The sequence below is a fragment of the Rutilus rutilus genome, assembly GCF_951802725.1.
Source record: "Rutilus rutilus genome assembly, chromosome: 15".
Taxonomy (NCBI): domain Eukaryota; kingdom Metazoa; phylum Chordata; class Actinopteri; order Cypriniformes; family Leuciscidae; genus Rutilus; species Rutilus rutilus.
The window spans coordinates 27,067,175-27,182,763 of NC_140220.1; the positions used below are offsets into that span (position 1 = coordinate 27,067,175).

General features: G+C 38.4%; 2 protein-coding genes and 1 long non-coding RNA gene across 3 annotated transcripts; 1 reads left to right on the forward strand and 2 right to left on the reverse strand.

The window, feature by feature from the left end:
• Positions 1-45,854: 45,854 nt before the first annotated feature.
• Positions 45,855-93,917, forward strand: nudt14 (nudix (nucleoside diphosphate linked moiety X)-type motif 14). The gene is made up of 5 exons (XM_084432258.1): positions 45,855-46,295; positions 78,231-78,274; positions 83,104-83,168; positions 85,728-86,025; positions 92,244-93,917. Exons 1-5 carry the CDS (start codon positions 46,215-46,217, stop codon positions 92,491-92,493), a joined length of 738 nt encoding a protein of 245 aa, XP_084288384.1. The 5' UTR covers positions 45,855-46,214; the 3' UTR covers positions 92,494-93,917.
• Positions 55,106-62,774, reverse strand: LOC311304438. Its single transcript, XR_014629922.1, has 3 exons — positions 62,284-62,774; positions 61,766-61,931; positions 55,106-55,789 (listed from the first exon to the last, which is right to left on the reverse strand). It is a non-coding gene; the product is annotated as an uncharacterized lncRNA (long non-coding RNA).
• An 8,439-nt stretch (positions 93,918-102,356) lies between the features above and the next one.
• LOC311304763 (paraneoplastic antigen Ma1 homolog) lies at positions 102,357-103,685 on the reverse strand (the record flags this gene model as incomplete). Its single annotated transcript, XM_084431999.1, has 1 exon — positions 102,357-103,685. One exon carries the CDS (start codon positions 103,683-103,685, stop codon positions 102,357-102,359), a length of 1,329 nt encoding a protein of 442 aa, XP_084288125.1.
• Between the last annotated feature and the right edge of the window lie 11,904 nt (positions 103,686-115,589).

Consider the following 115,589-nt stretch of genomic DNA (forward strand, 5'->3'; position numbering starts at 1 on the left):
CCTTCAGCGTAGCACGTCTGAATTCATGAATGAAAACTAAACCAATCCTATTGGCGTTGCGTGATGACGTAGCGTGTGACGGCATATACGGATGTGTACAAAAGCATGCCGGCACACAGAAAAGTCAGCTTTGCTATGAAGCAAGTCGCTCCAGGCGGGGTGAGGCGTGGCGAACCGACGCAGTGTCTCGTTCCCTTTCTCAGGGAACAAGGGTTACATACATAACCCGAGACGTTCCCTTTACGCTCTCTAGCAGCCGCCCTCCTAGACCTTGAACGGCGTGGGAGATATTGCCAGGATGCTTCACTCTGCTTCTTTGTGTCCTGAAATCTGTCGACGACAGCCTTAACCGCCTCGCCAAACAGACCAGTGGTAGCAACGGAAGGCCCTGTCCTTCTCCTTGATGCCTGAGAGATTAAGCCACAGATGCCTCTCCGTGGCTACCAGTGCTGACATAGATCGACCAATGGCACGGGCTGCCTCTTTGGAAACCCTGAGAGACAGATCTGTGGCTTTGCGAAGCTCGGCTATATCCTCCATTGTAGGACCCTCGCCTTGATCCATGTCTCTTAACAGGTCGGCCTGGTACGCCTGCAAGATGGCCATCATGTGCAGGCTCGCACCAGCCCAACCTGCCGCCATATAAGCTCTGCCCACCAAAGCAGATGTAGTACGACATGGCTTGGTGGGCAGTGCCGGTGTTTTAAGGGATGATGCAAGGTCAGGTGAAAGGTAACTGGCCAAAGCTTCCTCAACCCGAGGCATCATCCCATATCCGTTCTCTCTAACCCCCACAATGTTACTATAGTTTAACATTGGGGGGTTAGACAGGCGCGCTGAGAAGGGTCTGTTCCAGGACTTGCACAACTCGTTGTGTAAATCCGGGAAGAACGGTAGAGATTGGCGTGGAGGCTGTGCGCGGTGCTGCAGGAAGCGCTCGTCAAGTTTGCTTCCAACGCGCGCTTCCTGCCTCTCTTGAGGCCAACTAATATCCAGTTTGGCCACAGCCCACGTTATCACCTCCAAAAGCTCATCATAACTGGGCAGACAGACAGCTGCTGCACCGGGTCTACATCCCGAACGGGGGATAGGGGAATCTGAGCTTTCAGATGAGGATTGGGAAAGTGCCTCGGCAGTCCCGATCCCCTCTGAAAGCTCTCATTGCGAGCCCCACGATCTAAGTCGCCGCATCGCCTCAGCGGATGCGGGACCTGAACCGCGGGGAGCGTGCATCTGGCCGTCCGCGGAGAACAAAGCCAGGCGGGAACGCAGCACTCTTATTGAAAGAGACTCACAGTGGCCGCAAGCAGCCCCCTCGAGGGCTGCCTGGGCGTGCTGCATTCCCAAACAAGACACACACATCTCGTAATGTAACGAGGGCATGGGAACACGCACTTTTTAAACTGCTCACTTGCCATGATATAGAATATATATATATATGTGACAGACAAACAACACCAAATAGTACGAACTGATTTTCACACACAGAGCGCTTGCTGAATAGCAAAAAGCTGACTTTTCTGTGTGCCGGCGTGCTTTTGTACACTTCCGTATATGCCGTCACACGCTACGTCATCACGCAACGCCAATAGGATTGGTTTAGTTTTCATTCATGAATTCAGACGTGCTACGCTGAAGGGCGTTCCCATAGTGTCGTCACCGACGCAGTTCGAGTTCCCTCGATGGAAACAGATCAAAGAGTAAGACGGACATGAGAAAAACGTCTTTCCTTTTAAATGTGGCATAGACCAGAGTCACCAGACAGTTGGTTTAGAGGGACTAGCAGACAAGTGCTCAGTAGAGGTGCTCAGACAGCTGTGCTTCAGGCCACTTCAACGAATCTCCCACCCAAATTACAGACCTACTATTATGAGCCATATATGATCAGCTGGTTCAAAACGAGTCTTGGCAACTTGTGTGAGAATGTGCTACAGTTGTGACTGAGTGAGACACGGTAATACGCAAATTAGTTGTAAGTCATAACTTCACATATCGGCTGATGGGGCTTCATTAAAATGGGGGTCCATTAAAATGACTCCTTAATAGCCACTGCATAATTCATTTTATTTCAGACACAAGAAAGGTTCATCTCAAAGCCCTTAAGGAGAATCTCTCCTGCATTAGCATCTATATTAGGATCCACATGACGTGGCACCTCTGCAAGCAAACTTAATATTCCCTGGGATCTGTGTGTGCCCGCAATGCCAGACACCAAAGAGCGCTTCTCCACTCGCTCAATTCTTTGCCTCTGGGTGGCATATCAAAGAGGTGTCTGTAAGATGAGGTTAACTGGGAAATGGACGTCTTTAGTAGCTAGCGCTCAACCCCAGTAATGAGGCCCCCTCCTTACTGTAGGCACAGGTGCAGTCAGACCTGTGGCACCACATTAGAGACACACTGTACCATCTTCCACAGAGGAATCTGGACTATGATTTCCCCAGAGGAGCCCGAGGGGACTCTTTGATGACAGTACTTGTTACCTCCTTTTTTATTCCCTCTGGCTTCTTCTCTCTTTTTGTCTTTCATTTATCCTAAAGGCCCAGTGTGACTCCAGGTGATAGCTTTGGATGGAGTGCGTTTTGATAATGAGAGCGTGACGTTATGAATTCTCTCTGGCTATCACGGTACAGGTAAAGAGCCTGAAGCATCTATTCAGGCACATAATTACCTTGCTCTAAGGCTGAATTTACACTGCAGGTCTTTGATGTCCAATTCTGATTTGTTGACTATATTGGAGTTTTTAATTTTAACACATTTTAAACATAGCTATTAACAACTCACGATTTCAAAAGAGCGGATAAAATCTCAATATGGTCCGACCAAAATCCTACTGGTGGCGCTGTGGTAAACTCCAAAAGAGCAATGCCCAGCAAACAGGACATCCAAATAGACATAGCTGTGGTAGATGGAGCCAACCACAGTTTCAAGATAACCTTTTTAGCAGCAGTAAGGGCAGCAGACAGAATGTTTCTTTGATTAATAGACAGTGACAATGAAGAATCATCAAGCAAAAGAAAAAACAGTGGGTCCTTTTGGATCAGAGTCTTCAGAAGATCTGCCAACAAGTCTCAAAAAAGATCTCCAAAATCTCAAGGCAGAGAGCCCGTGTGGCAGCCTGGGAATGAAAAGAGTCATGTGATCACGCTTGGTGTTGACGCCATTCGGATCGTCACTTTTTCAATGACGTACAACTTGCATTGACAAGGGACCAGATTATTTTGCCACATGAATGAGACCTAAATCCCGGTCTGAAAATATTGGAATCCATGTGCTTTTTTCCTTCTTACACACATCTTACATTATTCATATACTTTATTGTCAATACATACCTTGAGATGGCTTGAAAAACACATAAACCATATATTGTCGCAACCGCGTGTTTGTCTTCACATTTCATCAAGAGGCTGCTCACTGCAGAGCCATGGGTGGAGTGTGACATCCAGTTCCCCCTTTCTGTATGTAATTTGGGCAAAATGGGTGGAGCCAGAATATCCAACCACACCCTAACCATAACTCCACCCATGACATCCAGAGAGGTGGAGTTGGACGTCATTTGGCTCTGCAGTGAGCACTAATTTCATCAGTCAAAACGTTTCTCTTTTTATTCAGCTGCCGTTTACAGTGAATAACTGGATCCCTTTGTCCATATAAGGGATTTCCTGGAACGCCATAAGTTATTACTTCCACAAATCCATTTGGGAATTTCTGTGCCCCCCGGCTTTGAGTATGAATGAAACATACATTGCACGAGATCGTTAGCGCTCCATAATGTTTAGATCGCCTTGTTTTGGACAAGAATAAAGTGGCAGTTTCATGCATAGACTATCTTGTCTCTTTTAATTTAAATCTAGATTTATTCATATTGGCCTCTACAAGTCTCTCGCTCACCAAGGCTGCATTTATTTGATCAAAAATACAGTAAAAACTGTTATATGTTAAATATTATTACAATTTATAAGAACTGAACCAGCTTCAACCAGCTACTGTATGTGACTTAGCACATTCAACTTCAAGGGAAAAACTCTTTTGTTTTCTTACATGTACCCTGAAAAGATTATGTAACTGTAGCATGAAAAGGCTGGGAATATTTCTGGAGCAGCCCAGATGACATTGTGGATAAGTCTTGTGATCTCATTTACCCTTTGTTATATGATCATCCCAAAGAATCTCTCAATGTTGAAGACTGAATAAAATAGTCACTGCCAAAGACAGTGGAACCAGATATCGAATGCCATCACAAACTCTTGATGTGGTTTTGTTTGACTATGTTGGATGGATCATAGGTTGGGTTGTTTACATTAACCTTTCAATGAATAATGGCATTTCACTTGTAATATTTCACTTGTTGAGCATCAATGATTATTAAATTAGAAGGCAAACGACTTTACTTAAAAAAATTAAAAGTTATATTCCACACACACACAAAAAATAACTTTTACTTTATGCCTATTATGTTAGCTGCATGAAAACATGTACTGCAAAATCTGTCAGCTGCCTTCAACACTGTAAACCACTAGATCCTCCTGTCCACCCTTTCTGACTTGGGCATCACAGGTACAGTACTTCAGTGGCTCCAGTTTTACCCCACAGGCAGATCTTTTAAGGTGTCATATGGAGGAGGGGTGTCTGAGTCACATTAGTTAATGACTGGTGGTACTTTTTTAAAGTACTGTAATTACTTCACAACCGCTGGAAAAGTATGGTTTACATAGTATGAATGTGTGTATGTGTGAATATAATCTGGACATACTACATTCGCCATGCTGTCATTATCATGTGACCTACCAGCGTCAGTTGCGTCACTTCACATGTCATTCACAAATCCTGTCCCGTGGCCTCATGGGATAGTAAAGTGTCCATCAGAAGCACACTTCATAATCTCGCCAGAAGTAGTAGGTTATCTAGGTACTCGTTTCCTTCTCTTTTATGAGTACTGTGAATTCGGACATACTTCTTTTGTCACATTCAGTTTTTTACATATAGTAGGGAGGTATGCAGTTTCGGATGCAGCCTCTGACTGGAGTGAGTTGAGATCTGCGAAAGACCCGTTCAGTGAAGCTCATGATATGGAGGTCTCTCTTTGAAGAATGAGGGATTCAGAGCATTTAGATGACTGTTGTGATGGCAGAGGAATATCAAAAACAAGGGAAGAGAGAAAGTAGTGAACAACTGAAGCCGCATGATAATAGGCTGAGGGGGAGTGAGTCTGTTCGGGAACACGCAGTGCTTTGAGAAAGCTCTCATCTGTCAACGGTGAAGATGGAAGAGGGGAAGGAGAGAGGGATGTTTGTGTGCTCTGAATTACTTAATGCAATAAACCAAGACTAGAAAGCCTCTCTGCCTCCATTGCTTTCAGAGTCTGGTATGGGGATGACGCTTTCAGAAGGCATCCTGTCTAACTTTGATTTAATGAAGATTGTCAGAATTGGAGATGTTATTAAATTCATTGCTTAACCTTCCTTCATCCCCATATCTTATTCCTCTCAGCCTCTTTCTCCTAAACTTGCTCATTTATTCCTGTTGAAAAGACCTATAGATTGGGTTTTACTGGGGTTTTACCTATAGATTGGATGCTGGTTTACTGGTGTTTCTCAGAGGCTTAAATAGCGACAGGTCTTTTCTTCCAATTGTGATGTACATCTGTGAAACGGATTATTGGAAAAGGAAAACATGTAGGATGTGGATTTGGTCCTGTTCATCGGTTGTTGATTGGATCGAGGCAGATCTGAATGTGAGCTTGCAGTCGACTGTAAGATAGGGGCAGGGTTTAAGCGGATACAATTATTAGAGTGTCACAGACGTTCAGTTATCCTTGTCTCAGTATCACTTTCATGGACTTTTAGGTTGTATTCATTAGTTCCTGTTTTCCCTTTAGTTTCCTGTCACTTATGAGTTGTCATAGAGATTCATCACACCTCATTTGCCTTGTATTTAAGTTGCAGTCTTTTCAGTTCTACCAGAAAGTATTCAAGGTATCATGAAATAAAGTTCTTTGGCATAGTCCCCGTCCGTAACTCGCAATCCGAGGGTGCGGATTCTGCATTTCCTGCCTGAAGATGAAGGTAGGGGCGCAGCCGACCCCCTGGGAGGTATGGGAAGGGACCATCCTGGTGGTGGGGAGGATGGAGGTGAATGTTGGCGTCAGCATCTGCGAACTCAGACATGTGTAAGTACCGATCTTTTATACTACAAGTATTAGAACACGATTGAATAGATGAGAAGGTAATAAGTGATGTAACAATTGAGAGAACACTAAAGCTTTCATTTCTCATCGGTCCTGTAACGTCAATGCATAATGGTTGTGTTTGTTTGTCTTGTTTGGATTACTTTCTATGTGGAATATTAAAGCCTTTTGACCCTGATCTTCATCTTCCTGTGATTTATATAACACATTTGTGACAGAAGCCTATCATTACGTCAGAAGATTATTTTTTACAATTTAAGCATACATTGATGAAACGTTCAAAATAAGATCAATGATCAATTTAGAAAATATTTAGTGTGAATTATTTTTTTCATATCGACTTTAGAAACATTACTTTTACCAGAAAACCATGCTAATTGTCCAGTATTTTTATCTAATGGTCCAGTCTGGTTTTTAGCTGGTCTTTAGGTGTATGGTCATCAAGTTGGTTTTTGAAAGGTCACTTGTTTGAACCAGATAAACCCACCTATCATGTTCCTTCCAGATTAATATTGGTTTTCCAACAGGATCAAATCAGCCTGGACCTGCATAGAAGTTCAGGCTTCACATTCAGTTTATTACATTAGATCATTCTGCTTTATGTATTTGCGAAACACCGTTGTGAATAAACATATCTGTCTTTACATATTATTTGAATATTTTGATGGGTACATTTGACACAGCTATTCTGATAAAACCTGAAGCCACGAGTGCATAGAGTTTATATCCATGGTCAGCTCTTATGGCTTTAGCATGTGTTGGCACAGACACGGGACAGGAAACACAATGCAGGTAATTTACCGCCGTGAGAACTGAAGTAGGAGCTTAACACAGGCTGCAGATGCAGCAAGCAGTTTATAAGCCTGTTCTTTTGTCACAGATAAACTCCAAGACACCTACATTAACCTCTATTGTAGCCTGAGAGCTGCCCAAGATACACACAGACCAACTGCATGACTGGACACAGAGATACTGCTCTCAGCATCTTTATCTGTGTAAAAGAACTGCTATGCAGCCTGGAATGCAGATTTCACTGCATGGCTATTGCCCATTTCAGTACCAGTGCTTCAAAATGTATTGTCCAACCTTCTGGGTCAGCTGATCAATCAAATGTTATTAATTATACACCATAAAAAAATTTTTTTTGAAAGAAATTAATCGTTTTATTCAGCAGGGCCACATTAAATTGGTTAAAAGTGAGTGTAAAGACTTTTACATGGATACAAAAAAATTCAAAAAATTTCAAATAAATCGTATCCATGCTAGGCTGCATGAATGCGCAGGGAGTTCTTGCCCAGAACAGAACCATACCGCCAATCCAAACTGTATGCTAATTGTCAATCGTATCTGACAATAATGGTCCTGACAGAAATGGCAGTTTATCTGTTCAATAAAATGCCTTCATCTGTTGAGTAAAAAAAAAGAAGCATCTCTACGTCGCTTTTACAACATTTCAAATCCCTCAATTCTCCAAAAAGCCAAGCCAATGTTGATTCTCGATTTATTATGAGCTCTGTTGCGTTCTCTTTTTGCCAGCAGGTTGGAGATTTATTGTGCTCCTATTGTGTCAACCTTTCTCACTCCTTGTGACAACTAACCTATTCCACTGCCACACGTCAAAGTAGCCGGAGCAACCTTTCTCTGTTTATATACATATGTGTGTGTGTGTGTGTGTGTGTGTGTGTGTGTGTGTGTGTGTGTGTGGATATGACGAGGAACACACGGGCGGGTGATGTATGTATGCAATTTACCGCAAAAACATTCTGACAGGTCTAAAATATAAACGCTTATAATAGGCTTACCATAGTGAATCAGGGCAAGACAAAAACACGTTTTGGAAGACGGAGTTATCACATAAGAAGTTTATATATATATTTCCAATGTTCCATATGTGTTTCTCAGGGCCCCCTTTGAAGTTAATTTAGAATGAAACAGAATTGTGCCACTTTTCCTTTGTCAACTCTGAATTCATTGGACAGTGCTTCTAAACAGAGCTGAATCTGATTTACTGTTTGTAAATAATATTGTTACTACACCGTTCTCCTATAGTTTACCACAACAAAGATCCATAGACATCCAGCAACAGTTTGACTGGAAAATTCAGCTTTTCTTCGTTAGACAGTGCCAAAAAACTCCTGCCATTTCTGCCAAGTTAAGTAGTGCTTTTACAGTACATTTCCTAGTTGTAATTTCATGGCACATTTAATAGCTCTACTCCATCTGCTAAATTCAAAATGACTCCTGCTTTATAGCATCACTTCATTTATCTCTCACTTCATCACTGGGTCTCTATTTGCATTTCTACTGCAGTCAATGTCAATAGTGTTCAGAGTCTCTGAGAATAGAATAGAATAGAATAGAATAGAATAGAATAGAATAGAATAGAATAGAATAGAATAGAATAGAATAGAATAGAATAGAATAGAATAGAATGATCCGATGTTCATAAAAGGTTCCCTGCACTGCTGGCAGATACTGAATAAACCCCTGCTGCGTATGTGAGTGACATGAACATTGCTGGAAATAAATGGAGATTTGTGGACTTTGAAATAAAATAGACACTTGCATGCATTTCCCATGCTGCTCCTGCACATTTGTTTCCACTAAAACATTATCTCTGTTCTCACAGGATTCTCCTTGCAACAGGCCACTATTCAGTCTGGTTCAGACGGAGGTGACTAGAGTCTGGTTATAAAGAAGAGGTACAGACAGTCAAACACTAATGAGATGGTGTGGCAAAATTTTGCTTACATCGTGAACTGTTTTAGACAGTGTTGATTACTAAAAATGGAATCGAATGACATAATTAATGTGACTGCAGCATAGGACAATCCATCGGGTTTAAATTAGACTTTGGGTTGTGCCGTTGTGACATACTAAACTACAGAGCACAGTAGCCCATGACAAATGTTTACCCGTTCTGGTCCGAGTGTGTCCTCTCGCTTTGGTGATCTGAGTAAATGTGGCTTCTTTGAAGTGGCAGAGCAGGTCTCTGTGACTGTTATTTGTTGTGAGTGGTGTCTCATTACAGAGCTAATGCTGGGGCTCAGAGCCCTCTCATCTGCTGCTGAGGAATTATGCCTGGCTAGTGGACACAAATTACACAACCACACAAACACTTTTGAAGGAGACCATTTTCTGGTCAGTGTTAGAAAGAAAGCAGAGAGAAACTTTTTTTGTCAAGTTCATGTAACTACGACTTTTAATTGAGGCAAAAATTAAAAAAATTATTTAATAATATTTATTTAAATACTATTTATTTAATTAATCAGTTGTAAATAATTTAAAAATAAATACATATGCTGATTATTTGATCAAATGGTTCACAATAAATCACAAATATCAATATTTACTAAAAGTTCAAATAAAATGACATTATTTTGAAATGCAAGTAAATCACTGAATAGACATTAGACGTTATCAATATATTGTTTGTCTATCACATTCGCAGGCTTGCAGTCCACACAAGTTGATCAATACATTTATATTAAAAAAAAATAGTTAATTCATAAATGTGTATGTATACACAAATTATTATTATTCATTATTATAGTTGTTGTTATTATTTTTTTGAAAGAGATCTCTTAAGCTCACCAAGGCTATTTATTTGATCAATAAATACAGTAAAAACAGTAACAATTACGATTTAAAATAACATGTTTAAATAAAATGTTTTAAAATGTAATTAATTCCTCTGATGGCCATTGTCACGACTAGGCAGATGAAGCAGACAGAGATAGATTTGAATGGTAAACAAGGTTTAATCCAACAACAGGTGAACGTATCAGCATGTTAGCATTCACACAAACAATAAATAACCAAACAAGGGACAGAACTGAACGGGAGAATATATATATATACACAAGGTAAACGAGGGAACTAACTAGACACAGGTGGATGAAAGTGAACTAATCAGGGACTAACAAGAACAGGTGCAGACAAGACCGAACATAATTGTGACAGCCATATCTTTGTCTTTTCTTTTCCTTTGCTTCAAATCATAGTTTATAATGTTATGATTCACCTCCTAGCTGACTGGCTTGGTTCATGGCTTATAATGCTTTAACAAAGACTTTTCTGAAATCCCTATGGGAGAAATGAATGGAAAAAAATATTCTTCCGGAACAAATTCCACTGAAAAAGTGCACTCTATTACTCCAGTCTTCAGTGTCACATGATCCTTCCGAATTCATTCTAATATGCTGATTTGCTGCTCAAGAAACATTTCCCATGATTACAATGTTGACAGCAGTTGTGCTGATTAATATTGTTGTGGAAACATCACTTATTTTTTGTTTAACACATTAACGTTTATTTGACAGGTCTATAACTCTTCTGGTATAACTTTTTCTTCAGCTGACACATGGTGCAACTTATGGCTTTAGTTAAAAAAACAACATTCAGCATGAGTCATAAGATTCTCATCCTTTACATTTCAATCAGCACAAACATCACACACAATCCAGAAGCATTACAGTCAGGCTCCCTGCTGCTCCCTCCACAGAGCTTGAGTTTATTTCACTCAGGTCCTGTGAATGTAGGAGAAAGAGAGGCATGCAGACGGAGAGATGGCAGGTGCTTTTCCTCACCCCCGGCCCTCTCCTGCGGTGTTCTCCTCTTTGAGGATTCCGTCACTTAAAAGAGCAGCTGTCTCATTCCCTTCGTGCGCCCCACTCGCAATCCTGCTGCATGATCTAAGTAACAATCTCTGTTGATCATTCTTTATCACCACCACCTTTTAAGCTTTTTTGTTAAGACCTTCCTGCTTTCATTCAGAATTAAATCATATGGGTCTAATTTAGGGTTGTGAACATCCCCCATCCCCATTACCTCTCCTCCTCCAAGTGGGTTTTCATTCGAGGAACCACATTCCACACCCGCTCTCATCAGACACGCCAGCTTCCAGTGCCCACTATTCAATTATCCTGGATTTTGAGAAGTAAATAATGTAATCAAATCAGCCAAGAGTGTTAACAATAAGTGTTCTACCATGGCGAGATGGTGTTTTTACTTAATACATGAAAGTAAAACCAGTACTTTTACTTAATAGAAATGATTCATTTGAGTAAAAATAAAAAAAATATATATATATTATAACATAAATTATAAATACTTTATATATGTATATATAATATGATATTGTATATACAGTATACATTTATGTATACACAGATATACAGTATCTGCAAATGTGAATAAATGGCTGTTCATGCAGTTTGTAAGTTTGTCAAATATCTGCAAGACAACCATTGCAAAGCACATTAAACAGACATAAATACACACTGGACTCCCATGAATCTCCTCCACCCATGACTAAATCATGTCAACTGTTATTGATCAGCTTTCATATAGTTTCACAGTGTGACATAAAAGCCAGAGCAACTCTTTCACTTCCCACTCATGGCATTGTTTATTTGATTTTGCATGAGTGAGTTCAAATACAATTAGATGGAGTCTAGACTGATATACATATTAAGTCCTTAGATGGTCAACTGACTGTGTCGACTCCAAACAAAACATATTTAGCATATCTAATTCAGTTTGATGGGTATTTTGCTCCACTGTGTGTATTTAATTAGAGCAGGTGCCTCACTGAAATAATAATGACATTTCTCTATCAAAAGTTTGCCAGAAAGTTTAATATAGAAAGTAAAAAATAGTGTTACATGGACAAAAAAACAAAGGAACGGATGTTGCAGTTCCTCCATCATTCTTTTTGTCCCTAAAGGTTTTTTTTTTTTTTTTCACTTTCATACATAGCACAGATTGTATTCATGATACAAGTGATCAAAACATGGCAGTTATCCAGCAAAAGTAATATTAATAACCAAAAGTAGTAGTAATAATAATTCTAAAAACAACACATGATCTCAAAACCAATCACAAGTCGCACGGGTATATTTGTGGCAATAGCCAACAATACATTGTATGGGTCAAAATTATTGATTTTTATTTTATGCCAAAAATCATTAGGACATTAAGAAAAGATCATGTTCCATGAAGATATTTTGTAAATTTCCTACCATAAATATATAAAACATTTGTTTTTGTGAGTGAATGCAGCACAATCCCGAACATAAATGGACAACTTTAAAGGAGATTTTCTCAATGTTTTATTTTTTTGCACCCTCAGATTCCAGATTTGTAATATTTTCCTATACAAACAAATCAATGGAAAGCTTATTTAATCAGCTTTCAGGTGATGTATAAATCTCAGTTTCATAAAAATTACCCATGTGACATCATAGGGTCACATATTAACAATTAGTGTATTATTATTTGAATAATATATAATAATATAATAATAATGATGATGATTACTTCAATCATAATAAATCAGTAAATATTTTTAATATGTTGTGTTTTCTTGATAATTTAATACTAACAGCAGCAAAAATAATATTTATATAATAATTATATAATATAAAATAATAATTATTATTAAAAAGGTAAATATAAGTACATGGGTAACTGAACATAAAAAACAACCAGACAGTCCGACAAAGCCAAATTAGCCATTTGTCCAACCAATAGCAGACACAGGGAGTGAGAAACCAGTTTCAAAATAATTGTGTTTTTAGTAGCACAGAAATCACACACTTAAAATCTGTTTATAAAGGCCTTCTCACATTCCATTGGTTGTTGTTAAAGTCTGCCATTTGAACCACTCCCTAGTGAAGACTCATCAGTCATTCTTTATACACACACATGCTTGATACATGGCAGCAATTAATGTCGTCTCCTGTTTTTAGTGAATCATTGGTGAGTTCTGGACCTATGGGGTCCAGTCAGGACTCATACACAGTGCTGTTGGCCTGCGGTATTGGCATTGTGAGAGCTCCTGAATAGGGCCATCTGCCCGGTGCCTGCTGATGGCTGTCTTGGCTGGTTGTTCTTGAACAATAAGGACATGAGGACTGGCTTTGTGGCCAGGCGTCAGACTGGACAATAGGGGAGAGGAGAGGAATAGAGGCAGAGCCCCGGTCTGCAGGCACACTCTGTAAACACTCATTCTAATAAGCCCCTCATAGACAGATTATCACGGCAGGCGGGAACAATGTCAACAATGCTAATTATCCCAAGATGTATGCACCAAGCATTCACAGTTGTCTTCCTGGAGACATACGTACATACAGCACACAAAGAAGGAGCGCAAACGATCTCTATCTAATTATTATTACACCCACATTAATGGATGCCATGAATTTGCACAGATGCAAAACACAATGATAATTTATCAGTTATAGAGCAATTGTTTGTTGATCTTATGGTGGACTTACAGATTCAATTGTCTTTTACACCTGGTTTTAACATCCGGTTCGGGAAATCCAAACACAAGTGGTAGAAAACAGGGTTCAAAATGGACCGCTCAAATTACATTTGGAGGTCAGCAAAAATGCTTACGCCCACATTATATTTATAGTTTAAATGCTTTTAAATGGAACACATGCATCCAAATAGAAGCTCACAATGAATGTAAAAGTATATTCGGAAGAACACATTGATTGTGTGTATATATACATACAATAATGCACAGACCTTTTTTCTTTTATATTTTTCTCTTTTTTTGCACTCTATGAGCATACAATATATATAAAAAGACCAAGGACAAAAAGAGACCCTCCCCTCAAAATCTGATGACACATTTGACATGCATTACTACCAAGTGTAAACGGGTGGATTTTAATATTGAACTATTATATCACATAACATGCGAACTATTCTAATGATATAGATACTACCATTTGAAAGTTTGGGGTCAGTCATTTTTTTTTTATTAATAATTGTATTCATCAAGGTTCTATTAAATTAAAGTGACAGTAAAGACATAATGTTACAAAATATTTATATTTCAAACAATTCTGTTCTTTTGGACTTGAAGTGAAGAAAAAGTATTCTGGTTTTCACAAAAATACTAAGCAGCACAACTGTTTTCAACATTAATAATAATAACAAATGTTTCTTGAGTACCAAATCAGTATTAGAATGATTTCTGAAGGATCATGTGACACTGAAGACTGAAAAGTAGTGATGCTGAAAATCCAGCTTCGCCATCACAGGAATAAAATACATTTTAAAATATACTAAAATTTGTACTAAAATAACATTTATTTTAAATTGTAATCTTTTTTCAATATATTTCTGTTTTTAACTGCATTTTGGTCACATAAATTTAGCCTTGGGGAATACAAAGAGACTTCTTTCAAAAACTTTCAATCTTACCAGTCCCAAACTTTTAAATAGGAGTGAATATATAATGTCATACTGTATATAAGATATAAAATATATAAAAGAGCAGTACTTCAGAGAGCATGTCTTCTCAAATCTGCTGAGAATTTGCTTTATAATCACGTATATCTCTCCTATGGTTCAGGGGGTACTGGGACAGGAGGGTCATCTGCCTGATCTACTTGCTGGCTATGGCTGTTTGAATTATAAATGTGTAAGAAATACATTTTTCATCAGTCTCTTAGCATGAGCCGTAGGCAGCAGGGGAGGAGTCATAGTCATGTGACACTGGTGACTGTGATTGACTCATCTCTAATAGATGTGGTTGTTTGGCTTCTCCTATTGAGGTGGGGTTTGGATTTGAAACCATTTGGAACAAATAGAACTTTAAAATTAGTGGTTTCCACAGTTAACTAATTATGAAAAGTCAAACCATTTACACTTCAATGATTTTAATTGGTTATGTTGATTATAATATAATGCAAAGATTATAATTTGTTGAAGCTATTTGCTTTATTCAAATGATTTACTGATAAAACAGCAATATAATCATTCAGGGACACAGTTCTCAGCTTGTTTTGGATGTGTAGGCTGCGTAAAGAATATGGCATGCAGTTGCCCCACACAAAATATATTTTTTAATATTTTATAATTAAGTATCAGGGGAATTCAAAGTTCTGTCATGAAACTCTAGATGGCACATGTTGATAGGTCCTTAACTCTATATGCTTGCAATCACATCATTCTCTATAGGGCACAGCTGATTGGTTCCTGCTGTATCAGTAGCCAATGAGCTCACTGCTCAACCTTCAAATACTTGGTCAGCATTTGCTGTAGCAGTTGCAGCGCGCTTTCAGAAACCATCCACCTTCCCCAGCTCCACCTGTATAGATCTGCTATGGGTAATTCATGTATACTATATTGCACAGCAGCAGCTTGTCTTACTTACAGCAGAATGTCGTGTATGTATTGGCAGTAGCAAGTCTAATACTTGATCTGCAGCAGCAATAACCAACAGCAGCAGCAGTAGCGTAGAAGATCTATTCCTCCAAGACCAAACATATCAACATTGTCATATTCCCATGCCAAACGCTCCAAGAGGTGCCATGACGGGATCGTAATTTTCATCATAGTCGTGGAACCCTAAAATTCTGTCGGTAGTTGTGCTGGTTTAAGGAGACAATTGCCAGCGTACAAATCCTGTAGTAAATTGTAAATAAATCCCATTTGTTCCTCTCTTGGGGGTCGTCCCTCACAGCCACCATGGCCTGCTTTACTCTTATAAGAGTATGCTTGTTTTACTGGACAGATGGAGCATGTGTGAGAAGTGATAGTTTGCTTTACAACTGATTGAAAAAAAAAGTACATCAGTATATCCTGATCCAGATTACAAACTACGGTTGGGTGTCCTGACATGTCAGACATGTCTCTTTATGTGAAGGGTTCTTGGGTCTGGCAGTCTGGCTGTAGATCAGACTGTCACTGACCCACCACAACCGTTTTTCCCACCTACTCACACACTTAAAGGGATACTTCACCTCTGGGAAGATGAATGTGTATTTAAAATAGGTCATTTAAGTAGAAGAAATGTGAAGAAATTTTTGAATTTGGAGCTTTCTAGACTGAGAAAAGCCAGAAAATGTATTGTTGGCTTATGTGGATGAAAGACAACAACTCCCAGAATGCACTTGCTTCGCTGCCTTAGGAGGCCACGCCTACCGGTAAGAGTGCGCAGTTGTAAACAACAAAGCTAGCCTACGTGATGAGTTTGCGAGGGATTTAGAGATCGTCCAAAATGTCCGGGATTCTGCTTTTGCGTTCTACAGTCGCCATTCATTCATCATGTTTACTGTGGCGAGCAGGACGAGGCTGACGGCCGCGGGAGAACAGCGCGAGGCCGGTGGCGTGATTACTGAGACGCGCCGGGTCTCGCATCTCTCACGGAGGAGCGGGAATTTTTCTTAGCAATGGTAAAACGCACATCAAACGATCACTTGTTTAGCACTACATTCAAACACTACAAACACTACATTCAAATTCACCAATCGGAATGAATTCAGTTAGATTGAAAGGTGTGCATGTAAACAATGAATGGCGACCGCAGAAAGCAAAAGCTGAATCCCGGACATTTTGAACGATCTCGCCCGCCGGACAAGTCCGGGAAAAGGAGGATGGTTACTTACTCAGCTTTCTCCTACTATTCAGCTTTCTCCACAGAACAAGAGCCTGCTTGCTTAGCTTCCAAAGAAAGACTGACTGTGTGTACATTCTGTGAGTGAGATCCCACCCTGTATGGGCGGGCTGAAAACATGCGGAACAACGCTTTCTACTGCCTGTAGTCTTTAGCCTCTGGCCAGAAAATCCTCCGATGACGCAAAATGACGATTTTTGCGTCATCGGAGGATTTTTTCCAGACAAAAAATACATAAATCTCTCGTCTCAGGGGGATATGAGGGTGGAAAGCATGGTAATTCGAAAAATACTACAGGTTTTCTACTAATACAAAGCTTAATGCTAAATCCTGAAGTAACCCTTTAATACTAATAATAATTCATTACATTTAAATAGCGATTTTCTCGGCACTCAAAGCGCTTTAGAAGGGGGAATCTCCTCAACCACCACCAATGTGCAGCATCCACCTGGATGATGTGACGGCAGCCATATTGCACAAGAACGCCCACCACACACCAGCTTATTGGTGGAGGAGAGACACAGTGATGAAGCCAATTAGTAGATGGGGATGATTAGTAGGCCATGATGGACAGAGGCCACTGGGCAAATTTGGGATTTTTTGTGACCACAGAGAGTCAGGACCTCGGTTTAACGTCTCATCCGAAGGACGGTGCTCTTTGACAGTATAGTGTCCACATCACTATACTGGGGCTTTAGGACCCACACAGACCACAGGGTGAGCCGCACACATAATTTGCAAGCACCTTGTTCTCCAGTTGCTAATAGCCAGAACCACATCAAGTACAATTAGGATGATTGAAGGAAGGCAATAGTCTCTTGTCTGGCATTTCAGTTTAATTAATTCCATTGTTTAATCAAGCACACAATTTAATCTTCAGCCTTCAGTTGTACTTTTAATGGAAAGTGGAGGTCCAGAACGTCCGTACGCTTTGGAGCAGTGAATATCTTTGATTAGATCATGATTACAGCCCATCGAACACTAAAAAATATTACGGCAACAAAACAAACTTAAATGGCACTTTGTAAACAGCATGAAGGTTCAGTCTGCTTTGGCTGTTGACTGTGCTGTCATTATGTTGTCAAGCTGCCAGGGTGAAAATGCACATAGCGCTTTAATGGTATGTAAGTGAGCGATATGTGTATGCCCAGAATAGACATAAACCTCTGAAGTGTAGTGCCGCTTGCTCTCATTGAGATTCTAATTATTGCCATTTGCTGAAATGATCATGATCTGACCAATGCCTATGTGCCTTTTTGCCTCTTCTGTCCATAAAAGCCATTTTCTCTGTATATAGGACAGCCCTTATCCCAGTGTGATTTGCAGACAGCAGTGCGGAGGTATGGCAGTGTAACTGTGGTAAAGGCAGCTGTTTCTCAGCTGGAGTGGATCTCCCACTGTGGAGCGCTGGAGGAGGCCTGAGAGGCAGGCAGCAGCGGCTCAGTGCGAAGCTGGCTCACTAGGAAACGTTCAATAAAAAGGCCTGTCAGTATCCACTTCAAGGGTCTAACTTAGATGAATGTCACAGTGTGTGAAAGGATGTAAAATGTATAATTTTGTAGATTCATTCCACCCACACATACCGACTTTATTTGTGCTTTTTAAACTTGCAAACAAATAAATGCGAGTGCAAAAACTGATGACATGAGAAGTAAATGTCAGTTAGTAAAAGCTGATTTTCAAGTTATTGTAATTGTATTTTGGCCAGCTCGTGTGCATGCGCGTGTGAGTGTGTGTGTGTGTGTGCTTGTTGTGCTTGGGACTGCACTGACTCACGTGGACTCCTCACCGCTGGGACTAAATTGAGGTCCCCATGAGGAAACAAGCTTATAAATCATACAGAATGAGTTTTTTTGAGAATGTTAAAATGCAGTAAGCTTTGTGTGATGGGTAGGTTTAGGGGTTAGTGTAAGGGGACAGAATATACAGTTTGGAACCAGTGAACAGCTAACCAGACTAGTGCATGTGTGTGTGTTATGCCCTAGCCTAGACAGGTTTCTCCAAAATTGCTTTTGATTAAAATGTCAGTAAAATAACAGATTAGTAATATAGTAACTCCAGTCTTCACAGTGCTCTCGCTAAAATACATTAATTCTCAGAAGCCATTTTCTCTAGTGCACCATACCTGACACTCGGAAGAAACGTTACGTCTCTGGATTCAGACCCAAACACAGAGGATTGGCAGATGCTTTATGGCATGGGAAATGAAATTGTACTCTTTTAAAATGAAAGAGGAAAATAATTTTAGTTTCCGTAGCTGCTGACCTAGATACGTTCTTATTTTTGACATCTGAGGAAGTTTGTGAATAGGCAACAAGATTAGCCTCTGAGAAGTTTTGCCATAGAGAAAGAGCACCACCTTGTGGTCAAAATTAATTTGTTCCTTTTATAAATTGTGAAATGTTTATGTAGTGTAATTTGCTGCTGGGGGCATCATACCATTGTCAGAAAAATTGCTTTATGAAAACCAAACTATGTGTTTAAACTTGGGGATTGATGCTAGATGCTAGCCTGCGCTAGTTTGTCTGAATGTGTCTTTGGCATGTGTGAGCATATTTCTTTCTACACCACTGTCCATCTGTTTTTATCATAGCTGTCGTGTCCTGTTTTACATCATCTTTTGCTTGTCGGGATAATAATTATGCCCTGATGATTTATTGAGGTAAATCTTCCTGTTACATTCACACTTCCCTGAGGGTCTCTGCAGTAACAAAACAGACACCATCCAAAATCCACACAGGTGACAACATCCCAATGTGCACACCAACCGAAACAGAGAGCTGCTCTCAATTTTTTTTTTTTTCAATGTTCCTCCTTAAAAAAGTTGTAAACATAAAATCAACTGTAGCCTACTCGTGGAAAATGCTCATGTACTGTACATTCGATGAAGATGAAGTCATATCAGTAGCCTAATTAGAAAAAAAATGCATTAATTAAATATTAAATAATAAATTAACCATGATTCACTTTGTGTGGGGGATATGATTTATGTTTTTGTAGCATTTTAATTTGAGTGTTAAATTACTTTGATATGTTAATAAGTTTTTAATTAAATCCTGCAGCTTCATTGGAAGTTTGCTGAGGCCCCCTAGTGGGCCCTGGGCCCCTGGTTGAGAACCATTGGAGTAGATTGTATAGTTGTATAGTTATATATTGAACTTATGCTTTTAAAAAAGGTGCCACAGAGTGTGACATCGTGAGTATCAGAAATATTACTACTGCAGCGTTATTTTAATGACAAATAAATGAGAGCACATTATTGTAATCTGAGAGTGCATCCATTTGTCATTAAAATGATGTCATATTCCTGCAGCATTTTGCATATTGTGTAGCAAGGAAGTATGCAAATTTAAATGCAGGGACACTGTACATTTCTTAATGCACCTTTGAATTCTCTTCTGTACAAAAATATGTTTTGGTAGAGATGGTTGTGAGGATTTTAATTGGGGATAAAGCTGCAGGTCACCTGCAGGATATTAATGAAGAAAAAGAGAAGAAAGCAAAGTAAACATAGTCTGTTTTTTTTGCCTTTAGCTTAGACCTTGAACGTTGAAGCCCTCCAAAGCCCAAAACACAGCTTAGAGCCAAGCTCTTCTGCTGCTTATTAATATAAACAGATGTAAGAAAGAAATATAAAACAGGTCAAATAGCTATTTGATCGTGTCTTCCCGAACAGTCATATTTTTTAGAAGTAACTTTAAAGAGGTACATTTTTTTTAGGCCATGAAGCAGATCAAAACATGAAACTGGCCCATGTGTCCTTTAGGCAGATCAGAATGTGCTGGAGAAGCACTAATTGAGCAAAATAATACAATTAAGGCTAAATCCTTCATTAACAAGGTGTTCAAGGTTGCTTACTCTGTGCAGAATTAACTCCTGGCTGGAGACCACCATCATGCTGATTTAAAAGGAGCAGCATGTTAACAAGCAATCAATTAAGCCCTTCAAAATGTGTGTGTGTGTGTGTGTTTGTGTGTTTGGAGGGGGAATGATGAAGGTTTAATGCATTTAAATGTATTACAACCCACTGGGATGCCAATGCAGAGGCGGGATGCAGGGTGGGCGCAATAGAATTCACAGATTTGTTGCCTCCGTGACCGTATAGATGTTTCCATTTAGCTAACCTCGCCTGTTTATTCATTACACAGAACATCCTGCCTAGAGGTTTTTAAATAAAGCTTGAGTATCATGTCGGCTTGTTGAATTAAAATTTTTAAGTTGATTCTTAGCAAAAAAACACTTTGTTCTTTCAAAATTACATGTGCTCATTAATGTGTAATTACTTCTACCAACTAATCAAGTATTCTCGTAAGCGTAGAACGAGCGAGTCGCTCGAATGGCGGAAGCCATTTTGCGCCTCCATCTTGAAAATACATTAGCCAAAGAGGGACAAACCTGGAAATTCAAGCTTCGCCTTTCACATTTTTACACTCAGTGACACCGTGACGAATGCAAGGGGGAGATTACTCATAATACGGCCAACGTTAGGGTGACCAAACGTCCTGTTTTCCCAAGACATGTCCTGTTTTCACGTCCTGTCCTGGCCGTCCTGTCTGTTTTTTATAAAGTGATGAAAATGTCCTGGTTTTCATTATTTTTCATTGGGCCATTAAGCGTGTACTTTAAATACATGCTTGCCTTTGCACACAAAACATATGAAACCGGCTTCGGCTTCGCCCCGTCTTGTTATAATCAACGCGTTCCTCAATCCGCAGCGGCAAGCAGAGAGCATATCAGAATACAGAGGCCTGTGCGTGTGTTCATCTCAGCCTCATTGGTCTCTCACACTGCTCGCCCCCGTCCTGTTTTCTGAAAACTAAAATATGGTCACCCTAGCCAACGTAGGAGTTAAAACGCCCTCAGAATGGGAGGGGCTAGAAAGTAATATTCAGTTGGTAGTCATATACAATTTCACCGCTAGATGGGAGAAAATCCTACACAGTGTAGCTTTAAAATTAGCTGTGGTTTCTTTCATTTGATGGTATTTTTTGTTCAGCCTAGGTTTTTATTTGAATCCAGCAGGTGTCACCCTGCTAAACAGAGTTGAGGCCTCCCAGTTCAAGTGTTATTTCACCCAAAAAGATATTTGGAAAAATGTCTGGGGTTTTTTCACCAAAATATTTGCTTTTACAGGTTGACATGAGGGTGAATAAAAGATGATTTTTTATGCAAACTGTCCCTTTACATTTCTTTCTCTGTCTGGGGCCCATCAGGAGGCCTTAGCAAACTTCTAAAGCCGGGTGCACACTGTACGATTTATAATAGTCCTTAACGACTATTGCTTGTCAGACTGTACAAACAGGATCCCCGCTATAAGCCATGTCACATCTCAGATGTCTTTAATATCAGACTGTACGGTAGTCAAGAATGAATGCACACAAGAAGACTTGTCCGGAGTTTTACATCATAAATTCGTGACATGTTCAGTGACTGTGCAAACGGTAGCTAGCAAACAAATACATTTCTAGCATTATTTTTGATCATGGCATTTTTGTCTTAGACAGGCAAATCGTGGCCAAAATCAAAGAGTGTAGGCTAAACCTTGCTTAAGATGGCCTCAAGATGACTTATTAGGATTTAAAATAAAGACAAAATACGCATTAAAATATGAAAAAACGGCTAAAATTCACCCTCTCTACAACTAATTTTTTTCTTTTTTTAATTTGAAATGAATATACATATTGTTATGCCAAGCTCTAAAATGTTATTAGGTAGAAATTGTGAGTAAAAACTATTTTTAAAAACCCTTATCCTTATTCCTTATCCAGTAAATCAGAAAAAAAAAAAAAAAGGTCATGGTTATGGACAACAACATTTTTGCCTCTGAGTCACTGCTTTAGTGAATTATCACATTAGTTTTGAGGAACATTTTTCTAATGTGATGTGATTGATTAATTGGCACAAGCACACAATTTGAAATGGTTTCAAACCATAAGGATTTGGAGCGCTTGTGATAATAAGGAGGAATGACATTTGGTAGATAGGGTTTAGGTTAATGACTCTGGTCAGGACTCTTCTTCTGCAATTCATCATTTTAATGGTTTCTGTAGCTAGTTATGCACATATCCATTATGAGTGGACACATTAATAAATAACAATGAATTCAGCTTTGTGTGTGAAGGTAAAATGACTAGATAAAATTGTGAATAGAGGGTTAAAAGACACTGAAAGTCCCTGAACCAACAATGGCAGGAGTTTTTCTTTTGGTTTATCACAATTATCTTGCAGAAGCTGTTTAGAAGATTTGGTTTCTGCTGATCATAAAACCCATTTTGAAGCCTGAGACCCCCCCAGTACACAACCTCATAGGACGTTGATATTTGGTTAAATTTTGGTAACATAATGGTGACATCCACACAACATCAAATTCTAATGTGTGTTGATGCGCTTTTCTAACATGGGCTTTTCTGAACGCACATGCACTATAATATGGGGCGCCGTTTGTAAAGCGGCTCACGCTGAAAATAACAGCAACATTTTGTCAAATTTACCTTAAATAAAAAATAAAAACACTGGTATGAATTTTTGACGGTCACTTTTTTAGCACATTTACAACAATATTTGTCAACTTAGAGATATTTTAAATAGTTAAATCTAAATATAAAATTTTACACCTAAATGTTACATGTTAAATCTAAATGCTAAATCTAAACGTTAAATCTAAATCTAAATGTTAAATCTAAATCTAAATATTAAATCTAAATCTAAATGTTAAATCTAAATGTTAAATCTAAATCTAAATGTTAAATTAAATCTAAATGTTGAATCTAAATGTTAAATCTAAATCTAAATCTAAATGTTGAATCTTAACATTAAGGTTAAATTTAATAGCTTAAAAAAATAGCTTAAAAAAATGTTTAAAAAACTGGTATGAATTTTTGACGGTCACTTTTTTAGCACATTTACAACAATATTTGTCAACTTAGAGATATTTTAAATAATTAAATCTAAATATTAAATGTTACACCTAAATGTTAAATGTTCAATCTAAATGCTAAATCTAAATCTAAATCTAAATGTTAAATCTAAATCTAAATCTAAATATTAAATCTAAATCTAAATCTAAATATTAAATCTAAATCTAAATCTAAATGTTAAATCTAAATGTTAAATCTAAATCTAAATCTAAATGTTAAATTAAATGTTACGGCTAAATGTTAAATGTTAAATCTAAATGCTAAATCTAAATCTAAATGTTAAATCTAAATCTAAATCTAAATGTTAAATCTAAATGTTGAATCTAAATGTTGAATCTAAATGTTAAATCTAAATCTAAATGTTGAATCTAAATCCGGTTACCGGCATTTTGAATTTGCATATTAGTTAAATATTTAGTTTCACCTGAAACATTTAGATTCAACATTTAGATTTAGATTTAGATTTAACATTTAGATTCAACATATAGATTTAGAATTAGATTTAACATTTAGATTCAACATATATAGATTTAGAATTAGATTTAACATTTAGATTCAACATATATAGATTTAGAATTAGATTTAACATTTAGATTCAACATTTAGATTTAGATTTAACATTTAGATTTAACATGTAGATTTAGATTTAACATTTAGATTTAACATTTAGATTTAGATTTAACATTTAGATTCAACATATAGATTTAGAATTAGATTTAACATTTAGATTCAACATATAGATTTAGAATTAGATTTAACATTTAGATTCAACATATAGATTTAGAATTAGATTTAACATTTAGATTCAACATTTAGATTTAGATTTAACATTTAGATTTAACATGTAGATTTAGATTTAACATTTAGATTTAACATGTAGATTTAGATTTAACATTTAGATTTAACATTTAGATTTAGATTTAGATTTAACATTTAGATTCAACATATAGATTTAGAATTAGATTTAACATTTAGATTCAACATATAGATTTAGAATTAGATTTAACATTTAGATTCAACATATAGATTTAGAATTAGATTTAACATTTAGATTCAACATTTAGATTTAGATTTAACATTTAGATTTAACATGTAGATTTAGATTTAACATTTAGATTTAACATGTAGATTTAGATTTAACATTTAGATTTAACATTTAGATTTAGATTTAGATTTAGATTTAGATTTAGCATTTAGATTTAAGATTTAACATTTAACATTTACAGTAGGTGTAACATTTAATATTTAGATTTAACTATTTAAAATGTCTCTAAGTTGACAAATATTGTTGTAAATGTGCCAAAAAGTGACCGTCAAAAATTTATACCAGTTTTTTAAACATTGTTTGAAGCTAAATGTGACAAAATGTTGCTGTTATTTTCAGCGTTAGCCGCTTTACAAACGGCGCCCCATACTTAAAGGCCTCTCAAACAGCGTCTGGTTACTGGACTAAGTTATCTTTGGAGTTTTATTTGGTTAATACTGTCAAATACACACAAGGTTTACATAAACACAGTTGATTATGTCTAAAGTGAAAGCAAATATTTGAGAGAAAATTGGGTGCGTCATATGCGTGTATATTAGATGCGTGCCGGTCTTAAAGGTTGTAGGATATCAGTGATTTCAGGCCCAAACATAAATGATCACATTCATCTAATCTTTCCTAACGATCCGCTTGCTGCCCGCCCCATAAGCATGCCGTCAAAAAAACGCGTCTCTGTAGGCAGCCTAGGCTCTGAGATCTGCACACAAAAACAGTTGGTTTCACCAACCACTCAAAACCAAAATAAATAGTGTTCCAACCAATCACCGACAGGGGTGGGTGTTGTGAGGTTTTTGCGTGCAGCCGTCATAGGCAGCCGTGCACGGGCGCAAAACCTCACAACACCCACCCCTGTCGGTGATTGGTTGGAACACTATTTATTTTGGTTTTGAGTGGTTGGTGAAACCAACTGTTTTTGTGTGCAGATCTCAGAGCCTAGGCTGCCTAGGCTGAAATCGCTGATACAACCTTTAAAGTGACCGTAGCCTAATAGTAGCCTAATAGTAAACATGCTGCCACTTGTCCTCAAAGGGACAGTTCACCCAAAAATGAAAATTCTGTCCTTATTTACTCGCTTTAATGTTGTTCCAAACCTGTATTAATTTCTTTCTTGTGCTGAACACAAAAGAAGATATTTTGAAGAATGTGGCGAACAGTTGCTGGTCCCCATTGACTTCCATAGTAGGAAAATATACTATGGAAGTCACTGGGGACCAGCAACTGTTTGGTTAGCCACATTCTTCAAAATAACTTTTATTTTCAACAGAAGAAATAAACTTATTTGTGATTAAAACAACTTGAGTGAATAAATAATGACAATTTGAACAAAATGTTTTTTTTTAGGTTAATAAAACAACAAAAAACAAAGAGAAAATCACTCACTGCTCTTAGAACTTTAATAGTAGCTTTAATAAGTATCAATGTATAATTTATTCAGTGAAGTCTATGCAGTGTTTTATTTTTATATCTGTTCATTTAATTTCTTTCTTGAATGCTTCTGTTAAATACACCTTTCTTACATCTTACATCTTAAATTACATCTCATATTCATTTTTATTTTATATTTTGTTACCTTGTGAGGCTTTGTTTTTAAAATAGGGACATGCAAAAGAATCGTGATTTTCGTGAAAAAATTGCACGGTTTGCCAGTGCTCCCGTGCCGGTTTCCATGCTGGTGTCCGTGTCGGTGTCCATGCCAGTCTGTATGTGCTGGTGTCCGTGTCAGTGTGTTCGTACCGGTGCCCGTGCTGGTGTGTCCGTGTCAGTGTGTCCGTGCCGGTGCTTGTGCCGCTGTCCGTGTCGGTGTGCCCGTGCCGGTGTTTGTGTCGGTGTACCCATGCCGGTGTATCCATGCCGGTGTGTCCCATGTCGTTGTGCCCGTGCCGGTGCCCGTGCCGCTGTCCGTGCCGGTGTGAACGTGCTGGTGAACGTTCCGCTGTCCGTGTCGGTGTGAACGTGCCGGTGAACGTGCCGATGTGTCCGTGCCGGTGTGTCTTTGTCCTTGCCGGTGTGTCATGAAAAGACATGAGGGTGAGTAAAAGATAACGGAATTTTCATCCTATGAGTGTGATATCTTGAGTAAATTTAAGTACATTTGTAAGACATTTCACCCACTTGTGATAGAAAAACAGTGTAAAGCACTGCAATAAATAAAAATATTAGCTGGTTGGTTTTATTTTGTTGTACTAGTTGGCATTTTTATAGGTACAAAATTGGTACAACTGTGTTTACCTTATGAGACATTTGGATACAAGCTGAGAGTACTCTGTGTTCATATAAAGTGACGTGACGTGAAGCCGTGTACGGTGTCCATCCCATACTTGAAATTTCACCCTTCCAAGTGCACACACACAGCGGTAAGTATTGAACACACACACTGTAAACACACACCTGTAGTAGTGGGAAGCCATTTTTGGTGTGGCGCCTGGGGAGCGATTGGGGGTTTGGTTCCTTGCTCAAGGGCAACAATCTCCGACGTTGGATGTTGACGTCAATATGACATCATATTGACGTCCGGTGCCGGCTGGGCTTTCATAGGCTCATGCATGCTAGGTAGACCAAGAACAAGAGAACACTTTTGTCAAGGGAGCACTATCATCCTTCTGTGCTCTTTGCTCTTTGATTACTTGTTGGCATTCATTTTTAAAGAAGTGAATGCATAAGTGTAGTATCCAGCTACACTTCTTTCTGTTATCTCTACAATCACAGCAATACCCTCCTTCTCAAAGTAGCATCACTAAGAAAGACAGTCTTTCCCCTTTCAGTTCTTTGTGTCTACACAAAAAGAGTGTGAGAGAAAGAAAGAGAATCAGTGGATCACAAAGAAGTTGAGGCTGGTGTATTATTTCACCCGTGACACTTCAAATGAATGCAGATGGAGGTTGGGTAAAATTACAACAAAGTGTGGGTGTCCCTTTTTTTTTCTCAGGTCTGTGACTGATTTGTGGATAGGATGTGTAACAATGAGCCTGCTGGTCCTGACAGTCTCTGTCTTTCTAAAAAAAAAAGTTGTTGTCAATGAAAGACTTGCCGTTCAGAGCCATGGCACGGTGTAAGTGCACATGCTCAGGCATAGTGCTCCTGTGTGGATGCAGGTCTGGAAGATGGTATCAGACCAAAACATTTAAATAATAAAACCATTTTCCTTGTTATTTGGTGCTTCCATATTCCAGAAATGTGACAAGGTACCAGCCAGTCAGGCATATCCTTTAGGCCCACATGAAATCTGCACCTGCTGAGGCTCAGAAAGCTCTGCAGATTTCCACAGAATTGGAACGCCTGTTAATCATAAAAATATATACAAATTCCTGGTCCCATGTCTAATTGTTTATTAAATATTTTGCCAATTTACAGTTTTTTACAATCGCTATGACAGTTTTTTCAATACATTTAACAAGTTTCCTAAACTCTTAACGCACCAACACACCTAAAACACACAATTGGCAAAACGGTTAATTTCATGCTCAAAATCACACATTGTAAACTAAACTCCAAAACTAATTTTCAAAATACAATAATACACTAACACAATACACTATGTCTAACAAAACACTGCAAACATGTTTCAAAATCAAATCATTATTCAAAACACTAACACATGTTCTCTTCCAACAGGAACATTTAGTCAATCATAACACAATGACAAAAAAAACACTATCATCAGCTGAAATTACAGAAACTGCATTATTTTATGTGTCAGGTCTGCCCTTATACAACAGACAGTATACTGTATTGATCATAGATTGTGTTTTGAACTGCAGTGTTTTTTTTTTTTTTGGAAGTCTCTCTACATTTTTGTTTTGTTTGTAATGTAAATGCATTTTGTTGTTGTTTTTTTGCAACAGAAATTCAATACAACAAAATAAATTACCCTTCTTAGTGTAGCTTTATAGAATGTATGGTTTATGAAAAAAGAAGACAGAGACAGAATTGCTGCAGTAACGGCTTTATTTGCAACAGGACATTTCTGCAATATAACAAAAATATGCAATATAGCTGCATTTACAGTATTACTGTATTTGAAAATATTAAATATAAAAACAGAAAAAGACATCTTCTAATCTGCACGGTCTTCTGCATTTGTCCACGTTCTCATCCACATCACACCTGATATCTTCCCTGGCAAGGCATCTTGGGAAGAATCTTTTGGCTTGCCTTATCCTGGCAGTGTTCAGCTGTGATGTCTTGGTATACAGCATCTTTTGCATACAGGAGGGACATTTGGTCCTGTGGACTATGGTCAAAAACCTTTCATCTCCAGGCTGAGAAAACTCCTCAATGGGGTTGAGGAAAGGGAAGTAAGGGGCAAGGAAAATGGACATCATCCTCTGATGGGCGTCAAACCAGGCTGTGACTAGACGGGAATGGTGGAATGCCACATTGTCCCATATTTGCATAACTTCAATCAGCTGTTTCTCACTAGCAATGGAATAATGTGAAAATACAAAATATACGTACAGAAAAAGCACCAGAAGAATGAAAAAAAGAGTCATCTTCTAATTATTTGCATAATTCAATCAGCTGTTTCTCAGTAACAATAGAATAAAATACAGGGGATATATTTGTGTTTCAATTCACAATATAAGCAGCTGTTTACCTTGACTTTAGCCTGTAAGGTTAGGTTTAGAACATGGTGTTATCTGTTCTGACATACAGGGTTAAAGCATTGGTAAATTTGGCAGTAAAAATCCATTGTTTTGGTCTTGTTTGAGCTTGTGTGTAAAAGAAGTTCAAGCATTTTAAATTTGTGTTAATTGTATGCATTTTGTGTTAAAGCAACAAGAAATGTGTTAATAGTATAGCTTACACAGATGGATGTAGTGCTAACTGTGTTAAGAGTTTTGGAAAATTGTTAAATGTATTGAAAAATCTGTCATAGCAATCGTAAAAAACTGTAATAATGCTTTGAATTACCAGTAACAGTGTTGTACTGTTTTAACACATTTTAACATATTAAAGGGATAGTTCACCCAAAAATGAAAATTCTATCATTGTTTACTCACCCTAAAGTTGTTCCAAACCTGTATGAGTTTCTTTGTTCTGCTGAACACAAAGGAAGATATTTGGAAGAATGTTTGTAACCAAACAGATCTCGGTCCCCATTGACTACCATAGTATATTTTTTTCCTACTATGGAAGTCAATGGGGACCGAGATCTGTTTGGTTACAAACATTCTTCCAAATATCTTCCTTTGTGTTCAGCAGAACAAAGAAACTCATACAGGTTTGGAACAACTTGAGGGTGAGTAAATGATGACAGAATTTTCATTTTTGGGTGAACTATCCCTTTAAGACACACGTTAAAATCCTTTCAGCAGATTTCCCCTCAAAAACAAAACTCTGCAATCATGTGCAAATATGCAATCATGGGAAGCAGAAGTGCAGCATGAAGAGAGTGAATACATTTATCCTCCTTCAGCATTTGCTCTTTATTTTACTTTATACAATTTCTTTAAATGTAATGTGTTGCAAGCGGGTCTTGGTATGAACATGTCATATGTGTCTAGGGCTGGGTTGACGATATCAATTTCAAAAAAATTCTTGATTTTAATCAATCTTCGGTTTAATGAACTGCCTCAAAATGGTCTTTGTTTATGAATTGTCTGCACACTTCTTTGTACCACTCTCAAGGGGATGCTGGGAAAAAATGGAGATGGGTGTGACTGGGTTCCCATGATTCCATTTATTACTTGGTATATAGAAGAGCCTCAGGCATCTACTGCTTTCATGAGTTGCTACTCAGTAGACATTATTGATGTCATAAAAGAAGCGTGAGAGCATCAGCCGTCCATCAATATCTCTTTAATACTGCCCGTATTCAACAGTGAGTGGTTCAGCCAAGGAATACCATTGAAATGCTCTCATCTGCTCGAGGTCCAGCAACAAACAAGCACCTGACTCTATCATTTCAACATCATGAAGAATAATTGTACTTCATTACTATTAAGTATTTCGTATTTATTCATTCATTTAATAGGCTAATTAAGAAACTGAATCCTTTTTGGGGTGGGCCCTATAACCCAAGTAACCACAAAAAAACAAAACACTAAACTAAATTATGTTTTATTAAAGTTCGGGAGGAGCACGTTCAGATAATTAAACCTTATTAAAGACGTGGAGCACATTCAGATAATCAAACCTAATTAGACACGTGTGGAGCACACTCTGTTAATCAACCCAATCAACGAGTTAAGAGGTGTATATATACAGCAAACTTGCCTCCATTCGTTGACAGTTTGACAGCATCCCTGCACCACTCCATCTCCTCACGTCTAGTCCTAAATACGCTTACAACAACGGGGGTGGCAGTACTCTGGGTTCGGGCAAAAATCCCGAGCTCGGAGCCCTCCCCCCGGACAGCACGCCAAATACGCATAATCTTTACTCTGTTTAATTGATGCGAGTGTGAACTCGTGAAACCAAAATTGCAAACACACTCAGGCTGCAACTGACTTTTGCATGGGCAAGCACTGCTCACTATTTTTCTAATGTCTAATTGTAAGTGATTGTCTTACAGGTTTTTGTGTGTTTTCATGACTGAGTGTCTAAATGTGCACTTAAAGCAATTTGATAGGTCTGTCTCATGCATTGCATTACAAAAATGCCCTCGCTGCCCTCGTTCATTGACCACTTTTCTCACAACAGAAAAAACAAAACTGAATCTTCAAACTACATTCACAAAACTCCTGACTCTTTCTGGCAAAATCAAACACATGCCTCAAAAACTATTTCACCAGTTCACAAAATCAGACAATGCTTTTAGACCATACACACATCAGTCAATATACTGTATAAACTCTACAGATCATTCATTAGACACTGAGAACAGCATCCAGAGCATGAGGTTACAGAACAAATTTGTATACAGTAAACAAATTTTGCAATTACATAAAAAGTATAGTAATCAGTTTAGTAAGGTGAAAATATTGTTTACCATATGTACTGTAAGTATAGTATTGTATAGTATTGAATGTCTGTATATTCAGCACTTGCATGCTGTAAAAATGCAGTAGTCCAACTGCAAAAAGAAAACTCTAAATGAAAAGCACATTACAGTACACTCAAAAAAGCTGTGCATCTGCAAAATCAATGTCAATGAGAGATTGATTGTGCCTCATCATCACGTCTTCATGTTGGGTCCAACCTGAGGACTTCATCCACATCACAGTCAAAGGGAAAACCCCTCTGGTGTGCCGGATCCAGCTTTGACAACACTCTCCACACCTTGCTCTTCCTCGTCCTCATCCTCTTCCTCCTCTCCCTCTCAGATCGTTTCCATCCATTGTTGGTATCAACATTCAGTGCACCTGTGCACTCTGAGCTGCAGGCTCATATTTTTTACAGTTGGTATGATCAAATCATTAGAAACAACAATTTTGAGCCATTGTGTGTAAACGATGACAGCTGTGTTGCAGTTGTGTTTAACTTTTGCCGCTCATGTTTAGCGTTTTGCAACACACGTTCATCACAGTGCAGAATGTGTTTAGAGTTTTGCAAAAAGAGTGCATAAGATTTGCAAATGGTGTCTAACTGCCTGAACTTGTTTAAGGTTTTACAGAAAGAGTTATTTATTCAACAAATCAGTATAGAATTTGGTTCAGAGAATGGAGTTGAGTGTTTTAGCAATTGTGAAAAACTGTAAACCCTGGCCATTCTTGAATATAAGCACGAACAGCCAGATGGTGCTGTTGCCAAACAAAAGAAATTCGAACCATCTTTTATTTTCAGCTTCAGCAAATGAAGTAGAGCAGGACCAGCGTTCACCTTGGATCTATTCTTTTAGTATTTTAATTCAAATATACATTATATGTGCTCTTAAAACACTGACCCAACACCTCGATCTTCACCAAAGCAGTGGGTTGAGCTGGGTAATATAGCCGAGATCTCCAAATTTTGACAGTTATTAACACACTAAATTATTTTAAAACTAGACATACAGTATATTCTTTTATTGCTTGCTTCTCTCACTGTTATTTTGTCTAAATTCTGAACCCGTCACCTTTGCAGGTGTTCCAGCATACTGTATATCATTTGTGGGTTTTACCGAGCACCATAAAACTGACAAGATGCCATTACGCCATTGCAAAGATTTATAGGATACCATCTTCTCAACCTTATCCAAACTCACATCAAGGTCAAATTACAGTATATGCACAATTTTCAGTATTGTGCTATAACAACAAAATCAGTATGTTTCTGTTTATATTGGCAATGCATGACCTGATAAAATATATACTTTAAATGCAATGTAAGTCACTTTGAATAAAAGCCAGCCAAGTCAAGTCAAGTTAATTTTAGTGCTTTTCACAATACACATTGTTTCAAAGCACTAAATGCATTCATGTAAAATAATATATTAGTTGATGCTAAGGCTAAACCCATATCCACTGTATATTTGTCACATTGCATCTGTTGAAGTATATGGGTCATCCCACCCAATCTTCCCTTATATAATCAGTAATATAATCCCCCACCACAAAATAATAAGGTATGGTCTTATGGTATAGATTTTTTTCCATGGCAATATATATTTTTGGACCCCTGTTTTGTTGTGTTAAAAAGAGCTTTTTGGACAGTTTCACTTGTTCAAACCCCTCTATAAGTTGAGAGCTGAATCCTTGTTCATTAAACTGACTATTTGTCAAGCATAATGTAAATCTGGTGCAAATATATGTGCCATCCTCAACATTCTTATCACAAAACATATAAATTTAATTTAGTAGTTAAAACATGTTCAGTAAACATTTTACTCAAAACATATGCAGGATTTTCAGACTGGGATCAGGAGAAAATTTCAGAGAAAAAATAGTTGTTTTGAACCAATATTTTGGGAATTGGGAAACACACTATATAAATTATTAGTAATTATTTTAAATTATTTTCCAGAAAATGTATACAATGACAAAAATCTTTACATCAGCACACATACTGTTTTTTCTTACACAGTATACATAGGTTTTAAAATATATTAGCTGTTTATGCTATGTGGGGGTCTTTTTTTGGCATAAATAAGTATAAATATAAGTGGGATTTTTTATAAGGCACCTCAAATAACCTCCATGAGCAGCCTTCTACCTTTTTCCGCCTTCTATGCATTGTTGTGATTGACGCATGGGTTTGTTAATGATTATTCCACGTTTCCATTGCTGTACCTAGGTGAGCTAATAATAATAGTTCTCGGAACGTGCCACAGTAGCCCATATAGGCCTGTTTGCTCCCTTAAGCTAATCCCTCCTGAAAAAGAGTTCCGCTCCACAGCAAACTGCCTGCCACCCTCCCTCCTTCTCTTGCAGCAGCAGGACTGACATGAGGGAACACATCCCATTAGCCGCCTACGCTTGCTCTTCTCCTCATGGATAAACCAGCTGCGCACCACCTCCAGTGCACCCCCAAACAATGGCACTCAGAAGGCACATTCCTCTCTATTCACATGTTCTGTAGCCTCATAACGCCGACTGTACATGTCTCCATTCTATACATAACCATTATTCAATATAGCCAGGCTTCCTCTGGACAGCTCGGGCAAAGCCTAAACAAGTCCTGTCATATGTACTTAAAGGGATAGTTCACTTTGAAATTAATTTTTGATATGTTTTAGCTTACCTCAAGGGCATCCAAGATGTAGGTGTCTTTGTTTCCGCAGTAGTTTCAATTTTGATATTTTTAGGTCAAACCGTTCTTGTCTGTCAGTCATATAATGCATGTCGATGGTCACTGGCTCAAAACACAAGCACAGAGTCCAAATTAAAACAATTCCCCATCGTCCAAATGAAACAATTCCCCATCATAAGTACACATTGATGGCCTAAGACATGAAACGAGCGGTTTGTGTGAGAAAACGAACAGTATTTATATCGTTGTTATCGCTTGAAAACAGCACACGTCCAAATGATCTGACGGCGCGGGCGGGTATAGATATATACATAGATGTCGCCTTATCAAACATATCAAAAATTAATTTCAAAGTGAACTATCCCTTTAAGTCTCGTTTGTCATACACCTGCCCTCAGACTGTCATGGTTGGTGGGACTGATAGTAAAGCCAAACACCATTTCCAGTAAAGCCAATAGATCCTAGAGAGAGTAGGAGGATGTTATAATTGAGCTAAGGCTGAGCAGAAATATGATATCTGCTATAACACTATCTTCCTAAAGTACAATGCGGCGATATAAGAGATTGTTGTCATCAGGGGAAGCAATTAAACATAAAGAGGGAAGAAAAGAAATCGGTGAAATGAACTACAGTATATAGGCTATACCACTTCAATGTCAGTCGGCAGAATCGGTGGAATCAAAGCTCCCCTGGGAGGAAACCGACTCTACTTCAAATGCTGGTTTCGACTGGTATATGGGACTGGCATTAGTTTCCTCTTAAAGGAATAGTTCACTCCAAAATGTACATTTTACAAACCTGTATTACTTTATTCATTGTGCAAAACAAAAAAAAGAAGATATTTAGAAAAATGTTTCGTTTGTTGATATGATGAAAGTCAAAAAGGGCATATCTGTAAGATTTTTTTTTTTAAACATTTTTAAGTCCCTTCTGCTCACCAAGCCTGCATTTATTTGATCAAAAAAACTGAAATATTGTGAAATGTTATTACATTTTAAAATAACTGCTTTCTATTTTAAAATATAATGTATTCCTGTGATGGCAAAGCTGATTTTTTTAGCAGCATTACTCCAGTCTTTAGTGTCACATGATCCTTCAGAATATAATATGCTGGTTTGAAGCTCAATAATTATTTCTTATTATTATCAATGTGGAAAAAAGTTGTGTTGATGAATAGAAAAGCATTTTTTTTTCTGAAATAGAAATCTTTGCAACAGTTTAAATGTCTTTACTGTCACTTTTGATCAAATCAATGGGGCCTTGGTGTATAAAAGTATTAAAATCTTTTTTAAAAAAAACTTTTGAATGGTAGTATAAATGTAGCATGAAATAAATGTTAATCTTAATTAAGGCTTGAATGTAATTTTTCATCATACTAGGTGATTGTGCCACTTTGGAAAATTCCAATAGAGTTTTATATATAGATTAATTTCACTCTAACTTTGTCCTTTTGGAGCTTAAACATTTTGGACCCCATTGACTTTCATTGTATGGACAGCTGAAACATTCTTCAAAATATCTAGAAGAAAGACATTCATACAGGTTTAAAACAATGTGAGGGGGATTAAACTAGGACAGATTAGACCTGTGAGAACCTAGAAATGCTGACAGATTTGTGTCAATAGGCCACAGCAACTGGCCAAATGTCCTTATTGATGTGCAACACTATGTTCTTTTATTTTATTGAAATCAAATGATCAGGATCTGAGATTTTAAATAGGCACACAAGTGAAACAAGCACACATGCTCCATAGAAACCAAAAACAGGAGTGTATTTTGATTTGGGCCGATCCCTTCTTTTTCAAAGTCTTTTTTTTTTTTTCCGGATTACCAAAGCCATTGCCTGATTGAGAGAAAAATGCTAACATGTATGGGCAGGCGGTCTGACCCTCCACTGATTTCTGGGCACACACAGGTGTGGTGATATACAGGAAACTATCTAACAGTGAACAAAAGATCCAAATGCAACCCCAAGGCACAAATGCATCGGCATTCAGGAACACATTATTGGCGTGCAACATCCATGGCCGACAAACCATGCCGTATAGCTTTCAAATACTTAAGCATTGCACTTTTTACCCACTGTTCAACAGAATGGATGCATAATGCTTAATTATCATTAATAAGTTCTTCATTAATATTCCCTGGTGGTCTTTAAAGCCGTACAATGCAACAATGAAAGGCACGCACAGGATGGCAGCCGTTTTAAAGCACCGTACAATTACGATTATCACGATGGGAAACAATCAAACTTGTCGAGAGCTTTTAATACCCCGTTCTTTGTTGATGCTTCCTGCTGGTCACCCAGTCCCCATGCTGGGACATGTTTGCATAGAGCGCCACCCTTATCAAGGCCTATCTACCAAAGCCGGCCGAGCCCTGCGAGTGACAGCAGGAGCATGTACAGTGGAGGGCAGATAAAGGTGGTGCTGTTTAAATAAAGAACGGCGGCAGTAAAGTGGGCTCAGAGGAAGGCCGCATTCTGCCTCCAGTACAATGGAATCATTCTTCAGACCTGGGGACAGAATAATATTGCCCTTCTGAAGCGGGTGGCACAGGAAAAGAGGGAGCCTCGAGGGAGTTACCCAAAACTATCTGGCTTTATTTACAGCCGTCCGGTCACTGGCGTACCGCTGGCACCCATGGGAGGGCTGCAGAATCAAAAGCGCTGCATGACAAAACACCCCTGGCTTCGGATAATGGGCATTGACTCTGGAACTCTTTTCTCAAGGCCTCGCAAGTGTGGCTGCCTCAACCGAGGAATTGTTGTGCTGCAACAGGATCTGCTAATGGATTTACAGCTATGTGACGTTTGTTTGCTTAAAGATTGATTTCGAGTTTTATTGAGGAGTACAGATGTAGCCTACATTGGCTAACTGAAGATGTCCTTGTAGGTTTGTGTTTGTATGCATAGTGCTTCTGAACTGATTTGAACACAATCAATCTTCTGGTTTTCAGGGGTGAAAATGGCAGTACGGGACTGTGACCAATGGATGGCGCTTATCCCTCATAAAGTTGCAGACTTATCACATCACTTCTATAAAGACTGTAGCTGAAAAGTAAATAGCTGTGTGATTTTTTTTTTTTTTTCTCTCACAGGTCAGAATCAGTTTGAGGGCGTAGACATCACATACATTAGTGTGTATGAGTGTGCCTTACATGATTAACAATGGACTGTAAGACCATCTGTGACTAATCAATTTACACTAAATGTTCATGCGCAAGCAGAAAGAGATAGGAAACAAATACTACAACTGTTACCAACCTTTAAAATGATTGTTCATTGATAAACCATATTGGTAAGGCTAGACCACAGCAGATCTAGCAATAAAGCGTGTTAATTAATCTGTAGAAAAGGCTATTCCTGATAGTAACCAGGCTCTAGGGGCTGTTAATCAACTCTTGTATGTTTTATTTATTTATAAAAAAATTCTGACCTTTATCACAGGTCAGAATCAGTTTGAGGGCGTAGACATCACACATATTAGTGTGTATGAGTGTGCCCCACATGATTAACAATTGACTGTAAGACCATCTGTGACTAGTCAATTCACACTAAATGTTGATGCATAACCATATGAAAGAGTTCTATGTAAATGATTACCATTGTGGACAAAATCACATTCTGGACTGTATTAGCCAATATTTTTACCATATCATGACCACACTTCATGACATGACAAAAAAAAAAGGACAAATCTCAATATCTTTCTATATTTATCAGTCTCTCAAAAAAAAAAAAAAAATCTAGATTTTTATTTATTTATGCCACCGCAGGTGTCTTGCTTTCTCTGAGCCAGAGGTGAAAATGAATACTGGTAGTTCAGTGGAGGTGTGAAATTATTTCTTCACACTGATAATGAATTCTGCCCATAGTGATTAAAAGAGGTTTCTGAATACCCAGATGATCACTGCATGTGTTTTACACTCAGTTTCGATAATGAATGTGATGATCTAAGGTTGCCACCTTCCTAAAGCTTCTTTTCCTCCAGAACAGGATTCATGATATCTGAGCACTGCTGTACTTTCCATGATTCTGGGTTGTTTCGGACTATATTAAATCTTGAGGTAACACTTTAAAATAAATAACATTTGTAAATGCATTAGGTATCATGATCTAACAAGGAACATCAGTATTTGTTAAATAGGTTCATGTTATGTATAAAAAATTATTAAGGGTAATTCATGCATATTCACAATACTTTAGGTATTTTGTTAAGTTGTAGACAAATTAACATTAATAATAATTATTATTATAAAACAGTTGAATTTAATTTATACAAATAATTACGTTTAATTAATGTTTTTAAATAATACATTAGATAATGTTAATTTATACAACTTGAAAAGTTAAAATATTATATTAAGAAATTAACAAATAATAATAATAATCAGCATAATCAATTATAAATTACATTTAATTGTATTATCAGTTATTTACAAAATAAATTAAGGTAGGCTACTTTTCATATTACATAATGTAAATTTATACAACTTGAAATGTTAATGTATATTTAGAAATGAACATTAACCAATAATAATAATATTAATGGATACAACAACTTTTACCAAACTTGACAATGATTGTCCATTGATAAACAATATTGGTATAAGGCTAGACCACAGGAGATCTAGCAATAAAGCATGTTAATTAAGCTGTGGAAAAGGCTGACTATTCCTGATAGTAACCAGGCTCTAGGGGCTGTTAATCAACTCTTGTATGTTTTATTTATTTATTTAGCCAAGCTTGATGCAACATCACGTGCGGTTGATAGTTAGGGCAGCAGTGGCGCTCCATGCATACAGTTCTGCAGTGACTAGGCCAATGGCCCAGCATGTCATTAACACACCACTGCTGTGACAAAAGCACTAATTATTATTCTTAGACTGTGGTTAATGAACCCAGCTGCAACTGAGGGTCCACTGCCATACTGCAAAAGACGGGTTCCGGAGGAACCGTTTTTAACCATAACCTATAGACAGACCATAGACAGACCTGTTGTGAGCTCTGAGGACAATTCATGGTATATACTTTTGCTGAAGCCATCTGTTCACATTATTTCAGCATTTTTTTTAAAATAATTGTTTAACAGCAGAATTTCTAGTGAAAAACTGTTACCCATCATGCTGTACAGAAAATTCCACCAATCAGAGAATGGCAGTCAGCAAATCACACCAAAAGAGCTTTGCAGGCAACACCCTCTCCCATGAAGCACTGTGAATTGAGTCGGACAATGGCTGCATCCGAAATTACATGCTTTCTAAATAGTAGGTGAAAACCAGTATGTGACTAAAGAAGTATATCCGAATTCACAGTACTCATAAAAGAGAAGGCAAAAAGTACCCGGATGATCTACTTCTTCTGGTGAGATTCTGAAGTGTGCATTAGATGGACACTTTACTATCCCATGAGGCCACGGGAGAGGATTTTTGAATGACGTGTGAAGTGACACTGCTAGGTCACATGATAATGACAGCATGGCGAATGTAGAACGTCCAGATTACATACACACATTCATACTAGAATGTACTTTTTTAGTGGTCGTGAAGTAATTACTTAATCAAGATTTCGGACGCAGCCATTGTTTTTAATTCAGTTGTCATGCAGTGCTTAATGGGATTGTAGTTCTTTCCTTCACTTTAATAAAGTACACAATAACGCCATCACCACCACCACTTAACCTCATCCACCACAGCTATGACCAGCACCAATCTTCCCCCATGGTCACAGGGCACATACTGGTCTATGGAATTGGAGACAGAACTGCGTTTGCACAGTTGGTTTAGTGTGTCACACTGTTTCTCTTCACTACAGCCCCCTGCCACCGCAACAGACGCCCTCTGTAACCTCTCACTCCGTATACAGGCTGCACCTTCTGTAGAGCGTCTCAGGTTTTTGAGATCAGGTTGTGTCATTAACAGTGTCTCTGTGGGACAATTCAAGCAGGTAATTAGCAAGGGAACGTGCATTCCCATGGTGATGAGAGGCACAAGCCATCTCGCAAACACGCTCGGCCCAGAGCCCTGCATCTGCGGCCGAACTCGAGTGTGAGTAAAGCCTCAATATCAAAACAATAGGATTTGAGTTTCGAGGCATTTAAAATAGTCCCCACACAAGGAGAGGGGGTAGTCAGCTGTTCCTTAGTAAATTGAGAGAGAGAGAGATCAAGGTTCTGTCAGCTTGTCAGGCCTGTGGCCCTGTAATCCCAAAAGATGACTGCCACTTTTGACCACTTCTAAAAATACCTCCTCAGGCGCCTCTTTATCACTTAAGTTTCACCTTTCCCAACTCATCAAAATCAGAAACTGCCTATTTCACAATCTCATTTCTGTTTGCGACTCTGTAATATGAATGAATGTTACTGTTGGTCTGAGTACGCCAGTCCTAATTCTTGCGCAAAATGAGGAGCGGGACGCGGGAATTCTGTCTGGGTAACACATCCGGGGCCACAAGAACAATAATAGCCCTGCCTGAAAATACAAGAGGCAAAATAACAGAGGTGGTTTCCATTACAAAGGCCTTGGATGGAAGAGAGGCCTGCTGCTTTGAAGGACTATTCAGAAGAGGCGAGTTCCACACAGATCAGGTTGCCTTAATTTAGGCCCTACCTGGAAAGGGAGGAGGGTCGAAGTGTCGTTTGATGTGACAGGCAATGGCCATTCTTGTCCCGCCCAAAGCCGCACACATCACACCTGCATATGTGTGTGTATCAATAATATATATATATACATATATATATACATATGTGTGTATTAGTGGTGTGCGGTGGTGTTTTAAAATGAGGAGACAAAGTCCTCACATTTTATTATATTCTGTATATCAAAGGTCATCATTCAGGTCATCATTTGTTTTCATTCAGGCTGATGAGAACGTGCACGAAAACAAGATGCGGGATTTATCGCACAAATCAACCATACCCAATCATAACCGATCATATCAAAGCGCGATGGAGCCATTGCCTCCTCTCAAGTGACTTTCCCCCATTCATTCTCAATTACCCCCCACTAAACCCACCACACGCATCTGTTTTTAAGTCAATGAGGACAGAGGCACGACAGACGCGGACTCCCACTGTCGTATTACGTGTTCAGTCCAAAGGCACATAGTTTTTCTTTACAAAGTACTGGCCTGGCACCATGGTACAGTGTTTTTTTTTGTTTTTTTGGGGCATCGTTTTGACAACGTTGTTGTATGTACGTGAAAAACACAGAGGAAAAACGTTTCGGTTTTTAGTACATCGTTGTCGTGTTTAGACTGGTATCAAAGTTATGTGTAAACTATGTGAAACCAACCTGAGTACAAGAGTACATTTCTAAGAACTTTTGAAAAGATCCTTTTCTATATCGTGGACACTCACGTCCTCACTAAAATGTCATTGACCCATATGCAACTGCCCTTCAAGGCCGCAATCTCTTCGGGATGTCGTGTCTGGCTCGTCACCCTGTGAACGCTAACAGAAGGGTTGCAGGCACCTCAGCTAAGTGCATTCCCAGAAGTCTGACCTTTGTCATCTCCGGCAACAGCAAATCCCTGCTTGACCCCTTGCTGATAAACCTACTGTGCCTAGACTACTAAAGGAGACAGAGAATAAGCTAGAAATATGAAAAGGAGTGTGTGAGGCTCCATGACCATGTATTCTCTGGAGCCAGCAGTGGCCTGGCTTGTGTTGCAATGCCAAAGAGTGTAATTCAGAGTGAAGGGACGGTCCAAACCACAGTGACGCCCTGAGGTGCGCACAGGGATGCAGGATTAGCACTCTGTTAGGGCTCCCGAGCCAAAAAGATGGTCTGATAAGATACAGGGGTTTTTGCAGGGGGCCTCATGCAGACTGAAAGGAGGACCGGGGGATCCGATATCCATTTTCCATTCAGCTTTAAGATATAGACTGTGTAATGAGCCATGTCTCATCTTGAGTTATCTTGTGTTCTCAGACTTTCACTTCTTCGGCTACTTATTTGGGTACTGTGCACAGTTCAAAACAAGGGCAGTTCACACAAAAGCTCTGCCGCAGAACACAGGGCTATATTTACAGTGCCTCATATAAATAGTTTCAAAGTCCTGTGGATGTTTAATCTCTTTTGGTACAACGATTTTTTATTGTGTAGGCTACTACAAAAATAAAAAAAACTTATCCTTGATAAAAATATCATCCATAATAACATACAATGCCACTAGTCTGACTCCCAAACGAATGACTCTTATGACCCGGATCTCTTAATTAATGAATAGTTCAACAGCAAAAGTCACCGGTTTGAATCAGTATGACAAGTCCTTTACAGAACTAGATTCATCAACATCTGACTCACTTGCTGAACCGCAGTTTATCATTATTTTCATAGCTTGTATTTCTTAATATCAGTAACATTACTGACTGATTGACCTTTGTTAGTTAAAAAAATGGAGATAAATTATATTATATATGTCTTTTGTAATAGCTAAAGTAATAAGTATTTAATATTTTACATATATGTATATTTTTGTAATAAAGAAAGACTAATATCAGTATTCACATATTCAAATCAGGTGTCCCCACAAAAGGCTCTTAAACTCTCAGTGAACCCCTTTTTCAACTCTGAAAGTTACGACTGTGAACCTCTAGTACTGCTTATCAAAAAGTGCAGCCATGTTCAATCGGATCATATCAATTGGCCGGGTGGAGAAAAAAGGGCTGCGTTTCCATTCCAGTCGCACATTGTTTTGTCTGGCAATGTTTATTTAGATGTAAATCAGCCAGCAAAAGTGTTACATCCTGCCAGTGTATGGAGGGTGCGACTGAGGAGGAAACTGGTTCGAAGAGATTGGGACCCTCGGAATGTCAGAAACCGAGTGCCCTATTGCAGTTTGGGTGACATCACCCTTTCTCCCCGAATTTAGCATTAAAGTCGGGGCATCCTGGGTGTTACACGTCCTCAGCTCCTCTCAACACCTCCTGGCCTGGGCCTGTATGGTGCTTTTGTGATTGCACTGATTATTGTATTATTGTAGGCAACCACAATCACAGTACCGCACAGTATTGCGTCTAAAGATGTTTGGAAAGGTGCACACCCCGGGGTCTATAAGGAACACGCTGAATTTCCATGATGCCTTATCGACTGACTTCCACCCCGCCTTCATCAAAAGATCTAATTTAGATCAAATTAGAACTTGTATTTTTCCAGTCAAACTCAGAAGATTGGAAGGGGCGGGAAAGGGGAACCAAGGGGCGGAATCCGTTCGTGTGGGAGAGTTCTGAGAACTATGATTAGAGGTATGAGAAATATGATTGAAAGAACAGGGTGTGGAGTATATTGTGGATTGAATTGTCATCACATTAATCACTGTGGTTATACAGAGAAACCAACCACATGAGAAATTAAACATTTGGGTCTTTGTTCTTTGTGTCCTTGTTTACAATATTTGTATGATTTCTTACTGGATAAGACAAAAAGGGCCAAGGATATTGCAGAAGAAATGGGTAGAAGAAGAATGCAAATACAATGATTTGTATTTAAATACATCTGATTGATGACAATTAATTGATTAAGAGCTGTTCTAAAAATCTGATGTCAATTTCATTCTAAATACTTTGGGTATAATGGATTCTAAATACTTTCTAAATAAATAATGTTGGATATAAAAATAGTATGCATTATTCAGGAACTGCAAGCCAATTTCGTGCTCTTTATGTCTGTAACCTTGACCTGACAATCATATACTGTATAGGTCCCTAGTGAATTCCTCAGTGTAATTAGCAATTCGCTCCACTTCTGCTGTCTCTGAAATCATGTCAAGCCATCAATAGACATATTCTCCACCTGTCGATGATGAACCGACTAGATGATGTCATCTCTATGTGAAAGCTGTGATCACAGACATCTAGAGCAGACAAAGAAATTTTTTTCTGTGGTTGTGAAAAAGATGGCGACTAACAAACATCATCTCTCAAAATACAGTTTTATACACTTCTTATCATTACTGACTCTTGAATTTTAGACTCAAAAAATATTTTTTGTTGCTTGTTCAAATTACTTTTTTTACTTAATGTGCTGAATCAACTTAATTTTTTAATTTGTTCTCACAAATTAATATGATTAGGCTCAATCTACTTGAATCATTTTTGTTGACAACTAAGTGGACAGTGGATCTGCAGCTCCCAGCATGCTTTGCATGGGACTGCATTAGGAGAGTACATTTTGAAATGAACAGTTATTTTGTGTTTTTCAGTAAAGAGAAAGACTTGTTAGTGCTTAATGTTTAGTTATATTATATAGATTTAAAAGAGTTTATGTTATGCTTTTGAGTTTCTTGTGCACAAGAGTGGCGTTTGTGCTTGGGCTGTGGGTGGCATGATAAACATGGTGTCTGTTGATGAACAAAAACTGTTCTAATTGGCAGTACTGAAACCAGTATCTTCTTATTTGTTCGTCCTACAAGTTTTATAATAAACTACATTGTCTTTACTAACACGCGCTGTTGCATGTTAAATTTATTAAGTTGCCTCAACAACACATTATTTGTTTAAATAAACTTGTTTTATTCTTGTTGTACTGACCTAAACTAATTGCATGGAAAAGTTCTCCTTAATTTATTTAAGTTCATTTAAATAAAAAATAAAAAAATGGACTATTGTGAGCCTATACTTTCAGCTGTCCTTCCAAGAGTCACAAAACAGTTTTGAAACTTAAGCATTGGGACCACAAATAGGCTACACCACCTTTTACTAGGACTCAACCATTGAAGATAAATAATTATAAGATGTTTCAAGAGAGGATAAGCTCTGTCAGCTGGTTTTGATGAGATGTAAGCTGAGGCATACAGTCAGTTAAAAAAAAAAAACCTGCACCAATCATGAAACACACAGTTTACCTCTGCGATTCTTAAGACATCCATGTCAAATGCTGCATTCTGTTTCAACTACATTGAAACCACATGTTTAGACATTCACTGGTAGATCACTGATGTTTTAAGGCCATCAGATAAGCAGAAAGATTTACTTTGCAATAGTGGAGTGTTTGTGGGGGTAAGAGACAGAAAATTAAGAACTGAATAAATGAAATAGCCTACATTAGATGGAAAGGAAAAAGGATGTTTGGAATGGAATTGGCCTACTGCTGCCTGTAGGCTATAAAATAATGAAAAGAAGACAGTATGCTACATTATTCACATGACCTGACTACATTGCATGATTAATTAAGAGAGTGTGATGATGACCAGTTATCATCTCGGAAATTAAATTATTTCACATTTTTAATCAATTTTTTTTGTGTTAAAAAAAAAGATCCTTTAATTTGGCAGATAAATAAAATAAACGAATCAAGAAAGAGAAAACTATATGAAATGTATATACACATGCATAATAAAATATAAATATTTTAAAAGAAATAAAACTAATATAAACAGTTTGTTACTCACAATACAAGTTATAGGCTATAAGCCAAGTCAAAATCTTTCTTGTTAAATTAGTTTTTCTACAAATACTAGGTTACTACAACCTTTTAATAATTATAATAATTCCTCAACAAATACCTTAATTGTCCTGCTGCGGAAGGTGGGGGGGTCAAATGAATCATTCAGGGATTTGGGCAGGGCAGTGCACGTTTCTGAAAAGATTTACAGAAAATTGTTCAGTACTTTAGGCGGTTTAAATTCTTTAAAGACTTTTGGCGGTTTATTTAGCGAATCGCGCGCTCCCTGAAGTTGGCGCTATGTGAGGTAATGCCAGCACGAGCCAAGCACACACCTGAATGCGCGCGTTAGGCGCGCGCCCGGTAAAGGTCGAAAAGGAGGCGTGCTGAGGCGACAGAGTCCGTTGTTTAACCTTAAAATAAAAATAAATGAACGAATGACCTTATCCACCCGCAACTATAGCTGACTGGAAGTTTTCTGCACCGCGTCCGCATAGTCATCCTCTCTACAGAACATTACTACAACGCAAATACTAAACAGCGTTCTTTATTCTGCCCTTCACAGGCTTCCGTAGACATTTCCCCTCATTCTCCCGTAGTCTGCGGCTCTGCCATCTGTGGTGAGAAGTACCCGTGGGCAGCTATATCAAAGCCATGGAGCAGATCAATAATATTCAGGTGGTTCCGTGCACCAGCTCTAACTATCTGAGACCGTTTAGGGTGCATTACAACCAGGTGAGTTGCTATAGTTTAATCGCACGTTATCATCTGTCAGTGATGCGGTCACACCTCATCATTTTGCTGTCAGCAGCCCAACCCCCATTCATTCTGTCATTGCTTTTATCGACCAACATTGCGTCTAATATTTCACAATCAGCATAACATACATAGCGGCATTCAGAATGACAAACGACGTATTTCAAATGTTGCTGATATCGTGTATTGTGATCTTAGGCTAACTAGCTAGACGCTATTAAGCTATAGACAGGAAAGCAGCCACTTTCCCTCGAGCACATGCTTTACATTACAAGCAGAACAGCTGCCTTAGGCTTTATTAAAAGCCTGATGCACATAATATTGTACAGTTGGTACTTAGGAATAAAACGAGATCCTGCACTGAACATGATGGAAACATGCTAGAACACAAGCTATATCATCATTAATGTTATCCATACTGTTATCTATCTCTCTGTCATAACCAATTTTGAAAAAATAAATAAAAATATATAAACAATAATGTGTTTTGAATATAGTCAAGGCAAATGCTATTGTTTGGACAACCCTCAGTGGAGGCCTTCTTGATTTTATAAATATTAAATATGATAAGGACTCCAGTTATTAATTTTTTTTTAAGCAAATTAATTAAGTGACATCTGATTCACTAAAAGATATATAAACTCAGCAAAAAAGAAACATCCTTTTTTTCAGCATACTGTATTTGAAAGATAATTTTGTAAAATACAAAATTAGCTTTACAGATCTTTTTTGGGTTTAAACAATGTAATGGGTTTTTCATGCTTAACCATAAATACGAATGAACAATTATTGCACGTGCACCTGTGGAACAGTCCTTAAAACACTAAGGCTAAATCTACATTAACCCGGGTATTTGAAAACTGCGTTCACACTAGCATTTTCAAGCATTTTCCAAAAGTTTCTCATCCTCAATGAAACGTCTGAAAACGATAAATTCACCTTACTGTGCATGCGTAAAACCCTCATAAAAGCTCAATTAGATGATACAGATGGAACAGACATAATCAAGTTCTTATGCTATTTTTCAGGCAGGATTATTTTATTAAGCAAAATATCTCACCATTCACTTCTGGGTGTCTGGGTCGCACTCACTCACTCGCCTTTAAATGTTTGGTCTAAAACGCAACTGCTCTCATGTTTTGGCACAGGACAGCAATTGCGAGTACATTTTTGCAGGACTGCAATATGAGGAGTTTACAAAGTAACATATCTTTAGCAACAGTGTGAAAGTTATAGCGCATAGCGGTATAAACGCATATCTAACAGGTCAATATGCGTCACATGGTTAAAAATGCTTCTTCGTTTTCAAATACCTTTTCACAGTCCACACAACAATGCGAAAACGACGTTTTGAAATTTATCCACTTGGGAAAGCGTTTTTCAAAAAGCTCAGTTTTCACAGGACAAAAATGACGTCTCAGTGTGGGCGGAATGCCAAAACGGAGAGAAACAGATGCATTTTCAAACGAAAACATTAGTGTGGAAAAGGCTTAAAAGTTTACTGGCGGTAGACAAGGTCACATTTACAATAAGAAACCTTTCTACTGACTCTGAAAAACACCAGGAGATAGACTCCCATGGTCCGTGATCACCTGTGTGAACATGCAGTAGTCCTGCTGAGGACTGCAGATGTGAATGTCCATAATGTAAGATGCAGACAGTGCTACAGGGAGACAGGAAGGGCAGCTGATCAACCTCGCATGGCAAACGACATGTAACCATTATGTGCCCCCAGACATGTTTGAGAACTTGCAAGTGCCTTGGTGGAAGAGTGGGTTTATATATCGCAACAAGAACTGGCAAATCTGCTGCAGTCCGTGTGGATGAGATGCACTGTAGTACTTAAAGCAGCTGGTGCCACACCAAATGCTGACTGCTACTTTTGATATTGACTCCCTCTTTGTTCAGGGACTCATTCCATTTCTGTTTGTTAAATGTCTGTGAAATTTGTTTTGTATGTCTCAGTGGTTGAATCTCTTTATGTTCATACACATATTTACACATGTTAAGAAATTTGTTGGGGAAAAAAGCAGTTGAAAGTGAGAGGATGTTTCTTTTTTTTTTAGTTTAGTTCTTGACATAATAGTAAAACATTATCCTCTATGGGTGCGTTGAAGTGGGGTGGTGAACAGGTGTTTTGTATCATACATATAACTGTTGATTTTAATTCTTGATTTTAGCATTAATGGAATGTTACAGTATTTACCAATCAGGAGACTGCAGCTATTAGTTTAATAATTCATGTGTTTTCCCCCAGTTTGTTATGCATTAGCTAGTTGATACACATACTGAGACAGCAAATGCAATATACATTATAATATTAGCTTACATGGATAAAAAAACAAAAAAAACAGGACTAGAAATTTAATTTGTGACCCTGACCATGCTTTTATCTTTTTTTAATCTGTCTTTTTGGCATTGCCTTCCTTTTCTTATTTCTATGAAACTAGAGTAGTAGCTAAAGGCCCATGCCAACATATCTGTAGACCTTACTATCATATTCAAATAGCCTATATATGATTTAATCTTTTAACCTGTTGGTGCTGACTGATTTTTGGCATGCATCCCAATCCTTTTCTTTGGAACTGTGGTACCAAATATGTCAACACATCCAGTGTTTTCCTGAGTTGACGTAATTTTTCCTTCTGTTTTACTGGTATGCATTAAATCCTTTTTGTTTTTTTTTGCGGGGCACCTGTGGGTGTTTCCTCTTTGATTGTTCTCCTCAAGCTGTGTGTTGCATTTTTCAGAGTGTGGTAATACTTCCTCCTACTATAGTTTGACAATCAGACCCTGGGTCCACATACACGGTTGCACATGAGGTGTCTTAGTCATCCACATCCTCTGCTCTGTGCGGGCATGGATGGAATGCATGGTGCTTTCTTTCCAGATTAAGTCCCTTAATGTGAGGGTAAGGGATTTCAAGATGTTTCATGTTTTACTTTGGGTCACACACAAACTTAATCTTGTATGGATATAAAGTGCTGCCTATTTATGCTCAGTGGTTTATTTGTTTTTAAAATGGTGGTCGGTCAGACTACTATTTGGACTACACCTACAACTAAATGCTATAGGGATGCCATGCTCCCTCATAGACTACTGGCATTAGAAATGCACATATTTACCATTAAGAGCACATAAAAATATCATCATCTGAAAAAAAAAAAAAAATCTGGTTTTGTATAAACGAGACTGGTGACTCAGACGGTGGCCAGATTTTCACTGTTTTCAGTAATGCCCTTCCTAAACAAGATGTTCCTAAACATGAAACAGCACAAATGGTTACGACATTTTAGAATGATTTCTATGGTGGAATTACTGAATACCACAAAGATTTGGTGATGTTTGGCAGGCTCTCATTTGTTTGCCTTTGCACATATTAAGGCTTTTATTCTCACTGTAGTAATTACAGTGGGGAGAACAAGTATTTGATACACTGCCGATTTTGCAGGTTTTCCAACTTACAAAGCATGTAGAAGTCTGTAATTTTTATCATAGGTACACTTCAACTGTGAGTGACGGAAACTAAAACAAAAATCCAGAAAATCACATTGTATGATTTTTAAATAATTAATTAGCATTTTATTGCATGACAAGTATTTGATACATCAGAAAAGCAGAACTTAATATTTGGTACAGAAACCTTTGTTTGCAATTACAGAGATCATACGTTTCCTGTAGTTCTTGACCAGGTTTGCACACACTGCAGCAGGGATTTTGGCCCACTCCTCCATACAGACCTTCTCCAGATCCTTCAGGTCTCGGGGCTGTCGCTGGGCAGTATGGACTTTCAGCTCCCTCCAAAGATTTTCTATTGGGTTCAGGTTTGGAGACTGGCTAGGCCACTCCAGGACCTTGAGATGCTTCTTACCGAGCCACTCCTTAGTTGCCCTTGCTGTGTGTTTCAGGTCGTTGTCATGCTGGAAGACCCAGCCACGACCCATCTTCAATACTCTTACTGAGGGAAGGAGGTTGTTGGCCAAGATCTCGCGATACATGGCCCCATCCATACTCCCCTCAATACGGTGCAGTCGTCCTGTCCCCTTTGCAGAAAAGCATCCCCAAAGAATGATGTTTCCACCTCTATGCTTCACGGTTGAGATGGAGTTCTTGGGGTTGTACTCATCCTTCTTCTTCCTCCAAACATGGCGAGTGGAGTTTAGACCAAAAAGCTCTATTTTTGTCTCATCAGACCACATGACCTTCTCCCATTCCTCCTCTGGATCATCCAGATGGTCATTGGCAAACTTCAGACGGGCCTGGACATGCGCTGGCTTGAGCAGGGGGACCTTGCGTGCGCTGCAGGATTTTAATCCATGACGGCGTAGTGTGTTACTAATGGTTTTCTTTGAGACTGTGGTCCCAGCTTTCTTCAGGTCATTGACCAGGTCCTGCCGTGTAGTTCTGGGGCCTCATTTATAACCGTTGCGTACGCACAAAACAGGCCCTGAAAGAGGCGTACGCCACTTCTGACGCACAAGTTGTGATTTATAAAAACAAACTTGACGGGAAAATTTGCGCATCTGCACGCAAACTCTGACCCATGCGTACGAACGTTTTGGAGATGGAGCAGTTTGGCGACACTGATGGTGAGCTGGAGTTAAATGTCTTTTTGGTCACTTTTAGACAGAAAATCTAAAGACATATACAGAAAGATAATACAAAATATAATTTCACTCACCAAGCTTATCACTTGAAGCAAATATCCATCCCTTCTTAAATGTCCGCGCCAGCGAGCGCGTTGGGCCGTTTAGTGAAACTGACGCAAATAACAGTTTAAATAAATAAAATAATGATTTAAACTATGTTTTACTTCTGATATAAACATTTAGATTAAATATGCCATTCAAATTAATGGAGTTAAACACTTAAACATGAAATCATTACTGAGAAGTTACAAAAATTTTTTATAGCCTATTCAGTCAATAGAAATATTTGTGGTGGATGCAATGTTTTTGAACACTTTTCCTGTGGCGTGCTGTGTTTTAATGTTTTAACCACAGAGAGAATTGCTTATCATATAATACCAGATTGTCTGAGAAAATAGTTTCGTGCAAATAATGCCCAAGGCCTATCTGTTTCCGTTGAAAATATAAATCAATTAAAAATACAATTCGGCCAGTGGAAAAGATTGAGAAAAACTTTTTCTGAAATGTATTTTACACTATTTGATTTATGTATTCAAAAACAAGGCAAGGATAGGCAACTACATGATTTTTATTAATGTAATGTGTATTGTACCGTTAAACGTTATCACGTGGATGAATAATCATATGCAAATGATATGCAGATGAGGATCTGCATAGTAAAATTAGGCGTTGTAAACTCCATATATGGTTATTTCGGGGAGGAGACGCATGTGCGCACAATCTTCCGCTGACTGGGATTTATAAAGTGAATTCTGCGCAGGTTCTGGCGTACGAACGGTTTTATAAGTCTGAATATTTTTTTGCGTATACCATTTTTGGCTTTCGTGCGCACGTACACTTTTAGTAAGGTTCCTACGCACAGTTTTATAAATGAGACCCCTGGGCTGATCCCTCACCTTCCTCATGATCATTGATGCCCCACGAGGTGAGATCTTGCATGGTGCCCCAGACCGAGAGAGATTGACCGTCATCTTGAACTTCTTCCATTTTCTAATAATTGCGCCAACAGTTGTTGCCTTCTCACCAAGCTGCTTGCCTATTGTTCTGTAGCCCATCCCAGCCTTGTGCAGGTCTACAATTTTATCCCTGATGTCCTTACACAGCTCTCTGGTCTTGGCCATTGTGGAGAGGTTGGAGTCTGTTTGATTGAGTGTGTGGACAGGTGTCTTTTATACAGGTAACGAGTTCAAACAGGTGCAGTTAATACAGCTAATGAGTGGAGAACAGGAGGGCTTCTTAAAGAAAAACTAACAGGTCTGTGAGAGCCGGAATTCTTACTGGTTGGTAGGTGATCAAATACTTATGTCATGCAATAAAATGCTAATTAATTGCTCATCATAAAAATCATACAATGTGATTTTCTGGATTTTTGTTTTAGATTCCGTCACTCACAGTTGAAGTGTACCTATGATAAAAATTACAGACTTCTACATGCTTTGTAAGTGGGAAAACCTGCAAAATCGGCAGTGTATCAAATAATTGTTCTCCTCAGTGTATGTGTTGATTAAACACTTAAGCATATCTACACTGTAAAAAATAATCCTTGGTTTAATTTTTTGTTTTTAAGTAAGTAACCTGGTTGTAAGCTCAACTGCTTGATGCATGAAAACAAACCTCATTGGTTCTTGCGGAAGCTCAAATGAAGCTCAGATTGGTTGCTTTAAAATTTTGAGTTCACTCAAAACTAAAACAAACTAACTATTAGTTTATAATTACTAAAACAAACCTCATTGGTTCTTGCGGAAGCTCAAATGAAGCTCAGATTGGTTGCTTTAAAATTTTGAGTTCACTCAAAACTAAAACAAACTAACTATTAGTTTATAATTACTAAAACTAGAATAATTTTTTAGTTTATACAAAAAAAAGTGATTGGTTTTAATCAACAGAAACTCAAAATATTATATTATCTGAACAACATTAATGATCTAAGTTGATTTGACAAAATAATATGCAGTAAAATAATTTTTTATAGTGTATTTGTTGTAAAAAGGCAGGATTCTGCTTTAAAATTGATGCTGTGGTACTAGGTCATAGTAATGCAGGTTATTTAAATAGATTTGCTTTGTGTTAGGAATATGTTCCATTAGAGATAAAATAAATATGTTTAGGCCAGTCAGTTCATAGATATAATTTGTGCTAATAATTACAAAGTGTTGCATATGAAGTCCTGTTCAGGCTAGTAGAAAAGAATAATTAGGCCTTAATTGTCCTGCTTTTCCATTATGAATGATCATAGGAGGTCTTAAATGCATTACAAGTGAGCGCTTTAAAGTGCAGGTCAGAAAACATCGAGACACCTTTTCAGGTGCAACAGAAGATAAGTGCAGTCTATGCACCCACACCTACAACCTTTGCCTCTCTGAAGGAAGTTGAAATTTTCAGCACCAGCCGCATCACTGAGTCACAGGCGCTTTGCCACCCACACAGCCCTGCTGCCATGTACCAGTACACGGTTGCTGCCAATCCATTCCACCACCTGTATTTCAAATTTTGCCACCCATCTTACCTTTGCACTAGGGCTGGGCGATAAAACGATAATTATCGCGATATAATTTTTCTCGATAAAACGATATCAAGAGTTCGATAAATGTTCGATAATGTTTATGCACCAAAAGCAGAACGACACTCATTTGAACCGCGCGCCACACGGACCATTTATCCGCTCGGCTCAAAGTCCAAACAGCAGCGCAGCACGAGCTTACTAGAGCAGATGCGTTTACTCTGATCGGTCTCGGTCACGAGATCCAGTGAGAAGCGCTTGAATTCAGCGAAGAACACAAATGTCTCAGTGATTTAAACCAGTTTAAAGGCAGATGAAACAGCGCTGACAAACAGGAGAAACACTGTGCGCAGAAGGCTTTTCCGTCTACAAATTCCCATCATTTACCATGGATTTACTGTAACGTTAGCCTAGTAATATTAACTGCACCATGAAATGTGGGATATACATATTGAATTATATTATTAATGTAGACAATGTATTAAAGGACTAATGGAATATAATTACAGTATTTAATAATGTATTTAGGCTACTGTTTTTCATACAAATACCATAGAAACCATAAAGTTACATTTTGCCATGATAGTGAGGTGCTACAGGCTATGCCTGGTTTTATCTGTGGTTATCATGATCTAAATGCATGAAACTGGATGACCAATGGTTAAGTTTAATAAAACTCAAACAGTCAGAATATTACATTTTACCAAATAAAATAGCACATGCAGAAACTAAGAAATTAATTGTCCTATAAAGATATTTATTTTGTTAAGGAAAAATAATAAATGTTTGAATGTTCTACCTCAGATTTGTGAAATGTTCACCTGTTTGGTAAGTGTTTGTCATGATATGTTCTGACAATAAAGAGTTGTTTAAAACCACAATTAACGCTCTTGTTTCTACAACTTTCACTTAGGAGCAAAAATCTGCCTTTAAACTTGAAAGAAATAAAGATTAGACTTTTATCGTGATAATTATCGATATCGACTGATATAAAAAAAATTATCGTGATATTTTTTTTTGGCTATATCGCCCAGCCCTACTTTGCACCAAGCCTTTTGTAGATTCTCCTCCAGGTTTTGGTATTATTCAATGAGTCAATGTGTTGTCTAGTATGGCTGGGTAAAAATAATGCCTTTTCAATTACACTGTAAAAAATTTACCGTAAAATTTACAGTAACTTACTGGCAACAATTAGCCAGTAAGTTACTGTGAATACTTTTTACAGTAAGGGTACTGTACTTCCATTTACAGTATTTTATGTATACACTGTGAAATCAAAAACAATTAAATACTGTGATTTTAGTTGTATTTACAGTAAGTTACTGGCTAATTGTTGCCAGTAAGTTACTGTGAATGTTTTACAGTAAGGGTACTGTACTTCCATTTACAGTATTTTGTGTATTCACTGTAAAATAAAAAACAATTAAAAACTGTGATTTTAGTTGTATTTACAGTAACTTACTGGCTAATTGTTGCCAGAAAAAAATAAATACTGTGATTTCAATTGCATTTACATACAAAAAACAATTGAGCACTGTTTTTTATGTATTGTATGCAATACAGTACTATAAACAGTAGATAACAGTTAATCACTGTAAATTCAGTTTCTCACTGTACAATTTAAATACTGTATCACTGATTTAATATTAGCCATCATTAAAAGAATCACCCATATTCTAAAACATTGCAATCAGCTGCAGACAATAAGAAAATTGTTAATAGTTATTTATTTAAAAACATTTGGTGAACAGGAATGACAAAACAGGTACAACATAAAGGGATAATGGACATTGGACAACATGCCATTATACCATCCAAGTTAACGCATATTCTATGTTTGTAATGCGGCCACAACGCCCAGCGGAGTGTGTTAACTTTGGATAGTCTAATGGCGTGAAGTCTATTATCCCGCTTATTACACTGTTGCTAAATTTTATTTACGACTGAAGAAGATTTTACAAAATGAGGCTGTTTCATTACAAGTTTTGTAAAGTTACAGAGCAAACTGTTACTAGTTCATTCACTAGTTCCGCATGACTGGTTGCTATGACGGAACAATAATGCAAATTGATACAATACGGTCAAAAAATTTAACTACTTTAAATCCATGCAAATAACTGATTATTACCACATTCTAAAGAGCAATAAATAACACTATGGCAGTATTGAAATAAAATAAAACACTGAACATTAAAAAATAAAATATTTAACATTTGCATGAACATTTAAAACAGAAAGGAAAATAAACTTTCCCTGCCACTTGACAAAGGTCTATGACCTCTTGCATGCCCTGACCTTGGAGACCTAGAATCCTAGTTGGAGCCCTGAAATTAAAGAAGAAAACACATTAGATCAGCTGAATGGTTTTGAAAACGGTAAAACTCAACTGTTTAACTCTTGAGGAGTTGTAAAATGAGCCCATTTCCAAAAAAAGTGGAGTGTTCTTTTAACAAATACAACTTTTTATTTAAATAATGTAGGCTACTAGTAAATGGTGAAATTAACATTTAGAAAGATTAATAAATGCTGTAGAAGTGCAGTTTATTAATAGTTAATGTTAACTAATGTAGTTAACTAGAGTTTAATAAATGGAACCATATTGTAAAGTGTTACCAATTTGTTATACACCGATTCAGACGTCTCGTGAGTTCAGTGTTGGACAGGTCAGTTGTTTTAACCATTCATTAAATGTAATCGGTTCAAAGGAGTCATTAGTTCGAGAATCGGATGTGTCATTAGCGGACTATGGCACACGTTTTATTATCCCGGGAGTTTAGGACATTGCACAAGATTTTTGTCAACACAGGAAACATTTCATCACTGGATAGTTTTGTTTGTTTATTGAAAGTGTTTTTATTTCAGCTGATGCGTAACAATTTTCAGAGTACATAAGGCAACGTTTTTTTACAAGGTTTCTGCAGGTTTCAGTAAGTCAAATTTAAGACCTTTTTAAGACATTTTAAGACCATAAAAATTGAAATTTAACACCTACACGACGCATTATCCAAGTTAGATAGTTACCTCGGGATCATTAGAGTATCTATAGGGCCCTGTAAAATCCGTTTTATTTTTTCCCAAATTCCGTTTTATTTTTTCCCAAATTCCGTTTTTTCCGTTTAAATTTTTGCAAATTCCGTTTTTTCCGTTTAAATTTTTGGGAATTCAGTTTTTTTTTACCCTTTACTGTTATTTTAGTCGTAAAAAGAGTGTTTTTAATGTTAATGATAGGGATGTCCCGATCAGGTTTTTTTGCCCTCGAGTCCGAGTCATTTGATTTTGAGTATCTGCCGATACCAAGTCCCGATCCGATACTTCTATAATACATAAAAAAAGAATAAAGAAGAGCGAAAAAACAGATCCAGGATGTTCCTTATTTTTTATTTAATTCACCTTATTTTAACATTCAACAACTCTGTTAACAAACAGAGCACTTCTGTGAGGTAGCTTGAACAATCAAGTAATAAATAAATTCTTCACTTTTGGACTTAAGTGCAACAGTAAATATAAAAAAGTCTAATATATAAACAAATAGCACCTCAATTTAAAATACCCGGTAGGCATGTAAACAAATAAAAAATAAAAATGCCACAGTGTTTGCAAAGCCAGTAATGTGCTTTTAGGAACTGCACTCCTAACTCTTACGCCGGTTTCACACTGCACTGTTAGCAGAGCGTGCAGCGCGTATTTTTTTCGCCGCCCATGTAAACAGATTAAACGAGTCTTTACAGCATTCACACCGCGCACAGAGGCGGCGCGGCAGTGCGTATAGCAGAGCAGAGCAGGAGTGCCGCGATCGTTTCGGCGCCGAGTCTATTGTTGCTGCGCCGCTTTTGCTGAATTAAAGTGACAATACATTGATCATGGCCAAAATACACCGCAGTTTTATCCCAAAAGTGCATTGATGATATCTATTGTGTTTTAAACAGTCAATCAATTGACCAACAGCAATGTAAAAAAAAAAAAAAAAAATGTCCAAAAACAAACTTGTTGCCATAACAATAAAAACAAAGATGAACCAAAAGTTATATAAATGAAATTATTAATAAAATAAGCTTCTTGACAAGTCTTTTCTCTTAAATGGATTTGAAAACGAAAAAAAGCAATGCCAACTTATCCATTATAGAGTACTCTGTCTGTACACAACCCGCGGTTCAGCCGCGCGTGACAAACTGCTAGTGTGAAAGCAAAACGCGCGTGTCCTGCTCCTGCTCACCATACCCACTGCTCCTGAGCTGCTTACGCGCGCGCAGTGTGAAACCGGCGTAACTCTGTGCCACCGCATAACTATAGATGTGTTAAAAAATAATGAGAATATATATACATATATATCCGAGTCCTGATCGGGAGGTAACGTCCGATTCCGATCGAGTCTGAAAACACGTGATCGGGCCCGATTTCCGATCACATGATCGGATCGGGACATCCCTAGTTAATGATTTAAATGTACACAAATAAAATAGGAATGACCCTAAATTTATTGAGGTAACAAACAAAATTCTGTGAATGTAGTTTGGTTTGTTTACATTAGTGAATGTATTAGGCTAACTAACATGAACCACGAGCAATACATCTGTTACTGTATTTATTAATCTTTGTTAATCTTAGTTAACCCTAACCCTGTATTTTTATTATGTTACTTCACACAGTGCATTAAGCTAACTAATGTTAACAACTTTTCATTTAAATAATGTAGGCTACTAAATGGTGAAAATAACATTAATAAAGATTAATAAATGCTGCAGAAGTGCAGTTTATTAATAGTTAATGTTAACTGATCTAGTTAACTAGAGTTTAATAAATGGAACCTTATTGTAAAGTGTTACCGATTTTGTTATACACCGAACCGATTCAGTGTTGGACAGATCAGTTGTTTTAACCATTCATTAAAGTGAATCGATTCAAAGGAGTCATTAGCTCGTGAATCGGACGTATCATTAGCAGACTTGTACGCGTTGTGTGATTATCCCGGCAGTTAGGACATCGCACAAGATTTGTCAACACAGAAAACATTTCATCATTGGATAGGTTTTGTTTAGTTTATTGAAAGTGTTTTTTATGTCAGCTGAATGGGCGGAACGCTTTTCAGAGAAGAAGGCAAGGTAAAAAAGTTTTTTTTGCACAATTCACACCCAGCGGTAGCCTACTTCAGGAAAAAAATATGCGAATGCTCCATGTGAAACTTCGTTCTTCCGATCTTTTACCATTGTGTCAATTCTCAATTGATTTAGATTAATAAGCGCGAGGGAGTGAGAGAGAGCAAGACAGTTTGAAGACGCGCGCGCGACCGGGCCTATCTCTCTGCTCGTTCTTTCAGTAATATGCGATTTTCCTCAGACATACGTTTTTCTCCCACACAAAAACAGAATTGTATTCCAAATATGTAAAATTCCGCGAAATTCCGCGTTGACACTAGATTCCGCGTTAATTTGCCAATTCCGCGATTCCGTCCGCGATTCCGTGATCGCGGAAATTATAGGGCCCTATATCTATCTTTCTATCTATCTAGGACTATCTGATTGTGTGTGTGAGAGAGAGGGAGAGGTAGATATTTTTTTTATAGAAAATTGTACGTTTGCATATTATACTGTAAAAACACAATTATTGTTGATTTTAGTTGATCATAGTTGATCATAACTAGAGAGGAAATGATGAGATGATTAAAGTGACCAAAATTATCACGGTTATCACAGAATCCTTTTCAAAAAGTACTAATACTACAGAATGAAGTCAATTCAACAAGTTGTATGTTGAAAAACAGCAAAGAACAAATTGATTAGCATCAATTAGGGCTGCACAATATGAGGAAAAGCTGCGATGTGCGATAACATTGTTTAATATTGCGATGACGATATGATTTGCGATAAATATTCAAATGTGTATGTTAGCTATACTGTTCCCATGTCTTAGTGCTTTAATAGGTTCTTTGCGTGATAGGTCAAACGTTTATTACCTGCCTGGTTCAGATTACACGATTTTAGCGCGATCCGTTTGATGTAGGGTGTTGTGGGGATTCGTAAAAACAACGGGAGTCGGGACGCAAGATTCGATCGTTTCATCCCGTATACTGTGTCATAGTGGACGACAACCGACGCCAAGTCTGCGATGCTTCACGACATCACGACTAGCATGTTTAATTTTTTAACGGTCCTCCACGACGGGTTCCGTCAAGAGTGAGTGAGTATGAGCGAGAGTGTGTGTGCGCCAGTGAGCGAGACGAGTGTGTGTGTGTGTGTGCGAGTGCGTGCATGTGTGTGTGCGAGTGAGCATGTGTGCGCGAGTGAGTGAGTGAGTGAGCGAGGACAGTGAGTGTGTGTGTGTGCGAGTGAGCGTGTGTGTGTGCGAGCGAGTGAGTGAGGGTCAGTGAGTGAGTGTGTGTGTGTGTGCGCGAGTGAATGTGTGCGTGCGAGTGAATGTGTGCATGTGACGGCACGCGATGACTGGTCGGAAAGCAACGTGTAGTCTGACATGTTTCTTGTCCACGACACGACAAGATTTTAGGAGTCAAAATCGTGTAATCTGACACCGTGACTATCGTAACAGACACAAAAATCTTGTAATCTGAACCAGGCATTATTCATCGTGTCAGGCTGTCTGTTGCGATGTGTTCATCGCGCGAGTTCATATCGCGATGACGATGAAAATTCGATGTATCGTTCAGCCCTAGCATCAATATGCACTTTTTGTTTACGTAAACATTAAAATCATTTGCACATGAAACCGAAAATTTGCTCATCTCTTTGCGGTGTGTTTCGGAGCGCGCGCGCCACCTTGGGAACAGCATCTCATGAGCATATTTTTGTGCTATTAATAGCTCTTTTTATTATTAAACGTGTCCCGCAATTTAGCAACAGTAGCTAGCCTGCATTTTACAACAATCACTGAATGCTGAATCTGATTCTGTCGTTACGTTTGAGTTTTAGGGAAAAATGAGAGCGTAGCCTACTGCTGTGAAGGGAATGCAGCTATAGTTTTTAATGGTTTTACCTCAATATATTATTATTATAATCTTATATTATATTATAAAATATATTATTATTATAATCTTTGGAAGCCAAAATCTAAAATAAAATCAGACTAATCACAAATCTGAAGTGTAACCAGGCTACGTTTGAATGTTTAGTTCTGTCCTCCGTCATCACTCATTAGGGCTGTCATGTTGTGCGCGCTGTGGAGCTCTCTCTCTCTCTTGGACTGCGAATAGCAAAAATGCATCACAGACAAATGGTTTAATATTATGGTAGCCTATATAGAAATGGCTGGCGAGATAAAACGTCTTTATCCACCTTATTCTGCTCTAAACAATGCGCGCTGCCATAACGACGACTCCGGTTGCCTACTTCCGGTTCGTAGCGCTTGACCTGTACTAGCAGCGAGAGAATGAGTTCAAGCTCCTGATGTGCTGTTGTTTGTTGTTTTAACAATTCAAAGAAGATTTCAAACTTGAGTGTTTCGAGCATAAGATAAGAAGGAGATAATGCCCATGTCCGGTTCCGTATCAGATACATCCAATAAAGTAAACGTTTAGAGTGGTTAGCGTTAAAACTGAAGCATAAGAAAAAAAGTCGGAAAACTTTGCCAATTAATTAGATGTGCAAGGCAAGCAGGCAAGTTTTCGGGTTGTTATGGACAATTAAAAATGTGAGATGTGATGTGAAGTAAACATTTCGGCTCGTTTGACTCAGCTTACTGAAAAGAGCCGGTTCTTTTGACTCACAGCTCTTTAAAAAATAAATTCTTATCTCCTTCTTATCTTATGCTCGAAACACAGTTTGAAATCTTATTTGAATTGTTAAAACAAACAACAACAGCACATGAGGAGCTTGAACTCATTCTCTCGCTGCTAGTACAGGTCAAGCGCTACGAACCGGAAGTAGGCAACCAGAGTCGTCGTCATGGCAGCGCGCATTGTTTAGACTGAGCAGAATAAGGTGGATAGCAATAATAACATTACGTGTATTTTTCCAAGTACTGACAGCAGAACCGATTTTCATGATCATTTAATACCGGCTTTCGGTACCCATCCCTACCCAGCCCTATATGTTAATGGAATATTTTTATGAATGAAGGCGTGTATCACTGATATTAGTAATATAGCTACTGATGTCTCTATGAAAATGTTTTTAAAAAAAATCATTTTTACGAGTACATTGAGCTCAGTATCGGCCCGATATCGATACCGGTATCGGTGCATCCCTATATTATTATTATCAAATTATTATTAATTATATTATACCCACATATACCTATATTATTAATTAATTATATTATAATTATTATTAAAGCTATTATCAGAACCTCACCTGTATCTAGTCAGTTAGCAAATAGAACTCCGTGAAGTCCCTGATGAAGGATATTACATAGGGGTTCATGTATGAAGTCTTCCGCTTCACCACTCTCCCTGTCGTCTTGCTCATCTGCTCCTTGGCAGTGCACTTGTTGGAGTCAGGATTGATCCTGACTAAAAACCTATGAACATGAGTATAGGAGTTAGGGGATGGGACAATATGTACACATTAATGAATAACTGTAAGTGCAGTGAGCAATGTAGAATCATACATAAAGGCCAGCAGACAGAGGCATTTCACATCCCAACAGGAGTTAGTCAAGGCTGTCTACTTTCTCGATTAACGTTACCATTCCTCTTCGAAGGCCGACTACTGCTAGATCATGCGGCCGACTAAGTTAACGTTAGATCATGCGGCAAGCCACTGACAACAGGCGCAATGGGATCCAATGGACCCCATTTACACAACTGGACGACCTAGACTTTGTAGATTATATACATATATAGTACGTCAGTGATGGTAAATTTACTTACTGATTTTCTGGAAGTCCCGATAAGCAGTTGGTGAAGGATCCGCGATTCCAAGATGGAAACTCCAGCAGAGGCCACGGGTGGGAAAAATACATAACGTTAAAGGCTGTGAAAACGTCTCCGTCGGAGCTCTCACGGAAACGTTTTCGTTGAATTCCTCTCACGCAAAAAGTGAAAGATATCAACACAAAGACGAAAACAAAATAAATACAACCACAAGACAAAGCCGTGTATAAAGAAACGTAAATTTGAGTAGTCTGTAACGGCTGTGAAAACGTCTCCGTCGGTCGGGGAGCTCTCACGGAAACGTTTTCGCTGAATTCCTCTCAGGCAAAAAGTGAAAGAAATCAACACAAAGACGAAAACAAAATAAATACAACCACAAGACAAAGCCGTGTGTAAATAAACGTACATTTGAGAATTAACGGAGCTTTTCTGTCACTGACGACGAGTCAGAAATTCAAGTGCTGCTTCTTTCGCGCTTTTTTCCCACAGATTCTAGAACTTTCTAGACTGGGTAAACCCCGCCCACTCTGCCGGCGCCTTATTTCGCCCTGCAGCTCAGAAACAGCTCTGCATGTTTATCTCTCCTGCTTCCGAAGAAAAAAATATATAACACTGATTTTTGTAAAATAAAAATCCCATGGGACGTATTTATGAGTTAACCAGACAGCCCCAATTTTTGCCTACCCAAAATAAAAGTCATTCTGAGACACATAACCTTAGAAAGCTTGAGAGTTTTGGCTCAAGTTTAAAACTCAAAATTAATCAGATGTTTTTAATATTGAGATATATAAGCTCAAAAATAAAAACAACAAATATTAAGAATATATTTATTAAATGTATAAAAAACATGAATATTTTAATATTAATAACATAATTATTTGAATATACTATTGCAACTTATAACCAATGGTCATGCTTCATTTCAAATCTGAGGATGATATCTCAAAAAATTATGCGTTTATGAAGCCTATATTGTTAGACCATGTCAAGGGAGACTTTGGGTATGACTTTGGGGAGACTAACGCTTATCAAATATTTTATTTCCCTGTTAACACCCATTTACACCCAAACACCCATTTACAGTCACAAAACAAACAAACAAAAAATATTCTTGGAATCTTATGTGAATTCTTAAAAAAAAGATATTGTATGGAATAGAAAGCTCCTGCAGCAGGTGCAGAGTACAAGTTACATGACATATTTTAATTTATTAAAACACTTTTACTTAAAGCTCACCATCGAGTATTTATATCATATTCCGGTAATGAATTCTGAACAACAATAATCTGGGGCCGTCCATGTGAAAGGGGTACAAAGAAAGATATGATAAAAAAAGGAAAATACAGTAGCTTACTTTAATATTTACAGTACTATAGTGGCTAAATTGTGTTTTTTTTACAGTAATGATTTGACTACTGTGATTTCAACTGTAATGTTTGGACTACTGTGATTTTTACGGTCTTACTGTAAACTTTACAATATTCTACTGTAAAATATTATACAGTACTGTTACTGTGAAATCTACAGTAAATAACTGTAGATTTCACAGCCATTTTTTACAGTGTAGTCATAGGGGTTGCACAGACTAGTTGACTTAAATGCTCTGCCATGACGCTTTAAACTTGATGTCGACTAGTCATTGATCATAGCCTATAGAGGGCGCAACAGAATAAGAAATCTTTGAAGTTTCCAACAGTTAAAATTACAAATAAATGCATACTCCGAGATCGCTCCACAAGATATGTTTGATTATACCACCTGGATACTCAAAAATTGATCAGGTGAATGCACGTTTTAAACAGCTCATTGTACACGCAAGTTAATCGCCGTTCTAAATTAATGCGCTGAAGCATTGTAACACACATACAGACAGTAAGTCGCACATCATGTTCGGAACGCACGCACATGGAAACATTCCGTAGCGCAGAAATGTATTGTCAACACTGTTTTGTGATTTATCAATAAAATAGCTTAGAAACTGAAAAGTTCTAGCCTATATTTCTTATTTACTAAAACCCACAGCTTCACTATTAGTAGAGACACTGCCAGGTAGAATTAATCCACATGCAATAGATCTTTACTATTAATATAATTACTATACTATTACTATTATAGGGATCTTTACTGTGCTACTTTATCTGTATCTGATTTAGAACAAGCAGAAATCTGTGAGAAATATAATGACCCAAAGACAAAAGAACTGATAAAAATAAGCTGTTATGTTGAAGCAATAGTCTTGTGGGCAGCACTGTGTCATATGCCATAGTGCACAAGGCAACCCGCGTTTGAGTCTCGGCTCGAGGTTCAGGCTTATTTGTCCATTAATGACGTCATCAGCGACCAGTCGACGATGACTCGACTTTCATCACATAAATGTCGACTTAAAAATGGAAGACGTCCAACCCCTAGTCAGTACTAGGGCTGTCACGAATATGAAATTTGAGTGACGATTAATTGTCTAAGAAATTGTTTAAGTGTTTAAGTTTTAGGGCATGGATGATTATGACTATTGTCTGTTTTTGGACTTTGTCATACATTTTTTGTGTGTTCCTTTCATTGTTGGAAATTCTCGTGATTATTGAATCTTTTGTAAGTTGTCACTTTGCTGTGTATGATTAATAGTTAAAAGGTTAGTTCACTGCCAAATTTTTTCATCATTTACTCGTTCCAAACCCGTAAGACCTTCGTTCATCTTCGGAAAACACAAATTAAGGTATTTTTGATTAAATCTGAGAGATTTCCGTCCCTCTGTTGACAGTCTACACAAATACCAATTTGATGCTTTAAAAAGTTCATAAAGAGATCGTAAAACTAATCCAAATGAATTGAGTGGTTTTAGTCTAAATTTTGTGAAGAGACACGATCACTTTATATGATGAACAAATTGAATTTAGATTTTTTTTTTTCACATATAAACATGGATCAGCTAGCATAAACAGAAGCTTAGCCGTACTTGCTTGACGCACGAGAACAAACCTCATAGGTTCTTGTGGAAGTTCAAACATGCCGCGTAACACACGAATGAACCTCATTGGTTCTTGTACATCAAGCAAGCATACTTGAGCTTCTGTTTACCCTAACTAATGTTTATATGTGAATAAAAGCTTCAATTAAATCTGCTGCACTTTTCCACATCAAAGACCTTTTTTATAAATATGACTGTTGGCGTGGATTAGAGTCAAAAAGTGCCAGCTTCGGTACCAAGTCGGTAATGCAATTTTAAATTGTGACGCTTTGAGTGCTGTTGAGCTGAATCGTAAACACATCTGATTGGCCATTGTGTTCACATGCTCATCGGATATGTCTGTGATTGGTTACAATGAGTGTTTAAAAACAAGCAGGAGTCTATCAGCAGACCGCACGTTTTAAAAATGAGGCCCCAGGATTCTAGAAAATGTGATGGAGGAATGCACATTGCATGTAGGGGGTGTAGCATGTGTCCTCATATAGGCAAAAGCATCAACAAGCGTCAATGGCTCGAGCGTCACACGTGCTTTAGCGTGTGTGTGGTTGTGTGAGGTAAATGACATTCACACAGAACATGTAGGATTCGTATTTAAATAGTAGGGGTGGCACGGTACATGAAAAAACATCCGAACCGTTCGGTTCGCTTGTCTCGGTTCGGTGCGCGTGTGCGTCGCGCGGTTTGCACGGTTCGACGCATGCGCAATGTAGCCTCGTGCCCGTGCTAATACAATGCTAAATCATAAATCAGACATATGTAGAATTACATTACAATGTCCAGCAATCGATTTATATAGTACACTGAGTTTACCTAGACATTTAATGAGATCTACTCCACTATATGTTGTTTTTTTCATGTGAATAAATAGGCTACATAGATCGACTGTTCCACGTAGCCTAATGGTCCAGTGGCAGAACTTGCCAAGCGTATCAAAGGTTCTGAGTTCTAATCTGCGCTCGTATATATTTTTTTCTTTATCAAAACCGATTATGTTTATCAGCGGTTGTATATCAAGCAGGGACCGATTTGTATGAATTTTGTTTTATTATTTAATCGGAACGAGTAGCCTTGAGTCTCCTCAATGGCTTGAAGCGCGCGTCCGAGTGATGAATGTGCGGCCGCTGCGGTGTGTGCGCGAGCCACGAGAACACTGTATCAGCACCACTGATCGCAACTGCAACGAGCACTTTGATCACTTGATTAAAAAAACACATTTCAGCGCTAAATTGCTTCTTATTTAACAAACGAATGAAACAAATACTTTGCTAGTTAACTGGAAATGTTTTATTTATTTGTATTGGTACACCCGTGCTGCAAGATAATATCAACCCTGGCAAAAAATGGTGGGGACATGTCCCGCCTATGATGACGAGACACGAGGATAAATTGACAAATAACGGTCCAACACAGCCCACGTAGCTCTACAGATGATGGACCTCCAGGGCCACTGAAAGTTTCCTCAGGGTGACTGCTCACTCATATTACTTCAGAATGGGAAATGAGAAGCTGCGTTTTGCAAACACACCCCATTTATGAAATAAATAAATAAATAATTAGATAATTCAGCTATATATCATATGCTGAAGTAAATTTTTGGAGTGTTAAAGATTAAAAGAAAAAACAACAACATGAACCGTACAGAACCGAAAACCGTGACCCTAAAACCGTGATACGAACCGAACCGTGGGTTTTGTGAACCGTGCCACCCCTATTAAATAGTCTTTTTTGCTGTTTAATATTCACACACACACTTGTCTATATCGCGATTTGATTTCAAGTGTACTGAACTGCTTTATCGCGAAAATCATAGCCGCTAAAGTTACTAGCCTGCATGTCCACGATTTTTTTTTTTTTTGGAATATATTTTTGTCATCCCCCTAATGTGAAAGAATGACAAAAATATATCCCCCCCACCATAAAAGTTTCCAACTTGGAAAATTCTCTGAATTCTCTGAAATGAGTTTTTCAAAATTCACAACTTTCAGAATTGTTTTATGGAGTTTTTGACTTCTAAAAGTCTTTTGGGAAGATGTTTTATCACCCAAACAATCAATTTGTTGTTAAACAACAGTACAGTCCGTTGAACACACTCTACTTCTATCCCTTACAGCCTCGTTTTCATTCCTGTCTAAAACTAAACATGTCGCTACCCTGACAAAGGTCTATTAATCACAAATGGATTGACTAAAAAAAGTACATCTGAATCAAGACCCATGACAAGACAAAGCCAACTCTGGAGTCCTACAACACTGGTGCAAATTATTTTACAGTGCACTGTCCCTTACACATGAAATCTGATATGACTGGTTCTTGTATCTCAGGTACAGTAATTATCCAATGCTCTCCCATTGGACAGCTCCTTAATTAATTAGTGGAGTGGTTGGATAATGAAATTTAGCCTGAGCCAGTTCCCAGTGTTGTTCTCATGCAGAGCCGAGAGTCACTCGGGTCCCGAGAACCAGCAGCTGAGCCAACATGGTCAACTGCTCCAGCTGCCAGGCTACTGCTTTAGCAGCAGGGGTCTTGGCTAGGAAAGGGGGTTATCAAAGGAGAGTGTATTGGGGAGAGGAGGGGTGTTGGATTAAAGCAGGGGTTGGTGGGCAGACAACAGTGTTCACTGGGTGGGGAAGAACAGATGAGGAACAATAGGGGTAGGGACGCTGGAGTGAGCAGAAGGGTGAGGAGGCCATGGGAAACGTGTGGCGGCCATCGCCCCAGCACCAGGCCACTGGGCGCGCTCAATAGACAGGAAATGGGATTTACGTGAGGCAGATGTGCGCAAGAGAGGTAATGAATGCATTAGAGCCCAATGAGCACGAAAAAGGTGAGATCGAGATGTGCGCTTCCCATGAAAGCCGTTAACCCTACCCTCTATGTAGACCACCTCTCTTTAGACAGCTTTACAGAGACACTCTAAAACAATGAGAGCAAAAGGAGATGAAAAGAGAAAGAAATGCTCTTGAGCCTCGAGTACTCTTTGTCGCCCAAGGCTGGCCTGTCATCTTGCATTGCGTGGTAAGTGTGTCGCAGTGTAACTTACTACTTATCGACTGTTTCCAAACCCATAACACAACTGATGAAAGGACTCTGTCACTTTCCCAAGACTGTGTGGCCCTATATCACCATTGACATCCTTTTTCTTACTGAAGTTGGTTTTGTATGGTGAGAATCTGGAAGCAACTGCACCCAAGAACATTTTCCCACTGCATAGCATAGCCTTAATCTTGTGGCAGGAGGTTTTCAGCCGCCATTCAAGGCATTGTATTTATGTCCTGTATATCATTTTCCTGTGAGATTGTGGATTGTTCGTAGGAACAATGATGTGTGGTTCTTTGAAAAGTTCATAAATCACTCGCACAGTGAAGAATATAATGTACACTGATGTCTCTCTTTACATGTTAGAGTTGTTTTTCGATGCTTGTTTTTCCCTAGTGAAAGCAAAGTTGCAAGGGTGTATACGATACCTCTGAATCTCTTATTTAAAATGCAATTCATACAGACATTGACTTGAATTCACGTCTTTTTTGATAAGCATGTTTATAATTTCGTAAAAAATTCCCTGATAATGATCTGTTACTTTTAATTACTTAAAACGCTAATGAAATAAGATTAATTTGATATGTTTTACCATATAAACCATATAAAACCTAAGTGAAATCAAAGCACATTTAGAATGTGGTACGTGTGTTAAACTAGATTTTGAGTTGTCTTTTTCATGGGCAACAAATCCAAATGGGGTTTTCAATGCACAAATCCAAACTGCGGCGCTTGATAAAGTTAATAAAAACCTGTGATACAAGTTTGTTTTACCCTCCATCAACTGGCGGCGTAATCAAGGATCTTTAGTAGGAATTTGCTGTGATGGCTGCAAGAACTTGTAGCCCTAGGCTTACAGGCAAGAGCACTACTTAAGCTCAGCATGGGGCTTGAAGGGGGGCGGGGGTACACGAAGGGGGTAATTTGGGGAGGTAAGCTCACACCTGTGGGATGGAGGGGCAGAAGGAGAGAGGGGTCGATGAGGGGTGGAGGGCGCGGAGAAAGCAGATGGAGACACAGAGGTTGAGCTCCCTCTGTTCTCCCATCTCTTTCATCCCTACCCCTGTGCTCTGAAGCGCAAGAGCAGAAAAAAAGAATCGACACAAAGCCTTTTCAATTAGGTTAAAGCTTACACTTACCCTTACACTTTCAAAATGTAAGTAAAAATGATTATGGGCGAAGATGATTGTCGCATCTGAGAGGCTGACAGAACTCTTGCAGAAAAGAAACCTTCCATAAAACGTTTATCTCTTGTTTTGTCACTTGTGTGTTTTTTTTACTTGGGTTTATTTATGGTCGTCCCAGCGAGCTTTGAGGGGAATCAGCATGTGTCTGCGTCATAGGGTTGGGTTTGGTTGTTTACACAGAAAGTGTTTTGTTTAGGTGGTTGGTTGGTTCAGTAACATCGGTTGTTTCGGTGTAATGACGTCTTGTTGTTTACCTTTGAGATCTGAAGTGTGGTTGAGGACTCAATTAACCTTTGTACCCTTTGCGAGGTGGCAGTGCATAATTGCATAATATACAACTCTTATATTGAGATTCATATTGGGCTGATGTTAAGGCTTTTAAACTAGAAGAAAATTAATGGGTAGGTACAGTAAACAAGCTTGTGATTTCAAAATAATGAATCCTTTTGCTCATTATCCCTTGTATTTCACACTAACACACCCTACCAGATCCAGATTCCAGACAGCATCTTTCTTACTATGAATATCAGCAGGGCTTGGCACATGATAGCCTGGTGGGAATAATGTGTGATAAGGGCTTTAAATCTTAGGAAGTTGAACAGCACATGGTGCGAATTAAAGGCCTTGATTGTAAATGGCAGCGTGACGGCAATTGAATTCTCAGCAGCTGTCGGGGTCACAGCATTATATACTGCAAGCTGATGATAATTAGACTTTAAGCATGCAAAAGAACAAGGCCTGTCGCTCCGTCCCTATTCACTCATACGCTTTTATTGCGAGTAGGATGGAGGGGGCACAATAATTTCAAGTCTTGTGTCTCCTTCCACTCCCTGTAATCTGTGTTGTAATCCATGTCGCTTGTGATTCCCAGGGTCCCAAAAGGCTTTTCTTGTTGACCTAGAGAGTGGCCCTGATAATGAGGGACCCCCACCATCTGTGTGCAAGGCCAGGGACCCTGAACACTCTCGGCCACACAGAATAGTCCTTTAGGGGGCAAAACAATAAAAGGAGCTAGGACCTCACCAGGGGTTTTTGGAGGCAATATAACCTGGGCTTCAATTGGTTTGTTTCAGAATGATGGATCATATAAAAAATTTAGTGAACACTTGTTAAGTAATTTTATAGGTCATTTTTAAGGGTGTCATGATTTATTCACCCTCACGTTGTTCCAAATGACTTTCCTTCTTCTGTGGAACATAAAAGAAGAAATATAGAAGTAGAAGTTTTTGTCCATGGATTGAAAGTCAGTAAGATTGAATAAGGTCAACCTCATTGGACCCCATTGTCTTTTTTTGTATGCCTTTTTTCAACATCATCTTTGATTTTCCACAGAAGTAAGTCTTACAGATTTGGAACAACATAAGGGTGAGTAAATGATGACAGAATGTCCTTTATTAGGTGAACTATTACTGCAATGGCATATGGCTCTCGGCACTTAGAACCAGATGATTGTTCAAATTCTGTCCAGAACCAAGACAGATGTTGACTTAAAGGAGACATATCATGCTTTTAAATTGTTCCTTTTTACATATAAATCATACATTTGTAGTCTATATAAAGCGGAACTGCAATGCTTGGGTCTGAATTCTTCATTATTATAGCTCCACAGGCCCCTTTTCTACCCCTTTTCTGATGTGCGTCTGAGAGCAACTCGTTTTGGTGCGGTCTCTTTAAATACAATTGAGACACTTCATACCCCGCCCCCTCTACAGGTTGCAGAGGTTCAACTCCACCCCGTTCGGCCATTTTTGTAGTTTGATAGCAGAGATACGATTATCTAGCGGCACAGAAACTTTTTATTCACACGTTATTAACAAAATGTCAACAACGGAAGACTTGTCCAGCCAGCCTTACATGTTCGAGCCAGAGTCGGAGCCGGAGCGAGATGAAAATGAAGACGACGAACCTGTAGAACAACGTCTTCATATGGATGTATCGCACTGGTGTGTACTGTATTTACACATGAAACTTTGGTCTTCCGACCTTTTACCACTGTGTCGATTTATTTCGATTAATATGTGCGAGGGAGAGAGAGCAAGACAGCGTCTAGTTTGGAGACGGTGATGTCTTGTTTACACTTTCGCCTGGCTCTGAAGAGAGAGAGTGAGCGCGCGCGCGACCGGGTCTCTCTCTCTGCTCGTTCTTTCAGTTAAACATGCGCCCTTGTCACAAGCGCGGCAGTTTATCTACATTAGACGGTGTAATGAAGCGTGTGGGTTACTACATCCAACAACCAAACATTTTAACTTACCCTCTCGTAACTTCTGCATCCTTTAGCTTGGACTACAAAATTGCAGCGAGAAATAAAAATGGCGGATTGCTCGAAGTGTTGGGCCGGAAGTCAATGTCCTTATTTGGCAGTTCCGCTGCAAATACTGTGACGTAATAGTTCAAAAAACGTCATAGATAACAGAAAAATCGGAACAGGTTGAAAAATATGACCAAAACAGAATATAAAGATATCAACGAAGCACCTGAAGAGAATAATTTCATATTTTCTGTACTTCTAAACACTCCAAATATACAACAAAATGCATTTAAGGGCTAAAAAAGTGCATTTGGCATGATATGTCCCCTTTAACATTGTAAATTATAATGTACTTACTCATACTACAAGATGCTTTACCATGAAAACCAACCTGTACCACATGTCTCTTGTCAAGTGAAGCCCATAGCCCTCCATTAAACCTGAATTTCTTGTACCTTCCAGTCATGTATTCAACTAGTACAGTCATTTGACCTTATGAGTTCAACAGCATACATTGTGAGCTAAGAATGCATGTTTGTACACATCCTTATCCCTTAATTTACCTGTATTTTAGTTCCATTAAATATATTGTTAATTTTAATTTTCTAATTGTTCAATAATACTTTTATTAAGGTCTCATTTGTTAATGCTTATTCATTTGTTTTTACTGTTGAAAGTTCTGTGTGATCATGTGCACAGTAATCAGAGATGAATGAGACTTGGTGAAGAATCATCTTATGTTTTAAAAAATTTAATTATCAGTATATTATCTAAAGTGGTTGGTTTAAATACAACTGCCTTTAATGTGTTCAGAAATCATAAGTTTAAAACTGTAGCACAGTTTAAGGGCTTTCTGTGGTTCTACAGGATTCAGACCTGCAGAGCAACATCTCTGTTTTCACTTTGTTTAGATAAGATGCTTTGCAGAACATCAGAAAGCAACATCAAGAATTTACAGTCACTGCTTGAAATACAATAAATGAATCAGTCATTACAAAATAGTGCACTTTTTTTTTTTGTATGTTTACAGTAAATGCATTTACTTGGAAACAAGGCCATTTATAGTATCACTTCTATGTGCTGGCATGAATGGATTTTGTAGATTCTTAGACTTTTTTTTTTAAAAGTGGACGTTTGTATTGGAATTGGTAAACATTTTTTTTTATCGGTTAGTCTGTATCAGATGTCATCTTACATTTTCTAGCCTATTATACACAAATCTACACAACCTACATCAATCAGGTTGCTTTACCAGGATGCATGGCTACTAGGTTTAAGGTTAACCCTTTTTATGTGCTAATAGTAAGAAACATCCTCTGTAAGTCACAATAATGTGAACATGATGTTATAGAATGTTCTTAGCAACTAATACTGGGGCTGGTTTGACAATATCAATTAATGGTTTTTAATCTTTTGTCAAACCGATATTAATTCTTAAATTCCAAAATCGATCTTTTAGTCTATGCTGTTTTTTGGTAATGCGTGAACAAAACTAAATGTTAGTATTAGAAAAAGGTTTTCAGGATTCCCTTTTTTTCAGGATTCCATGGCAGTGATTACGTAGATGCAATAGACCTGGTGTCTATGGTACGTGAATGTGCATACTTGTTGGTTGAGCAACAATTCCTCAATTCCTGTTGAGCAAATCCCTCATCTTAAAGCCCTTACTCTTTACTCCTACAACTTTTTCTATGTTGTAATAGCTTATGCTCAATTTGCAGCACTTTCACTTTGTGGGCTTGTCTTTGCAGTGCATAAACTTGCATAGCCTCTCCCTTTCAGTGCTTTCGCTTGTAGTGACGGTTGGGTTAATACTGGTGTTCAGACTTAGACTAAGTGTTTGCGTTTATGGAATGCAAATGTTCAGTCTTTTCAAAAAACTGCGGGTGTCTTTGTTTTAGATACTGTAGTTTGCATCAACCCGCTATGAACCCTAAAAAATAATCGCTCTGATGATAGTAGCGTAAAGTCTTTTGTTTGACAATCTAAAGCTGAGCATGTTACATCCCCCTCCACACATTAACATTACCCACTTTTGCCTCCACAAGTATGCACTCAAGTATACACTTGCCATGAAAAGGCACTTTTATCCCCACTGCAGGAAATTTTTTGTAGAATTTTGCACCTACACAAAAATGTTTGGATTGATTAAGGATGTGGCACACACCTCTTTCCTGGCCCTGGTATTTTTATAACACTTCTTGTGAGGTGAACAGCATCTCTTCTGCAGTGTAAAAGGTACAAAAAGACCAAAGTTTTCAAATGTGGTTTTAATATTGAGTTAAACATTAGTATCCCTTTTTTCTTTGCTGAAAATTCTTGTTTTCAATAAATAAAAATCATAAAAATATCAAAATTCAGAGAAATTTTAATTGAGAATATACAGTTTGCTTGTTACAGTCTGCTCCTAACTATTTAATGGGCTAGATATCTCGCTTGCAGGACATAATATCGTTCTTTCGAGATTATTCCTTTCAATGAACTAATCAAACCAGTGCATAGATCTGTCTAAATGGTTAGGTTCACATTGTCAGTTATTGCGATTGACACCCATATTTATTTACGGATGTGAGTCTCAAAATATCCCATTCAAACAGCAACTTACAGTAGCATCTCAAATACTATCTGTATGGCTGTTCACACTATAAAAAATTATATGATCAATAAGTTATGACAACATGTTTTTACATTGCTTTAACTCATCAAAATTTTTGATGAAAAAAAGTTGTTGTTTTTTTATAGGTTTTTTTACAGTGCAACAGGAGTCAAGCCTGTATTATTTTACCATTAACCTTAGCGACAGTGACCAAAGTAATATCAGGAGTTTTTATATCTGGAGCATTTGAGTTGCCCGTAGAACACAAAACTGACGGGAATAGCTCCGGTGGAGAACTGTGACTATCTAAAATCTTCAGATGTCAAGGAACAGAAAGCAAAAAAAAAAAAACTGAAAGCAACACATGGTAGAGACACGCATTTTTGCAAAGCAGAGCCGCTCTCTTTCACTTTATGACATGACAGACAACAAGTTATCCAGTCCGGTTCCATTCACACTGCGCGGGTTTTCAGAGAATGCGGTTGTGAGTCCTGAAAATTTACGGGTTTGAGCTCGGTTATAGACCGTAACCGTATTCTGCTGCTGTGCGAATGTGGCCAATGATTCATTAGCAAATCTGAAATACTTTTTAAATTGTTATTAAAAATTTTAATCTTCAACGTAATCACAAATGAAAATCCATTAGTCAAAAAGATTTGATATTTTCTAAACATTGACGTTTCTTTCATGTAGCAAAGCAGCTGACGCTTGAGTAATGAAGATTACAAGAAACCCTTTCAAGCATTTAACTAGTTGCTCTTGGATTAATGGAGCAACTCTGACACCATACAGAGCTACGAGACTGAAGTTTGTTCCGCTTTCTCAGTCTTCCCTCCAAAACAGCCACATTTTGGAGCCAAAGGATACAGGTCGTTAGCACGAAAAGCGGCATTGCCCAAAGCAAACATGACCCCGTCGGATCCACTGACCATGCTTGGTATGCAGGTTCACTTTCCACACTCTCGTTTTACACTGGTGCCTCAGGTTAACCGATGACTGTTTCCATTAATGGAGCTTTGCTTCTTATTAACAGATCAGACCAGCAACCATGATTAGGTATGTCACACTTAAGCTGTTGAACTGGAAAAAGGTGCTTTATTTTTTTTAAATAGTGCATTGTTCATTGACAGGTGTAATGAAGCCTTTGATTATTTCTGCCTTTGCGCTTGCAAACATACATCCAGTTTATCTGCTAACCAGGCGGATAGCACTTTAGAAATTGAATAAGGAGCATATTAAAAATGGTCAACACCCATTTAAAAGTTTTCTGTGACAGTGGCTTTGAGGGTTTAGCCTAACTAGTCCACAGATGGAATTCTGTAAGAAAGTCAGTAAATAACAACAAAATTCAATCATTTAACGTATAATAATATTTATTTATGTACATGAATCCACATGAGATGTATCATGATACTGCCTGGTATTGTGTTCCTTTAGCTTTAGCCCTGCAAGATACTGCTTATGCTGAGCTATGCTTATTTTTCGAAGTTTAGAGTGATGTACTAATTCACTCTTTTGTGGTGAATGAATAGTTACTGTGGGTGTAAGCATAAAGAGCGCCCATGAAAAGAAAATTACTCATTTCCAAACCCTTATTATTATTAAGGCTGTAGGCTACTTGTTCACAATTATGACACATGATCTTGATCTGGTATGTGTTAAGACAAATATTGGGTGCAAAGTCTTGGACATAAGCCTATTCTGAATATAGTTGTAATTGTTCTATTTTTAAAAATATGATATTGGATCTTCAGAGAACATACTTCTGTGATGCCAAGCATCTTGCATACCATTACATTGCCTTTGATATACAGCTCAGTTGCTTGAATTGAGTGTTCATTGTGTGTTGACTGTTGAGTTTCCATCCCAAACTACAAGTTGAACTCATGATATAAAGAAAGGACAATACGTTTTACACAAGTGTATGTAGAATAAGCATGCTGAGGTGATGCTCCATCAAGTACAAGCGCACACACTGGGCCGATCCCCTATCATCTTGACAGACACCAACCTTTTCAAGAAGCATGTCTGATCTTGTGAGATTCATGTCTGACAGAATCCCTGTCTTCAGGCATTGCAGTGATCAAAAGTGCTAGTGTTTTATATAAGGGTGAGTGAGACACTTAGTACTGTACATGCACTGTACACAAAACATAAGCCCGGGCTGTTACTACGAACCTTTTAAGAGCTCCACACCCTCTCCCATTATTGCTGTAGTTTTGACAACTCGAATACACAAATATTCTTGTCTCGCTTAAATCCAAAAGTTAACATTTAAAGGAGTCATAACCTGCAATTTTCACTTTTCCACGAGAATCAATGTATGTTATGATCGACTAATGATTATCCACTGGCCGGGAAGCCGATATTTAAAAGTGAAGCGTTTGTTTACCTCAGGGTAAATAAACCAGCGCGCGTGCACGCGCACTCAAATACGAGATTTTGATTTCAGCTCCCTCTTGACGTCATGAGGTAGTAGGATATACCATATATGGACACCGCAGCAGGAAGCAAGCCTGCCCTTCCCCTCTCCCCCTCATATTCAGTTCAGTCGAGAAAGATGGAGAAACCGAGTGCACACCGGACTTGCTCTGTGGTTGATTGCCATAAAAAACATGTAAATGTGTTTTATCTCCCAAAATCGGACGAAACTATCAGGGACCAGTGGATGAAATTAATTTTTAATGACGCTGTCCCAACAACCCTTTCAACTGGCGTATCGTTATGTGTGTGCGCTAAACATTTTACACCTGAATCATTTACAAATTTGGGGCAATATCAGGCGAAGTTGGCCTCGAAGCTCCGTTTGGGAAAAGGTGCCATCATGATAGTAAACGTCTCATCTCAATAACCACTGTAAGCTGATAAAATAAGTAGACTACATCTCCGTTAATGTAATCAACATTAAATAAAAGGTAAACCTATGTGGGAGAAAATAGCAACAAACGTTTTAGCTCGTTACCGATGTTAATGTATGTCTCAGTCAAAATGATTGTCTTTACCATTCAGAGACATCTTGATGTAGACGTCCATCCAACAACTCTACATCTTCCCTTTCCAGCTCTGGTTCAGAGTCCGGCTCAAACATGTAGGGTTGAATCCCGTAGGTCGCGGCCGGGTCGGGTTCATTCACCACTTGCGCCATGATGTCAGTTTGTAATGATGCTGAAGTTACCTGCGTGTCAACCCCCCTCCTTCCTTCAACCAATCAACGCGCCCCTGATTTGCATTATTAAAATGAGCGTCCACGACAGCCAAAACATCGCATTGATCTCGCGAGACAATAATGCCTTCAGAAATAAGGGTAAAAGTAGGTCTGTGTTTATTTTTTTTCCACTTTTCTTTTTTAGAAGGGCCTGAAAGACTATAATACAGCAGTAGGTATCCAATGTAATACTAGGTTATGACTCCTTTAATAGTTTAATTAAGATTAAATGGCAACTTTTTAACTTGGTATATTTGATTATACATATGAAATTTAATATGAACACGCTCTTTATTATAGACATCCACCATGTGCAATTATTGTTATTGAACAGCTATAACTTAATCTGTGGCTAATTGCATTTTATATCATTTTGGGATTGATAGGATGTCTGGTTGCCTAGCAACTACAGTAGGTGTTAAATTTGCAAATAAGCCCGGTTTACACATTTTAGCAGAGAAATTCAAATTTAATTTGACAATCCCTCTCCTCATGGAAAACTAATTTTCCTTAAGGAACCTGAAGATACGGCATGAGAATATTCTTCTCATGAACCACTTTCTGTGCTTGTCATCTCTGGACATGGATTTTTATGTTTGTAAAATATGAATAGATTTGTTGGACTGTCTCAAATCTTTGTTTTACATATTTACCTAAATGGTTATTTTAGAAATTATATGATATTTTAATTGGTGTTTTTTTCACAGAATGGAACAAAGAAGTCCTGGGACTTTATGCAAACCCATGATAGGTGAGTATGTGTCTTTCTTTCTCTTTTTTATTTTATTTTATTTTTTTACAATAATAACACTGTGAAGTAAGCCCTCTCTGAAATATTTGATTTTGGTATTTGTATTTCTTTCTCTTTGGAGTTCTGACTGCCCTCTAAATTGATACATTTTGCTTTTAGTGCTTTAGTGAGAAATGGAGATTTGGATTTCCTGTTAACCTGTTTAACGATATTCTTCGAGAGATGTCCCTTGCATTGAGTTGCGTGGAGTGTAAATCATTGAACATAATACTTCAAGGCGACTATAAACCTGGGAGGATTAGAGGCTTTTGGAGCTGGAATGTCTCACCACGGTGCAACAATAGGAAGTTCTTCCCTGCCCCAAAAGTCTTTGTGTGCACATCTTGATCTCTCTTCAATTCTGTCTTTTACACGCTCACATCTCCATTGAGCTTTGTCATGATAAATCTGTCCCTTTCTTTCTTACTTTTATACACAGTCCTCTTTTTAGTAGTTTCAGGTAGACCTTGCAGCCCTCCACCTGTCTTCAGTGCAGTTACTGATCCTTGACCAGGCTTGAAGTGCCCAAGAGAGAGGCAGAAGCAGTTAAACTTCCATTCTGTTTTCCACACAACCCCTTCTCACCGACCCAAAGCAGTCTTTGGGTCATTACACACCTAAGAGCAGCCTCTTTGTACCTCTCCAGTTGTCAACTGCTACCCTGAGATCATGGTGACCTTTCATACAGGGTTCATTAAAGCTATCAGTGAGGATTGAGAACCTCTGTGGACCGTGTGTCAATATTGCGGGACACTTTTATTTTTCGTGGAGCTGTCTGGATATTGAATCATTCTCAGCAAATAGACCTGGTGGAACAAAGTGGTTACAAACTTTCTGGCCAATAATATAGCAAGAGTTACAGCATATTAGGTTTCTTCAGAAGGCCTCAATGAGGAGCGTCTGGACCATGTCTGTGAGGAAAAATGGTCCACAAAACCAATAAGTTTCTGTGGGGTTATAACAACTCATCCTTAAACGTTCATTCAGGCGTGTAGTTTTTCTCATCTCAATAAAGTCAAAGTGCTGCAAGGTGAGAAAATTACAGCCAATCAGAACATGGAGCTATGTGGATCTGGATTTTGGACCAATCTTATTTCACTGTGGGTGGGGCAACCCAGCACAATCCAAGCGACAACGGGAAGAATAAAAACTCAAATTGACTTTAAAAAGATTGTCACTTTGTGTCAAACCTGTTCTGGACAAGACTGAGTGGAGCTGAAGAAGAAAAGACTCATTCACCACAGAAAATGATGAGGTTCTGTTGTAAATTCCTTGATTGTGAGAAGGTGCTTCATATTGTAAAAGTTGAATAATTATTCGAATGTGAGTGTTTATGTGGTCTTATTTTTTACTCCATGTTACTCACATACTTGATCATTCAACAGTTTGGGATCAGTAAGAACTTTTGAAGATATTAACACTTATATTTAGCAAGGATGCATTAAGTTGATCAAAAGTGACAGTAAAGACATTTATCATGTCTCTGTTTTAAATTAATGCTGTTCCTTTGAACTTTCTATTCTTGTAGGAATCTTGAAAAAAATGCAGTAAAGTTTTCACAAAAATAATAAGCAGTATAACTGTTTTCAACATTGATGATAATAAGAAATGTTGTTTCCTGAGCTGCAAATCAGCATATTACAATGATTTCTCAAGGATCATGTGACACTGAAGACTGGAGTAATGATGCTGAATTTTCAGCTTTGCCCTCACAGGAATAAACTACATTTTAAATAAATATGTTGTTTTAAATTGTAATACAATATTACGGTATTTCTGTATTTTTATTAAATAAATGCAGCCTTGGTGAGGATAAGAGACTTCTTTAAAAAAACAAACACGTACCTAACGTTACCCCAAACATTTGAACGGTTGTGTATGTGCACTTGTTAAAATATTTGACATCACCATTTGACTGTGACGTTGTTTTGTTGCACTGTTTAGTGGATTGATGAATGATGTGATCTGCAGTTGAAAGGTAAAGCCATTAAGAGGAGCATCTGTTCAGGTCATTAATGCCACTGCTACAGTCTCTTGTGATCTCTGCTGGTCTTTGAGAGGTAAGGAGTTGGTAGCCGTTGTCCTTTGTGAGGATTTTCAGGGGCGTTGATGAGTGTGTGTATATTGATCTTTCATCTACAGTTTTGGATTTGCATCAGTGTGTGATGTGAGTGATTAGTATAATGCTACACCAGGCCTCTCCCTTCTCTTCCTGCTGCTCCCGTTGCATTGCATCCCGTATCAAGAACCAAACAGCCCTAATGGACAGCAGGCTTAATGGCGTGTGACACGTCCTGCGTGACTTTGACGGTACTTTCATGGTGGAGAGGTGAAGCAGCGAGGAGCACGTCGTTCAGACATGCCTCGGCTCGCTGGGGCACTGACCCGTCAGCCGCAGTTTTCAAGGGTTGACCCAGACTGCACTCTTCATTCCTGATAGTCTGTACTCCACAGCCCATCATCAGTAAAGAAAAAAGGAGGAACCTAACTGACATCAGGTGTGTGCCTCAAAAGCTACTTCCTCCTGATGGAATAGATGAGAGTATAAAAGCAGAAGGTGCTCTTGTAGGGTTAGTTCACCCAAAAATTAAAATTATGTCATTAATTACTCACCCTCATGTCGTTCCAAACCCGTAATACGTTCATCTTCGGAACACAACTGAAGATATTTTTGATGAAATCTGAGAGCTTTCTGTCCCTCCATTGACCGCAACGTCATTGCAACTTTCAAGGCCCAGAAAGGTAGTAAAGACATTGTTAAAATAGTCCATGTAACTACAGTGGTTCAACCTTAATATTATGAAGTGACGAGAATACTTTTTGTGCGCAAAAACCCCTAAAATAACGACTTTATTCAACAATCTCTTCTCTTCCACGTCATTCTCCTACGCTGTTGACGTAGTGTAAACAGTGCAACGCTTCCGGGTTCTACGTCAGAACGTCGGCTCACTATTGGCCGACGCTGGTCATGTGTGTGATGCTGGCCAATAATGAGCTGACGTTCTGACGTAGAACCCAGAAGCGTTGCACTGTTCACACTACGTCAACAGATTAGAACAAACACATTTTTCATATTGCTTCTCTAGCTTCGTTTTTGGTGTCAGTGAAGTGCGTCCACACGGCTGACATGCTCTAAATAGTAACAGGTTTGTTTTTCTTTTTTTCTTCTTTTTTTTCTATTTTGCCGGAATATTTCTACTTGCCGAAATTTTGGTGCATCACTAAAATTATTCATGTTTTTACATACTGTATATGTATGGGATATGGGAAATGAGCATGAACAATTAAATATCCATAATCGATAATAAAAAAAAAAATATATATATATATATATATATAATTTGATAACCAAAATGGTACTGCTATTGTGCTCCTTTTAATTTTGCGTGTGGCCATGTTATAAAAATTGTTTGAGTAGAGAACAAATACTGGTAGGTAAGGTTCAGGAGAGTGTGTGTGTGTGTGTGTAGGTTTGCATTCAGGCTGTGTGGGTAATATCTGGCAAGCATTCACCATGGGAAAGGCTGGGCAGGGCTTCCTGCCTCTACGGACATATCCGCTTTCTCTACTCAAAGAGCCGTCTCCCTCCCCTTTTCCATCGAAACAATCACGTTAATACAACATATTATTATAGCAGATAAGGAGCTGATCTGTAAAAATTGGCAAATCTTGCACTCTGAAAGTGTGGTCACATTTATCGTTGTTTGACGAATTTCCCAGTCATTTCAGTAGGAATCCAAGTGTTTATGAATTACGCATAAATGTGAAAAAGTTGGCCACACATTTGCCACATTGACCAACAAAAAAATGTTTGTTTCCCGCAAAATTTTCCGACATTTCTTTTAATGTCCCCGTTTACACCTGCTATTAACATCAATCTTTAGAAGTTAAATTAATACAGCTGTTTGACTAAATACATTTTCAGTCTAAAGCAATGGTATGTCTAGTCCAGCTCATGGTGTGCCAGCATGGTATTTGTGAAGTTGGGCTAACAGATCTAGATAATATGATGCATGTATACGCATTAATGGTCTCAATGTTGTGTGCATGGTCCAAAAGAAACACAAGTTGTGTTTAATAATTAAATATTTGATTATGCATGAGGCAGATGAAGACTGTGGCTCAACTACGTTAATAACGCTGTTGCTCGATTATAACAGCACATGTAAACACATACTTGGGTGTGTTTGGTAATGGAATATTTTTCGCTTGGATCTCCGGAGTCAGTTTTTTTTTTTTTTTTCAGGTATGTGTTGTCCTGGCTGGAGAGTTGGGGAAGGATGTTGCTTGTATAAGTGTGAAAGTGCTGTACAGAGACACTCTGTCCTCTGACCTCCTGCCACGCTGAGCTATTAGCTAGTCTACTGAGGCCTGGCTATCCCAGTATGCTTCAGTGGATAAATCCTATTATACAGAGATCCTTAAGACGCAGGGATTTATTCTCTTCTTCTTAGGGCATTATGTTCAGTCTCAAACCGAGATAAAGTGAAAAGCCAAGACCACATCCAAGGTGTTAATCCTGGGTGATTTGTTGGGGCTTGATGGAGCAAGGGTGTCCATGTGCCTCTCTCTTTCACACACATGCTCATGTTCACTTACTCTACCACTACTCTAAGCCTACCCAAGTTTTTTTTTGGATCAGTCGTGTTTGTTGTTGCTCTTGCAGGACTGGATGCATTAACGAGAAGGGAGAATATCCATTGTTGAGTACTGCTCCATGTGGAACCGCTTCTCCAAGTGACAACTTGGCTTCTAAATTCATTCCTCTTCCTTTTCTTTCCTCTCTCCAGTGTCTCTGTGCTGATTTTCAACACCACCTCGCACTGTTTTATCCTGGTCAAGCAGTTCCGCCCAGGTAACGCCCTGCAGTTTTCCATGCATGAATCTTCGATTTTGACTGTTTTTAAATCTTGTTTTCTTCACACCTATTTAACGAATGTTGGATTTTTCTACGTCCATGAGATCTTTGGAAGGCTGTAAGGTATTTTTCAGTTACTGTAGATATCAGGGTTGTGCAAAATTCTGAAATTCTGAAAGAGCTCCCTTTCTGATCCTGATCCTGGAACAACATTCCAATTAACCAAACAGATTTGAGGGACAAGTTTACAGTTTATGTGAAGTTTAGGCTTACAAGAAGGGTTAGGTGCTTCTACATCAGTGTTATTCACCTATCATTTCCCTCTGATTTTATGGGTAAGGTTAGGTTTACCTTTATCACATTTTTATCATTAAAGTACACATTGCAGTTAGTCTTTGAATTTCAGTTCATTTTAATTCTGCCTCATTGAATTCAGGAATTGATTTGTAATTTAAAAAACATTCTCAATTCAATTCTTAATGTTGCTCAACCCTGTTAGATATATTCTTGGAGCCCCCCAAATACATCAAATTTGAGTAATGCATCCTATGTGAGGCTTGTCACACCTAAACTAATGTTTCTTGTTGTTTTGCATCTATCTGAGCTGTCCTACTAACCTAAGGTCCCCCTCATCCTACACAACCTAGGCGCCTGTGTGGGCCAGATACATTCAAAACTTCCCTAAAACCTATTTTTGTAGCATGATTTCACAGCAGAACAACACCTCGACATACTGCATGCAAATGCTCTCACACATAGGCCTACTTAATTTAGGCTGTATCTCATTACAGTGTTGTACTACACCCAGATCCCTCTGTTATCTCTACCTGAAAGAGACGAAGAAATGTTTTGTAAAAGTTAACCTTTTAAAAAAACATCTGATATGCAACAGATATCAGGTGCCATTTTATAACTGCTGTTAGAGAGAAATGTTTGCTTGAAAATAACATGGATGATAGACTTGGAAAAAATAAGTTTTTTTTTCTTCTAAGACCGTTTAGAACCTTCCCACATCCATCAGTTAATTTCTCTGAAATGTGTAGCACACAAAGGAATAAGCCACATATAAACCTATTGCAGTGTTCTCATAATGGGACATTTTTCATGTTGATGGTGGTCGTGCAAACAGAGCATTTTTCAGTGCTCTCAATGAAGCTTTGGCCCTGCGCTACACTGTTACACTATTGTTCTATCCATGCTCGCCAGGGACGGCGCCCTGCTTCTCAGAATGGAAGGAAAGCCTTGCATTGAAAGAGAGACGTCTTTCTACAGTTTTTTTTTTTTCTGTAGTCTTCAAACAATGCTTCAAATGAAAAGGCAGGCCTTGTGCAGGGAAACATAAGAACAAGTCTTCTCAAGGATGGCTGTTCTTGAATTGAGCTCTCAGTCAGTCCCATATGTACAGTACATTCGTCTGAAGGGCGTAGTAGTTAAAGATCTGGGTAAAGATATCTGTAAGGTTGTAGGTTCAACCATGAGTTGGGCACAGTTGTTAAGTAAAACTAAAACCATATAAAAAGTTAATTACTTGAAATAAGACAAACATTAACTAAAATAAAATATAAAAATCTTAAGCTTTCAGCTAGTTGCAAAAGCAACTTCTCATTTTGTTTAATTTGTTGAAGAACAAACTAAATAAACTAAAACTTAATAAAAACTATATAGACATTTTTAAAAGAATTTATAAAATTTACAAGAAGCACAACAAAATTGCATTTTTTATTTATTTATTTTTACAAAAATTAAGTTAAAGACAGAAAATATATAAAAATATCTAATTTTAAATATGATAGTAGTTTATCATTGATACTAAAATAAACTGGTTGGCCAAACATCTCTATTATTACTAGGTCAATAAGTCTGTTAAAAGATCATATAATTTCCATAGATATCATTTCCATTTTTTGACAAATTAAGGTTGTTGTCTGAGGGCACGTTTACATGACAATTCTGTACTAAAAGCGGAAACGTTTTCCTTTGTGTTTTTTGTGTACAGACAATAATGTTGTCAAAACGATCCCCGTTCACATGGATCCGCAAAAACAATTAAAAACGCTGTATCATTTATGCCAGGCCAGTAGTTGGCTATGTCACTTTGTAAAGAAACATTACACACCTATAAACTTAACGTGTAATATGCATGCGCATGATGTCACCATTTTCACAAGTTCATGTTTGAAACCAGATTTCCAAATTTGGCATTTTCAGGCCCCCAAAACACAGTTGTCGTGTAAATGAACGGTAATAATGATTCCATGCATTTATGATTTTAGTATATTATGTTATTATAATTAGGTGACAGTTACACCAAAAAATATTCTTAGTCATCGAATTTAAACTTGTCTTAAAGTTTTCAAAACCATATGAAACTAATGCAAATACTATGTTGTTGTTTAAGATTCTTGTTCTCACACACATACTTGTGCCTACATGCTCTAAAACACTATATTTGAGATCTCATCAATCAAAGTGGTTGTGTACTCACATGCTTCCTCATCTATCTTTGTGTTTAAAAGCACTCTTGAACGATGAGTGACACGTCTTACTTCTCCACAGCTGTATACATGAGCGAATGGGAGCGGAGCAAACCTAAGCCCCTGCAGCCTGCGGAGGAAGAGTCAGCAGAACCCGCACCAACAGAAGCTAAAGTCCCGGAAGAGAACCAAGCAGGGGACTCAAGCGAAGAGACATCAAGCCACCAACCTCCTGCTTCGGCTGGTGTGACCTACGAGCTTTGCGCCGGCTTGGTGGACAAACCCAACCTTTCTCTAGAGGAGATTGCCAGGCAGGAAGTGCTGGAAGAGTGTGGATATGATGTGCCAGTCACTAAACTGAGAAAGATCACGTCATACAGGTGAGAACCCATCTAAAATAAGTAACATTTCTGATATTCTGGCTAATTCGTTCGCGTAATTCACACGTGAAGTTAGAGAGCAATCACTCCAAAGCATTTACTTGTAGGCCCATGTGATGCAGATCAAACTCTATTAGCAGCAACAATGTGATGAGAAATGTCATCACATTAAATTTCAATAGGTTTATTGTTAAAGGTTATTTCTTGTAAATGGTGTCCGATGTCAATGAGTTTAAAATACTTATTGAGATGATTGATTGATAGATTGTATTGTCTATTTTTGCCATGCGTGTTGTCTTGATTTTCTGTTGGCTGCAACACCTTAATTTCCCCTCGGGGAATAATAAAGGAAGTCTAAGTCTAAAGTATTTTGGTGATGTCAATGAAGCTGCTGCTTGTGCTAATAATGGATGTGGGAAAGTAAATCTGAAAATTTAGCAGCTTTCAAGTGTGAAAGTGGCTAATAATAACACAAGCAGCCTCGTAAGTGATACACTGATAATGAAACAAGTCTTGAGGTTTATTCAGGCTTATGTACTTTCTTTATTAGATGTCTCTCTGGAATACTTCTGATTGGTCAATCACAGCATTCTACAGTCAGCCTGATCACCCTATCAATGTTTATTTGTCTTATATATATATATATATATAATCGTCCCGAACCGTTACAGTACGGACATCACGGTTCGGTGTGCATTCAGTCTGACGACGAATATACAGTCAGTCACAGGCGATCCACACTACAATCCAGAAGGGTGCACGTGCGGTAATGCAACACTGTTTGCTAACTTCCACAACAGGAAAAAGAACAGAAGAAGGACAGGCGATCTATGCACCAACCACAAGAGTTCAGATGGCACACAAGAGCTTTCTAGTAGCCTATACGCAGAATATCGATACATTTTTTGTATGTGCTCTACTAACTTAACGGAAACGAAACTGGGACAGAAAAAAGCGGCGTCCTATTTCTTTTCTTTATTTTACAAAAGCACAATGTTTTATTTTTATTGTGAGTTCTACACAAATAAAAACAGACCCTTTACAGTTACTCTCATCTGTATTTCCATAAATGGAGTATTTTAAGTTGTTTCCACTGCTATAATGAGGGGGTTAGTGGGCAGACGACATAATCCAGATGTACCAATCACCGGATCTAGGCAGAAAAAGACTACAGGAGTGTAAAAACTTATCTCTGCACAAGTTTTATTTTTTTTTATTCAATTTATTTTGTACTTCTATAACACAAGAGAGGCTTATGCAAGAGTGCATTCTGTTTACTGCTTAGTGCTAAATACACTAAAGGAGTCTGTACTGTATCAACTACCTCAGGGGGGACTAAATGCCACAAGGTGGAACAAACTGTAATTTGCATTACTGTCTGTTCAAAATAAATAAAAAGAAACCTAGCATTGGGCATTTGTTGCTTTTTCCTGTTGTACCGAAATCGTATCGAACCGTGACCCCAAAACTGATGTATGTATTAAACTGTGACTTCTGTGTACCGATACACCCCTTATTATATATGAAGAGTTCAGATGCAAAAGCCTCTAAGTGCCATCTGAAATTTTCTTCTAGAATGATCATTTTTATCAAGCTCGTATATTTAAGGTCAGTAATTTCATTTAAATGGCAATGAAAATGACCTATTAATTGTCATTTAAGTGAAATTACTGAACTTAAATATACGAGCTTGATAAAAATGATCATTCTAGAAGAAAATTTCAGATGGCACTTAGAGGCTTTTGCATCTGAACTCCTCATATATAGCCTACACTGTGTATTTATACTGTATATGTGTATATACTACTTCAATACTATTACTATCAGTAAGATTTTTATGAAAGAGATTAATACTTTCATTCAGCAAGGACACAATAATTTGATCAAAAGTTACAATAAAGACATTTATAATTTTACAGAAGATTTCTGTTTCAAATGAATGCAGTTGTTTTGAACGTCCTATTCTCAGCATATTAGAATGATAGGATCATGAGACACTATAGACTGAAGTAATGGCTGCTGAATATTCAGCTTTGTCATCAGAGGAATAAATTACATTTTAAAATGTATTAAAAACGAAAAGTTATTTTAAATTGTTATAATAGTTTACAATTATACTGTATTTTTTTAATCTGATAAATGCAGCCAATGTGGCCCTATTGACACCTGGCAGTAAGATCGGTCGATCGGATCACACGTAGACGAAGCAGACATATACCCGTTTACACCTGGTCTATTAACCCGTCTCTTTTGTCCACTTTTAACCACTTCTGTGCTGATATCTTCGCGGGGTCTATGTCTATGTAAATGTATGGTTTTTTTTCAAATCTTTTGATTTAATGGACTTTCGTTGAATCGTTTCTGCTCTGACAGCCGCAAGTGTGTGTTTGAAATCAGGAATGGTGAGAGAACATTGAGCTGGGTATGTTTTTGTCTTCAAACCAAACTTGGGTCTTCTGCAAACAAAGTTTAAATCCCTTCTGGCTTGCGCGCTTCCCATAATGTTTAGGCATTAGGTAAGTAGGCAGAGAGTAGGCTCTTTTGTTGCTGTTCGAACGCATAGAGTGTTTACACTATGAAAGCAATACGCTCGAAATGTGTTTTCGACTACCTCTGGAAGTAGTCGAAAGTGGACAAACTCAAAACGTTTTAGACCCCATTTACACCTTTATTTAGCATCGTCCACTTGTGACCCAATCAACCAAAACGCATCTTAATACCAGGTGTAATCAGGGCCTGTTGAGCATAAGAGTGTGTGAGAGAGGAATGTATACATGTCTGCTAATATGCACTTTGGCATGACTGACATACATTTTTATCTTGTTTCCCAATTTAATATTTAACCTTCATCTTGATCATTGGCTGGTAAACCCCCAGAGGAAAGAACCTCAGATAAAGTATTCAGGGGTTAATTGTGTCCCAATCTCATCTGTAAAGAAAGATGAAACAGTGCTGCATTATGCTCTTATCAGTCTTCATTGAGGAGACTGTCGTAAACCCCTGCCGCCTCGCACCTGCCAGAGTCACACCACCTGCGTGTGTGAGCCTGCAACATCTGCATGTTGCTGTTTGTGACCTGTGCCACAGCTATCTCTGATTTGCTAAAATACCACATGGAGTCACAAAGCATCCTCCTCTCAAATGAACACACAGACACAGTTTGGACGCACCTGCTGACTGCACCACACTCTCATAAACACCTGCTGCACCTGCTGCGTTTATGGACGTATTTAGGGACATGAAGGAATGCAGAGAGTGGATGACCTACTTCTGTTTGATTACTCAGTGAAAATTTGTTACACAATGAATTGTTACACTTTTTTTTCTTTTTCCACATAATTAGAAACCAGAGGGAACAAGAAATGTGGGAAAGTGGATGAGGAAATGACGCATTGTCCATATATGCATTTACATTAACCTCTAGATCACGGTACTAACAAGAGATTGTTTTCAATAAATTTCAATTTTTGTCCTCCTCTGACATTTTGTTCATCATTATAATACAATTCTTAACCTCATTGTCACTTTCTATCCTGATATATATACCCTGACTGGATAACGTTTTGCTTCTCTTAGTAGCCTACCTTTCTAGGCTCAATCTGACAGGCCTCTTAGATCATCAAACCAGTGGCTGACTTGAGACGAAATCATGTCCCAAATTGAATGGTAGTCTTAGCTCGTTGTTCTGATGTCACTGCACATGGGTCAATATTTATCATTATTTGCATAGGCCTATATTTATTTAAATATACGCTACCATTTGGGGTCTATAATATTTTTTACGTTTCTTATGCTAACCAAGGCTGCATTTATTTGAAAACTAATATTGTGAAATGTCATTGCAATTTAAAATAGCCATTTTCTTTTGTTAATATGTTTTTTAAATGTCATTTATTACTGTGATGGCAAAGCTGAATTTTCAGCATCATTACTCCAATCTTCCGTGTCACGTGATCCTTCATAAATCATTCTAATATGATGATTACACACATTTCTTATTATTGCCATTGTTGAAAACAGTTGTGCTGGACAATGTTTTTGTGGAAATTGATAAATTTTTTCAGGAATCTTTGATGAATAGACAGTTCAAACCAAGTAATTTTTTTTGCAGTACTGAAGGAACTGGAGTAATTTGCTTTGCGTTTACAATTTGCAAAATGAACATTCTTGACCATCAGCATAATAAAGTTAAAGTGACATTTGTATAGCCTAACTACCTCCTAAACTTTCTCCTAAAGAGAGGAAGGAGCTGTATTCTCTCTTTTGTGTTGAAACTGGAATCGTCCAAAGATTTATTAGAAAATGATATCTTCCGGGCCCATAAATGCCCCATGCCGAGGGCTTCAGAATAGTTAATTTGTCACATCTTGTCTTCATTCTTTGTGGAGTGGATGTCAGCATTTTTCATTGGTTACAGACAGTGTCCTGGAGATTCTCATGAAATCCGTCCTCTCAGATGTAGAGTTATGTTTTGCAACGCACTCATTGTGGTTAGTTTAAACTCATCCTAGAAAGTGATTGCTGGGGCTTGTTCCATTTTTACCTCCTCGGGCCATCATCCATCAGTTTGATGGTACGCAAGCATCACGGCCTTGTAATTTTCTTCCAGATTTCATAAGCTCATTTCAAAAATTCTGTTTCTACAAAATACTAAGAAAAGAAGGGGCTTTTGGAAGCTTCACATCTCTGTAATACTCTCATGGTGTTAGGGAGATCTCCATGGTGATGTCTCCATGACGGAGTCTCAAGTGAGGTTACGCCTCAGCCACAGTGGCGCTTACCGGATTGCTGTCTATTAAGGTATGAGAGGTCTTTGCTTCATGCCTTCAGGTCCTCGCAGTAGCCCCTTTTTGCCCATGCCTAGTCCTCATTGTGCAATAGCAATTTCAACAAGAGCTGCTTGAATGGTGGATGTCTCCTCATCCATACATCCCTAATGGGTTTCAGAATCGTCATTTGAATAGATGGTAATTATTTTCATGTAGCATCATTTATTTTTGCTCATTAAGTTACTTTAATGGCAGCCAGTTCACTGGCCTGCCATCTTGGTAACACCCCTGGTCAAATAGTTTTCAAGTTGGTAATAAGCGTTCAGGTATCTGAATGTGGAAAGACCATTTATAAAGCTATTTGCCAAGATTACAATATCATCTCAAATCTGGAGTTAAATGTGACGACACTAGTACAGAATGTAACCTTTATTTTAGCAAAATTTTTACTTCTTTAGCTTAAATTATGCTAAAAATTTACTACGCTTTTTGTCCACATTTAAAATAAGGAATCAAATCTAACAGTAAGTGCTACGTATGGAATGGCTTCTGTGGTAGGTCCTACCTAGGCCCTGTCCCAAATGGCACCCTAAGCACTTGTGGTCTTCCTACGAGTCCGCACTTTCGTGACTTAATGCCGCTTTGACTGTCGGGAAGAAGTCTGCTGCGGAGCTTGCATCAGTGCGGGCTTGGCAAAAGCCGCATATCGACCGCAAAGGGGGCGCTCGCGAGCACCCTTCTGAGGCCTAAAATGACAAATGAGACCCTACGGTCTCACGTACTTAACGAACACGCGGCAGCCATTGTAAGTCCACAAGACTGAAGTGTGCCATTTGGGACTGGGCCCTAGACTGGGATGGAACTACTTCAGACGCTGAGACATGGGCAGAGCAAATCTGCCCAGGGATACCGTGGAAGAATAAAGAATACACATATGGGATTACCAAGGAGGAATCACAACACATTGGGCATTAGCATTTAGCATTAACATTGATTTAGTCAACATGTGGCTTCTTTAGCTTAAAGGGATAGTTCACCCAAAATTTTTAATTCTGTCATAATTTACTCACCCTCAAGTTGTTCCAACCCTTTATGAGTTTCTTTCTTCTGCTGAACACAAAAGAAGATATTTTGAAGAATGCCGGAAACCAAAAAGTTGATGTACCCCACTGACTTCCATAGTATTTTTTTTTTTTTTTTTCAATGGGGTCCATCAACTGTTTGGTAAACCATATTCTTCTAAATATCTTTTGTGTTCAGCAGAAGAAAGAAATTCATACAGGCTTGGAGCAACTTGAGGGTGTGTAAACGATGACAGGATTTGAATTTTTAGTGAACTATCCCTTTAAATCAGGCATTCATAGTTTATAGCTGCAGTGCCTTGTGAAGGAAAACTGAAGTGTTCTCGGATTGCTCTTTTTGAGTCCCTTGTGCTTTCCTCCCCCACAGGTCAGGAGTCGGAGTGACCGGATCGAAGCAGACTATGTTCTACGCAGAGGTGTCCGATGAGATTTGCGTCGGAGAGGGAGGAGGAAAACCCCAAGAGGGCGAATTGATCGAGGTGGTCAAAGTGCCCCTGCACGAAGCCATGACCTTCGCCTTTGACGAGAGCATCCCGAAAACAATGGGTGTCATTTTCAGCTTCATCTGGTTCCACAGCAACATGTCACCGAAGTATAAGATCTCCACCAATGTGTAACGTAACAGTTCCAAGCCATCCTCTGAAATACAAGTCATTACATACATTTTTATACGTAGTAATCAAAATGGTCACTAACTGTTAATTTTTTTTTTCGGGTATTTCTTACACTTTTATCTGTTCGTTGTGGTTCTAGCTATTGTCTTATTTCAAACTGAAGCAGCACTTTTGTGCTATCAGCTTTCCACGGGAGCTGACACATCCCGATCGGTTAACCGTAGAACTGAAGAGGTTCGTTGAGAGTTTGTTTTGTGTAACCGAATGCTTTGTTTTTAACATGTCAGGAATTTCAGCCAGCCATTTGAAATCACACCACAGCCCTTAAAGACTTTGTAATGGTGATCTCTTCCACTCTTATTAGAGAGGGACAGATCTGAAAGACCGTGTTGATACCATCAGAGAGAGAACATCAGACCTGGATCATTCGCAATTGAAGCTGTACAATGTGGTCAGAAAGGGACAGTATATAGCCATATTCCAATTTTGCTGTTTAGAATAACAACACTAATTTTTGAAATAAATAAGCAAGTAAATAATCACAATAATTAATGTGAATTATATGTAAACAACACAGGCAGCTACCCAAACGAGACACTTCTTGAAAACAATCATTGACGGAAAAACAATTACGCTCTTGCATATATCTCAGGTCCAAAGCTGACTTTGGGAAATTCAGGGTTAGTGACAATGCTGAAAAATACTGAGGTGTTTTTTATTGCCGCTTAACATTAAGTTGATATTCTAAGTGAGTTTTTGCACAGAATTTATGAAATATCTACTACAAAAACCTAAAGTATGAGTACAGTGCTAGTACTACAGGTTTAAAGCTGCTTTGCCATAATCATAATCTTAACTGAATCAACGTTCTGACTTCTTTCAGAACATATGGAATAGAATATATTAGGGGTGCATGAGCTTGCCTGCTGAAAAAGTAGAAATTATTTTCAAACACCATAGTGTCAGAAGACTGGTACCTCCTAAAGTCACAGGAACAAAAAGTATTGGCTTTCTAAAGTCCATGGATTACTATACTTGAAAATCATTTGTATTACTGTTGCGGTTTACTGTATGAATATATAGGGTGATTACTATAAATGCGTGAATATAATCAATATATCCTCAATATTCTCCGTGATACCTCCAAGATTTGAGAGGCTGCTTGTAACTTCACTTACAAATGTTTTAAGGTGAGCTGAAGCTTTCTGAATCAGATTCTTGCTCTTAGTTCAGTTCAAATTCTCTTAAGCACAAAGCATTCACTAGTTTAATGGATCGATCTATCAATCAATAATTTTTCCTATATCTTGTTGGCTTAATTATTTTGTGAAGGATATTGAAGTGCACAAACATTTGTCAATGCTTTCTTTGTTCTTGTCTTGACAACCATCACCTCCATGTTAAATAAATTCAATATTATCAGCTGATTGGATCTTCTTGTAAAGCATTTCCTCTGTCCTATCACTGTACTTGGTCTATATTCTGTTGTGATTGAGTGTTATAACTTTATCAATACATATGGTCAATGTGCTAATTCACAAGTTACCATGTTCAAATAATCAGTCAAAAAGAGTGTTGTGGAAAGGACAAACAGGATTGATTTGGTCCACAATGACAGTGTTTTTAACTTTGAGCGCTCCTTTTAAAGTATGCAAATGAGACATTTAAGAATTATGCATTTGTTTTGGGAGCATTATTTCTTATCACGATGCCTCAGATATCATCCCCTCATTTTCTTAATCTCTTCTTATAAGTGTTTTGTACGTTTATCTCAGGATAGGGCTTTTTTTTTTAATAAGTTGTTGATTTATTGTCACGTGCCACTGTTACTAATGCTTGATTTTCAGACTATTTCTTATGTCTTTATATATCATTTTTGTCTTTCTTTTTTTTTTGGATCTCACAAAATTTGTTTACTGGTTGTTTTCATGAATGGCACCTCGAACGAATATATATATATATTTCAATTATGTAATATATATATATACGTAACTTTTGACATTTGAAAATATATATATATTTCAAAAATGAAATATTGCATGTGCACTCTGTATTACATTGATCTGCATTCAGTTTAAATGAATAAAAAGGTTCCTGCCTTAGGTCATGGAGTCTCTACTTTCATCTATCAGTGCAAGTCCGTATCTGTCCAAAATCAACCTCAGTCAGATGTAAAGTGTTGTAATGACTGATAAATAATACATTTAAACAGTGGCCAAATCCACTCCGCTTGCCCTCATCTTACTCTCCTTTCACGTTACCACACCTTTTGTTTACAGTCTGGCTTTCATGTGTCAAACGACGTTGATGTTTTCATTCAAGCTGAGGGACAATTTGTCAAGAGCTTCTCATCCAGAGCTCTCTAGGGGTCAGAGCGCTCTTCGTTATGTAGAGATTTGAGAGGAGTTGAGTTGTCAAGGTAATGTTTGTTTTCGTCTCTGCTCTTTTTAGGCACATTGGTAATCATTACACAGCCTTACTGACGGATGTCCGGGGCGAGGGATTGTGGAGGAGGGACAGGTGGGTGGGTGAGGGGGTCACAAATAATAGCATTAAGTAACTAAGTGCAACTACCACGACTTTGCTATAGCAACCGCACGCCTCACAACAAGACACACAATGAGTGTGATCTGTGAGGCAGGGGAGAAGAGAAGACATGGCAAGGCCACTTAAGCGTGTTTTCTATGCTTCTTGATTTACTGATGGCTTTGTTCAGATGACCCACAAAGGGCTTGTGCACTGTACGCAGACTGAATATATTATCAATACAAAACAATTGCTCATTTGTCCACTGTACTAAACCTTTTTGGGATTTTCTTGTTGTGCATTTAATGTAATGAACAGGCCACCGCTCAATGATTATTTTCAAAGCACACCCTAACAGGATTAGCTTGCTGATAAATTTACATGAAGCTTTTTCCTTAGTTTTGTTTCAGGTGCAGTCAGTCCTTTTTTATCATTAACCCTATAAAGCCTGACATATAAAATAATAGTCAGATAAATCTTTTTTTTTTTTATGGAACCATTTATTGAGCCTTTTGAAACTATAAAAAAACACAATTTTAAAGTATGTGTGTGTATTTTTTGTCGAGTATCATTAAATTAGCCGTTTATGGCTCAAATAGTTTGATGTAGGAGAATATGGAACAATATTATTCAAAGGCCAAAACTGAGCAAAAATATGGAATTTGGTGCAATTGCTGATTTTTATACGGGTAAAAAAGAAAGATGAAATGTTGATAGCTTGTAATGTAATTCAAATAGGATCTTTATTACAGACTAATTAAATAAAATCCGTATTAAAATAAGGTTATCACTTATATATCTCCCAATAATATGTGTAACCCTCCCCAACCGGGTACACTCGTATAATAATAGTAAAGGAGCCCTGGTATCCCAGTAGTAGTAAAGGGTAATGTCTGGTCCTTCCCCTGAAGAATGAACAGTTAGCTACCAGTATACTACAATAATAATTTGTTCTATAGCGCGGTGCCTCCAATAAACATATTCTCAGGGGTTTGAGAATAAAACAAACAGGTTGAGCATAAGAAAGTTATAATAAACCCTGGGGTTTATTGAATAATCCCAAAACAAAAACAAACTAACAAATAAAAATAAAAATAAACAAAAACAAAGAAAAATAAATAAATGACAGGAATATGAAACTACTGAATAATTGCCTTACACAGTGATGGAATCGTAAACTGGTTCAGGGAAACCAAAAATACAGATATCACATTTATATAGTGCAACCTTTTAACTGATCCAAAATCAGTAGTACTACAGAGACTTAAAATAGTCAGACCCCCCCCCCCCCCAAAAAACAGTTACCTCAAATACTCTTATTAACAACAATTAATACTTATTTGAACATATAGGACTGGTTTACACGTTTAAACCCAAAAATAACTCAAATTTCCTTCTTAATATGACTCAATTGTAATCAAATGACTCTTATATTGACTCGTTCGTAATCAAATGACTCTTCTATTGACTCGTTCGTAATCAAATGACTTCTATTGACTCATTCGTAATCAAATGACTCTTCTATTAACTCGTTCGTAATCAAATGACTCTTCTATTAACTCGTTCGTAATCAAATGACTTCTATTAACTCGTTCGTAATCAAATGACCCTTCTATTGACTCGTTCGTAATCAAATGACTCTTCTATTAACTCGTTCGTAATCAAATGACCCTTCTATTGACTCGTTCGTAATCAAATGACTCTTCTATTAACTCGTTCGTAATCAAATGACTCTTCTATTAACTCGTTCGTAATCAAATGACTCTTCTATTAACTCGTTCGTAATCAAATGACCCTTCTATTGACTCGTTCGTAATCAAATGACTCTTCTATTAACTCGTTCGTAATCAAATGACCCTTCTATTGACTCGTTCGTAATCAAATGACTCTTCTATTAACTCGTTCGTAATCAAATGACTCTTCTATAAACTCGTTCGTAATCAAATGACTCTTAAATTGATTCGTTAAACGAGTCTTTGATAATCCGTTCACTCATTTCAAACCCCTTTACATGTGTAAAAACAGATTTTAAACACTCAATACCTCAATAACAAAAATGAGAACCCACAAACTTAGTCTCTAAACCAGTACATGTACAATTTCCATGAACCGTTGGTGCACTTTTCCTCCAAACGATGAGATTCAACAGAGCTCAGTCCAAATGTACGTTACTCACTCATCTGCATGTGCATGAACATGAAGGCTATAATGCGCGATGACGGTCCAAGGTCCCGAATATCTTCAAACCAAAAAAAAATAAGAAGGTAGCAATCTCAAATCCACGATGCCCGATGAATCAGTCCTCCATTAGGCCGTGGTTGAATTTCCGCCAGGAGCTCCAACCGAGTCCTCCACTCTCCCTCGAGATTTCGGATCCAGTCTTCTCCTCACCGCTCGAAATTTCGTAACGAATCGTAAACAAACTGTTCATCAACTCAGTTCAGACAGCAGAGAAGAATTAGTCTCTGTCCAAGAGTCAGCTTGCTCAATTTTACTCCTCCAACAACAAATTATCATCCACCCTTCTCTCCTTCACCGAACTCCCCCGCAGCACAAACTCTCATTGGTTAAGAACAGACGCATACAATTTCAACATTTTTTCAGAACTTAAAGGTACACTCTTGTTAAGAAGCTTACATTGGCAAAACCTTTAAACAAATATTATTTTTTTTAGAAGAAAAAAAATACTAAAGAAAAAAAATACTACAAACATAAAACTCACTATTTTGCCAGTGCTTTTTATTTTTATTTTCATTATAGCCCTGAATTTTCAAAAAGGCTACATCCTTCCCCCACTTGAAAACAGCATGTCCCCATGCGAACCACTAAATCAGTAAACAGGAAATATTGGTTTCAACTTTACACTCTAGGGACTATACACGGCCATGCATTTATGTGTGACCAACATGACCGGCAAAGAGCTTGGGAATTACACCACCAAACATGAGAATTCTCATTGTTGTGACCTCTAAGGGGAACACGTTGTTGGCTTGAACACACCTCACACCCTTTAGAGGTAACCACCAGCTCGTGAGTAGGAACTCCCAAGTTTGGGTAAGTAAACCTTGCCGGTGGTTTCCTTTCCCTATTAGACCTCCTCAATTGCATTTCATGCACAGGGCCAGCATTTTCGTTATACCCTCTCCCACACCCAACACATTCTGGATCAGCTCTTATATGGTCCAACCCCTTCAGAAATTCTGACCTCACTATTTCTTCTTCCTGGTCAGCCGGGAAACCCCCATCTTTCTCACCCAACTCGGGTTCCACCTCACTTCTTTCAGGAACCATCTCAAGATTTTCAACCACTCTCTTTTCTTTTTCAGTTACAGCTCTCTCCCCGTAAAATAACGACGGTCCTCCATACAGAAACGGACCGTAATCATATTCGGACTCAGAGTCAGAGTCGGATTCAGACCCGACTTCCGCTGCTCCCATCTCTTGAACTCCAAGCCCATCAGAATCCTTCAATTTTCTCTTAGGGACATCACCACAAGTAGTCACCTTTCCTTCCTCCCTAACCCTCATGTGTGAGCTCACAGGAAGAATATGATCTTTATGCAAAACCTTCTTGGGTCCATCACCCTTTTCTGGAGTCAGCTGGTATACAGGCAGATTTGTCAACTGTTTATCTACCACGTAAATAACTGAACTCCAGCGATCAGCCAGCTTGTGCTTCCCCCTCAGACCTAAGTTCCTGATAAACACCCTATCACCAGGGTTAAGGACACATTCATGCACCTTCTGATCATACCTTCTCTTATTAGACAAATTCTTTCTTTCAGCAGCTTCAGCCGCCAGCTCATGAGCTGCTCTCAGGTTCCTCCTCAGATTCTGCACATACACCGATGGTGACACTGAACCGCCCCCTTTGTTTGTTCCGAAACAAATGTCCACTGGCAAGCTAGGCTCACGCCCGAACATGAGAAAATACGGGGAGTACCCCGTAGCCTCATGCTGCGTACAATTATACGCATGTACTAACTGTGGGATGTACTGACTCCACTGGGCTTTCTTTTTCGGATCCAGGGTACCCAACATATTTAGGAGCGTCCGATTAAATCTTTCCGGTTGGGGATCGCCCTGAGGATGGTAGGGAGTAGTACGGGACTTCTTAATCCCCAACACGGCAAGCATATCTTTCACCAGACGACTCTCAAAGTCGGGACCCTGATCCGAATGAATCCTGGTTGGCAGACCATAATGTACAAAGTACTTCTCACACAGGATTTTAGCCACTGTCAAGGCCTTTTGATCTCGTGCAGGAAAAGCCTGTGCGTAACGAGTAAAATGGTCTGTAACAACTAACACATTACTCACATTATGGCTGTCTGCTTCAATAGTCAAGAAGTCAATGCACACAAGATCAAGAGGCCCTGAGCTCTGCATGTGCTGCATGGACGCTGTCTTACGGGGCAAAGTCTTTCTCACCACACATCGTTCACAACCCCTACAATAGTGTTTCACGGCCTCCTTCATACCAGGCCAGTAGAACCTGTCCTTTACCAAAGCATATGTTTTGTCAAACCCAAAATGGCCATTGTCATCATGAAGAGAGTTCAGTACATCACTACAAAGCACAGGTGGAAGCACTACTTGCTGCCGTCTATGCCCACCCTCAAGAGTGACCACTCTATACAGCAATCCGTTTAACACCATCAGATTTCCCCACTCCCTCTTCCAAAGATGAAATTCAGGCAAGTCACAGACCACGCTATCATAAGGTTTGTTCTGGCTGATAGCCAAGATAATCTTATTCAAACATGGGTCCTGCCCCTGAGCCTCCCTCAAATCAGCGTCTGAATTCCTCGCCAGTGTTGGGGTAAAAGACACTACATTGCCATGAGCCTTGGTAGCCTCACTCTCCCAAGAACTCTCAAAAGGGCAGCTCCCTACCCTCGCAGTCTCCCCAGATGCCGCTGCCTGGCACAAAGATCGCACCCCAGATTCTGAAATCTCCTCCCAATCTCCTCCCGCAACCTCACAAAAGTACGGGCGACGCGATAAAGAATCAGCATCCACATTTTTCCTTCCCGGTCTGTACTTAAGGCTGAAACTGTACGTAGACAACGCCGATAGCCATCGGTGTCCCGTAGCATCCAACTTGGCCGAAGTTAGGAGGTACGTGAGGGGATTGTTATCAGTCCTCACCTCAAATGTAACCCCGTACAAATATTCATGCAGCCTGTCTACCACAGCCCATTTTAGAGCTAAAAATTCTAGCTTATGAGCTGGATAATTTCTCTCAGAAGGGGACAAACTACGGCTGATGAACGCAACGGGACGCAGCCCCTCAGCATGTGGTTGATAAAGAACACCTCCCAACCCATCCAAGCTGGCGTCCACATGTAAAACATATGGCCGCTGAGGATCTGCAAATGCCAGTATTGGGGCTTGCGTTAACCTCTGTTTCAATTCCCGGAATGCACACTCACATGACTCATCCCAACGGGACACCAAAGTGTCAGCAGCTCTGCCCAGGGAATGTTTCTTCCCCGGTTCCTGTGAGACACCATCACCCAACAACTGATTCAGAGGGCGACAAAGGCTTGAATACCCCCTCACAAATCTACGGTAATACCCACAAAACCCCAGAAATGACCTTAATTGTGTCACAGTCTGAGGCCTTGGCCAAGTAACCACCGCCTCCACTTTCGATGGGTCAGTGGAAATACCGTCTTTAGACACTACATGCCCTACATAGGTTACTGAGGTTCGACAAAATTGGCATTTGTCCACTGACAGTTTCAGACCCTCTTCACGCAGCCTATCCAGCACCTTGAGCAGCCTCATGTTATGCTCTTCTAGAGTCTGTCCGAATACTATCAGGTCATCGAGGTACACCAGCACCTCCAGGAAATTCATGTCACCCACAGTACGCTCCATGACTCGTTGGAAGGTAGCTGGTGCCCCACAAATCCCCTGAGGCATCCGTTCAAACTCATAGAATCCGAGTGGACAAATGAACGCCGTTTTCTCTTTGTCCTCAGGGCTCATCGGTATCTGATAGTACCCGCTCCTCAAATCTAGCACGGTAAACCACTGGCTGCCTGAGAGACTGTGCAATGCATCCTCAATCCGCGGTACAGTATATTGGTCGGGAATGGTTCTGCGATTCAAGGTGCGATAGTCCACACACATCCTAACACTTCCTGACTTTTTCCGCACCACCACGATGGGAGACGCGTACGGACTTCTAGACTCAGAAATTATGCCACACTTTTGCAACTCAACCAAGTGTTCCCGCACATCCTCCAAGTCTTTGGGAGCTAAACGCCGAGACCTCTCCCGGAAAGGAGTGGGATCAGTCAGCCTGATTTCATGAACCGTACTGTGAGAACAACCCACATCCCATTCATGGGAAGAAAACACGTCTCTCCTTTCTAGAAGTTTCTCGCATAGTTGGCGCCTGGCCTCCAAAGGAAGAGGAGAATCTCCAAAGTTAAAGGAGTCCATAGTCAGATCGTTTGACTCGGAAACAGCCCTCACAGCTGTAGACTGAGACAGCACCTCTACAGGGAATACATGGGCAATAGGAGTACCCCGTGTCACAAGCAAGCTGCGGCTAGACATATTCTTGACTGTGACTGCCACTAGGCGGTTTGACATCACAGAAGCAAGCCTTAACTCTGGTCTCACCATCAGTTCTCCTAAATCAGTATTTTCAAAAGGTTGATCGATTAACACAAGCTTGTCCCCTAAGTCAGCTCTAAGTTTAGGTCTTCCCTGTATTTGACCAGTTTCCCCAGGTTTCAAAGTTACTGGCTTGTGCTGCAGGAACCAAATGGTACCATGGGGACCAGAACGGTCTCCCTGACTATCACCCTCACTAATTGTCTCATATGCAGCACGAACCACTGGATGGACAGACAGAACACTCAGAAAATCCTCTCCAGCCTCCTTTTTACAGGCTTCAAACAGCTGTCGTACTAACGTGGTATTTGTGCCCACTAAAATAGCTACTTTTTGCTCTGGCTGAGGGTCAGGACAGACTAACGCAAGGGTGTCGACCACCTGAGGTACTCCAGCAACAGCCGCAGTAAACTCCAGGCGAAGGGGCAAATACCCATCGTACGGATACTTGTGCGCACTCAAACCCCAGATTTCCAAATTCTCAACAGGCTGAACAGGTAAGTGCTTCAGGTAAGTTTGATAGAAACTGCGATAGAGAATTGTCACCTGTGAACCACTGTCCAACAAGGCCTTAGTATAAACCCCTTCAATTTGTACAGGGACTTCCAAAGATGGCCCCACCAGTCCAACAGGAAGACCATGAACATCTGTACTCATTGAAGAAAAAGAATCGGAACGGGTGGTAGCCGGAGCTCTGAGCCGTTCCTTCACAGAGCTCCGTTGAAGTTTCCCGCCAACCTGCTCCGTCTAATCAGTTTCTGGTTCACTTTACGCAGATCCTCTACCCCTTGACACTCCCTTCGAGTGTGGCCATCTTCTCCACACTTATAACAGAAAATCCCTGCCCTGGAAATGACGTCTGAACCTTTACTTGCAGCTGCAGTGGAAAACCCAGACGCCTTAGCAGGTCCCACACAAGGGATCTGGGTAGTGACATCGCCTACAGGTAGAGACGTGACATTTTTCAACAGCTTGCCTACCTGAGTGGTCAATTCCTTTACCTCTCTTTTCAAAACCTCTACATCATCCAAAGCAGACCCCATTTGCATAGCCACAGCAGGTTTAGAATTTACAACAGGCTTAGCACTAGCCCGTGTGCTTATCCAATTTTCCTCCTCTCTGACCTCACGCAGCAGCTGAGAAAACCCAGGTGGATCACGCAAACTGTACATCATTCTAAGCCTCAACGCTACTGTATCCGATGTAAGGGCACCTTTAACAACCTGTTCCATACGTTTCCGATTCAGGTCTTCCACTTTGATACCCCCTTTTAAGAAGAGACGATGGAGAATCTTGTCCAGCCGATACAAGTAGCTTGAGAGCTTTTCACCAGGCTCTTGGTAAGTACAGCTGAACTTCACAGTAAGATCTGTCTCACTTTCCGTACTCCCATAAGCGGTATCTAAGGCCATTAGATAGTCTGTGGCCGTGGCCTCTGAACTACCCATTTTAACAAAACGGACTATGTCAGCTGCAGGCCCCCTCAAACTTTCCACAATTCTTTGCTTTTTGGTGGACTCAGCACACTGCCATTCGCTAACCATCTGTGTGGCCTGTTCCATCCAAGAGTCATAATCATCCTCTCCTGAGGGAACAGGTTGTAGGCCAGAAAACACCCGTAGTTTGCGATAGCTCAAAGACTCAACAGGCGCCTGAGTACACTTTTCCACCAGCCGATCGAGGGCGTGTACTAAATTTGCACTTACATTAGCAGGTTGGTCAGAACTAATCAGAGGCCTCACATCATCTAAGGACCTACCCTCCTGATTCAGCCAACTCATTAATTTCTCCTGAAAATCACTGCCCTTTTCCGTCAGCTCAGGGGCCACCTCACATGCAGGGACATGTACCCCCCATGGCCCCACAACTCCAGAAATGCCTACTTCTGGTGGAACAGTGTTAACGTCGATCTCCAGGCTAGTTTCCACCAACAAGAACATCTGCAAACCAGTGGTGTCCCCACGACGCCCCCGTACTTTAGGGCAACCAAACACTTTCACTGAGTTTAGCACTTCTGCAATTATATCCTCAGCCATATCAATTGGCACCCTGCTAAGAATTACACATTTGTGAGGATCGAGCTTAGCCTGGCGGCTCCACTCACCAGCCTTAGACAGGTCCATAGTTCACCAAAAAAAATGTATTCACCACAGGGAAAAGAGATCCCAGCGGGGCCTCCAAAATGTAACCCTCCCCAACCGGGTACACTCGTATAATAATAGTAAAGGAGCCCTGGTATCCCAGTAGTAGTAAAGGGTAATGTCTGGTCCTTCCCCTGAAGAATGAACAGTTAGCTACCAGTATACTACAATAATAATTTGTTCTATAGCGCGGTGCCTCCAATAAACATATTCTCAGGGGTTTGAGAATAAAACAAACAGGTTGAGCATAAGAAAGTTATAATAAACCCTGGGGTTTATTGAATAATCCCAAAACAAAAACAAACTAACAAATAAAAATAAAAATAAACAAAAACAAAGAAAAATAAATAAATGACAGGAATATGAAACTACTGAATAATTGCCTTACACAGTGATGGAATCGTAAACTGGTTCAGGGAAACCAAAAATACAGATATCACATTTATATAGTGCAACCTTTTAACTGATCCAAAATCAGTAGTACTACAGAGACTTAAAATAGTCAGACCCCCCCCCCCCCCCCCCCCAAAAAACAGTTACCTCAAATACTCTTATTAACAACAATTAATACTTATTTGAACATATAGGACTGGTTTACACGTTTAAACCCAAAAATAACTCAAATTTCCTTCTTAATATGACTCAATTGTAATCAAATGACTCTTATATTGACTCGTTCGTAATCAAATGACTCTTCTATTGACTCGTTCGTAATCAAATGACTTCTATTGACTCATTCGTAATCAAATGACTCTTCTATTAACTCGTTCGTAATCAAATGACCCTTCTATTGACTCGTTCGTAATCAAATGACTCTTCTATTAACTCGTTCGTAATCAAATGACTCTTCTATAAACTCGTTCGTAATCAAATGACTCTTAAATTGATTCGTTAAACGAGTCTTTGATAATCCGTTCACTCATTTCAAACCCCTTTACATGTGTAAAAACAGATTTTAAACACTCAATACCTCAATAACAAAAATGAGAACCCACAAACTTAGTCTCTAAACCAGTACATGTACAATTTCCATGAACCGTTGGTGCACTTTTCCTCCAAACGATGAGATTCAACAGAGCTCAGTCCAAATGTACGTTACTCACTCATCTGCATGTGCATGAACATGAAGGCTATAATGCGCGATGACGGTCCAAGGTCCCGAATATCTTCAAACCAAAAAAAAATAAGAAGGTAGCAATCTCAAATCCACGATGCCCGATGAATCAGTCCTCCATTAGGCCGTGGTTGAATTTCCGCCAGGAGCTCCAACCGAGTCCTCCACTCTCCCTCGAGATTTCGGATCCAGTCTTCTCCTCACCGCTCGAAATTTCGTAACGAATCGTAAACAAACTGTTCATCAACTCAGTTCAGACAGCAGAGAAGAATTAGTCTCTGTCCAAGAGTCAGCTTGCTCAATTTTACTCCTCCAACAACAAATTATCATCCACCCTTCTCTCCTTCACCGAACTCCCCCGCAGCACAAACTCTCATTGGTTAAGAACAGACGCATACAATTTCAACATTTTTTCAGAACTTAAAGGTACACTCTTGTTAAGAAGCTTACATTGGCAAAACCTTTAAACAAATATTATTTTTTTTAGAAGAAAAAAAATACTACAAACATAAAACTCACTATTTTGCCAGTGCTTTTTATTTTTATTTTCATTATAGCCCTGAATTTTCAAAAAGGCTACATCTGTGTTGATATATTTGGTGATATTTAAAGTCCCCCTGTAGTCAATAGTTTATCCAAAATGACATTTAAAAAAAAATCTAAGCATGCAGATTTTATTGAATGATCTGTAGTGTTTATTGACTGATGTGTGTATGATCTGAAATCATTGTCTGATTTTGAGTACAGGGGAAATAGTTTTGAGCCAATTGTTTGATTTTGCCAGAAGAATCAGGGGTTTTGTGAATGTAGTTTGAAGGTTTGGTAAGGTAAATGTGTCTTAGCAATTGTGAAAACCGATCCCTTTAAAACCACCTTGAGACACATTGATCTGAAAAACCACTAGAGATTGAGGGGATGATTTTTAGATAATTCAGGAACAAGATGTCTCTTTCAGACTCAGTGAATCACTCAGTTAATGATCGCTTCAGTGAATGAAATGGAAACAAATGAGAGTGATTCTTTCACCAATGAAACAGCACTAATAGAAATGCACTAAATACAGACAACCATGATTACAGTAAGCTATTCTGTGAGTGACATTAGAAGGCTTACTGAGATAGTATCATTCAACTGGTCATATGATCTCAATGTGACTGCCTCCATGATGTGACCCTCTCCATGTAAAATAAAACAGATTTTAGAAAGCATGCGAGCCTGCAGCTCAGAGTGCACAGGTGACACAGGTGCACTGAATGTTGATACCAACAATGGATGGAAACGATCTGAGAGGGAGAGGAGGAGGAGGATGAGGACGAGGAAGAGCAAGGTGTGGAGAGTGTTGTCAAGGCTGGATCCGGCACACCAGAGGGGTTTTTCCTTTGACTGGAAGAGATATCATTGGCTGTGATGTGGATGAAGTCCTCAGGTTGGACCCAACATGAAGACGTGATGATGAGGCAGAATCAATCTCTCATTGACCTTGAAATTTGCATTTCCCTGAACTTGTTTAGAATTTTTAAGAAAGATTGATTTGTTTGACAAATCGGCCTTTGAGAATTTGGTTGTGAGATGGAAAATTTGTACAATTCTGTCATCATTTACTCGCCTTCATATCATTCCAAACCTGCATGACTTTATTTCTGCTTGGTTACCACCATTCTTTAAAATGCGAATCATTTTTGCATGAACCATCACTTTAAAACCAGCCTACTCTGTATATTTTAGAAATTGCTCATTGCGAAAAGCCTGGCATCTGTTTGATTCGCAGAAAATCACTTTACAATAGCCACAGTGCTGCTTAGTGTTTTTTTGCACCAACCTCATCATTTTCTGTGTAGTTTTAAGTAAGTTTTATCACCTTATGAAATCCAAAACATAATTGTGACTTTATACCTCACTTTAAGCAACTTTGTGACTTTACTGTGTATCTCACAGGCAGAGTCTGGCTTTCATAAAATCCTGTATTGTGAGCATATTTTACTAACGGGTATCTTGAGGCAATTTCTTTAAGTGTTTTATGGTTTCAGACAATTTGCATATAAAATTTTGACTCCACCTGTTAAACTGCTGAGCTTTCGGTAATATTAAATGGAAATCTGCTGAAAGCTCGGTGATGCGTTGGCATGCTGTTCAAAAGATTCTCGCTTCCAGGAAGGTGTGGGGTTTTGTTTTCCATTGCAATCAGTTGAATTTTCTAACAAAAACCTTCAGTTTTTTCACTTTTAACATATGGGTTGACTTGTAAGGAGTGGTTCACTCTTATTGTTATTCCTCACTGTCAGTGCGTTCATAAATCACCTACAAGAAAGAAAATGTTAAAACACAATGTTCTTGATGAGGAGGTGAGGTCAACTTCTCAGCTCACGTTGAGCGGCAGCTTCTAAATTTCATGCAGGTTCCGATCTTTCCCTCCCCTCAAGGAAAGGGCATTTCCATTTCCATAGAGTCCTGATCTGTCATCACTCCCCTATCCTGCTCCACACACCAAGCGCAGCTGATAAGATTCACTGTAGATAATACGAGCTTAATGCATTAATGGCACAGTTGAATGTTTCTGTGAACTTGCCCCATCTTGATGTCAACCACTGGCTCTCTCTAATGTGCCAATCTTGCTTCTAGCAACACGGCAGGACTGATTTGCTGTGTGTGGTTTGGGAATATTCAGACATCCTTCGGGAGCTCTGTCACGCCAGGCAGGAGGCTGAGTAATTAAGGCCTGTTGTTTTCTGGTTTGGGTTTTAAAGGTAGAATGCTAGCCCGTATTGTTCTCATATGCAAGCCACAGATATGTCTTATTTGCAGAGCTGAAGTGATCTTTTGCTGCCTAATGTTTCAAAGTTAAACATGTATCCTCTTTAAAAACCACCATGGGAACATTTACTGTGGGAAAGTGCGTAAACTGAAACTTTCTTTTTTACATTTGGTGCTATCGGATTTAGTTCTGATACATTATCACTTTTGACTTGTGATTTTCTTGCCAATGCAAGAGCCACATGTAACCACTTTTGCTCTCCTCAAATGAACCTCACCTTCAATAGCACTTTTTTTTTTTTCTTAAATAAACAGCATATCTTACAATTTCATGAAAAGTTACAAGATAAGATAATAAAAATCCTAATATTCAAGAATTCGTTTTTGTTCTTTATAAAGCAAATGCATTTTAGAAGAGAGTCTGATTCATATTTTAGAGTGAAAAGATGGGATAGCCTACCATTTGAAAACTTTTACCTATTAATAAAACATTTAGCATATAGAATATGAAAATTGAGAGTATATTCCAGAGGTTTATTTTTTAACATCCTATCATTATAAAATAAATAAATTTGACGCTATTGCGTCAGGTAGCCCCGCCCACACTGAAATCTCATTGGACCAAAGTCGGTTTATTAAACATACGTGAGGAGAGGCTGATTAATTTGCAGACCTTTTAGAATAGCATTTTTTATGACAAAATCTTAGTTACACAAGGAAGATTATTCAAATCAATCTAAAACATCACGCAAATATCTCACGCAAATATTTAACAAAAATTAATAAAACAATGTAGCCTATGTGTTTTTGGTTTTAAAGGGATAGTTCGCTCAAAAATGAAAATCTGTCATCATTTAATCACCCTCACCTGTATGAATTTCTTTCTTCTGCTGAACACAAAAGAAGATATTTTAAAGAATATGGGTAACAAACATTTGACGCACTATTGACTTGGGAAAAAAATACTCCTCTTTGGTGACCGACATTCTTCATAATATCTTCTTTTGTGTTCAGCAGAAGAAAGAAATATATACAGGTTTGGAACAACTTGAGGGTTAGTAAATGATGACAGAATAAAACATTTTGGGTGAACTATCCCTTTAATTTCTGTTCTTCAGCAGCAGCGTGTTGTGAGTGCGAAAGAGCGCGCAAACAGAGATCACTTCTGATTGGGTGTGTTTTTGTGATTGTTTGCATCACTCCTGGTAAGGCAACGTTGTAATAATTGTTTAAATATATTTTCGACTTACATGTGAACTTTATGGCAACAGTTCGGCATTCCCTTTCTTGCTTATAAATTGCGTAAAATGTCAGGACTGATAAATGAAAGGACTGGTTGAATAAGGCACTTAATGTTGGCTGACTGTGTAGATGATGTGGATAGATGAGACTGTAAAGCCAAGCTGAGCTGCCAGAACCAAATACTTGTAAACAGTACACAAAGTGAGATTGGATGTGTCAAGGGATTGTCCCACCTTCCTGTTATTTCTTCCCTAGGCTATCCGCTCAAGCATAGCCTGCGGCATGAAATCTGCAGGTAGTCTTTTTATAGTAATAGCACCTCTTACCATCTGTCAGTATCTAAAGAATTAGTATCTCTAACCATATAATCATCAGAGTATTTTTGCATCTGTGCGTCAAAACTGGACTAATAATCATATATCTGTTTCAGTTTTCATGGCATCATCACTTCAAGTCATTTTTCCAAATTGTCCTGCTTAGACTAGACTTGGCTTCCAGTAATTCTTGCTTTCACTTTCACTCTGCTTCCAAAGCCTCAGGGAAGGGCACTGAATCTGACTTGTAAGGGATTATTTGTTTTCTCTTTCAGGCTACACCAGCTTCATAAGCGCTGCATGATCATCAAGTGGGTTTGTGTTACAGATGAGGGCTTCTTCTTCCACTGCCTGTGGCTATGGATCACCCACACTGACGTGCTTGTGTATTTTGTGTCATCTCCTCACTGTATATGTGAAGTTCCTTGGGGTGCATTGCAATGAAATGGATGCTGTGATATCCTGAATGGAGGACATGCAGACGTTATCATTGCAGACCCGAAAGCAGAGTTTCTTGGAAGGGGGTGGATTTTATGAATTGTGACTTGACTTCCAATCCACCTACAGCATTTCTCAAAAATTCAATAGTACAACCAGCGCTGCTTGAAGAACTTGTTGCCGGGGAACGAGATGGTAACAGGTCATGGAACACCCCTTAGGGTTTCGTTCAATGAGATGCAAGTCTTCCTGTCAGTATGTTTGCCTCTCAGAGCATCTGCTAACCTGCTATAAAAGGGATAAACAAGTAGTGGTATTCGTCATCAACATGAACATCAATTATTGCACTTTCCAAGCACATTTTTACTCAGTTTCCACATCACATCATGGCAATGGCAATGCACGTTTATTAACTTTAAAATAAAAAATGCAATGATGAGCATGCTTTTAATTTCTGAATTAAAATGTATTTTAATATATTTGTCTTGATACTGTTATGAAGAAATAAATCTTTATTAAAATAATTAAATTTTTGAAAAGAAAGTGTATAGTCGTAGAAGTAGTTTGGCATAATCTTTTATTATTATTATTATTTTTTTTTTAACAAAATATAAAAAAAAACACAGCTTATTAAAATCCAACAAAGTCATGTGATCCAACCAACATGCAGAAAAGAAAACATAAAACAGGAAATATTATAGTGATGATCCCTGCTGACTGAATAAGTTTCTTAAAATATCAGAAAAAAATTATACTACTTTATGTAATTGTACTAAATTATATAACATAACAGTTCTGTCATGAAACTCTAGATGGCGCTGCTGATGCTTTTTACAGTGTTAACTACTTAATTGGTTCATGTCACATCTGCAGCAAATGAGCTTGCTGCTCAACATTTAAATGGCTGGTTACCATTCACCATAGCAGTTTGCAGTGTGCTTTTTGTCAAAACCCTCCACCTTCCCCAGCTCCACCTGTATAGATCTGCTATGGGTATTTGTGCAGCAGCAGTATGTCTTACATGCTTACTGAAGTGTATCTGTGTATAAATAGTTAGTAACAAGGTCCTGTACTCTACAGCAGCAGCATCTATCTATCCTCATCTATCATGACAACTATATATATATATATATATATACAGACTTTTTTCTTGAAAAAAAGGTATAAACGTTTTTTAAAACCATATGAAGCCAACTAGATTACAAAGAAATGTATTTCTAAGAACTTTAAAAAATATATTTTTTTATCATGAACAGTCTTACATGACATTGACCCTAATTTTTTAGAAAGCCTTAAAGAGTGCATTAGTTTGTGTAAAGTAATGTTTGCAGGTAATGTGTAACCCTACAATGATGTTTCCACTATGTCACTATGATGATGAAATAGTAATGAGCTTCTCTTACGCGTCATAGCTCCCAAATTTGCCCAGAGTTTTGTGAGCACTTTCATATGTAACCCGACACATGGACCTCTTACAGCTCGCCCATTGTGCTTTAGCGTGAGAGGCCATCTGTGCAGCCGGCTATGGGTGCCTACTCCCTTTCTCAGAACACTCCCAGGTGTGACCGGCCCTTTGAAGAGCAGGGAGCATTGTGCCCACCTCTGGAGTTATGACTGGCAAACAAAGAGCAGGACGACACACTATATGATTCCAGCACACTGTCCATCTGTATGCTAATGAGAAATGGTGTGCACACGGGGGACAGGGAAACTGGATATGGCTGCCCACTCCATGTCCTGAGAGCCTTTTGGCTTGGAAATGGTGGTCACCAAACATGACTGGTCTTCAGGTGTCGTATTTTTGGTTTTTCAGGCCCTGAATGAGAAATTCAAGCAGATCCCTGTAGAGGAATCTCATGGATGGTGGAATCATAATACACTAGTTTCCTGCAATTTTTTTTTTTTTTTTTTTTTACCATTTAGGTGCATCTATTTTTCATCATAAAAAAATCTTTATGAATACTTACGAAAAATGCTTAAATGTGCACTCAGCAGACATAAATTGTATATACCGGTACACAAAAACAAATAAACATTTATCAAATGAATGTTCATTATTCAATTTCAGATTCCTAAATAAAATGCATCACAGTTGCCACAAAAATATTAAGCAGCACTGTTATATTGATAATAATAAGAAATGTTTCTTCCAAATCAGAATATTATAAATATTTCTGAAGGATCATGTGACACTGAAGACTGGAGTAATGACGCTGAAAATCCAGCTTTGGAATAAATTAAATATAGCCTAGTATTATTACTGCTATATAAATCATTTTAAAATATTTTATTTAAAATATTTTAATAATAATAATATTTTAATATTATTATCAATTCTAATAATATTTCTTAATATTTTTGATCAAATAAATGCAGCCTTGGGGAGGACAAGAGACTTTCAAAATCATTACAAATCTCATATATAAAAAAAAAATCTATACATAATATGTACAAAATATAATGTGAAAAAATGTTCTTGAAAGAAGTTTCTTATGCTCATTATTTCCATTATGATTTTTAATGTTTAATAGGATTGTTAAAAACAAATTCAATTTTATATTATTACAGCAATTATACTGTATATATGAACTAAACTAAAATTGATTAAGTTCAACTTAATGCATTTGTTTAAATGTAGCTAAAATCAGTTGTGTGTAACCACTTCACGATAACATTTTTAAGTGAATTCAACGAATCATTTTTTTCAGTGTATTTAAACACACACACACACACACACACACACACACACACACACACACACACACACACACACACACACACACACACACAAACACGTATATAGCCTCTAATGCATAACATTTTCATTGTCTCATCATTTTACAACTCAGATACAGTCATGTTCATTGTAGTTCACGAAGGGGTCATTCTTCACTGAGTTTAGGGTGACAGGAATGATGTAGGTTTTGATTTAAAGTGAGGCAGAGTACCAGCTGTGAGAACACAAGGTCCTCTGCTTATCTGTAGACATTGCAGATATTTATGAGGCTTCACCGACTACACTCCCCTGATGTCGCTGTCTCCTGCAAAATCTGCTTCTTTCCCCCTCTTTCTCTCCCTGATGTTTTCTGTTGAGATAGTCAAGAGAGCAGTTTTGATTCTACAGGCTTCACTGTGTACTCTTACGCCCGGTGAACCCTCTTTGAACCATTGGACGGATGTGGTGCTTGGAATGGAGCAGAATAAAAAACAAGCAAACAGGGGAGTCACCATTCCGACTCTGTTGTAGGATATCCTGGATGAGTGCACGTCGCTGCTGTTTTAGGGCAGCCAAAGCATGTAGAGTTCAATATGCTCAGCTCTCATGAGATTCAGGAGCCACTCTAGGCCAGTGTGTGATGTCATGAACAGGACGGACATCCTGGTCTTTTCTAGCCCAAATATAACCATTTCACATATGGAAAAAATACCCTTCTCAAGTGGAGGTTGATATTACATTTTAGTACAAGACTGAAATGACCCTGAAATGATTACAATGAGACATGACATAAGTTCCAGATGTGATAATAATAGCATAACATCCTCATAAATGTATTGTTTGGAATGCTGTTGTAGCACAGCTGAAATATAGATACAAATTATATGATATAATACATAAAAAATTATATGATATAGAAAAGGAAAATGAATGCAAGTGGTAAATATGGGTTGAGAATGGGATATTCAAATGGAGGATGTTGATAATAAACAGATACGTGTCCCCCTTGAATTAATTTGACAACAAAAGAATCCTCGCTCAACCCTCTGCGCAGATGTATTATGTCTTTAATGACACAAATAGCATAGGCATGTCCCTGCACTCGGCCCTCTTCAGAGACCCACATGAAACGAGGGTGAAGAGTCTCTTGATTACGCACAACTCATCAACATTCTCAAGTGGGGTCTAATTATATATTGTTAACATAATTTATCAACAATTGCTGCTGATCCTCATGTTTTCAAACAAATGTGTAGCTACATAATGCACAATATACTGATAAACAATATTCTACTGTAGATGGATGGATGGATGGATGGATGGATGGATGGATGGATGGATGGATGGATGGATGGATGGATGGATGGATGGATGGATGGATGGATAGATGGATAGATAGATAGATAGATAGATAGATAGATAGATAGATAGATAGATAGATAGATAGATAGATAGATAGATAGATAGATAGATAGATAGATAGATAGATAGATAGATAGATAGATAGATAGAGTAATGCAGATTATATATTTGGTTATGCATAGTATATTTTCTATCTATCTATCTATCTATCTATCTATCTATCTATCTATCTATCTATCTATCTATCTATCTATCTATCTATCTATCTATCTATCTATCTATCTATCTATCTATCTATCTATCTATCCAGTTAGATCTTTGAATTCTGCAGTGAATCCAGGAGCTCTCTTTCCCCGGCACAGAGTGTCAAGGTTGATTGGGCCCATTGTATAAGGTCTAATTGTAAAGATTATTGAGCAGAGCAACCTGCACCTGCTCGAAAAGAGGGAATCAGTCGGGGGTGTGTCAGGTCATTCTCAAGGGCAGACACAAGAAGCTTACTGCAACTTATCACGCTCATTCTCTGAACATTAAAGACAACCCGTTTTTCTGGATAACCTATTTGTTCCATCATCATGAGACATTTCTAAAGCAGTCTTTTTGTTTATAACTTCATTTTAATTTGAGCACTGAGTAGTCTATCAAATTCCCACCGCCTAATATGTAATTCATTTTTAATATTCAATATTTCACTTACTGTAGCCTACTGTTTTGTTGTTTCAGGAGTAGTCACCAAGAAGTAGGTCTTCACATACATGCTACACAAGCAAACACTGGCAGAAAAGATGTGCTCCATCCTAAGACGTATCCCTCGCTCTTGTTGAGGTTACAGGGCAGAAGGAAGCGACGTTTCCTCAGAGATAAGAAGACTAAGCAGGGATCAGTGATCAGGGTGTTGGGAGTTGCAGCTCTGTCAGGTGTCGGATGCCCTCATGTTCTGCACCACTGCAAATATGCACACCACTTTTACCATGCAAGAGGTCACAGAGTGCTTGACAGGGATGTGACCCCTGAAAATAGATTTTTAACACACAAGCTGTAATTCAGTGTATATGATTTATTTATCAGCCAACACTGTAATTCAGAAAGATGCTAAGATGAATGTTATTTACCAATAACAAATGAGAAAAATACTTTTCTATCTATAAAATCTATAAAAAAGATCTTATAACAAGGAGCCATTCTCATTATGTAAGGTGTCACACTTCAGAGTTGTCAATCATGTCTTCATGAATGAGGCTTTGGTGGCCAACGGCTTACTAAGAGGATCGTTTCTGGAACGTGAAGAGTGAGATTCCACTGAGAACAACCAATGCCATTTCCTCATTCTTCTGTTTGCTCTTTAAGTTATGGAAGGATAAGTTGTTTTTTTCAGATGAGTTAATAGCCAAATATGACTTGTCCCCCCCCCCACGTTAACAGTGTCTGTTATTGTGGACATGGGCTGAAATAAACTCAACTGAAAACTCAAGGACCAGTCTCATGCTGGGTGTCACAACTCCATTGATGACATAGATAATGTCATGGCTAGGAAGATTTGCATGAAATGATATGAGTCATGCTTTGTAAGGATTATGTTGGGGTGAAAATGAGTTGCCTCAGGTAATCGGCCAGGTATGAACAAAGGTAAAACAAAAAATAGAAGCATAACCTGTACTTATCTTTTTTTTTTTCACAAAAATGGAAACCTGTACCATAACCTGTACTTTTTTTTTTTTTTTTTTTTTTTGCTTAAATGTAAAGCAAACATTGGTGGTATAAACTTTATCTTTTTTTATTTTAATTAAAGCATCAACGTATTTGGGTGTCTATAATATTGCTTTACAAATGCAATCAAATTCAAAAGTGCAAATATATTACTC

Excerpts from the sequence above, each read along its gene's own strand:
- nudt14 (XM_084432258.1), top strand. The coding sequence starts at position 46,215 with ATGGAGCAGATCAATAATATTCAGGTGGTTCCGTGCACCAGCTCTAAC. Across the intron at positions 46,296-78,230 it reads TTAGGGTGCATTACAACCAG|AATGGAACAAAGAAGTCCTG; the intron begins GTGAGTTGCTAT and ends TTTTTTTCACAG. Across the intron at positions 86,026-92,243 it reads AGAAAGATCACGTCATACAG|GTCAGGAGTCGGAGTGACCG; the intron begins GTGAGAACCCAT and ends CCTCCCCCACAG.